A 144,179-nucleotide genomic window follows, 5' to 3' on the forward strand; every position below is an offset into this window, starting at 1 on the left:
ATCCATCTGAAGAATATCTGTTCAGATTAAACCACAGGCAGATCCCCTCTGGACACATGAGAGAGACTCAAACAGGTTTACTATCAGATTGAGATTATTGTAAACTGAATAATAGTATAATATGATACATAGTCAGTTGCTCTTCCTCTTGATCTGACCTGAATTTTCTCTAGGCTCAAATATTTCTCGCTTGTTCCACAGAAATTTCTTTCTGGGTTTTTAAAATATTGAGAGTGAATTTTCTTTCTTACTCTTTATTTTTATTTCGTTTTTATCATTGTTTTCTTCTTTCTATTTCATTTTGTTTTTATTGTTTCTGTTAGGTTTCCCAGTATATATGAAGCACAGAAGGTGTGGATACTAGAGATAATAACTGATTCAATGGTTTATTGGGCAGGGTGGTGTAGTGGGACCATTCATCGAATGTGGGAGCAGAGAGGGAACATTAGAACTGATTGTGATGATGTATATACAACTCTTTTAAAATGTAATTTAACTATGGAAGTATATGATATGCGAATATTATATCGAGGAAAATTACTAAAAATAAAAAAGAAATGAAATTTGACCTATGGTTACCATTGGTGAAAAAAGAAGAGTTTTTGCTTAGGGGGCATTAAGTTTATTTTTAATGGTGGTCGAGAAATTTGGCGAGTGATACCAATAATGTTTGTACAACACTGAGTACAATCAATAGCATTGAATTATGCATATGGAAGTTATTGAATTTGAGAGTTTTGTGTATATTTTTGCCACAATTGAAAAAATAATTACACAAATAACAATGACAAGGAAGAAGAAAATGTTTTAAAATTGATTTTGGTAATGATTATACAACTCTTCTTGATGTGATTGGACTATTAAATTGCATGATTTGTGGATGAAGTACTAATAAACTGTTTTAAAAAGAATAATGATAAATTTGTGAAACATTTCATAAAATGAGTGAACCTGGGGGGCATTATACTGAATAAAACAAGTCAATCACAAAATGATAAATATTGTAAAAAGTCAAGAAATGGTTTTCACACTAAAAGAAGCATTCCTCGATGGTTCCAGGCATAGGAGAAGAAGAGATGGTAAATCAGTAGAGCGTAGGTATATTAACTTGGGTGGAAAGTAGGCAATACATCTAAGGGAGAGATTAGCCAAAAATGATCATGGTAAAGAAACACCCTGTGAAAAGTGCAAGAGTTAAAAGGAATTGAACTAGATACGATTATATATGCAATCCTGTAGTAACAAAAATCTATGAGTGGATAAATAGAACAGGGTTAAGAAGAATGGAAATATATACATGTATTTGACAGGATATTTCTACATATGTATTTATATGTGCTGCAAATGAATATAATAGACCATAAAGAGGGTAAAGTTATGAATACTTTGAGTTATAACCAAACATTTTGAGAGAATGAATTGCTGAACTATTTTATGCCAATTGATCTTGGTGTCTCAGGGGACACCAAGATCAATTGGCATAATATAGTCCACAAAAACAATAACATCCATCCTACTGTGGTAAATAGTGACTAGAGTCTTAATAGCTTGCAAACACGCATCTAAGGTACAACTATTGGTCTCTTTCTATCTGGCAAAAGGAAGAATAAAGAAAATAAAAGATGCATAGAAAAAAATCAGGCCAAAGGACTAATGGACCGCATTCACTTCCAAGACCCTGGGACAAGGAACTAGGTAGGACCCAGCTACCAATACTACCACGCTAAATGGGATTGTAATAGAATGTCATAGATAGAGTGGTAGAAAAATGTGAAACAAAACTCAAAATCATAAAAAGCAGGTTTACTGGTGTGATTATTGGTGGAACCCCTCAGACTATGACCATTAGTCATGCTTCTGGTGGAACTGAACTCACTTCTGTGATTCCATTTTCATCCCAACATTCCTATAAGATGAACTGTAACACTGAGGAATGGAAACATATAGGAAGTTGGATAAGTGATGTTACCTTGAGAATATTGCAATCCATTACATGAAACAAAATGGGTAATCATTTCTGTATGGAAAATTGATTTGCTCTGTAAACCTTCACCCAATTCATAATAAAAAGTTTTGAAAAGCATGCTTACATGTAAAAAGTTGTTTGAGAAATATATTTCCATATTTCCAATGACAAAAAAGAAAAAAAAGATTAGCTACTGGGGCTATTTATGGACAATTAACACTTAATGGAATTTGGTCTTTGAAAGCTCAGGATTATGATGTTATGAGACATCCCAGTAAATTGGCCTAATTACATGTTTAGTGCGTCTTTTGTACCTCCTAGTTCAAAGTGTAGTGGCTGCTGTCTTAAATCTTACTAGTGGCCATCAAAGGAACAATAATTGTTTTCCTGATCCTGAACCAGCAGAGAAAGAAGGAGAGTCAGGAACAGAGGGAAATAGAATGTATAGCTAATTTTCTTCTGATTAAAAGGAGGAAAAATCCAGAACTGAATCTAAAAGTCTCATGAACTCTAGATTTTCCGGAGCCAGGAAGGTTGGCTGAACCACTGAAACTATTGCCCTGAGATTATCTTTAAACCTTAAGCCAAAGAAATCCCTGATGCCTTCTTAAAACCAAAAAGTAATTTAGCTTAACTAGTATAACAATAGATGAATGGAACATTTTGCGGTACTAGTCTATTTAAATGGGAACAAATTGATACCAGTAACTTGAAAAGTGAGGTAGGGAACTTTGAGGACAGTGAGAGTAAGTTAACGGAGGAGGAACAACCAGAAAAAGAGAATGAGAATGACTGCACAATTCAAAGAATGTTTTCAATGGCACTGAATTGTCAGTGTAGACATTGTTGCAGCAGTGTATGTTCTGCTGTATATATTCTCTTCAACAAGAATAAAAATACAACAAACGTTTAAAAGATTAAAAAAACTTTATCTGCTATGAATGTGTACCAAAGTAATTATTGTTAAATTGTCCTTAAAATCCTCCAGCCGGATGAAAACAGTGAATGGAAAGTAGATGGAATAAGATTGACAAAATCATCATTGTTGAAGCTATGAGATGGGACATTTGTTTATGTTCATACATTTTATTTGTGTTTGTATATTTTCACAGTTAAAAGTTACCAAAATAGGTCTCGACTAAAGATATTAAGTCTGGATTCCATTGTATGATTTGAGAATGAGTTGTGTAATTAACGATGTGGTGCTGGTCAAAGCACTTAATTACTGTACATGTTCGGCTGCAACCACAAAATCCAAAGTTCAAAGTCAACAGCTGCTCCGAAGGCGAAAGATGAGGCCTTCTACTTCTGCGGAGTCTCGGAAACTCACAAGGATGGTTTTGCAATGTCAAATGTCTACTATATGCCCACAAATATACATCGTAGTCTTCTGCACTGCCATCAAGATGATTCCAACTCAGCGACCCTATAGGACAGGGTAGAATGGCCCCTGTGGGTTGCCAAGACAGTATGTCTCGAAGGGAATAGAAAGCCTTGTCATTCTCTCATGGAGAGGCTAGTGCTTTTAAACTGCTGACCTTTTGGTTAACAGCCCAATGTGTACCCATTATGCCACCAGGGCTCCTTATACACAGTAGTACTAGTTGTTGTTAATTTCCATCTGATTCATGGCAATCCCATAAGAACAGAGGATTTTCAAAGCTGTGGCAATTCAGAGGCAGATCGCCAGGCCTATCTTCCAAGCTGCCACTAGGTGAATTTGAACCACCAACCTTCTGGCAAGAAGTAGAGCACATACCGTTTGCAACAAAGACTCATATGCCAAGTAGTACAAAGGAACAAAAGAACTATGCATATCCTACTATTCTCATGGTATTAAGGTGGGGAGGGGTGCACAAGGAAAAGACAGGACACTGTTTTAAAGATATATATATATATATGGATTCATAGGAAAATATCTGAAAAGTGTATAAATATACACCAAAATTTTAGTTTGTTATCGCCGAGTGGTGGGATTAAACGTGATAGTTATCTTTATATCATTCTATATTGTCCAAAGTAAAATTTATACTACATATGCTCTTTAGTAGCCTCCTTTGTGTGTGTGTGTGTGTGTGTGATGTTATATCCTTCAGGTAATCATACTAAAGTAAATGAAAGTATTACATATGTAAACATAACCCATTTTAGTGTAATTTTCTTCCCACAGCTGTTTCATGAACTACAATCAGCCTTTAATGAATATGTACTATGGAAGTGCCAAAGGATTTCAATCTCTAGGACTTGCAGCTGGTGTCCTGGCTTCCAGTTTTACCCTCCTCAAATCTATCCTTCAAGCAGTTAGAGTGCTTAGCTTTTGCAACTATTTACAACCTTATAAACTCTATGGCTCAGTTCTACTCTGTCCTATAGGGTCACAATGAGTTTCAATCACTCAGTGGCAGTGGTTTTGATTTTGGGAATCCATCCTTTACACATACAACCAAGTGACCTTCCTGAAATAGCCCTAATCATATCTAGGCTCAAAATTCTTCAATACAGAATGTTATATACTTTATGATCCCATTTATATGACGTTCACAAAAAGACACTGCAGTAAAGATAGAGAACAGATCAGTGGTTGCCAAGGTTTAGGGGTAGGCAATACAGAATCACTGCATCAAAATGAATTGCTTGACATCCAATCATTTCAAGAGGTAGCATATGATCAGAACTGGTATTGAAAAAGTCCAAGCTGCTCTGAAGGCATTGGTGAAAAATCAGGCTCTAGTAACGGACAGAATATAATTGAGATGTTTCAGAAAATTGATGCAATGCTGGAGGTACTCACTTATCTATGCTCAAAAGGTGGAAGACAGCTGTCTTGTCAACCGATCTAAAGAGATCAATGACTCGCACTCTAGAAGGTAACAGAAGATATGGGTACTATAGCAAAATGCGGTGAAGAAATAAATTAGATGGTGTGCGTCTATCAGATAAAATAGTGTCTGGGATCTTTAAGGCTTGTCTCCAAACAAGAACCATTTAAGTGAGATATCAACTAAGTCCACAAGGAAGAAGCATACCAACATCAGTTGCCACCGATTGTGAAACAATCCGAGGGCCGAGGAGGTAATAGGATCAGAGCCTAGATTGTGAGAATCTGATTTACAGAAGGCTTTGAATGACAGTGGGAACCCAAGATACATTTGGGGGCTACATAGGCAATACGCCTCTGGTGATCTCCCTCTATCCAAAATAGAGGGATGGGAGGAAAGTGGTTCCTAAACAGAGTGCATTGGAGAGATGACTGTAGAAGATCAAGAGGATAAACCTGACGTGAATGGTTAAAACCTTGCAGTTGCTACCCCCACTGATTCACATTGAACCTGATTTGTTTTTCAACATTTTCCCTAAGTTTTTGTTTGTTCATGTTGGGGTTTATCTCAGATGTGCTATGTCATTGTGGGTCACCTTGTGAATTTGTGCTCTATGTTTTCCAGTATATGAAACCCAGGGTTGATGAACTTATAGGGACAACAAGTAGAATAAGGATTTCAGGTAGGAGGTGTTATTGTGGTGGGGGTGGTGGTGGTGGTGAGGGGAGCAAAAGGGAGCCGATGTCAAGGAGTCTAGGAAGGAAAAAAAATGTTTGGCAACTGATTGTGGTAGCAGTTGTACAGTACTGCTCGATGTGATTAAACTTTGGAATGATATATGTATTAACTCCCAAATAAAAAGAAAAATAAAGGAATCCATATTTATATCAATTTCAAAGAAAGGTGACCTAAGAGAAAGCATAGATTATGAACAATAGCATTAATATCACATGCATGTAAAATTTTGCTAATGATAATTCAAAATTAGTTGTACCAGTACATAAAAAGAAAACTGTCCGGAATTCAAGCTGGATTCATATGAGAATAGGAATGAGGGACATCATTACTGATATTAGATGCATCTTGACTAAAAACAGACTATCAGAAAGATGCTTAACCTATATTTTATTGAAAAGGCAACGGTATTCAACGATATAGACCACAATGAACTATGACTACCATTGGGAAGAATAAGAATTTTATGGCATTTAATTGTGTTCATAAGAAACCTGTACATCGATCAAGAGACATTTGTTTAAGAAAAACAGGGGTTACTGCAGACTTAAGATCAGGAAAGATATGCATCAAGGTTGTATTCTTTCACCACCTTTACTCAATTTTTATGCTGAGCAAAAATATGTAGGAGAATGGGGCATCCAGGTAGGAGGATGGCTAATCAACAACCTGTGATATGTAGATGGAACAACTTTGCTTGCTGAAAACATAAAGGACTTTGAAGAAGAACAAGGCCTTCATGATGCATTACATCTTAATATAAAGAAAACCAGCTCCTTAAATCTGGACCATTAAGTAACTACACAATAAAAAGAGAAAAGATTGAAGTTGTCAAGAATTTAATTTTATCTGTATCCACCATCACAGCTCATGTGATGTAACAGAAAAGAAATAAAAGGAAGCACTCTAGTAGGCAAATCTGCTATGAAAGGCTGCTTTAAATTATTCAAAAGCTGTCACTTTGAGATGTTCTTCTCAGAATTACTCGAGGCCTTCTGCTTCAATAGTGCTTGAATGGAATCCAATTCTCCCCAACCTCCCCACAACTATCCCTCCCACCCAGGCTTCCACAATATCCTCCCAGCTACACCCTTGCAAGCTCCAAAGAGCATAGAGGCAAAAATGATGAGACTTCTTCTCATGGTCTTTGGGCATATTCTAAGGGACCAGTCCCTGGAAAAGATAATTTCCTGTGGGTTTTCCTGACCAATCACTAGAGTCTGCTTCTGTTTGCACGTTCCCTGTAATACCTGGTGGCGTCAAACAATGAGACATAAGAAGCAAAAGTGCTGTAAATGGACATCATGCTTGGTAGACAGATGAAAAAGGAAGCGCATCAATGAGATAGATTTATTAGGTTTCTTGGGTGGGAAATACCTTGGTTCTTGGCTTCGCAACAGAAAAGAATTTATGTCAAAGCCTGGTTTGTGATCCAAGTGGGTTTTTATAAAGGACGGAAGAAGTTTCAGGTTTCACAGTCACTGAATATGGGTAACCTTGTGGGACTACACACGTGGAAGCCCGAGGCCAGGGAGACTTTGCTGCAAAGACAAGCTGTGCACAGGACAGGAGCCAAAGGGCAAAGAAGAAGCTTGGCAGTGGTCTCACGGGCAAGGTATTTGAGGCCTCTGACTGGGAGGCATGCTCAAAGGTATTGGTTGACCCCATTGGCTAAATTAAGCCCACTTGGGTCTAGTTTGGGCCACCCAGCTGTACCACCTATCTGGCTCAGGCTTGAATTGGCGCATGCCTAGTAGTCTTTATGGCTGGTTAAGGGTTTGCCTGATTCTCTTCCAACCTCCTGTAGGGGGAGGGGCTCGAGGCATGGAGAAGGACAACCACCCTGTCCCTGCCTCTTCCTACTTAACAGTGGCTTCAGAAATGGGCTCAAACAGTGTGGTGAAGTAAAATTTCTTAATATGCATTTTTTTTTTTTAATTAAGGATCGTTTGTTGGCCTTCAGGAGTGTTTTCCAGTCCAGTCTGTTGGGGCACCATGCTCTGGCCCCAAAGTCCACTTTCAGCATTCCCTGGGGACCTTGCCACTCCATTCCCTTACTGTTCCGCTGCACTCCCCCAGTGCTTTGCCTCAGTGTGGTGGGAACAGGTCAGGTGCAATTCCCACACTGTGTCTCCGGTGCTGTCCCCTGCAGGGCCATGGGTCAGTAAGGGATGTCATGTCTCATAGTGGGGCTGGCCATATGGTCCTCTCTGTGGACTCGCTGCTCTAATTGGGGTCATCGTCCTCAAGGCCTGGTGGGCCAGGATGTGCTCCACTCTCTCCTACTCCTCCTTCATCTGCTCCCGTGTGCTCTGATCAGATATGTACCTCTCCCGGAGCTGCAGATTCAATGTCGTCCTTTGAAACAAACTCTTCTGGGGGGAGGGGCAGGCATCCACTTAATATTTGTTACTGGGGCCAGCCTCCCAGACTTCTCTACTGGTTCCCTACTCCACGCCGGGATATTGCATTCACACCTTGAGGCACTGGGTTGAAATCTGGTCCCTCCTTCCCTGTGGAGATATAAACAATACGCTCCCCTTGGGTGGGTTAGTGCCCCATGCCCCCGCTCCCCTTTTCTTCCTTATATTCATCCTTTTTTCCCCTTTCCTCACCTCTTCCCCAGTTGTCTACCATGTGCATCCCTGGATTTGATCTGGTTCTGTCATACTACACGGTCCTCACCCCAAGAATGTTTGTATACAGTAGCTTTTTCCGTATGCCCCTTTTGCATTAAAAATTAATACTTTTATGCATGATCTCTTTTATGATGTGTTGTTAATTCTGTCTTCTTTGCCTATGGTTTTATGGTGCTGGCAAAGAATATTGAAAGTGCCATGGACTGTCAAAGGAACAAACCAATCTGTCTTGGAAGAAATACAGGCAAATGCTTTTTGGAGGTATGGTTGGTGAGACTTGTCTAAGATATTTCTGACGTGTTTTCAAGAGAGCCCCTTCCCGGGAGAAGGGCATAATGCTTGGTAAAGTACAGGGCAGTAAATAAAAGGAAGACCTTCAACAATGGAACCCAGCCTAACATGCGGTTTTCCAATGTGGCCGTGCCATTTTCATTTTCATCAACAATGAATGATTGGTTTTAGACTATCCATTTTTAGTTTTAAAACAAAATTATTTTATTAGTGCCATTCAAACAAGGGTGAGGTGACATCTCATTGTGATTTTTGGGGGCATTTCTCTAATGGATTGACACAGTGGCTGCATCAATGGGCTCAACCCGCAGGAACAATTGTTAGGATGGCACAGGACTGGGAAGGGTTTCATTCTGTTTTACATAGTGTTGCTATGAGTTGGAAGCAACTCAAGGGCACTTAACAACATGCCTATGGTTATAATCCCATTTTAGAGGGGGTTATTTGTTATGCTAATAGATAGGATTAAGGTGGGATGATTCTGAGTCTCCACCTTAATCAACTCATTGCTATCGAGTGGATTCTAACTCAAGGCAGTGAATCAAGTCATCACTTTTTGTTTGCTCTGGTAAAAGACAAAAACTACACTTCCATGAAAGCCAATTTCTTTGTGTATAAGAGACTCATCTCTGATGCAGAGGGAATTTCTGGGACTATAAATGAAGAAGAATCACAAGCAGAGCACATTTGAGATCTCTGCCTAAAGTAGCAGAGGCACCAAAGACTGTCGGAGACAATGGGGCAGAGCAAATGAGCCATGTTGAAACAACACAGAAGGACCTTCCTGAGGCCTGAGGTCTTGAGATAGTGAGTTGGAGTGGCAGGCAAGCTTGCTGGCCTATGGAGGCAGGAACCAAGGGACCACAGGGTTTTCTTTGCTGGGTAGATTCGAACCGCCAACCTTTATGTTAGTAGTCTAGTGAAAACTATGTATACAAAGTCTACGCATATTTTAATGGAATGCTGGTGGTGTTGTGGGTTAGGTGTTGGGCTGCTAACCAAAAGATTGGAAGTTGAAACTCACCAGCCACTTCGAGGGAGAAAGATGAAGCTGTCTGCTCTTGTAAAGATTTACAGCCGTCAGAATTTCTATAAAGGGCTGCTATTTTGACTTGATGTCAGTAGACTAATACATCTATAAAAATATATGGAAGAAGCAGCCAGTCCACAGAGAGTACCACATGGTCAACCTCACTATGAGACAACACGTCCCTCACTGACCCATAGCCCTACAGGGGACAACACTGGAGACTCAGTGTGGGAATTGCGCCTGTTCTGACCCTGCCACACCGAGGCAAAACACTAAGGGGTAGCAACAGAACAGCAAGGGAATGGAAAGAGGAGGTCCCCAGGGAATGCCATAGGTGGACTGTGGGGCCAAGGTTTGGTGCCCCAACAGACTGGACTGGAAGACACTCCTAAAAGCCAACAAGTAGTCCTTGAAATAACTACCAAAAAATATCTATGGAAGGGTACTCAAAAGCAAACTCACTGCCACTGAGTCCATTCTGACTCCTAGTGACCCTATAGAACAGGGTATAACTGCTCCTATCAATTTCCAAGACTGTAACTGTTTATAGATGTAGAAAGCCTTGTTTTTCTCCCTTGAGGTGGCTGGTGGTTTCCAACTGCTGACCTTGAGGTTAGCAGCCCAACACATAATGACTATGCCCCAGGGCTCCATGGAAGTGTACATTATCCAAAAATGTCAATTTTACTGAGTGAGACTTTTCAAAGGTTTGTATTTCTTCCATTTCTTACATATTTAAATTCAAGATACATTTCAGTTACTTCAGAGGAAACTTAGTGGTATTATCAGTAGTTAAAAACTGCTCCATGGGAGAAAGATGAGGTTGTCTGCTCCCATAAAGATTTATAGCCCCTAAAGGAAACAGAGGAAAGATCTAGAAAGCAAAGCTATGGCTAGGTGTATAACCATAGATGTGCACTTATGTAAATATATGAATTCATAAAAATTGAGGTATTGGCTTATGTACGTATATTTATATGGTAATACATTGAGAAAGTGGATGGACTTTGGGCCTCTGCTCAAGCCCTCCCTCAACACAAGAACACTTTGTTCTAACAACCTGTCATTCTGTAATGCTTACCTTCCCAGCACAATCGCTGAAGATATATGGGTACATAAGCAAATGTGGTGAAGAAAGTTGAGGGTGCTCGGCTATCAAAAGATATAGTGTCTTGGGTCTTAAAAGCTTGAAGTTAAACAAGCAGCCATCTAGCAGAGAAGCAACAAGCCCACATGGAAGAAGCACAATAGCCTGTGTGATCATGAGGTGTTGACAGGATCAGGTAACAGGCATCAAAAGACCCAAAAAAAAAGCAAACAAACAACATATTGTTGAGAACAAGGTACATCAGAGCAGAGACCCAAACCCTTCCATGGACAATAGGACACCCTCTCACAGAAGGGTCACAAGGAAGGAATAAGTCAACCAGGGCGCAGTATGACCCCAATGAAACACACAATATTCCTCTGGTTCTTTAAGGCTTCCTTACCCTCTACTATTATGACCTGAGTCCTGCCTTTCAATTCTGGCTAGACTAGCACATGTACACTGGTACAGATAAGAGGTGAAGACACACTTAATCCAGGTCAGATAAATGCTGCCACAGGAACAGAAATGGAAGTAGCAGTATAAGGAGTGTAGGGAGAAGGTAGGAGGGGGCAGGGAGAGAACTGATAGCAGGGATTGATACATAATCCCCCTCCCCTAAGGGATTAACAATAGAAACAGTGGGGGAAGGGAGACAGCGGTAGGTATAAGATATGAAAATAATAATCATTTATAATTTATTTATCAAGGGGTCACGAGGGTGGGAGGGGGGAGAGAGGGGAAAAAGAGGAGCTGATACCAAGGACTCAAATAGAAAGTAAATATTTAGAAAATGATGGCAGCATATGTACAAATATTCTTACTACAACTGATGTATGGAAGGTTATAAGAGCTGTACTAGCCCCCAATAAAAAGATATATTTTTATGTATATATGAAATATAAATATATATATAATATTTATAACCCTTGACACCCTATGGGTAAGAGTTGACCCGGTGGCAGTGAGTTTGGTTTGAGGTTAGTATTCCCCAACCTCCCAGTCTACCTTTCCAGTCTCATCTCTCATTGCTCCCCAACCCTACTACATATGATTCCAGCCGCTCTGTGTTTACCAGGCAGAAAAAATATGAATGGTGACATCTCTGTGTCTTTCTTTTAATGTCTCCACTGTTAAAATGCACTCCCACCCACTACCACTGGAAACCCTACTTTTAACTTTCAAGGTTTAGTTCACATTTCACACTTTCTTTGCAAGTCTCCTTATCATCTAGGCCAGAAGTGAATCTCCCATTCCTTGCTTCTTTTTTTTTTCATGTCTAACGATAATTACACTGACTTTATTTATTTATATTTTTAAACATTTTATTAGGGACTCATACAACTCTTATCACAATCCATACATATACATACACCAATTGTATAAAGCACATCTGTACATTCTTTGCCCTGAGCATTTTTTTCTTGGTTTACATTTTATTAGGGGCTCATACAACTCTTATCATCTCATTGGCTGACACCGTCAGGTATTATAAGAAAAGTCCAAGCAGAAGCAGACTCTAATGATTGGGCAATAAAACCAGTGGGAAACTACGTTGCTCAAAAGTACTCACAAGAGTCAAGCATTTGCATTCCTTCCATTCTTGTGACACTACCCAATGGCCCACTGGTTTCCTGGTCAGGCCACACCCCTATGAGTGAGATGTGCACTAGCATTTACCACCTCATCCTCCAAACTCCAGCTTCCATCTTCATTTTTAATTAAAGAAATTCCCGCTTTTCTGCACTGGTATGGAATTCCTGGCTTGGCTCCCTAAGCCCAATTCTTCTATTCCACTTCCAGGGAAGTTTTCATTTCCTGACCTGGTTAGACCGGTTCAGTTCCATTCTACTGGCTGGAAAACAGGAGAGCTTGCCTAGCAGGTGTGAGATCAGAGGGATGGAAGCTGGGAGGAGGAATGCTCCATTGGCAAATGGGTCAATACAAAGGAGCAAATTGGAGTCAAGGGAAAGAAGTAGAGCTTGTAAATAGGGAAGCAAAGCCTAATGGATCTGGAAAGCAAGGAGAGACTGGGGAGCCAAAGCCAAGGATCTGAGTGAATGGAGGGCAGAGACTCATATAGGGCAGGCTAAGTTTAGTCAGATGAGGAAATTAGAACTTTTCTAGGAGTGGAGTGGAAGAATCCTATATTAGGGGGCAAGTCAGGAATCCAAAGAGCAGAAAAACAGGTTTAGCCAGAGGCTACCTTTGACCTGTTATTTTCTGTGTGGTGGATGCATGGACCTACACCATTTAAAGAACAGAAGATGAGTGTTAAATGCCTGTTGAATTCACCTCTGCCCAGTCCATACCGTGAAACACGATATCTATGTGAAACAGCATGGTAAAATGAAAAGAATATATGGGCTTGAGGATAAAAAACAAAGAAAAAGACCCAGGTTTAAATTCTGGCTCTTTCCCTTACTAAATTGTATGACCTTGAGCAAGTCCTTTTCATCTTCAGTGTCTTCATCTGAAAAATGCTTCTGACTCACAGGTCAATGTAATGATAAAATTAAATCATGTAAATGACTAATACAGTACTTGGTATTTATTAAGCAATCAACAGAGTTAGCTCAACAACTTCAAAGGCACCTATAATAACTTGATTTTTATTTCTATTTAGTTGTAAGCAGTATATGTCTTTCTCTATCCAACATGATCTTAAATTTATGGAAGGAATACACTGTGTGAATCCTTGTTTCTTATATATTAACTTTTAAAGGAAAATATTTTTTCTGATTACAAATATGAAAAGTTATGCAAAATTCAAATACTGAAATATATTTAATACAGGAAAAACCCCAGTAGCATCCCCTAGACATCCCAGCAAGATAAAGAACTATGTTCACGCATATGGACCAAATTCTTCCATCTCCCCACAATAGATTGATTCATTAAAAACAAAAAAAACTAATTCCCAGTGAAAAAACAAAACAGATTACTCCAACTTCCACCACTCCAATTTGTTGTTGTTTTGTTTTTACAAAAATGAGATCATTATGAAAGTATGACTCTCAAAATGTTAAGTAACACAAGTCTCATACAAATACCACATGAGCTTGTGTCAAAGATTTATTTAAATCATCAAAGAGGAAGGCAGTAAAATAGCCAAGTTAATTCAAGAGGATATGAGAATTGGGGTTTTATATAGAGTCAATGAATAGAAAACAAAGGAATGCTAAAATAAGATCGTTACATCAGAATTCATACTCGTTAATGTTCTACAAGACAATAAAACTCAAAATGTTGGTATCTTCTTTATAGATAGTGCCCGGCTATCAGAAAAAGTAGTGTTGGGGGTCTTAAAGGCTTGTTAGTCACCGTAGAACTGTGAAGCATATAATCCAAGGTCCAAGGAGGTAATAGCATCAGAGCCTAGAGTGTGAGAATCTGGTTTACAGAAGGCTTTGAATGACGGTGGGAACCCAAGATACATTTGGGGACTACATAGGCAATAAGCCTCTGGTGATCTCCCTCTCTCCAAAATAGAGGGATGGGAGGAAAGTGGTTCCTAAACAGAGTGCATTGGAGAGATGACCAGAAGATCAAGAGGATAAACCTGACGTGGACGGTTAAAACCTTGTCAGTTGCTACCCCCTCTGATGCATGTTAGGCCTGATATGGTTTTCAACATTTTCTGCACTTTTTGCTTGTTTGCTCATATTGGGGTTTAACTCGGATGTGTTATGTCATTGGGGGATCACCCTCTTGAATTTGTGTTATATGTTTTTCTGCTTTCCAGTGTATGAAACCCAGAACTGGTGAACCTATGCGGACAACATGTAGAATAAGGGTTTCTGAGGGAGAAGGTATAGTCGGGGGAGGAGGTAAAAGGGAGCTGATCTCAAGGAGTCTTGGAAGGAAAAGAATGCTTGGAAACTGATTGTGGCAGCAATTGTACAGTACTGCTTGATGTGATTGAACTATAGAATGATATATGTATTAACTCCCAATAAAAAGATACAGGTATATCTTTTATGTTATATTCTAAAGGTGGGTGAAATTGTAATATTTTCTCCCAGCTTTAGCAAATATTAATTCAAAATTAATTTAATAGGGTCAGTGAATACTAACTGAAATAACCAATTTAATTAACCTAAGAATTCCTTTTGGTTATCAGTTATTTGCTTAACAATTGTGTATTTTAAGGAAGAGAGGCACAAATTGCTTCACTTTATGGGTAGGGGTGGGCTGATATGAGTCTATGATTTGTATTTGATAAAAAGGTAGAAGTAGAGATGCTATATTAAAAAATCCTAGTATCTTCTATAAGTGGACAATAAAGGACATCATTGTATCATTGTATTCTTATAGTTTTGGGGTGTTTTTAAAATCATTTTATTGGGGGCTCATACAACTCTTATCACAATCCATAATCCACCCATTGTGTCAAGCACATTTGAACATTTGTTGCCCTCATCATTCTCGAAACATTTGCATTCTACTTGAGCCCTTGGTATCAGCTTCTAATTTTCTCCTCCCTCCCTTTCCCCCTCCTTCATGAACCCTTGATAATTTATAAATTATTATTTTGTCATGTCTTACACTGTCCAATGTCTCCCTTCACATACTTTTCTGATGTTCGTCCCCCAGCGAGGAGACTATATGTAGATCTTTGTAATCAGTTCCCCCTTTCTACCCCACCTTTCCTGCACCCTCCCGGTATCACCACTCTTACCACTGGTCCTGAGGAGTTCATCTGTCCTGGATTCCCTGTGTTTCCAGTTCCCATCTGTACCAGTGTACATCCTCTGGAGTAGCCAGACTTCCAAGGTAGAATTGGGATCATGATAGTGGTGGGGAGGAAGCATTTAAGAACTAGAGGCAAGTTGTATGTTTCATCATTGCTACAGTGCCCCCTGACTGGCTCATCTCCTCCCTGTGACCCTTCTGTAAGGGGATGTCCAGTTGCCTACAGATGGGCTTTGGGTCCCCACTCCACACTCCCCACTCATTCACAATGATATGATTTTTATGCCTGATACCTGATCCCATCGACACCTCGTAATCACACAGGTTGGTGTGCTTCTTCCATGTGATCTTTGTCATTTCTGAACTAGATGGCAGCATGTTTATCTTCAAGCCTTTAAGACCCCAGGTGCTAGCTGGGCACCATCAGCTTTCTTCACCACATTTGCTTATTCACCCGCTTTTTCTTCAGAGATCATGTCAGGAAGGTGAGCTGCATTATTAGAACAAAGAGTTCTTGCGTTGAGGGAGTACTTGAGTGGAGGTCACAAGTTCATCTGCTACCTTAATACTAAACCTATAAATATGTGCACATAGAGGAAAGAACTGGGAGGCAAAGGGAATTTATAGAGGTCTAAATACAAGCATGCACATATCTAAATATGTTTATAGATGATGATGGGGAAATAGATCTCTGTGCATTCTTTTAGTTTTAAAATGACTGAGCCCTAAACAGTCATGCTAAATTAAAATTCTCTAGAATGCTGGTAGTACCCCCAAGACTATGACCATCAATCAGCCTTTAGGTCTGGAACTGAATTCACTCTTGTATGAGAATAATCAATCAAGGCAGACCTGTGATCTTCCTGAATTCGGCATCATTGCAAGTGATGCATGAGTGTGAAGATGAATTTATAGACTAGTATGGGACTTAGGGACTAATATCGAATTTATGGACTTGCTGTGGATTGTGCTGCAATGTTTTCTTAATATACAATGGCTCTTTGATATAAAGCTCTTTCTTTTCTTTTTTTATAAAACACTTTCTTATTAAAAAAAAAAGATCAAAAGGCAGTGTTTACCCAAGGTGCGGCAGTTACATAATCTGGTGTCAATTTGGAACTTGAGAGAATTAAGGGGTGGAGCCTAGTCTGTCACTCGGGTCATAGCCAATGAGGCCTCTGTGTGGGCATGGTCTTTCCCTGAGGATTCTGAGAAAACACTGGGATTTCCTTCTTGGAGGCAGAAGACACTGTCTCTCTCTGTTCACTCCCTTGGAGACTATTGAAAAGGCTGACTCACTGTGAGATATTCCTGAGGAGAAGCCACATGGACCTACCCTGATGCATGGACCTACCCTGATGCAGCCCTCAGTGCTGGAGAAACCACATGGTGACCCCTGCCAGCGCTGAGATGCTTACAACGCCACTGGATCCAAAGACTTTGTACCCACTAGCCTGTGATCGTCCTGCATTTGGCGCCATTGCATGTGTTTTGTGAGTCAGAAAAGGTCTTTATAAATTGGTATTGGACATGTGGTCTAATATCAGCCTTATGGGCTTGGACTGGACTGGGTTGGCATGCTTACTTAATGTACAATTACCCTTTATATAAAACTCTCTTATATACATGAGTTTCCATGGATTTATTTCTCTAGGTTACCCGGATCAACACACAAGAACAATGTACAGAGGGTTAGGGAATAACAAAGGATGGAAATAGGAAACATAGGGTATAGAATAAGTGGTGGTGCATGGAGAGACTGCAGTGGATGAGTTGAAACAAAGTTTGTTAAATAAATTATCTAGACCTAGAGACCCTGGATGGTGAAAACAACTAAGTGGGAAAGTTGGTGGCTTGAACCTACCCAGAAGCACCTGTGAAGGCAGGCCTAGAGACCTGCTTCTGAAATGTTACAGCTTTGAAAACCCTATGGAGCTTTTCTAGTGTGTTCTCATGGGGTCTCCAAGAGTCAGAATTGACTGAATGGCAATTAACCACTCCAATACACCTAGAGATTCAGATGGCCCATTAGAAAAGGCTCTGAACACACCAAAACATCACTTCGTTTTCAATTGCTGTTATAACTAGTCATGCCAATTTACTAGCTTACAACACTCACGTATGTTCTCTTAGGGTTCAGGAGGTTGAGAGTCTGAAATTAGTTTCACTGGGCCAAAATGAAGGTATTAGCAGGGTCTTAGCTCCCTCTGGACCTTCTAGGGGAGAATGTTTTAACTTTTTTTTTTCAAGTGTCTACAGTTGTATTTCTTGATTCATGGCCTCTTCCTCCATTTTCAGAGCCAGCAATATACCATCTTTAGGCCTCTGTATAGCTATCTTCATATAAGGAACCTTTTATAAGGTTTTTATAAGGTCTCTTGTGATTATATTGGGCCCACCCATATAATCCATTATAATCTCATCTCAACATCAACTGATTACCAACTTGAATTCCCCAGTGTTTGTAGCATACTGGAGCATGAGTATCATAGTGGTTAAGAGTTTCGCTGCTAACAGAAGGCTGGAAGTTCAAATCCACCAGCTACTCCACAGGAGAAAGATGTGGTAGTCTACTTATGAAAAGATTTACAGCCTTGGAAATCCAATGGACCAGTTCTACTCTGCCTTATAGGGTTTATACAAGTCAGAATCAGCTCTGACACAGGGTTTGGTGTGCAGCATACATATCATTGATTTCAAGGAATCTTGGGGGTAGAGCACAACATTATGCTTCATACTGCACCCTTCTTTCCAGAGTTTGGATATTTCTTCATAACTGCCTCTTATTTATTCTCCAGCTTGCTTTTGTCTTATATCTTTTCACATAGTTTGTGTTATATAAATCTACCTAATTCTTCTTAATGGCTGGACAGTAGTACAATTACAGAGTTTTCAGAATCTAATAATTTCCCCATGGAGAGAAATGTTAGCAATTTATTACCCCTACAGATAATGCTACCACGCACATCCCTGTATATATCCCTTTTCACACTTGTGGCTATGTTTCTATATTTCCTTGAAGACTTGCGTTTCATTAAGATAAATTCCTAGAGGTTAAAATTCTGAGACAATAAATTATTCCTACTTACTTGAGAGAAATACTTATAAATCATCCTCTAAGATCATATGCCTGTTTTTACACCAGACCAAAGATGTATGAAAATGCCTTTTTATCTCCAGCTTCTCTCTAGAGCAGTGGTTCTTAACCTTCCTAATGCTGTGACCCTTTCATATCATTCCTCATGTTGTGATGACCCCCAACCATAAAATTATTTTCGTTGCTATTTCATAACTATAATTTTGCTACTCTTATGAATTGTAATGTAAACATCTTACATGCTGCATGTAGTTTCATTGTTAAAAGTGAACATAATGAAAGCATAGTGATTAATCACAAAAACAATATGTAGTTATATATTCTGAAATATTTATTGCTAATTAAAAATCAATTAAATTTTGTCTTAAAGCATAATGTAGCATGGGTAACAGTTTTCACACTGGGTACTCATATGGGGGTGTATCTGCATGTGGGCGGACCTGCCTGGAGACTGATAGAGGAGTGGTGTCTCGGTTCCTAAGACCATCGGTAATATGTGTTTTCTGATGGTCTTAGGCGACCCCTGTGAAAAGGTTGTTTGACACCCCCCCAAAGGGTCGTGACCCACAGGTTGAGAACCGCTGTTCTAGAGTGAACTGAGTGGCGTTCCCTGATAACCAGTGTTTGTAGGAAACAGTGTTATGAATCCAGTCAAAGACCAGAAGATGTTCTTGAAACATATTAAACCATTTCACAAAGGACTTAAGATCATTTAGAAATTTGTATAAGGATTAAGACTGTACTCTCTGGCACCTGTATCTTGGCTCTCTCACTAATTGTGGTCTTGACCATATCACTCAACCTTCTACACTTTAGAATACTCATCTGTAAAATGGGGGGTAATAGCAGCACCTACCTCATAAGAATTGTTAACAATGATTGAATGCAACAATTCAAACGAAGTATCTAGCACCATCCCAAGCATATAGTGAGGGTTTATCAAAGTAGTTATTATTTTTTCTCTTATAGCACCCCACAGTTCTTAGCCCATAGTCTTTTATAAAAACATTTTAACATTATAGATGATTGTTTACAGTTCATATCAACTTTGTATTAAACAGTTTGAACTATTAATCAATCCCCCACCCCCACAATGGTTCAACCTTCACCCACTCCTTGATTTCTGTTTCACTCTTATGGAATACTCACATGTAATTTTTAGCACTCATCAATAGTCTAGTCCATTGCCTTATCTTCCCCCTTTTGGCAATCTCCAACGTTTCTTTTCCTTGGTATACAAGTTTTTATCTTATTGCTATTGTTTTTCCCGTTATATCAATGGCCTCATATAATATTTGCCCTTTTGTGATTTGCTCATACCTTTGAATGTACATGGGGAATGGAGGAAATTGACAAAGATTAGTTTATTTAACACATTTCCTTAATGTGCTAATTTGCCCACACTTTGGACATGTTGTTAAGAGAGCCCAGTCCCTGAAAAAGGACACCATGTTTGGTAGAGGGGCAGAGAAAGAGGGCGGCCCCCAACCAGATGGACTGACACAATTACAGCAACAATGGGCTCAACCATAGAAACAATTGTTAGGAAAGCACAGGATTTGGGCAATATTGTGTTCTGTTTTACATAGGGTTTCCATGAATCAGAGTCCACTCAATGACACTGAACAACAACAAAATAACGAGAACCCGCTAAATTCCCACTGATTTGAGAACACTCTCTTAGCTGTTGTTACAATGGCTTTGTTCTTTTCCCCAAATGTATTAGTTCATTTTTTAATAACCTTTTCTGGCTCCATATATACCTCTCTCCCAACTGTGAGGCTTCAGGATTTCAAAGGATAACAGGAAAATAGATTAAAGAAGTGTTTTCAGATGGAATAAAGCTTCCTCTGTCCAACCACCATATTCTAAACTCTCTTCTTAACCTGTGCGTCTGGAAGATTCTGTGGAACAGAAGTTCCGAGGGCTCATTTGCATGCTCATTGCTAGTCTCTTGTCTCTGGGTAAGGACAGCAGGTTTTTCAGGTCAGAAGCTGTTCCACACCCTTCTCTCTAAAGTCCTTGCATTGTCAGGAAATTCAGTCACTGAGACTGGTCAGGATACGTGGGAGAAAACATGCCTGGTCCAGTACTGCCTTGTGCATTTCCACTCTACTGCTAATTAGCCTGCTTGCCTTGGATTCTCTCTCTCTCTGTTTCCATAGCACCACCGCTTAAATAGCTGATTCACATGGCTTTTATGCACCAAATTATACTCCTGCTCTTAATTGAGGGCATGCTGACCATTGGGAAGAAATTATTGCTTGAATAACAAAGAGGCAGTCTGTTCTGGAGGTCTAATAGATTATTTCTTTCAAATCTACCTTGAATAACACAGTAAAGAAAAAAACAAAACAAAAAAACCCAGCACTGGGAGCATTTGATGGAAAAACCCAAGTCTCTTTTTTATCATGAAAAATGGAATGAGGAAGTTGGTGTTGAAGAAAAGAAATCTCCCCTCCTCCAAAGCAAGTCACATCACTCTCCCCCAAATTAGATAGCCGAACCTTTTATCCTCAAACACCATTTGTGATGGCAAAACCACAGTAGACAAGCAAGGAAATGGAACAAATCTAGTACTAAAAGGGTGCTCCTTCTTCCCAATATTGTTATAACACTGGATATGACAAGGGAAGTAGATATTTTTTTCATGTAATCCTGAGAGAAAAACTAGATGGTAGCTGATTTTAAATTCTCATAGAATTTGAACTTTCTCTAGCCATGGAGAGTAGGTGAATCCCCAAAACTATTGCCCTGAAATAATTTTTAAACCTTAAACCAAAAATGTCATCTCTAGTCATCTTAAAAGCAAACCATCACTTATTTTACCTAGTAAAGAACGTCTGTCTTGATTATTGTGCTCTTTCAAGTATTATCTGCATGGGATCAAATTAATAACAGCAACTCTAAAGAACAGGCAAGGACCTTAGGGGCAGCGAGTTTACGTTAACAGGGGAGGGACCATTTTGAAAAGGAAGGTGAGAAAAGTTGCATTCTTGAAGAATATAATCAATGTCATTCAATTGTACATTCAGAAATTGTTGAATTAGTATATATTCTCAACAACAAAAAACCAATTATGTAAAATTTAGATGGGGGCAGGAAGCCTTATGTCAGATTGGTCGCAACCCCTTGCAACATTGTTGTGGCCAAAACTGAGGCACACTACTACTTGCTTACTCCGTGAAGGGCAAGCACTGGTTAGGTAAAGGCTGAGCCACTCAATCTCGATAGGAAGTGACCACAGTTAAATTCAATCCCTTGGTTAACATCAGGCATCCAGCTGATATCACCAACAAAATACGTAGCCAATAGTAAAATCTAAACCTCAAGATATATGAGGAAGGAAGACTGAAGGTGCATCAATGAGCAAAAGTTGGCAAACATAGGCTTTTTATTAGAAAGTAAAATCCCGCAGGCAGAAACCAGAATCAATGAGATTTCATGTGGACTGATTTCCTCCTTCTTCATTTACTCTGAGAGTGTTAGCCACCTCGTCTAACCCCAAACAACATAAAGGTGATGGGTGATGTCCCAACCATTATTCCTTTCTCTCCCCACCCCCTAAAATAAAAATCAATAAAATACTCAGGAGACAGATACAAGGCAGTCTTCATTTCTTCCACACATTCAAAACATTTGCAATTACAGATCAGTTTGAGGTCCGCATCAAGTAGTAAGATGACAAGAGCATTACAAAAGCTGGGGTGGGGGAATCCCCATTTATGAGGCAGTAGGTGAGAGATTTAATCCCACCAGCCCAAGCTGGGGGCCCATGCAAGTCCCTGAGAAAAGAGTCATTCTAGTGTGTGTCCTAATCGGCACTCCCCTGTCCTAGTGTGCCTACATAAGCCTAAAGGGCTGCCAGAGAATAGATCCTTATTGAATGATTACTAGGTAAATCTTGATGGAGAGCTAAGTTATTTAGGGAGCAGCTCTTTCAACAACAAGGGCCTTCCTCTTGGCAGAGATCCTCTTTGGAATTTATTTTCAGACACTCCCACAGTTGCAGTTTCCACATGTGTCAGACTGGTCCCTGTGAGGTTCCCACAACTGGTAAGAATCCTGGACCTTCCTTCAGCTCATCCCAGAAAAGTTCCGTGAAGTCTGAAGCAAATGAGCAGAGCTAGAAGGTTCTATTCCACCGGGCAGTCGGACAGCTATTGGGGATTGGGGTCGATGTTGAACAGTATCTCTGAAGCTTCCACGTATGTAGCGGGTCCTCATTATGACCAGCAGTATTAAGGAACCAACATTTATTTGGAGCCTGTTCTTTCTTCAGATGGGCTTACCAGAAATCTCAAGAAAATATTCTTGTGGGTACTCACCCATGAGCCTTATCCCCTCCTTAGGTATCACTGTTGCTCTTGGAAGATCCCAACCCATCTCCAAATGAAAAACAGAATCAGACAATGCTTTGCCTTGCTTCAGCCTCAAAAGATGGCTGTAAGTTCTCAGACGTGCCCTGAGGGTGTCGGTGGCAGCAGACACAGTGGAGGTAGTCCACTACATTGTGGGTAAAGAGTGAGCGCAATGGATGCAAGTACTGGAAGAAAAGGAGCATGAAGCCAATGGAAATCAGATAAGCTATAATAAGCTGCAAGGCAATCAGGGAGTGACAGTAATTCAGTAATATTTTCACACCAAAGAAGTTAAAAACCAAAACCATGATCACATTTTCCACTAACCTCACACTATAGTGGAGGCCCATATGTCCCCAGTTCTGACCCTTGTCAACAAGTTCCCTGTCTGCCAACCTCAATTGCATGGCTGACCAGCAAGAGAAGTTGATGCCTGCATAGAGGACAGTGACTGAAATCAGCACCACCAGGGTGCCTACCCGGCTGAAATTTTTCTCAATGTTACTGGGCATCTGGGCACCACTCCTCCAGAACCTCACCCAAGGTTCAAAGAGGATGATCAGGAAGTTGAGCAATAAGAAGGGCACAGCCTTTAATTTCAAGGTGGCTGAGAATAGCACTAGAATCATTAGGCGGGAAGTGATCTCCAACGACCTCCAGATGGTGATGCAGAGGACTTCTAGAGGCCCAAGGCGTATCTTGTATTCATCGTACTTGATCTGCATAGCCAACATATTGCAGAGGGTAGCTCCATAGGTGACAGAGATCAGGGAAAAGACCATTAGCACAGCTGTAAGAAAAAACAAACGAACAAGGAACAGGGGAAAAAACAAAACAACAGAGTCAATGGCGATGGTGAAGGCTGTACTTAAATGAGAGGTCTTGGGAGATGGTAGCTGAAACGTAAGAGCAACAGTATGATAATTGTTTGCTATGTAAACAAATAGCATGTATAGAAAAACTGAAAACAACCCAAAATGTTTTGGGTTTTTTATTTTTGGTGTGTGTGTGCTTTCCCTTTTCTCTATTTTCTAAATTTCCCACGATAAGCAAACAATGTAATAATTTAATAATCATATGAAAAAGAAATTTACCTTTTCAAAAAGAGTGAAGCCTTAGCACTAACACTGAAACCTCGCTAACATGAGAAGAGCAGCCAAAAAAGGACAGGGCAGCATTTATATCACAAAACTGCCTTCTGAGCAAAATGTAAAGGAGGCAAAAAGAAAAATTTTTTAAATGCAGTCTTAGAGACTCACTAACACAAGCTTGTGGAAAACATGGAGTTAAAAGGTAATGGTATTTTTCCATGAGATTTGTGGCACCTTCTTGAAATCCCTCATGTGACGTGTATCTTCTTCAACAGATGAATCTTGTTTGTGCACGCTTGAATTCCAGTGATATGTATCAGAACATGCACTGGAAATTCCACAAGGACAGAAGGAGCCATGTCTATTTTGTTCACCGCTGTGTTCCCAGATATACTGCTTGCTATCTCATTAGTGCTTAAAAAATGTTTGAGGAATGAAGAGTTCCAAATTCAGAAAGGCAGCATAAAATAGCTAGGATTTAAGGCGCTTGGTTCACCTGTGTGGGATCTGGTGCTAATTCACTGAGATACTCTGGAATTGCTGGTATTTGTTATCAGCGATGTTAATTCATCACTACCCATGCCTTGGTATACTTGCGGGAACCCTGGATTTCTGACAGTGGTTTAAAACAAGCAACCAAACAAACCCATTTCCTAGACCATCCATACATGTTAGAGAAGAGAACCTGAAGGATCCGGATGCGTTCTACCTTTCTGTACCCTGTCTCAACTGTAGAAAACCAAGATGGGGGCTACTCATCCAAGAGAGAAGTCAGTGTTTGCAGGTCTCATCAAAAGAACGGAATTCAGAAAATCTGAATTTAAAAATGAAAGACAAACACCCCCTAAGGAAATCTGAAGGAGCCACAGCTTTGTAGCTGCGATTTCCCACCCCTCATCCTCACTGTACATAGTGTTCAAATCTTCACCGACTGTCCTGGGAGATGCCTTTCCAAAGGCCATGCTGGGTCCCATCCTCAAGAGCCGGTGCTGCATGCACAGTGAGGAATGTCAGCGCATCAACGCTTTCTCTTGAATTAGAACACACTTATGAATAGGAGTGTGACAAAAGGAAGGAAGCCTGATGAGTCACATAAATGTACAAACACTTTCCATCTGCCTCCCTACGAATATACTCACCCCGTACGAGAACATAATGGGGCTAGTGACTCTGCTTATCCACTCTGGCTCAGATGGCCTCCAAGAAAAAGGGGCCCAGAAAAGGGGTACTAAGGTACAAATCAATGCATGGGTTAAAATTAAAAAAAAAATAAACCGAAAAGTTGCTATCCAAATCCTAAAAGCTATAGTACTGTCAGAAAAACAATAGGAGATATCACCGAGGAATTGAAAATTGGGAAAACTTCCTTTATATCCTTTGTATAGTGATCTAGTTGGAACCTTCTTTGAAGGTAGACATTCTGGGGTCTTTTTTTTTGACATTCTGGGTTCTAATCCAACATGACCACCTATCACTTATGGGACCATAGAGTATTTACTTAAGCTCTCAGTGCCTCTGTTTCCTCCTTTGTAGGCTAAGGGTAATAGCAGCATTTACTTCATATGGTTGTTGTAAAGATAAAATGACTATAATTACAGGTAAAGGGCTTAGAGCACAGGTTCCCAAACCTATTTGGCCTACCACCCCCTTTTCAGAAAGAAAAAAAAGAAAACGCCTTCAGTGATCCCTGGGCAATGGGAAACTTTTGTACTCTAGTTCATACTCCAAGATAAAGTATAGGTATCTGCTTTTGCAGGTCCCTAGATCTTTCTAGCAGCCCCAGAAGAGCACTATCATCCACTTTTAGAGTATATAATAAACAAGCCATGAACATATTAAATTCGATCTGCTACCATCATCATTATCCCCTACCTCCCTATTTTCAAAGATGTAGTACATCCATTTTCATCACCTGGGTACCACCCTGGCACTTAGAAAACCAGATGGCTTAGAAACATAACACCTACAAAGGAGTTTTGCAAAAATGTATAAAATGATACTGAATTTTATGGAAGTACATGAACTTAATGAAATGGAAGGCTTTATCATCTTCTAATATGAAAAGTGATCAATATTAAATGCTGTAAACTCTTTCTAAAATAATCTACAGAAAAAATGTAATGCAATCTCAATCAGTTCAATGAAGTTTTTTTTTCTTTTGGTGGTACTGTTTTGCTTGTTTTTTTAAGTGCAGAACTTGGTAAATTGATCTTAGAACTAAATCAGTTTGTAATATGGGGTGAAATGCTCTACCAGCTATGAGCTGTGGAAGTCCTTGGTAAAAAAGTCACCAGATCTAAAAGCAATAAAGGATTTGACAAACTGAGGCATTAATATTGCAGAATTTCAGGAGTTACTGTATGTGCATTGTGCTGCACATTTCATGTGTACATGCATAACAAGTATTATTCGTGTGACCATATGTATGTGTGTATAAGCGTACCAGCCATAAGACAAAGGCATACATATACACTCATCCACAGCAGGGAAAAGACTACTATCCAGAAGAACTAAATAGCTCTTACACACTAATAAGATGACAAAAAAATCCACAGGAAAATATGAGTGCAATGCAAGGGGGATTCCAACACATGGAAAATTCCATTCTTTTTCATTCCTTTCCCCCAAAAACTTTTGGAAACAAACAATTCACAGAACCCACTCAATGCCCAAACATGAAAAAGATGCTTAGCTTTACTTAAAATTAAGATAGTAGATTAAAATAACCAGCTATTTTACAATTATACTACTAAATAATACTTAGCTTTAAGACATGGGGAAACATACACATTCATACACTGTTGTTGGTAGTCTAAATTCATAAAACATTTTGGGAGAGGTACTTGGAAGAATTTATCAAAATTCAAAATATGCATACCTTATCACCCAGCAATTTTACTGCTAATACTGACATCTCATTCAAGTACAGAGGTATTTTCAGAGATATTCACTATATCATAGTTTGTAACTAGAAAAAAAACTTTTTGCATGTGAAAAATTAAAACACATTTTAATCCTACCAAGAGAGTACTATGAAATAAAGAATGATCTAATTCATATAAGAAAAAATTGAAATTAAGTAACAAATAATTGCTACTAGGTTTCCAGTTCATACATGCGCAGGTATATTCCAAACAAAACATGTTTAAACATGTCTCTGCAATCAATGCATGGCGAAAGACACATTCTCTCACTCATGTGTGTGTCTGTTCAGGTCCGATCAAAATTGTGCCTTCTTTGGGAATCTGCTGGGCCAGTTCAATTCAAGGCGGAGAAATCTGCTCAGAAGGGTTACAGCAACTAATTGGGGAGATTCCAAAGAGGTCATCTCAATAGATTATCTTGAGGATCTGGGGAGCTTATTATGAGAAGAAGTTAAAGAAAATGGAAATCTGCATTAGTGAGAGAAAGACCAGAAAATTTGTGCTGAGGAATTTTTTTCCATCACAATAATGTTCATTCTTCAAGGTAGCAAGATATGCCTTAGAAGAATTTCATTGTGAAACTTTATCCCGTCCACCTTACATGCCTGATCTTGCTCCCTCAGGTTTCTTTGTGTCCCCAAGGCCCAACAACACTTCCAAGGAGCACAATATGAGTCCCTTGGGGATGCCAAAGCTGCATTTTGACGTAGTGTAAATCAAAGAGCCCAGAAGAGTTAGAGGGATAGAGACATTGCCTTTACTAATGCATAGACCAGATGGAGGGTATGTCGAGAAATAATGACTTCACATTTTAATAGTTTTGTTTAATAAAGGGGGGGTCTATCACTTGTAGCAATATTTTTTGACTACCTCACACAGTTATTACTATATATTCTATATGGATATATAAATAACTATGGAAAATAAGATATACTGCCATGCTTTTAAAAAAGACATATTGTTGAACACAATGTTTGACACCATCCACTTTGGGCACCAAAATTATAAACACACATAGGAGGAAGCTTCAAAAAGTTCTTGGAAAAATGGAACTAGAAGGTAATGGAATTTTTCTATGAGCTTTCTGAGGCCCTCTCATATATATTGTATATATGCTTATATTTGCATTGTCTGATAGGATATCCAGTGATTGCACATACAATAATAATTTCAAACTATACAGAAGGGTATATAATAAAAAGCAAAGGTCTACTGATTTCTTAGTCCCACTCCCTGGAGGTAGTGTCTTGTCTACCTTTCCAAATATTTTCTGTGCACAATATGAGTGCCTTGGAGATGTCAAATCTGCATTTTGATATAGTACCTCAAGTACCTGTGCGTCGATTACTGTATGCATGTATTACTTTCCTAATGTACAATATTTTCTTTACGTGATTTCATGACCTTCAAGGTTCTCAGGAGGAAAAACGTCATCATGTCTAGAAAATCTCTCCTCAAATTATGGTCAATTCTAATTAGGTGAAAAGTTTTAAGACCAATAGAACTTCATGAACAAGAAAAGAGGACAAAATCCCTCTGTACATTTATTTGAGGCAAGGGGCTTTGCTGAGCAGGGTCAAGACCTACTAAAGAACGGGTCTACAGCAGTACCCATGTCTGTACCAGCTGTACTAATCTCATTACCAGCACTTTGTGTCCTCTTTGAAATCACTGACCCACATTTCATCCTGGGCTAGAAGTCTTACTCATCTCAGGATTCTTCTTTTACAAGTGGGGAATTAAGGCAGGGAATGAGTCGGTTACTTCCTCCAAAGATCGTAGAGGTTAGAACTGGGGCCAGGGCTGACTCGCAAAAATACTCATTCTACACCCCCCCCTTACTGGAGCTGGGGACAAACAACCTTGTTGACTCCATGTAGGTCACAGTAGAACTGTGCCCGGTAGGGTTTGACTGGCTGCTCCTTAGAAAGTAGATGGTCCGGTCTTTCTTCTGGGAGGAAGGAGTGATAAAATCAATGGTTTCCAATGTGACTGATTAGAATCAACTGGAGTATTTAAAAAATATCAGATTACTAGCCTCCCTACCCTCTAGGATTGATTGAAGCCCATGAAAGGAATTTAACTTTTCCAAGACTTTATCAATCTCTTACTTTAAGGCTTCCATCCCTAAACCAAGATCAAACAAATAAAAAATCAAATGCAGCATAATTAAAACACTCTGGACAAGGGAAATGAGTCTAATGACTTCTGATAATACTAGCTTCTTCTGAGCTCACAGACAATTTTTAGTCTCCTTTATCCCAGTTTAAGAAGCCTCCCTAAAGTTTTCTAACAATCTCTCAGCACTTTCCAACAGAACTTTCTCTGATGGATCCCCTCATACAGGGGTTTAGGAGAGGAGATAGGTCAATCAGGGTGCGATGTAGTACCGATGAAGAACACAGCTTTCCCCCAGATCCTGGATGCTTCCTCCCCCCAACTACCATGATCCGAATTCTACCTTGCAGGGCTGGATAGGGCAGAGGTTGTACACTGGTACATATGAGGGCTGGAGGCACAGGGAATCCAGGGTGGATGATACCTTCAGGACCAAGGGTGTGAGGGGCGATGCTGGGAGAGTGGAGGGTGAGTGGGTTGGAAAGGGGGAACTGATTACAAGGATCCACATGTGACCTCCTCCCTGGGAGAGGGACGGCAGAGAAGGGGGGGAAGGGAGACTCCAGATAGGGCAAGATATGACAAAATAACAATGTATAAATTACCAAGGGCACATGAGGGAGGGCGGAGTGGGGAGGGAGGGGAAAAAAAGAGGACCTGATGCAAAGGGCTTAAGTGGAGAGCAAATGCCTTGAGAATGATTGGGGCAGGGAATGTATGGATGTGCTTTATACAATTGATGTATGTATACGTATACATTGTGATGAGTTGTATGAGTCCCTAATAAAATGTAAAAAAGAAAAGAGGAGAAAAAAAGAAAATGATTAGGGCAAAGAATGTACAGATGTGCTTTATACAATTGATGTATGTATATGTATGGACTGTGATAAGAGTTGCATGAGCCCCTAATAAAATGTTTTTTAAAAAAGTAAAAAAAAAAAAAGAACTTTCTCTGATGATGAAAATGGTCTATATCGCACTAATAAGTAACCACTAGTCACATTCATCACCTGACGTGTGGCTAATGTGACTGAGGGAGTTCTAAATTTTATCTGATTTAATAGCCATATGAAACCAGAAACCCCTGATATGAGTGAACCCCTCCCCTCACCTGACCCCACTCACCTCTACCCAGGGAAACCTCTGCAGAGATCAGGGTCACATAAAGCTGATAGGTCAGCTGGGGCACTGAGCCCAAGAAGGCTTGGATCTGTGACATACGTTTGTAGGCATTTCGGTGCATAGCCAGGGTCCGGATGGAGTGGCCCACCTCCCATTCTATCAGCACCTCCTCGCCATTTATTAGCATCTTCTTTCGGGTGAGGCTGACATAGGGCTCCTCCTGCCCCTCTTTCTTCCACAGTGTGAGATACTTAATCATGGCCTCCAAACATCTGCAGAAGTAAAGCATCACGGGAACTTAACTAAAGCTGTCTTGGGAAAGGAGACGGCAGTGAGGGGGAGACATAAGTTGGGCAGTTGTACTACTTTTTGCCATTCTGACTGCTGCGCTACACATTTCTCAAGAGTCAACGGGTTGGTAATGCTTTCTACAATGTACTTGAGTCTAAATCCTTTTTACCTACTAAAAAAATAATTTCCAAAGGACTTCTTGGAGATCCGTGACAGAAAAGCATCTCAGAAAAAAAGGCGCTAATACTGTGTTCTGCATCCAGAAAGGATGAGGAAGGCACCAAAAGGCCTTTGTTTTCTTTGGTTTGGTAACGCCTCAGGCCCTGAGGTAAAGTATTTCTTCTTCAACGCACTCAGTTCCAAACTGGGGGTCTTTCAAGTTCTGCTTTTTCAAGACAGAGACAACTACAACCGTCTCAGTTAAAAAGTCTCTAGTGCAGTGGTTCTCAACCTTCCTATGTCGCAACCCTTTTATACAGTTCATGTTGTGGTGACCCCCCCCCCAACCATAACATGATTTTCATTGCTACTTCATCACTGTCATTTTGCTACCGTGATGAATCAGGCAACCCCTGTGAAAGGGTCCTTCAACACCCCCCCCCCACCACCTCCAAAGGGGCCACGACCCACAGGTTGAGAACCGCTGCTCTAATGGAAGTTGGAGGGGAGGGGTTAAGAAACAAAACTTCACATATCCACTTAGAAACCAATTAACAAGGGCACATACAAGACAACCCAGAACCAAATGTACTACATATCTACAGAATCTCAAAAGCTTTCTCAAGGGTGGCTTCTTTTAATGCCACTTGACCTATTTGAGGACAATCAGTTTTGAAGCTTGGTTCTTTCTGTATAAGGAGGATAACATACTTAAGGAAGTCTACCACCCTTACAACAGTGAAAAGACCACAGTTCCTGCTGTACGCTTCTCATCTCCAACCCTCCCCCCACCTTCCCCACCCACCACCCAAATCAGAAGTCCTTAGCTGTCCTGATGTGGTGAACAGGAGAAAAGCAACTAGAACATCTTGTTTTGGAACACCTGAGTTACCCCTACTTATACGGAGGACTGGAACTGTCGATCATTTCTTGTGACAAGGAAAAACATTTGTGATGAGAACTAAGAGATCATCCCTGATAGACTGAGGGCAGAGGCCGTGATAGACTGAGGGCAGAGGCCGTGATAGACTGAGGGCAGAGACCGTGATAGACTGAGGGCAGAGGCCGTGATAGACTGAGGGCAGAGGCCGTGATAGACTGAGGGCAGAGGCCGTGATAGACTGAGGGCAGAGGCCGTGTTTATCTTACGCACAGTCTTTATCTCATAGTGAATGTGTAAAAAATATTTGTTGAGTGAGAAGGGATAAAGAAGACATGGTGAGGATGGCAGTGATGACAAAGATTGAACAGAAAGAAAAAACATATAAAAATTAGGCTCCGTGATTTCTGTTGCTCTCTAGGCTCTGTCTCCCTGTGGAAAGGTTTCAAACAAGTGATGGGTACATTACTCATAGGACCCGCTGAGATTGGTACGTGTGTACCTTTCTGAGGCTTGTCATTAAAGCTTCCTGTTTCTGGGAACAAACTGTAAAACCTGAGAGAGCAAAAGATGAAAAGAGAGAACAGATAGGAAAAACTGGGCATGCTTCCTCTTCAAAGGAAGGCCATAAGGGCCTTTTCAACAAATCATTTTATATTTTGACCGTAGCCCAGCAATGCTGTTGCTGAATAAAATACTGGGCGAGGCAATAGTGTAAACGCTTTGGTTGATGCTTCCAATCTTAAGGCTATTTACTGGCTGCAGCAGCCCTGATGGCACACTGGTTAAGTGCTTCCCTATGCCTATTCGAACCCACCCAGCACTGCTGCGCGCGACACACCTGCCAATCCGCTTCGGTAAAGACTGCATTCCAGTAAATCCTCTGGGGGCAGAGCTATTCTGTCACATGGAGCCACTATTTGGAATCGATTTGGCACCCAACAACAACACCGATTGGTTTATATCACATATCTAGCTTGTTTAGAAATTTCAGTAAATTTTCATTTTCAGAAGTATGTTTTCATACAGGCTCTCCCAACAGCGATCATGTGGCTGATAGAATTAGTCACGTTCCTACCTACTTTTTAAAAAATGGTCTTGAAAATAGGCCTATCAAAGGTTTATTGTATGAATTTTTCATTAGTTTCCCTAATGTAGGCTTAGCTGGCTGAAGTGGTAAATGCCTCCTGTCATTTGTAGTGGAAGCTGAATCACAAAAATGAAACACAGCACTCCATTCAGAGAGACCACATCAAAGAATGGCTTGGGAGGCCAGAAAGTAAACATGAGAAGTAAAAATTGGGGGCTAGGTAGTGCTTGCTGAATTTTGTACCTGGAGAGAACTTGATGACATAATCAGTATATTGTATTTGGGGAGAGAAGAAAGATTTTATTATCTGCCTTGCTCCTCTAGTGACATCTCTAAGTTCCTTGGTCCCAAGATAAAACTGAGGTCTTCTTTTTATAGCTTGGCATCAATGATTTGGAATTGAAATCCAATTTCAATTCCAACAAAGTTATATGTAGGCTTACTGAGTCACAGTTGACCCATAGATGTGGTTTGACCTACTTGATGTGTGTGTGTGTGTGTTTGTTTTAAACAAATAGGTGCCACATTTTTAATTCATGACATTTCATGTAAAAGCTTGGCTTGGGGACTTCTCTGTAAAATTGAGGGGTCTGGCCAGACTGGATACAAATTACAAAATGGAAGCAATGGGCTGGAGCTACAGGGCAGCTGCCACTTTTAGACAGGTCATTCGGCCTCCACATTCTACCTACAGTATTCTCTACTCTCAATTATTTTTCTGGCCACAAGACTTAGTTTTCATTTATTACCACATATTAAGCTGCGAGTTTTCTTATATTTGGCCTGCTTCACTCAGTTTTGATGCTTGACTGACCCACACACAGTTGAATTTAAGAGTAATCATCTAGCCCAAGCCATTTGTTTTGCAGATGTGGAAACGGAGGCCTAGGCATCTTAAGGAAGGTCACAAAAGTCACATACCCAGTCAATGAGCGAGTCATGACTAGACTCTATGTCTCCTAAATTCCGGGCCACTGTTTCTATTGATAGCTCTATTATATCTGATGAAACCTAATCAATTCCTTCCTTTTTAAATATATTTGTATTGATAACCTTTTAAAGGGTCGGGGCTCCATCCTTCATTAGTTTCACAAATTGTCTGTCATGTTCTAAGGAAGAAATCTCTTCCCATTGCAATTACAACACCAAAACGCTGACCCATATTCCTCATCTGACTGCTGGTTTCTGCCTCTCTTGCAATCAAGCTATACTTGGTCCATTCCTACCTTCTGACCTCATACGTTTTGCAATGTCTTCCTACTTTGAAAACTCTAAAGTATACAAATGAGATTGCTGACACAGATGCCTATCTCCCTAGGATAAAGCCCATTCTAGTCCCTCCAAGTCAATCAGAATGGAAAGACTTGATACTATGACCAGGTGCTACAGCATTCAGATGGTAGATGAAGAGATGGATCATCCTTGTTTGCCCATTAACCATGTACCTTTATTGAGGGACAAGATACACAGATACACTGGAGACTGCTGAACTGACAGACAACAACGAACTATAACAGGCTGGGGCGCCAGATTACTGTAGTTGATTGAAAATATTTTCGAGATGTCAAAGAATGCTAGAAAACTTGAAAATGGCAGCAGCACTGGTGCAGACAGGGCAGTCAGGGTCAAGAAACTAAGTATGAGATGCGGTAGAGAGAGGGAGGGAGGGAGGTTCATTCAATCTACAGAGTGTCTCAATGCACACACTCTGCAGCTATGGGCCGTGTGTGTAGGGTGAGCAAGGTCATCAGCCTCATACTATTTTTCACAATCCGTCTAATGAAGTATTATCAAAGGTGACACCAGTTTGGAATACAGGGACACATCACATGTTTATCATGGTTACAGTTGGCATTTGGGAGGATGGTAGGCAGGGAAGTCGAGTGAGAGGAAATGGAAAAATCAATTAGATCAGAAGCGCAGTATTCACCTCATAAATACTCGTTGACTTTATCTTTCTTTGCATACATTTGGGGATACAGGAAGAGATTAAAAAGTTGCTCACCTGATAACAGGTCCCAAGAGGATGAGATGCATAAACAACGATAGAGGCTTATCTTTAGCCAGATCTCTGTGGACAAAAACGAGGGTCAACTGGACCATAATGGATGAAAACATAAAGAAGGAGAAGGTGTACGCCATCCAGTAGCTCTCATTATTTTTTCGATAAATTCTAACCATATACAAGGCAGATGCAGCCTCCCCGCAGTACAGAAAGGTGGAGAAGAGGATGCCAAACGGGAAGGTAAAGCGGGGGTTGGCCCCACGGATGACATCTTCCTCCAGGGGTGAAACCTGATCCACACTTGGATCCTCCGGAATCTCATAAACTCTGTCCATCCTAGAGGTTTCTGAGTGTTGAGGTCTGGTCTTCAGAGCGCACACATCCGTTTCCACCCAAGAGCACCCTGGAGTCGCCACAGTCCAAGTATCAGTGAGGAGGGGCCCGGGCAAAGATCCACTAGTCAGAGCAGGGACCCTCTTTCCTAGTTTCAAATTAGTCTTGATGGAGTCTCCAGCGGAGAGTCTTGGAGTGCCACTTTGAACTTGATTCTTGATTGGCTCAGAATTCCGATTGTCAACATGCGTGCTGTGAAACTTGGATAAGGTGAAAGCAAGCATCCCAGCGCTCAGTCGGGAGTCCAATTCCAGGCAGGCAGTAAAGGGCCATGGAAGCAACTGGCAGGTGGGTAGTGGCAGGTGGGTATCCCCTTCTGTGGGGGCCCCCCCAGACGCTCAGCAACTCCTTTCTAGACGTTAGTTACCAGCACTGTCACTCTCAGATCAGCGGAGAACCGAGGCTGGGCTGGAGAGAGCGCGCGGGCTGAACGTCCCTTTGGGGGAACTCGGTTAAACGTCCAGAAACTTATTGCTAGGCTGTGGCTAGTCGCTCGTCCGCTCGCCGACGACGCTGGCTCGGGACCCACGCGGAGCCCAGGGCTCTCCGGAAGGCTGCTCAGGTTCCCCAAACGGCCAAGCCCCGCCCCTGAGCAGCCAGAAGACGCGTGACCCCGGGGCAGAAGCAGTGTCACCACCGCGTGCCCCAGCGCGGTATTCCAAGTATTACAAGAACAAGCGAGGCAAGATCTACCCCCGCTCCAGGATCTGTGCCAGGGTAGAGGGGCTTCTTGTCCGCGGAAAAAATAACTTTGTTTGTGAGTTATCAAGGACCGACCGGCCAGGCTGAGGTCGCCAGGTTCCTGAGCGCCATCTGCTGCCGGGGTCCTGCCTGAGCAGCCTCAGAGGCAGCAGCAGAAATCAAAATATCTGGCAGGCGGGGGCGGGCGAGGCGGCAGGGGCAGCTGGGACCAAACAAAACCAGCTAAAGCGTTCCAGCGTGGCCCACCGAAGCATGCTCTAAGTGGAGAGGCCCAACCGACGGGGCTTGGCTTGGGCCACTCCACAGAGGCACTTGTCACCAAGACCCCCTGACCCTGGAGGGAGCCTCAGCATTCTTCTTCCCTAAGAGCAGCAGGCTCCCACTCCTGCCCCACCCTCCCTAATTTGCTAACTGGTTGGCTTCCCCACTTGCTCAACCCACGCGGTCAGGCAGGTGTGTCTGCCTCTTCTGCATGATTGAACCTCCCTAGGTCCTATTGCCCTCCAGATAATATGTCGGGAGGGGCGAGGGTTGTCTGGGAGGCAATTGGGCCATAGCATCACTTTTCCAGGCAAGATTGTACACAGAAGAGAGATGATAGGATGGAAGGGGGTGTGTGTGTGTGTGTGTGTGTGTGTGTGTGTGTGTGTGTGTGTGTGTGTGTTAAGATTCAAGGTCAGCCCACGGGCACTGAAGCACATATTATATGCCTTGAATTCGCCACTTGCAAAGGGAGGCCAAGATATGGGGATTAGAATAAACTTCCAGGTCTCTGGTTGAAAGATTCTGAAAAGGCGCCAAATTCTAAATAGGTTGGCCAGGGGCCAAGAACGCTGCTAGTAAAAACTGAGAGGGGTGTCCTAAAGCGCGCTGAAAATTGCCTGGATTCTGAAGCACAACCCTCCCCCAGCTCACTGAGCTTTTGTTTGCATGCCTTCATTTGCATAATTCTAAACCCCAGAGAAAGAAAGAAAACATCTGCCTCCTGGTAATAATATAACAGCGGCCGAGCCTCTGCCAGTTGCCTTTTGCGTCAGGAAGTCAGTAAAAAAAGAATCTATGTGAGGAGAGGCTGAGTAGCAGCCGCCACCTGGGGGCTGGAGGCGGGAGGGGTGGCCTGAAGAAAGCCTTGTGGTTGTGGTGTGAAGGTTCTGGCACCTGCTATCTCCTTTGGGGTGGGGGTGGGGCTGTTGATTCCGGCACAGATTCAAAGCTGAAGTCTGTTGCCTTCTAAAGTTGGTTCCCCATCTTGGTCTGAACCTGGGCTAGCAGCTAAACTGGAAGGCTGCTGGTTTTGTTCAATTTCATGAATGAGGTCCAAACTAGCTATCAATCTGAGAACTCTTCAAAAAATGTGGATTCAGGTCTTCTAGCTGGCACCAGATTCTCTAATGCCAGTATATGCAGAACATCCTGGGCATGATTTAGAAATTTAGAAATCAGTTCTTAAGATGGATCTCATGTAGTCTGACCAACTCAGTGGCCACCAGCCCCAAACCCCCCACCCTGCCATGTCCTGGGAAAACCTAGATGTGTGAACCTAGGAAGAATGTGGAATCCCAGCATTTGCCTTTCTCTTTTAAAAGCTTTTCCATCTGTTTCCTTGTACTCTTATTCCCCAAGTACACACATGTGCAATGCCATCCCATTATATCCCCAAACAAGTCCGGTTTGCTATCCAAGGCCCTCTCTAATCTGACAGCACAATGCTACTTTCTCCAAGTGTCGCACCCTTCCCTCCAGTCCAGCAGGTTTTCTCACTTATCATCCTTTCCTTGCTTATTCTTTCATCTCTGTCTTGTTGGTGCCATTTATGGCTCCCTTCACCCTTGCCCCCATTAATCCAAACTTTTTGCACCTTTGGTGTAAAGGGTTCAAGTTTGAGTCATCCCAGAGGCACTTTGGAAGAAAGCTCTGATGAATTGCTTCTCCAAAATAAGCCAATGGAAACCTTATAGAATATACTTCTATTCTATACACATGTGGGGTGAACTCGAAGGCGACTTTTTTTTAACCTTCCTCCAAGGGGCAGCTCAATAACTACCTCTTCCAAGGTTTCTTTCACCTCCCCAACCACACTTTTGGCTTTGTCCTTACTAAGAGCACTCCTGTCTTGTACAGATCTTTTGACTCTTTCTGTGTTTGCTTTCTCCGTAAGGGAGGGATGCTCAGTTTATGTACGTTGTTAATGGTGGTGAAAGTGAAGCTTCCTCTCCTTTACTTCTGCTGTGAAATCCAGCCACATTCATCTCTAAAAGCTGTAAATGTTAGAACTGGGACATAAAGTCCTTTGGGATATGCATTGTCCATTCAGCTAACAGAGCATGCCAGTCCACATGATTTGTCCATTTCTCAGTGTTCCTATAGCATTTTTGCTGTTGAACAATTATTTAGTACCAAATTACAAATTATTTCAAGGATATTATCTTTTATTTCCCAACTAAATTACTAATAGCTCCTTGAAGGCAAAGTCCCTGCTGTTATATGCTTTTGGTTCCCCCATGTCTGGTACGGAGCTGTAAGTTTTCTGCCACCTGATCCCCCTTACCCATCAGCTTCTCCATTTTCAGCCCTGGGACTCTCTGGCGCTTTCAGTCACTAAATCCTCTGGTCTCTTATTTCCCTGTTCCTTTGCCCTGCTAGGAGAGGCTTACTGACAATTTGTCCTGGTTCTGCCCATCACTCTTTCTTCTTTCAGGCAATCGCTAGGATACAGCTCCTTCCTCTTCTTAGGACTAGAGATGCTGGAAATGTTGGCAGTCATGAGACAGCTGAGGCCCAGTGAAACCCTTGCCCAGTAAGAGCATGGATCCTGCAAGGACTGATCATCTGAGGTGATGCCCTTAAACTTCCCCTGTAATGATAACTAATGTTATTCAAAGGTCAATTTACCTTTCTGAGGGAGCACATTTCAGACCCAAGATCTGACTCCTCACCCCTCCTGCTTCCAACCCCTAGCACAGCAGGCACAACCTAAAACTCACTGTCATTGAGTCAGTTCTGACGCACAGTGACCCTGTAGTATAGGCCAGAGTAGAATTTCCCCATGTAGGTTTCCAAGCGCTATCAATCTTTGCAGGAAAAGAGAGGCTCCTCTATCTCCCTTGGAGAGGTTGGGGGGGGGGGTTCTTCAAACTGTTGACTTTGCGGTTAACAGACCAATGTGTAACCCACTCTGCCACCAGGGCTCCTTGCAGGGACAAAGAACAGGTCTAAAAGTCATTCAGTCTAACAGATCTGTACATCTTTATCAGTCTTCAGAAACCCTCAGAGCAGCTTTCAAAATCACTGCCACCAAAAGCAGACTGCTCATTAACCTCCTGGGAGCTGATTTGTAAGAGATGGCTGGCATCCCCGAGGGAAGAAGAAAGGAAGGGGCAAGATGAGGTGCACAAACTTGTTGATAGTCTAGTCACTTGATGCAGGGCCATAAGGTGTCTTCCTTCTTCTATAGAAGTCTCTGTTTTAGATGTGGTTAGTTGCCAACACATGGAAGAACCAGAACTGCTATAATCATTATGGAACAAGATCACCAGGCCTTTCTTCCATCACTGGGTGGGTTCTAACCAGCAACCATTAAACTAGTAGATGAGCACATATTATTTGCACCACCCAGGGAGCTTAGGCATTTAGGAACCCTGGTAGCACTGAGGGTTATGTGCTGGGCAGCTAACCCCAGGGTTGGAAGTTCAAACCCACCAGCTACAGAGGAAAATGAGGCTGCCTGATTCCATAAATATTTACAGTCTCAGAAATTCTTTATAGTGTCAGTGAGTCAAAATTAGCAGTGAGTTTGGTTTGGGGACCTTAGTGATTTTAGTGTCGTCAAGCAACTTGAATAGGCCAAATGTGACCTAATACATATAAACACTATATATATATATATATATATATATATATATATATATATATATATATATATATATATATATATATGTGTGTGTGTGTGTGTGTGTATCTAAACACACATATATGAGAGGGCTTTAAAACGTTCACAGGAGAATTTCATTATTTTTAATTTTATTTTTTCCATGAACTTGGCATAAGAGAATATGTCCAAAAGCATTGCTACTAGGGCTCCAGTTCATGTATGAACAGGTTTACTTTTTCAAAAGCAAAAAACCTGACTCTGTGATCAGTGGATGGCTACAGACAAGTTCTCTCAATAATATACTTGTCTTAGTCTCATTAGGATGCCTTAAAGAAAAAAGGTCCAATCCAAACAAGGGTCTACTGCCCCAGCTAAATTCAAGGCAGAGAAGTCAGCTCAGAAGGTAATTGTGACTGTTTTGGTCCATCCCAAAGGGATAGTCTTTATAATTGTGATATGTTCTTGAAGGACACAGGACAATCACAGGGTCATATTGGAAGAAGTTTTTAATAAAAAATTGAAAACTGCATTGGGACAAAAACTCACTGCCATTGAGTCAATTTCAACTCATAGAGACACTATCGATCAGAGTAGATCTGCCTCTAGGAGTTTCGGAAACTAACTCTTTACATGAGTGGAAAGCCTCCCCTTTCTCCTGAAGAGTGGCTGGTGGTTTCAAACTGCTGACCTTATGGTTCGCAGCCCAACAAGTAATGCACTATGTCATCAGGGCAACTCCATTGGTGAGCTATGGAAGTTGAGCCCAGGATATTTTTTTCCATCTCAGTATTCTTTGAGGGTATCAGGTCTGCCCTAGGAGAATTTCATTGGGACACCTTACCCTCTGCACCCTACAGCCATGATCTTGCCCCTTCAGACTTCCTTTTGTTTCCAAAGCCCAAAGAATATTGAAAGGGAACATTTTTTGATTTCCTCAAGGATGATCAACTGCTGTTTTGACATGGTGTAATCAATGAACACAGATTTCATTGAGGACGGGTTGGAGAGAAGGAAACACTGTCTTCAGAAGTGTGTAGATGTATAGATGGATGTGTGTAGATGGAGTTTACGTCAAGAAACAAGGGTTACATTTTGATATTTTTGCTTAATAAAAGTTTCTATGGTTGCATAGCAATTTCTTTTCTCATATACAAGTAGACTTCAAAAAGTTCATGGGAAAATGGAGGCAAAAAATAACAGAATTTTTCTATGAACTTTTTGAAGCTCTGGTATGTGTAGTGTGTGTATACAAGGGGATAGCCACCCACCCCCCCAAAAAAACCCTGATTTTTTTCAGAGCTACATATTTAAATTTTCTTACAAAACAACGTTGTCACCTTCAAAGTACTCTCCATTACACTTAATACAACTCTGAGATTCCATTTTTTGAAACATTTTTTCAAACTCATCTGTTTGGACGATCGACAGCACCTCCCTCACTTTGTTCTTCACCTCTTCCGAATCATGACATCGCTGTCCTTTCATGTCTCTCTTCATTTGTGAAAACAAAGCGAAGTTGCACAGACTGAGGCCAGGTGAGTAAGGTGTGTGGGGCAATAGAGGCATGATGGGTTTTTTGCCCAAAACTTGCGCACTGAGATGGTTACGTGAGCAGGTGCATTGTATTGGTGGCAAAATCAGTCCCCCGTCTGCCACAAATCAGGCCTTTTTTGTAGCACATTGTTATGTAGTCTTTTCAGAACCTATAAATAGACAGTTTTATTAACAGTCTGACCTGCTGGAATGAACTCCAAATGCACTATCCCCCTCACATCAAAAAAAACAAATGAACATTCTTTTTGTGGGGAGTACCCCCCCGTACATATAAATACCCTCCAAACCACTGCTATCAAGTCAATTCTGACTCCATATCAACCTTATAGGTCAGAGTAGAAGTGCTTCTTCAACTTTTTGAGATTGTAAATCTTCACAGGAGGAGAAAAACTCTTCTTTCTCTCACAGAGTGGCTGGTGGATTTGAACCATAGATCTTGTAGTTAGCAGTCCAACACTGTGCCACCAGGGCACCTTTTGATCACTAACTACTTGGGGAAATAAACCACAGTGCAGTCATTAGGAAGCATTAAGCAGCTGGGGACATTCAAGGACTCCCAGCTGGTGCAAATGGTTTAATACTCGGCTGCTAACCAAAAGGTTGAAAAGTTATGTCAGCCCAGAGGTGCCTATGAAGAAAGGACTGCTGATGTCCTTCTGAAAAGTCACTATTTTGAAAACCTTATGGAACATAATTCTACTCTGACATCTGTGGGGTCACCATTCCAAAGCAAGTGGTTTGGCATACATAAAACATTAAGCAGGTATTTTATAATTCCATAGCCGCCTGATCTCTAGAACCTGCATCGCTTGTCAAGTCATATTGCCATTTGAAATAGGCAAGCCCTAGCCAGAAGAGTTTCACATTTTCCTGACCTTAAGCAATGTGTGTATATTTCTCTGGCTTTCAACTTCATAACAATGCAGTCCACGAGGCTTGCTTGGCAGGGGGTGGTGGCGTTTCCTTTAATTAGTCACCATCTCTTGAATCCATAAAGTTAAGCTCTCTCATAGCTGCACCATCACACATCATAGTTGTTATTTTAGTACTTCTGGAGTGGCTTCATGTACAAATTGGTGAATTTCTGGATGTGTCATAATATTGATTCATTGATTCCTTGAACTCACTACATTAGCACATGCTCATGCCTAAAGGAAACTAATTTAACACAGATATTTTCTCTGTAAAGCACATCACAGACCTTTTTAAAATTTAAGACACAGCATGTCAACACAATGCTTGGGGGTCATTTTAACTAACGAAATCATCAGCAACAAACATAACCCCAAACACAAATGTGTAAGAAATGTGGGACAAAATAGCTTGAAAAAAATAAAGACTTGCTTATCGTATTGTTAGCAATTAGGTGAACTTAGAGATGTGAAATCTGAATGCAAGCATTGACTATATACATTCATATATGTTTAAAGTATCTCTAGAAGGATATATAAATATACAAGAAACTGATAGCACTCATTGCCTCCTGGAAAGAAAAATGGACAATTAGGAGAAGTAGGAGAGAGTTGTGCATTAATCTCTTCAAATATTTTTTTACAATCTTTTTATTGGGAGGCTCATACATCAATCGTATCAAGCACATTTGTACATTTGTTGTCCTCATCATTTTCAAAATATTTGCTCTCCACTTAATCCCTTGGTATCCTCTCCATTCCCCACTCCCCCCTCATAATTTATAAATTATTATTATTTTGCCATGTCTTAAAATGCCCGATGTCTTCCTTCACCCACTTTTCTGTTGTCTGTCCCCCAGGGAGGAAGTTATATGTAGATTCTTATAATCGGTTCCCCCTTTCTACTCCACCCTCCTTCCACCCTCCTGGTATTGCCATTCACACCACCGGTTCTGAAGGGATCATCGGTCCTAGTTTCCCTGTCTTTCCAGTTCCTATCTGTACCAGTGTGCATCCTCTGATCTAGCTGGCTTTGGAAGATAGAATTGGGATCACGTGTAGCAAAGATGTTCCTAAATGCTTCCTCCTCCCCCACTATCATAATCCCAGGGCCTTAGGTGAAGAGCAAATGTTTTGAGAATGATGAGGGCAATGAATGTACAAATGTGCTTTACACAATTGATGTATGTATGGATTGTGATAAGAGTTGTATGAGTCCCTAATGTTTTTTTTTTAAAGAATTGGGATCATTATAGTAGAGGGTGCGGGGAGGAAACATTTAAGAATTAGAGGAAAGTTGATATTTCATTGTTGCTACTCTGCACACTGACTGGCTCATCTCCTCCCTGCGACCCTCCTGTAAGAGGGTGTCACGTTACCTCCAGACGGGCTTTGGGTCTTCACTCTGCATTCCCCCTCATTCACAATGATATGATATTTTGTTCTTTGATGCCTGATGCCTGATCCCTTCGACACCTCGTGGTCACACAGGCTGGTGTGCTTCTTCCAGGTGGGCTTTGTTGCTTTGGAGCTAGATGGCTACTTGTTTATCTTCAAGCCTTTAAGACCCCAGAAGCTTTATCTTTTGATAGCTGGGCACTATCAGCTTTCTTCACCACATTTGCGTATGCAAAACATTTGTCTTCAGCGATCGTGTCGGGAAGGTGTGCATCATGGAGTGCCAATTTAATAGAATAAAGTGTTCTTGCATTGAGTAAGTACTTGAGTGGAGGTCCAGTGTCCATCTGCTGCCTTAATACTAAACCTATAAATATATGCATATAGATCTATTTCCCTCTCATCCTATATAAATATATTTACATATGTATATGCCTGTATTTAGACCTCTATAAATGCCCTTTGTTTCCTACTTTTCTTCTCTATTTCCTTTTATTTTCCTCTTGCCCCACTATCATGCTCAGCCTTCATTTGGGTTTCAGGAATTTCTCTTGGTTTCATTGCCCTTGCTGAATCCCTACCAGGCCTCTCACACCATCCTTGCCACTGATTTAAGATCAATTGTTGTTCCCTTGTCCCTGGGTTGGTCAACACCACTTCCTTTCCCCCATCTCCTCCTCTGTCATGTACCCCCAGAACCATCAGTCCTGTTGTTTTCTCCACCAGACTGTTCATCCAGCCTACCATATCTAAATAAACATGCAGAAATAATAATATGCACAAAAAACTAGGCATAATAAGACAAAGCAACAAACGAGAACAAAATGATAACAACAACAAAGAAAACCAATGACCAACAAATAATTAAAATTGAAAAAAGAAAAAGAAAAAAATTAAAACCTGTTTTAAATTAAATTTAATTTTAATTAAGGTCTGTTTTTGACCTCTAGGAGTGTCCTCCAGACGAGTCTGATGGGGTGCCATGCATTGGCCCCTAAGTCTGTCCTTTGCACCTTCCTCAGGAGCTCCCTGCTCTGCTCCCCTGACTGCCATGACACACGCCCTTAGCATTTTGCCTCAGTGTAGTGGGGTCAGACCAGGCCAACCTGACACTGAGTCTCCAGTGCTGTCCCCCATCGGGCCATGGGTCAATGAGGGATGTCCTGTCTCATAATGGGATCAGCCATATGGTCCACTCTGTGCATTGGCTGTTTTGAGTGGTGATATCGTCCTCTAGGCCTGATGGGCCAGGTTGTGCTCCACTCTCTCTTCCTCCCCATTCATTTTCTCTCATGTGATCAGACATTTTCCTCTCCCTGAGCTGTAGCTTCAATGCTGTCCTCTAATGTAAATTCTTCTGTGGTGAGGGGCAGTTATCCACGTAGCTGGAATTGAGGCCGGGCACCCAGACTCACCCACTGGCTCCCCTCTCTATGCCTGCCTGCTGCATTTGCTACCCGGAACACCGAATTTAAGTCTGGTTCCTCTTTCCCTGTGTAGATATAAACAATACCCTTCCCTTGGGTGGGTTAGTGCCCTCTTCCCCCGCTACACATTTTTTATCCTTTTCTTCCCCTTTCCTTCCCCTACCCCCATTTTAGTTGACTACCATATGTATTCCTGGATTTGGTCTGGCCCCTGCCATACTACCTGGACCTCACCCCTGGAATGTTTGCATGAAGTAGCTTTTTCCCTGTGCCCCTTTTGCATTTTTCTGTTATTTTTTTTATAAACTTACCTCAGCAGACTCATGTTGTCCTTGTCCTTTTGCACTTGGCTTACTTCACTTAGCATAATTTCCTCCAGTTTTTCCCATGTGGCGATATGCTTCATGCGTTCATCACTGCTTTTCAGCAATGCATAGTGCTCCATTGTATGTATGTACCACAATTTTTTAATCCATTCGTATGATGATGGGAATTTGGGTTTTTTCCAACTACTTGCGATTGTGAACTGTGCTGCGATGAACATTGGAGCACAGATGTCTGGCCATAGTTTGTTTCTTGTCTTTAATGGGTATATGCCCAGTAGGGGGATTGCTGGGTCCTATGGTAGCTTGATTTCCATCTGTTTTAGAAATCACCAAATTGATTTCCATAGTGGCTGTGCATGCCTACAGGTCCACCAGCAGTGGACAAGAGTTCCTATCTCCCCACAGCCCCTCCAACACTTATTGCTTTCTGATTTTTTGAATTGGGCTATCTTTGAGGGTGTTAGTTGCTATCTCGTAGTTGTTTTAATTTGCATTTCTCTTATGGCTAATGATCAGGAACATTTTCTAATATGTTTATTGGCCATTCGGGTTTCAGACTCTGTGAAACTTCTGTTCAGGTTCTTTACCCACCTCCACAGTGGGCAGTTCGTTTTTCTCTTATTGCAAACTTGCAAAGTATTATAGATTTTAGTAATAAAGCCTTTGTCTGATGTGTCATTGCTAAAGATGTTTTCCCAGTCTGTGGACTCTCTTGGTGAATTCTTTCAATGTACACAGGTGACTTATCTTCAGTATATCCCACTTGTCAATTTGTGACTCCTCTGTGTTTGTATCCTTCCCTATTTCTGATAGCCTATGTATTCCCTGTGCCTCAGGGTTTGTCCAATTTCCTCATTAATGGCCCTAATTGCTTGGGGTTTTATCTCAAGGTCTGTGTTCCACATTGAGTTTATTATTGTCCATGGTGAGGTAAAGGTCTTGCTTTATTTTTCTGCAGGTAGATATCCATTTTTTCCAGCACCATTTATTGAAGAGGGTATCTGCTTTCAAGTTTGTTTGTTTGTTTTAAAAAATAATCTTAACCAACCATGTTATAGAACCATCTTTTTCAACCATCTAATACAGTGTTTCTCAACCTATGGGTCGTGACCCCTTTTGGGGTCTAATGACCCTTTCACAGGGGTCGCCAAAATCATAATAGTAGCACAATTACAGTTCAAAAGTAGCAACAAAAATAATTTTCTGGTTGGGGGCACCACATGAGGAAGTGTATTAAAGAGTCACAGGATTAGGAAGGTTAAGAATCACTGACCTAATAGAAACTAAACAAAGTTAAGAGTGACTTGGGTTTTGTAAAGAAAAAAGAAGAGGCAACAGCAGTTTTCTGGCTCAGCCTGGCTGGAAAGTGTATGCAGGGTATCATGGGTCTTTGGCTCTTTCATTCCCTCTCTGCCTCCAAGACCTCAAGGTGAGTCTTGAGGGTTGCTTCCCGCTGTACAAAGGAAACTGAGGAGGCGAGGAGAGGCCTGAATGAAGAGTGAAGCACCCGTCAGGCACTTGTAGAAACTTGCACATTCCTGGGGGGAAAATGTCGCTGTAGCTCCAGGGTACACTGCAGACTCCCACACGTCCAGACAAGAGTCGAATTTTATTCTCTCTCCTAGTCCCCTAGAAGAGTAAAATGAGTTCATCCTTTTGTTTTGCTTCCTGAAAAAAACACCATAAATAACATTCACTGAAATCAAGTAGCAATATAAAAAGGCCAAAGTTTTAAAAGATATAATCCACTGGTCAGAATTCACCATAAGTTAATAATGGGAAAAATACTAATAATCAGTTTACAATTATTTAATGAAAGAGAAGCATGCATTAACTTAAGCAAAATTATGCTTCCAAATATAACTTTGTGAGCACAAAATCTAGGGTTCGATATTAACATGCACAATAAACAAATTTGATACATGTGTGAAATTTAACTGATTAGGTTGAACTGTTATAATCATTGGAATATCACCGTAATAAAGTTTAAGTGTTTTAGTTTAAGTAATAGTAGTGGCCTTAAGGTATGATCATCTAGAGTTTATAGATAAGGAAATTGAAACAAAATTTAGGTCATTGAATTGAGATTTGAACCCAGGGTCTCAGACTCTGAAATAAGTAAAGTCTGCAGGTAAATTTTAAAAATAGATTTGAAAATTCCAAGGATGCCAACCATTAAAAATCTAGATTTGTGAAGTTTTTGTCTAAACTACTGTACCAAACTTGCTTCCTAACTTTACAAGGCACAAATGTCTATACTTTGCCACTTAATAAGTGACATCATGTCATTCCTTTAACAAACCTCTTCCAATGTCTTCCTTCTGCCTATTTAGAGCTCAGACTTGAATGTGCATCTTGAAGCACATTGCTTAACATACCGATTGTCTAGGCTGCAGACCAGAATTTTGATTTAGTGAGTCAAGGTAAAACCAGGAATCAAGGTTTCAAAGCAAGTTCCTAAGGGAGGGGCTCATTTAGCCTATTTGGACACAGTCCAAACTTTCCATTGTAACATTCAAAGCTGTCCATGTCTTAACCCAAACCCATCTAGCTCCTACTATGAATGCTCTATACTTTAATGATCACTGCCCCCAAACTTTTCATATAAGAGGCATTTCCAACTCCAAATATTTGTCTGTTCCCTTCCCCAACCCATCTAGGATGGTTTTCTACATTCTTTCTTCTTATCTAAACAGTATACATCCATCTCACTTGCTCCACAAAACTCTCGCCCAAATATCTAGTCAAGAATAGTGTAATCTTCTTCGTGACCGACTCCTTCGAGTGTTTCATTGGGAACCTGAAGGCATCTCCAGGGAAGCTAACACTGCTGCGCCCACTAGCCACGTGTGGCTTTTTACATTTAAATCAATTAAACTTAAATACGATTTTGACAATGCACTTCATCTGTCGCACTGGTTACATTTCAAGGGTTCAATAACCACGTGTGGCTAATAGCTACTGTACTGGATAATGCAGAAATGGAGCATTTCTATCTTCACAGAAAATTCTACTGGATGATTCTGAATAGTCTGCCATGTGGCCCCAGCTGCAGCTACCTTCTTATATGCAGCTACCCTTAAAACTACTTGTCTGAAGTTAAAGTAAATATCTATCCTGACCACTAAAGATGATGGGCTTTCTTTTTAACTTTGATTCCCATTTCCAGTAAAAACAAGGAGCTCAGAACATGTCTCAAGTGTAAATATCACGGAGAATTTCTAATCAAATCTCAACCCACCTTGCCTTTTCTTAGTTCTCAACCTCCTGGATTTCTCCACTGCGTTTAGTATTATATATGTAGACCAGACTTATCTCTGCAACGCAAAATTCTCTGCCGGACTTCCATGGCACTATAACAAAAACAATCATTGTTAGTTTACTGAGCTCTTACCAACTGCCAGGCTCTGGTACACATCTTAGCAGTCCAAATGGGAGATACTATTATTATCTCTGTTTTATAGGTGATGTGTCTGAAGTTCAAAGAGGTTAACTTATTGCCTAAATGGTGCTGGACCTAGAACTGAAACTCCTTTTAAGACTCTTCTCAAAGTAGTTATTAGATCAAATGAATAGAACAGATAAGTCAGACCATCAATTTCAACATCAAAGTGTGGAAACCATTATTCGAGGACTCTTCTCTTTTCTTTTCCTCTTTTCCCCCTGCTCCTCTAAACTCCTCCTGCTTTAGTCCACATATCCCTTTAGTAGATTCCTAAGATCGTAGCAGCCTGGATAAATTCGAATTTAAAGGCAATTACTAGATACTTGAGGAAAAAAGTAACCACAATAGGTCAGAGAGAACAGCGATCATGTATTTATTGCCTTTCATTTTCCAAAATTATTTTCTTCTAAACACCCGGTAGGGCTTTTACATTAAATCTTGTGTTGCTCAGAATTTAGAAGTACAATTTAAGCATGTTGCCAATAGTCCGTTTTAATTACACCCGAAACCATGTCCAGCTTTTTGGTTCTCTGGGCTTCGGCTTTATCCCTGCTTCAGCCCCTGCTGCAGGAACTAGTCAGACATGACACACAAGCGTGGGTAGAAGTTCCGTTTGAGGTTGGAACAGTCACCTGCTTACTGGTGTTTCAAGTTACCCTGTTTCCTGATACTCTTAAGCAGGTCAAACGCAGCATTCTTGGCCACTAGATAAAGGGTGAAGATATAGTGTGTGTGTGTTTGGGGGCGGGGGGGGGGGAGAGTTAATAGCTGCTTTGCCTTCTGTTTTAATGTAAGAATGATAATTAAGCCTGTTCATCCCTAATTCACCAGGCTTCCATAATGTGTTTTGATATATATATTAGCTACTGGGAACAGAGATCTAAGTTGATTCTGCAAGCCCTCCAGATTTGGAACCCTCCATTGCTCAGTCAGGTTAAAGAAGAATAAGAATACCTGGCTCGGTAACTAACTAGCTGTATATACCTCTCCCGGTTGTGTGTCTGTGAACATATATTTGGTGAGAACTCTTTTCCTCCTTTTATTACCTATACATGTAGCCATACATATTATAGGATTCCAAAACAAAATAACAACAAACCCACTGCCATTGAGTCGATTCTGACTCATAGTGACCCTATAGGGCAGAGTTGAACTAGAACTGTTCTTCAAGGATCTCAAAGACACTGTTCTTTAAGGATTTCAAAGACTGTGAACTTTGACAGAGCACACAGCCTCATCTTTCTCCCACAGAGAGGCTGGTGGGGTTGAACCACCAGTTAGCTCAACTTGTAACCCATTATGCCATTAGACTTCCATATATTGAGATAGATTTTTGCTTTTATATTTATTTATATATTTGTAAATATATAAATTTTCCCTCAAGTGTATGGTTTTGACACCTGTACCTGTGGCTATAATTTGTTCATTTAAGCTGTTATATGGATTTTCATGGTATGAATATATCCCAATTTATGTAGCTGTCCTTTGATGGTCATTTAGATTGCTTTCCATTTTTTCATGAACCTCTATTTACACATGTGTATCCTTGTGTACATATAAGAGAGTGTCTTAACTAAATTTCATGTTATTATTGCTAGGCTTCTTTGAGTTTATTCTGACTCATAACGATCCTATGCACAACAAAATGAAACACTTTTCTGGTCCTGCGCCATCCTCACAAATATTTGTGTTATGCTTGAATTCATTGTAGCAGCCCCCGTGTCAATTCATCTCATAGAGCTTTCTTTTTCACTGACCCTCTACCAAGCATGATGTCCTGCCCCAGGGGTTGATCCCTCCTGATGACACATCTAAAGTACTTTCACAGTTGAGTTGTCCAAAGTGATTCCACCAATTTACTTGATCATCAAGGGTCTATTAAAGTTCCAGTTGATCCACATCTTCATCAGTACATGATATAGTGCTTTTTTCTCTTCAGTTCAGTCACTCTGCTGGGTCTATAGTAGTATCTTTTGTGACTTTAGTTCCAATTTCCCTGGTTACTAGTGAGGCAGCATGTATTTCACAGGTTTCTTATTAGATGCCCTTTCTTAAAGCAGGTTTTGACAGTGTTAAGAAAAGATGAAAGGATGACTGTGGCAGGAGGATGTGTAGTGATTATGGGATGAGTTCGGGAAATAAATCCAATAAGAGCCCTACCTCAAGCTTTCTGAACATACCACTGTTTTTAAAACTGGCCAAGTATGTATAGATGTGGGTGTCTGAAAAATGCACAGGCTAAAATTGCATCCTTTAAATCCAACCATGAAAAGCTCGTGGAACCAACCTAAGGACAAGGTCTCATTTTCACAACTCAGGCTGCTTCCTATAGAATCTCTCACTAGGTTAGGTATCTCTCAATACGTGTGTCTGCAAAATAGCAGTACTGGCTTTTCTGATTCTAGCTAGAAGACCTTATTATTTCAGCGTTAAAGGGCACAGAATGGGAAATGCTCTTGTTACTCAGCAACAATAACCATATCTTTTTTCAAACATCTGTAACCATCAGGCAGAATAGCAATGTGGTTTAGTATTGCTCCCACTGTTTAATGTGCATAAAATTTTTGCTTTGTTAAAATGCAGATTCTGAGCCAATCGATGTGAGATAAGGCCTAAAATTCTATATTTCAAACAAGTACCTGGATATTTCTGATCTGAGGTTCACAATTTTGAGTTTAGATCATAAAAGCAAGCAGACTTGGATTTAAATCCCAGCTCTCCCGTTATTAGCTATGAAAAGGAGATAAAGAATTGCCTACTTCATAGGGCTGTTATGAACCTTAAATGAAATAATTCATGTAAAACATGTTTAAGCACACTGTTCAGAGCAGAGTAAGAATTTAATCAATGCTAGCTATTGTTATTATTCCATGAACTGGCACTCCTACCTATCTATGATACTCTGAAGACTGTGGCTCAGAATGATTATCTGGAAGCACTGCAAGGGTTTAATCAGAGAGCGACAGCTTGAATCATATTTAGTCTTATTTTGTGTTAGGCTTGTTTTATTGTATTCTATTTCTTTCAAAATTGAGACTTCATCTGTATCAGTGAGAGTCTCAGTGGGAAACAGCTAGCACATTCAAATTAGCATAATCAGTGGAGAGTTTAACAAAGGACTAGCTACAAAGGTGTGGGCAGGGTGTATGAAAACCAAGAGAGCTATTACAATAATATGAAGCTACTATCATCTCTAAGCCCAAAGGAATGAGGGGAAGGAACCGTACCCAGAACAAGGTGAATGTAGTGAAAACATGATGCTCTGGAGAGTAGCTGTGACCGTTAGTTAATGGACAATAGTCAGTCTGAGGCAATAGTGTTTTGGGCAACCAATGAATAAATACCTTGGCATCAATTTGTTCCTTCCCTTTGAAGTCTTACTAAGGATCCCTGATGTTCAAAACCTACCAATAGTCAAGGCATGAAGGGAACTCACTAATATACTTCATATAGATCAGACTTCCAGAGCTGCCAGAGTATAAGAGGGGGCAAACAGAAGCTATCTGCTATACTACCTATTACATATATACTTAACTAAATTATTACCTGAACCTGAACACTGTCTTTCTCTGGTCAAGTCAAGAGAGAACAGACTGTTTTAGACAAAGCTAAAATCAACAAGTTTATCACAAACAACCTTCAGCATTTTCCCCTTTTGAAAGACTACCAAAGGTCAATTTTTTAATTTCCATTAATGATAGCCTTCAGACATGCCAGTTTCTCAACCTGAACCATACTTCCATTTCTAATATATTTAAGACCTATCTGCCCTGAGCATTATGCTCATTTAAGAACTAGCTATATAAGATCAATGTGACAGCAGTAACTAAAAAGATTAGCTAGGGACCTTCTTGCAGTGAGGCTATGTAAGGAACAACTCAGACAAGGTGAGAGTGGTGCATGACTCAAAGAATGTAATTGAAGTCATTAATATGTACATGTAGAAAGAGCTAAATCAGTATGTATTGGTGTATATTCACAACAACAACATCCTAAATTTAAAACAAATAAGTAAAGATCTACTCATCCTTTAAGGTCCAGCTTTAGTATTAGTCCTCCTCCAAGATTTCTTCCTACTGACCACATTAGCCCACATTGATTTTTCTTGTCTTTGTACACTCCCTCATTGCCAGTCTTTCGATCACTACAGTCAAGTATTGCTGGTTAATTGCTTTTTTGTACATATATCATCACCCCAACTAGATATTACAAACTATGGGTTGAATTGTGTCCCCTTAAAATCCACTAAAATTTGACATCTCTGTATTCTGTAATTGTGTTTGGAACTAGGGACCCCTGGTGGTGTAGTGGTTACCCATTGGGCTCGAAACCACAAGGTCAGTAGTTCCAAATCATAACCTGCTCCAAGGGAGAAAGATGGGGCTTTCTACTCCCATAAAGAGTTACAGTCTTGGAAACTAACAGAGACAATGCTACCTTTTCTCATAGGGTCACTATGAGTTGACATTGACTTGATGGCAGTTAAGTCAAGAAGATAGGTAAGGTGGCACTGAATCTGCAGCTCCGGAAGAGGGACATATCTGATCAGAGCACACAAGATCAGATGAAGGGGTAGGAGGAGAGAGTGGAGCACATCATGGCCCACCAGACCAGGAGTTAGATGTTCCCAATTAGAGCAGCCAGTTGACAGAGAGGACCACATGGCTGGCCCCACTATGATACACGACACCCCTCACTGACCCATAGCCATACAAGGGACAACACCAGAGACAGTGTGGGAATTGCACCTAATCAGATCCCGCCACACCGAGGTAAAACATTAAGGGGGTACAACAGAACAGCAAGGGAATGGAGCAGCAAGGTCCCCAGGGAATGCTGAAAGTGTACTTTGGGGCCAGGGCGTGGTGCCCCAACAGACTGAACTGGAAAACATTCCTAAAGGCCAACAAACAATCCTTGAACTAACTACAAGCTTTTCTTTCTTGTTTTGTTTGTGTCATTGGTTTGTTGTATATTGTTGCTTGGTTGTGCTCTGTCTTGTTTTTGTGCATGTTATTATCTCCGCAGTTCTGTCTAAATAAGATAGGCTGGATAAACAATGGGCAGAGAAAACAACCGGACCCACAGTTCCGGGGGGGCATGGGAGAGAGAGAGGTGGGGGGAAAGGTAGTGGTATTAATAAACCCAGGAACAAGGGAACAACAAGTGTTCCAAATTGGTGGTGAGGAGGGTGTGGGAGGCCTTGTTGGGCATGATCAAGGGTAATGTAGCAAAGAGAAATTGCTGAAACCCTGGTGGGGACTGAGCATGATAGTGGGACAGGAGGGAAGTCAAAGGAAATAGAGCAAAGAGCTGGGAGGCAGAGGGCATTTATAGAGGTCTAGATAAAGACATGTACATATGCAAATATATTTATACATGAGGATGGGGAAATAGATCTATTTGCATAAATTTAAAAGGTTAGTATTAAGGTAGCAGAAGGACATTGGGCCTCCACTCAAGTACTCCCTCAATGCAAGAATACTTTCTTCTATTAAATTGGCATTCTATGATGCTCACCTTCCCAAGACAACCATTGGAGACAAAGAGGGTGAACAAGCAAATATGGTGAAGAAAACTGATGGTGCCCGGCTATCAAAAGATATAGCATCTGGGGTCTTAAAGGCTTGAAAGTAAACAAGTAGCCATCTGGCTCAGAAGCAATAAGACCCACAAGGAAGAAGTACACCAGCCTGTGTGACCATGAGGTGCTGAAGGGATCAGTTATCAAAGAACAACAAAAAAATAATATCATTGTTTGCTCACCTCCCTGATATGACCGCTGAAAATAAATGGGTGCATAAGCAAATGTGAAGAAAACTGATGGTGCCCGGCTATCAAAAGATATAGCATCTGGGGTCTTAAAGGCTTGAAGGTAAACAAGCGGCCATCTAGCTCAGAAGCAACAAATCCCACATGGAAGAAGCACATCAGCCTGTGCGACGATGAGGTGTCGAAAAGATCAGGTATAAGGCATCATCAGAACAAAAAATCTTACCATAGAGAATGAACAGGGGAATGTGGAGTGGAGACCCAAAGCCCATTTGTAGGTCACTGGACATCCCCTTACAGAAGGGTCTTGGGGAAGCAATGAGACAATCAGGGTGCGCTGTAGCAACGATGAAAAACACAACTTTCCTCTTGTTTCTAAATGCTTCCTCTCCAACGCTCCCCCGCCCCCCTACTGTCATGACCTGAACCCTACCTTGCAAACCTGACTATACCAGAGGATGTACACTGGTACAAATGGGAACTGGAAAAACAGGGAATCCAGGGCGGATGATCCCCTCAGGACCAGTGGTGTGAGTGGCGATACTGGGAGGGCATTGGGAGGGTTGGTTGGAAAGGGGGAACTGATTTCAAGAATTTACATGTGACTTCCTACTTGGAGGACAGACAACAGAAAAGTGGGTGAAGGGAGACATGGGACAGAGCAAGATATGACAAAATAATTTATAAATTATCAAGGGTTCATGAGGGAGGGGGTAGTGGGGAGGGAGGGGAAAAATGAGGACCTGATGCCAGGGGCTTGAGTGGAGAGCACATTTTTTTAGAATGATGAGGCCAACGAATATACAAATGTGCTTTACACAATTGATGTATGTCTGGATTGTAATAGGAGATGTATGAGCCCCTAATAAAAATGATTTAAAGAAAAAGAAGAAAGTAAAGAAAAACAAGATATACTCAAAAAAGACTCTCAACAAATGAAAACATATCTGAGCAAAGTAACACAACATGGAAATGAACAAAATGAAAATTTTATAACTGAAAATTGCAATGAAAACATTTAAACCATGCTGTATAGACTTAATAGCAGAAAGAATATTACAGAGGGAAAAGCAAGTGAAATTGAATGGAGAACAATAGAAAATAATCTGAACCTGAAGGAAGAGAATCTAGATTACCCGTGGAAAAACAGCACCAGCAGCAAACATTGAAGAATGGTATTATTTGAGTCCTAGAAGAACAGGACAAATGCTGTGGGGCAGAAAAACATTTGAAGAAATAATGCTGACCACATCACAAATGATAAAACATTGACCTGAGTAAACTGTAATAAGTTATATAACTAGCATAGTCACTAAAATTCTATACAATGTATGGATTGTGATAAGAGTTGTATGAGTCCCAAATAAAATGTTTATTAAAAAAAATCTATACAAAAAGATACACTCAAAATGTCTATAAATAAACCAAAATGAAATTCTCCAAAAGATTCAATGAGCACATAATAAAGCAAGCAATATTAATATGAGAAATGAAAAACAGGGACAAACAAAAATAAAATGTAGATGCCTGTTTTAACATGTTTTTATCAAGTGTAAATAATCTAAATATACCAATAAGAGGCAGAGATTCACAGAATAGAATTATATATATATATATATATATATATATATATATATATATATATATATATATATGACCAAACACATCTACAAGAAACACATTTCAAATATAAGGATGTATATAGGTTGAAAGTAAAAGAATAGAAAAAGATACACCATGCAAACAGAATCATAAGAAAGAAAGAGTGGATATATAAATATCAGATAAAGAATCCCCATCCCCTCGCCAAAATTATTAGAAATGCATTACAAAACAATAAAGGCATCATTCTCCTGAAAGATACAGCTGCTATGAACATTAGTGCTATAAAATATTTGATGCAAAGCCAAATAGAATGTAAAAGAGAAATAGGCAAATCAACAATTATTATTAGGTGCATAGTAGGTTACTCCTCAGCTGTTAACCACGTGAGTAGTTTGAAGACACCAGCTGCTCTAAGGGAAGAAGATGGGGCCTTCTAGTCCTTTAAAGAGTTACAGTCTCCGAAGAGCACAAGGACAGTTCTACCATGTCCTATAGAATCACTGTGAGTCAGAATTGACTTGACGTAAATGAGTTTGAGGTTGACAGGTTTAACTGGAAACTTTGACATCCCTATCTCAACAATTGATAGAAGCACTAGACGGAAAATCACCAGGAATGCAGACCTATGGCATATAATAGTTATGTAATAACCATGTCAGGAATGAAAATAAGAGGAAGACAAATAGAGAATTCTGTTTATTTCTTTATTTTGAATCTTCATTGTGATTAGATGGAGGTTTACATATCAGATCATCATTTTTCCATTCAATACCTAAAATAACGTATCAAACCCCTCCATGCCTCGCCCTATTGCCCTCCCCCAGCAATCTCCCTCTTGTAGGATATCTTCCCTTTCACTCAAGTTTACACCTAGCTAAATTCTAGCCTAGAAATTGAAGAATTCTACCATTGTCTTCAGTCAGAAATTTGTCAAACATGCAATCGAGACGCGTTGATTATTATTAGAAATCGGAATGCAAAGGTTGGAAACAAAAGGGAAGAGTAGCTGAAAATATGGCCTTGAAGATGAAGATCACATAATAGAATTTTGTAAGATAAACAATTTGTTCATAGCAGATGCTTTATTTATTTATTTATTGGGTGCAAAACTAGAACATTCTGAATTTTAGTTGCCATTACTAACTTTGTGCTTTAAAATGGTTGAAACTTACAATACAGAGAATACTTTGTATACCACAATAATCTTTGCCAACATAATAGAAAAAATATTTATGTTCTCAATGTTTAATTTTGTGAAGTGTATTTTCTAATTTACTAATTTTGGTCCCTAGGAATATTTATTTGTAATGTATTACATCCTTGAATTTTTAATTTTTGCCATTATGCTTGCATTAATTTTAAAATAGAGCACTCTCACATTTCAAGATCTCATGGAATTTCACTGAAGATCAGAAAGAGTAACTTTAAGAGGCCACAGACCTCTTCTTCACTTTTAACTATCAAAAAGTTAGTCTATTACCTGCCTCTCACCATTTTTACTTAATAACTAGAGTTCTCAGCTTACTGATCCCCTGCTCTGAGGGAACAGAATTTAGATCAGAAATCTGATATACTCCTAATAATGTATAGCCTTTAAATTTGGTAAAATTTTCATTTGAATTAGAAATTACAGTTGTGCTGTTTGTAATGAATTGACACTACTTTGTTTAATCTCTCTATCTCTTATCTCTATGGGCCATTTAAACTCCTGTTGTCAGGGGCTCTCTCACATTTAGCTGTCTTGGTAGTATGTTAGTGTTGGCAGGTATAGACCCAACCCTGGACCATGAGGGAGAGGCTTTTATATAGTTAAGACAAGACATTTTTCGCAAGTGGTATGTGATATAGTCTACTCAGGATTAATGGAAACAGATAAATAAAAATCATTGCTGAGAAACAATTATCCGTTGATCTGAAGCCAACAATGTCTCTTTTCCTTATGTTAAAATACATAATTCTTTTGAGAATAACTTGAAGTAAACAAGAAAATGCCTTCATAATAGTCATTATTTTCATATACTTCAAATTTGTACTTAATGTCTTTTTCTCCTTTGGCATCAGGAAGAACACCTGGGCATTCTGGGAGACTTACATTTCTCTAAATCAATTTCAGGAAAAATGTGTCACTTTCAAATTCCTGCATGATCTTTGTCATCAACAGTCTAACATGACCTGGTTGATCATGGCTTCCTTGTAAACAGAACTGACTCCTATTAAGCAAGTCATGTCGACTTCATTTCCGAATTCTGGTTGCTCCATGAGTGTTAAGGCACCATCCAGACTTTGGGCAAGAAAATGAGCTCCTTGTGGTGTTTCCTTGAGTTCTCTACTGAGAACCAAATTAATTCTATCTTTCAAAGACATATTCTTCTCAGGAATTGTGAATCAGCTGTTCCTACCCAGAAGCACCAAATTCTTTGTACCTTATACTAATGAGTAAGTTGTCATGGTCATTCTCTGGAAATACTGGAATTCATTCCTGAGCATGGGCCAGGGTAGGTTTTGGGTCTTGCCGATGCCCAGATTTTGGGCCACAGCGATGATGTAGTTTAGTGAAGGATCATGAGAACAACTATGAACACCTCTGGGGACATTGGGATTCTGGGTGAAGCTTGGTGTGAAATTTGCAAATACTTTATCTTTTAACAATACTGAAGGTGACTTTTCCAATACATAGAAATGTAATTGACTACATTTGTGAGAAGAGATGATGGAGAAGTACAATATCAGCAGCTAAAACCAGAACAGGGGCTGACTGTGGATCAGATAATCAATTATTCATAGTAAGTTGAGGTTAAAGCTAAAGAAAATTCAAACAAGTCCATGAGAACCAAAATAAAACCTTGAGTCTAACCCACCTGAATTTTGAGAACCTCTCAATAACAGATTTGACACTTTGAACATTAATGACAGAAGACCTGAGGAGCTGTGGAAGACATCAAGGCTATCATTCATGAATAAAGTAAAAGGTTATTAAATGACAGGAAAGAGACTTCCAGAAAGATGATGCTGAGGTAAGTACGACCGCATTGGGAGCTCCACAAGTAAGTGCTGGGTTGGGGGATTGGGAGGTTGTGTGTGGGATCAAGGAAACACATTTGGGTCTTGTGACACACCAAGGGTCTGTCCTGGCACCTGGGCTGACCATTCCTGTGGCTCTGTTCTGCCTTGCCCCTCCATCCACACCACCTTGTGGGCCGATACCCCACCTACACTAACAGGGGCTGCTTCTGCAGTCTGTCCCATGATTAGTGATTGTGGCATGAGCTTCAACCCTGCTGGCAGATTTGGAGTGGTCTGGAGACCCAGCCAGCTGGTTCTGCATAGCCCAAACTGCTCGTGGAGTTTGCATCCCACCCCATGGAGTGCCCCACCCCCTTCAGCGCCTCGGGAGAGAACATGAGAGCCTTAGAGGTCATGAGATGTATCCTTTGAGAGCTCTACCCACTGACTGCCCTTTTGCGGGACTGTGTGGCCCGGGGACTGTGTGGCTGTGGATCTGGCAAACCCAGTCCTAGCAGCCAGAGCTCCTGGCCTTGCCCAGGACTCAAGACTGCAATGGGTCCTGCCCCTCTGCCAGCACTACCACTAATGTCTGCAGCTCACTCCAACTCACCCCCTTGGGGCACCAGTGCCACATGCTGCATGTGGCCTTGTTCACCCCAGCCCAAACCAAAGAGCCAAGCCAACCCTGTCCCCAGTGCTCTATAGCAATGATGGATGTATAACACACACACACACACACACACACACACCAGAGGGATGAATAACAAAAAGATGGTTGAAGGGATACAGTGCAAAGTGTAAGATATGAAAAAAATATACATATCTAACTTATCAAGGGTTCATGAGGGTGGGAAGGTGGGGGAGGGAAGGAAAAAAGAGGATCTGATAATAAGGGCTCAAGTAGAAAGATGATCCCACAATAAAATGATTTTTAAAAATAATAAGAAAAAATAAAATAAGAAAAAAAAGACAGTAAACTCCCAAACACATTCTATGAAGCTAGTATAACACTGATACCAAAGCTGGGCAAGGATCCCTCAAGAATAGAGAACTATAGGCCACTATCCCTAATGAACATTGATGCAAAAATTATTAACAAAATATTTGCCAATAAAATACAAAAGTATATAAAAGAATAATCCATCATGACCAAGTGGAATTAATACCAAGCATTCCAGAATGGTACAACATCTGAAAACCTATCAACATTATCCAGCACATTGGCAAGAAGAAGGACAAGAACAGAAAAATCATTTGACAACATTCAACACCCATTCCTAATTAAAACACTAAAGAAGATAGGATTAGAAGAAATTTACCTCAATATAATAAAAGTTATATATGAAAAACCAACAGCCAGCATTATAATCAATAGAGAAAAGAAAAAAAAACATTCCCATTGAAAATGGGAACCAGACAAGGGTGTGCCTTGTCCCCACTTTTATTCAATATCTTCCTGGAGGTCCGAGCTAATATTATAAAGGAAATGGAAGGATATCAAATTATATGTCTGAGGAAAGAAGAAGTGAAATTTTCATTATTTGAAGATCATATGATTTTGTATATTTAGAATGCCAAAGGCTCCACAATAGGAGTGCTGGAAATGATAGAGGAATATGGCAAAGTGGTAGGATACAAGATCAACAAGCAGAAGTCAATTGCATTGCTAGCTACAATTAATTAGATTTCATAAAAAGAGATTAAGAAGGTAGTACCCTTCACAATACCCAAGCATACATTAAAATATATAGAGATATTCCTAACCAAAAACCAAAAGAGCTGTGTGAGGAAGATCATAGAAAATTATTACAAGAAACTAAAAGGAACCTTCACAAATGGAAGAATATCCCATGCTTGCGGATCAGAAAACTCAACATTGGGAAAATATCATTTCTATCTAAGTCATTATATAAGTTCAATGAAATCCTGATACAAATACCAGCATCTCTTTTCAAAGAAATGGAAAAACTGACTACCAACTTCATATGGAAAGAGAAGAATCCCAGAATTGGCAAAGAACTCCTCAAGAAGAATAAAGCAGGTGGGCTGGCATTACCTGACTTTAAAACTTATTATGCAGCCACAGTCGTCAAAAATAGCATAATACTGGTGTAATGCTAGATACTCAGACCAATAGATAAGAATAGAAAATCCAGACCAGAGGATGTACATAGGTACAGAGAGCAACTGGAAACACAGGAAATCCAGGACAGATGACTCCTTCAGGACCAGTGGTGAGAGTGGCGATGCCTGGAGGGTGGTGAGAATGTGGAGTAGAAAGGAGGAACTGATTACAAGAATCTATGTATAGCCTCCTCCCTGGGGGAGGGACAGCAGAGAAGAAGGTGGGGGGAGACATCGGACAGTGTAATATATGACAAAATAATAATACTTTATTAATTATGAAGGGTTCATGAGGTAGGGGGCAGTGGGGAGGGAGGGGGAAAAAGAGCAGCAGATATTAAGGGTTCAAGTAGAAGGCAAAAGTTTTGAGAATGATGATGGCAACAACTGTACATATGTTCTTGACACAATGGATGTATGTATGGATTGTGATAAGAATTGTATGAGCCCCCAATAAAATGATTAAATTAAAAAATTAGAAAATCCAGAAATAAAAGCAGCAGCATACAGACAACTGATCTTTGATAAGGGCCCCCCAAATATCAAATGAGCAGTGGATGCCATTTTTAGCAAATGGTGCTGAAAAAACTGGATATCAACCTGCAGAAGAATGAAACAAGATCCTTACCTCACTCTATACACAAGAACAAGGTCAAGGTGGGTCACAAACCCCAAACTATCAAGATCATCAATGACAAAATTGGGAGAAAGCGAGGGACCTTAGCGCAGGGAATACATGGACTATCAGAAATGAAGAATACATGCCCAGAGGAAGATAAAGTAGATGAATGGGACATACTAAAGACAAAACACTTGTATACATTGAAAGACTTTGTGGTAGTCTGGATTGAAAAGAGAAACAAATCCAGAGACATTCATATGTGTAAGAGAAAGTTTTATATCAAAGAGCAATTATATATTGAGAAAACACCCAACCAAGTCCAGATCCAGTCCATAAAGCTGATATTAGCCCATGTGTCCAATACTAGTCCATACAATCCTCTTCAGACTCACACAGCAATTGCCATGATGCCGACTGCAGGAAGATCAAAGACTGGTGGGTGTAAAGTCTTGTGGATCCAATGCTGGTGGAAGCAACTCAGCACTGACTCCTCCAGCTCTCAAAGTGTGCCTCCTCATGGCTTGTCAATAGGAAGATGAAGCAGAGACAGAGAGAGAGGAAGTACCCAGAATTCTCATGAGAAGGCCATGCCCACAAGGAGACATCATCATGCAGTGACTTGATTGACAGGCTAGATTCCACCCCATTCACTCTTAATACCCTCACGTTGACATGAGATTATGTAACTACCACAGAGTTCATCAAGAGAGTAATAAGAGATTCAGTAATGGTGTATCAGACAAAGGGCTTATTACTAAAATCTGCAGAATCATGCAACTTACGACAAGAAAAAAAAAACGAATAGCCCACTGAGGAGGTGGGCAAAAGACTTGAACAGAAGATTCACAAAGGCGGAAAGCCAAATAGCCAATAAAAATATGAGAAAACGTTCCCGATCATTAGCCATCTGGGAAATGCAAATCAAAACAGCTATGATATACCACCTAACACCCACAAAGAAAGCTCAATTAAACAAACAAACAAAAAACAAATGTTGGAGGAGGTATGGTACAATAGGAACTCTCATTCACTGTTGATGATCTTGTAGTTATTCATAGCCACTGTGGAAAGTGATTTGGTGATACCTAAACCATGGAAATTAAATTACTTTACGACTGAACAATTCCACTACAATTCTACTCCCAGAAGAACTAAGAAACAGACCACGACCAGACATCTGCTCTCCAATGTTCATATATATGTGTGCGTGTTTGTTCCCCGCTCTCTCTATATATATATATTAAATTATATGTCTCTATATATGTATATGTATATATATATATATATGTAAATGCAACAAGGAAGCAAATGGACTTTGGGCCTCTACTTAAATCTTACCTCGGTACAAGAACGGTTTGTTCTAATAATATGTCATTCTATGATGCTCACCTTCCTGACATGATCGCTGAAGACAAAATGGGTGCACAAGCAAATGGGGTGAAGAAAGCTGATAGTACCCAGCTATTAAAAGATGCAGCATCTGGGGTTTTAAAGACTTGTTGTTAAATAAGCATTCATCTAGCAAGGAAGCAACAAAGGCCACAGAGCTAGGAAAATAACAAAGCAACAAAGCTGGGAAGAAGCACCTCTACTTCTTTGACAGGAATAGTTATCAGAAGTTCAAAAAGAAGGAACCAAATTGATGTGTAGGGGCGTAGATGTAGTGGAGATCCAAACCCCACCTGTAATATACTTGGACAGTCACTCTCAGAAGGGCCACGTGGAAAGAAAGCTACATCCAGGGTGCAGTATAGCACTGAGGAACCACATAACTGTCCTCTAGTTCTTTAATATTTCCTCACCTTACAATTATGGTTTTTATTTCTTTTACCTCATTAGTCATGTTAGATTTGTGTATTTTCATTTGTACATTTAAGATCACTGGGTACATGAAAACCAAGAAAGATAACTCTTCAGAAACAGTTGCAGGAGCAATAGTTCCCTGAGGGTACCGGAAGAGAGGAGAAAGGGGAGCTGATATCACTGATGGTGGTATAACCCCACTCTAGGGGAGTGAACAACAGGATTGTATTTGAATGGATATATTGGATGATTTGAGATATGGCAAAAATAACAATAAGTGTTCCTGGGGATAGAGTGGGGGAGGGAGGTGGTAAAGGGGAGTTCAAAAGAAAGAAAATATTTTGAAACTGATTGTGGTAGCAATTGTCCAATAAGGCTTGATGTGATTGAACTATGGAATGTTATGATATCTGTAAGAACTCACAATAAAATGATTTAAAATAATAACAATAATAAATAAAATATAAATATAATAAAATAAAACAACAGAAAGAAAGGATAAAAATGGATGTCAGAAGGGACTGAAATGTGTTCTTTATCGTAGACTAGCTAAAGCAAATGGAAGAAATGATGAAGTCAAAGAGCTGAATACAAAATTTCAAAGGGCAGCTTGAGATGACAAAGTTAAATATTAGAATGGAATGTGCAAAAATCAAGAGTTAATTAGAAACCCAAAAGGGAAGAACACATTCAGTATCTCCTTAATTGAAAGAACTCAAGAAAAATTCAAGCATCAAATTGCAATCTTGAAAAATTCTATGAGCTGTGGATGTAGGCCAATAAAACTGTTGTTTTTTTTTAAGCTCCAATAAAGAATTACCTTCCAAGGAGACCTACAGGACCAGTTAAATTCAAGGCAGAAGGTTGAGGTGACTATTTTTGGAATTCCAAAGGGCTAATATTTAATGGGTCTTCTCAAAAGGACAATGAAGTTTTAAGGGAAAAAAACCTGTATTGTGGAAAAAATAATTTTTAAAATATTCTACGGGCAAAATATTGAATGATGGAGGAAGCATCAAATGAAGATGGAAAAAATACACAGAGTCACTGTACCAACATTCCACCATATCAGGAGGTAGCATTCTACCATTTTAGGAGGCCTCATATGAACAAGGGAAGGAATTTCAAGCTGCACTGAATGTATTAGTCAAAAGCAAGGCTCCAGGAATTGTTAAAATGCCAACTAGAATGTTTCAACAAGCTGACAAAACGCAGGAAGCACTTACTCATCTATGCCAGAAAGACAGTTACATAGCCAACTGATTTGCCAAGATCCATATTTGTACCCATTCCAAAGTGACTCAACAGAATGCTCAAATTATAGAATTAAAGGGTCCAACAGTAACGCTGAGTTTCAGCCATAGACAGCGCCTCTAAACCCTTCTCCATCCCTACCAAGCGCAATGTGACACCTCGCCTTCTCAAGATGTCTCACAGAAACCTGACCCCCTCTTTCTGCAGGTGCTGCAGTGAATCAGGGGAGAAGCGCAGGCTCCTTTTAGACATAATAATTTATTTCTGTCCCAACTGGTTATTAAGGCAAGATTCCTTTGTTCTCTCTCTCTCTCTCTCTCTCTCTCTCTCTCTCTCTCTCTCTCTCTCTCTCTCTCTCTCTCTCTCTCCTCTCTGACTTCACATTCTGATGTGGCCACACATCCCTGTCTTTTTTCTCGAGCTCTCTGTGTGTGTCTAGGTAGACTAGAGAAACAAATCCATGGACATTCACAGGTATATAAAAAGAGGTTTATATACAAGAGCAATTGAGTATTGAGAAAACATCCCAGCCGAGTCCAGATCAAGTCCATAAGTCCAATATTAGCCCATATGTCCAGTACCAATCTATAAAATCCTCTTCAGACTCACAAAACACATGCAGTGACATTGAATGCAGGATGCTCTCAAGCCAGTGGGTAGAAAGTCTTTGGGTCCCATGGCGTTGTAAGCATCTCGGCACTGGCAGGGGTTTCCATGTGACTTCCCCAGTTCCCAGGGCACAGGGTCTATCAGTGCCATGTGTCTTGTCAGTAGAGCATCTACAAGGGAGTGAGCACAGAGAAAGACGTGTCTCCTGCCTCCAAGGAGGAAATTACAGGAATTCTCAGGGGAAGGCCATGTCCACACAGAGGTCTAATTGGCTATGACCCAATTGACAGACTAGACTCTTAATCTTCACTCTTAATCCTCTATAGTCCCCAATTGACACCAGATGATGTAACTACCTCTCTCCCTTTCTTACTTGCGGCTATTCTCTCTTCCAGTCTCCACTCACCAAGCCCCCTTCACTCTCATTTCATTCTAGACACCTGGGCAGGTCATTACTCTAATAAAACCTATTCATTAAAACCCATGCTCCGGGTCCACTTTCCTTTATTCCTCTTCTAACAAGAATAATATTTTTATCACATGCCAATAAAATTTTGCTGAAGACTATTCAACAACAGGTGCAGAGTACATTGACGGAGCTGCCAGAGGTTCAGACTGGATTCAGAAGATGATGCGGAACAAGGGATATCATTGCTGATGTCAAATGGATCTTGGTTGAGAGCAGAGACTACCAGGAAGGTATTTACTTGTATTTTATTGACTATACCAAGGTTTTCAGGTGTGTGGATTATAAGAAATTATAGATAACCTTGAGAATAATGAGAATATCAGAACAATTTATTGTGCTCCTGTGGAACTTTTACATGGATCTAGAGGCAGTTGTGCAAACAGAACAAGGGAATACTGCCTGGTTTAAAATCAGGAAAGGTGTGTGTCAAGGGTGTGTCTAATCTGTATGCCGAGCAAATCGTCAGAAGAAACTGGTTTATTTGAAGAAGACTGGCATCAAAATTGGAGGAAGGCTTATTAACAATCTGCAATATGCAGATGACACAACCTTGCTTGCTGAAAATGAGGAGAACTTGAAGCCCTTACTGATTATGATCGAGGATTGCAGCCTTCATTATGGATTACAACTCAATGTAAAGAACACCAAAATCCTCACAACTGGACCAATAGGTAACTATGATTAATGGAGAAAAGGTTGACGATGTTGAGGATTTTGCCTTGTTTGGAACCAAAATCAATGTTCATGGAGGCAGCAGTTAAGAGATAAAAAGATGAGTTGCCTTAGGTAAATCTGCTTCACAAGATTTTTTAAAAGCATTGAAAAGCAAGGATTTTACTTTGAGGACTAAAATGAGCCTGACCCAACCCATGGTATGTTTCATTGCCTTGCATGCATGTGAAAGTTGAATATTGAATAAGGAAGACTGAAAAAGAACTGATGCATTTGAACTGGGATGCTGAAGAAGAATATTGAAAGTACCATGAATTGCTCAAAGGACAAATGAATCTATCTTGGAAGAAGTATGTCCAGAGTGCTTCTTAGAAGAAAGGAAGGTGAGACTTTGTTTTACATATTTTGGACATGTTCTTAGGAAAGATCAGTCCCTGGAGAAGGATATCATGTTTAGTAAAGTAGAGAGACCGCAAAAGAGAGGAGAACCCTCAACGAGATGGACGGACACAGTGGCTTCTACAAAGGGCTCAAGCACAGGAACAATTGTGAAGATGGCACAGGACCGAACAGTTTCCTTCTGTTGTGCATACATTTGCTATGGGTCACCACGAACTTTATGGCACCCAACAACAACCTTCTAACCTATTATTTCCCCTTCTGTCATTTCTCCCCCACCCCCCCCCCACACATCTCTGGTAACCATAAAATCTGTTTCTTTTGGTATGGAAATCTTTCATCGATTTTTCTTCCCATATGAGTGGTCCCATATCTGTCCTTTTGTGACTGACAAACTTCACTCAGCACAATTCATTCAGGTCACGAGGTATTTAATAAATTCATGAACATTTTTTAATAATGCATAGGATTCCATTGTATGTATATATCAAAGTTTATGTATCCACTCTCCTGCCAATTGACATTTAAGTTGTTTCCATCTGCTTGCTATTGTGAATAGTGCCATGATAAACATGGGTGTGGATATATCTGTTAATGCTATGTACTTTATTTATATAGGGTATATGCCAAGTAGTGTGATTGCTAGGTCATATTGCATTTCTATTCCTAATTGACTGAGAAAGTACCATACCGTTTTCCACAGTGGCTATCCTACTGTGAATATAGTCTCAGCAGAAATTTATAAGTGTTCACATCTCTCCACACATACCCTCTAACACTTGTTGTTTTCTATTTTTTTAACTTTGCTATCAATTCTGGGGTAAGGTGGGATCTCATTATTCTTCTGATATATCTCTCTCAAACGGCCAGTGATTTCAAGAATTTCTTCATATTTTTGTTGGTCTGATGTTCTATTTTAAGTAGAATTGCTATTGAGTCACTTGCTATGAGTCAGAACTGACTCAATAGCATTTAACACCACCACTAGATAAAGGGCAAGATGGAAAATATTATATTACAATACATTTACAGCAAGCAACAGCAGCAACCAAACAAGAAAATGATGAATTTGTGGAAACTATTTAGGTACAACTAAACACCTCATAGGATTAATTCTCGTGCTTTATAGGTTTAGGGTCATGGCACTCCAGCTAATTAATCAAACAAGGTTTTTAGAATTTCTCTTTTGCCACCTCCCTACACTCCAGTCTTTGATGTGTAGTGCCCAGGCTTTTAAAAGCCTTAAGAGGTCATCTAAGATACAATTGATCTCTATTTGCCTGGAGCAACAGAAGAAGACGGACAGACAGGAATTGGAGAAGAAACTAGACTGAAAGTCTAGTTGTCTCCAGGACCTGCTTCCTTTGTCATAAGAGCTAAACTAGACGGTCCCTGGCTACAAATACTGAACATTTTGATCAAGAACTCAATAAAAATCTGTGGGTGACAGTAGGAGGGCAAGATACATTTGTGAGATCTACATAGGCAATAAGCCTCTGGTGCTTTCCCTCCATCCATAATAGAGGGATGGGAGGAAAGTGGCTACTAAACAGAGTGCACTGAAGAGATGACTGTAGAAGATCAGGGGGATAAACCTGATCGGAACAGTTGAAAGCTTGTTAGTTGATTCCCGCTCTGATGCACGTTAGGTCTGATCTGGTTTTCAAAATGTTCTGTATTATTTTGTTTTTGATTGATCATATTGGAGTTTATTTCAGATGTGTTAGGTCATTGGGGGTCACCCTCTTGAAGTTGTGTTATGCATTGTCTGTTTTTCAGTATATGAAACCCAGGGTCGGTGAACCTATGGGGACAGCAAGGAGAATAACGGTTTCGGGGGTGGGGTGAGGGGTGGACATGGTAAGAGTGGTGGTGGGGTACGGTAAAAAGGAGCTGATGAAAAGGAGCTCAGAAAGAAAAACGATGTTTGAAACTGATTGTGGAAGCAAAGGCAAAAGACCGCTTGATGTGACTGAACTATGGAATAATGTGATATCTGCATTAACTCCCACTAAAGTGATAGGAAAAAATAAGAACTGAATAGATTAATTAATCCTTATCCAAATGTGGCAAAATGTAGAAATTATTTCCTAATATCTTATATCATTCAGATTTACTGGGCCCATTGAGGCTGGAAAACTCCCTAATATGTTGTCCTAGGAAAATGTTTGATAAAGCAAGTCAGGGCTTGCTTTGTAGCACTCACCTTCTGACCCTTCCTGGCTTCACCCCAACCAGGTGCAGTGATTTGGCAGTTGAGTCATATTGATTTAAGGCTTTTTTTTAAAAAAAAAAACAGTGTCCATTTTTTGAAATGGAAAACCAAACAGAAACACAAGCTATTTCTGTATCCAAAAAAACCCATACTCACTACCCGACTCCAACTCATATTGACCCTGTAGTACAGGGTAGAACTTCCCCTGTGAGCTTCCAAGACTGTACCTCTAAAACAAACCAACAAAATCTCTTCAGCAAGTTGACATTTCTTATTTCCCTCTATTCACCACATCTTGCAACTTAAAAGCACCACCTTATGCGAGTAGAAAGCTCTTTCTCCCATGGAACAGCAGGATTTTTTGCCCTGCTGACCTCGTGGTTCACAGCCCATTGCGTAACCACTGTGTCACTAGTTCTCCACCGTCCTCTTCCACTGCCTCTTCTGTCTCCAGTGGTTTCCCTTAACCCCTCCAGTTTGATTTGAAATTCTCACTGTGTAACTATAAGAACTGATACTTACGAATCCGTCTGTGTAAGTCTGAGTAGACAGAGGCATTCAAGTATGTGTATAGGAAAGAGCTTTATATACGAGAGCAATGGAATATTGAGCAAACATCCCAGCCCAGGCCAGATCAAGTCCAGAAGTCCACTATTAGCCCATATGTCCAGTACCAATCTATAAAGTCCTCTTCAGACTCATGAAACATATGCAAGGACAGAGTGCAGGACGATCACAGCACAGACCAGTGGGTGGGAAGTCTTGTGGATCCAGTAGCGTTGTAAGCATCTCAGTGCTGACAAGTGTCTCCACATGGTTCCTCCAGCTCCCAGGGCTCTGGCTGCATCAGGGTAGCTTCCTGTGGCTTCTCGTCAGAAATGCCTCACAGGAGTGAGTGAGTGTCACCTCTCCAGCGAGCTATTTATCTCCTTAGGGTCTCCAAATGAGGTCATCAAGCTGTGACCTGATTGACAGGTAAACTCTACCCCTTGTGAGTCTCAAACTGACAAAAGATTATGTAACTACCATAGAGTCCCATCATCCCTTCTTGGCTCTTTTAACCCTTAAGGTGGCTTACAAAAAGAAACGAAGTTTATTTAAGGCACTGAGCAATAATGGACATTTTTTCTATTCAGCTACATGCTGAAGCAGTGGTATGAGCAAGGCAGGAGGGAGGCTGTTGTCTCAGTTGGATTCCCACTCTTAGTCCAATGACCCCATAGGGGCTTATGGGTAGCCCAGTGAAGCTGATGAGATTCTTAGTGTAAAAATGACATAGAATGTTTGTACTGGTGGATAAGCAGATTCCAGGGCACCACAGATATATCACAGATGCATCCCTGGGGTTTCCACATTTTGCCAGTAGCTGAGAACAGAGAGTACCCACAGACGCTATCAGCAGGCTCTGTTCTTGGTACACCCAGTCTCTGGGGGGGCTATTGTATTTTTATGCTCACTTCCTTTCTTTAATACCTTCCATAAATATGCCAATTTACTTCCTTCTTCTGGAGCTTGCCTCTTTCATCTCTATGTCCTCCCATCCATCTCCACTGCTTGAACAGCTTGTTACTAAAAACACTAAAAGCCAGAGATTCGCCTAAAGAATACTTGAAGTTTATTTGTCTGTTTGTTTGTTTGTCGACTGACACGGCAACAATGGGATGTGGTCTGAAAGGCTATTGGGAACTTTTCTCCTTTCTTTGCTCCTAGCAGCAGAACCAAGTTTGGGGGATTCAGGAGCCTGGACCAAGCAACAGTTGTCCATCGGGGAGGGGGAGGTCTGGACTGACAGCTGCGATGGGTCGGAAGTGAGTAATCACAAAGCTGCCAGTACTGCACGTGAATCTGGGAAACTTCCAAGACAAGACAGTGTCTTACGTTTATAGTTGCTTATAGCAAAGTTTTTATAGGAGTCATTTATGCCTTGTTTTAAAACAATAAGAAACAGAAGGAACTTATCCCAAATTCTGTTGGCCCAAGGAAGAGGGAGGAGAAATTTTAAGTTCCTCAGATGCTCTTTAGAGTAAATGACCACCGGTCCACCCACAGCTGCTGCTGAATGCTATCCACTGGTGGTTCCAAAAGGGGAGCCATAGATTGTGGGGCACCAGCTTAGTGCCACTGGTTTCTAAACTCTCCATCTGGATTGTGCATCCCTTTCCTCTACTCCCTGTCCCCACAGGGTACAGGCCAGGTGCTTCTTAGGAACTGGGAAAGTAACTTTGCTGCTCTTTCCTATTTAAAAGAGGTCAGGGAATGGGCCTGCAGTCTCTCATCCTAGGTACCACCTGGGGAGTAAGCAGTTTTATTGAAAGATGCTTTACTCCTTAAATCTCTAGCTTTCACTTCTGTTCTTGCCTCCACCCTCAGGCCTTCCTTTTATAATCTTTGCTTATCTTCCTTGCCTCCTGTAAGTTTACTCTCAAGTTCCCAACTGAAAGGCTGCTCACTTGGCATTACCAGCACTTACCTGCTCAGTGCCTCTCAGCTGCTCTTCCTTCTCTCCCCTATACCTCCGGGAATCCCTACTGCCCACAGCTCTGCCACCCAATACCCTTCCAGCACTGCCAAGCTGCCCCTGGTTGCATATAAGTCTGCAGAAGCCACACAGAGTCATCTTTGCCTGTACGCTTTCTGTTATGTCCAGAATCACTCACAACTGATACAGGTGCGGATTATTTGTCTAAGGATTAAAGTAATAGACCCATTTTCTTATTATTGGGAATTCAACAGAAAAGTCTTGGACGCTCTAACAAATTAAGATGTACACACTAGGTGCACTTGCCATCAGAATAATAGTATTTCCTGTTTGAGAAATGAAAATAAAAACAAAAAGGTCACCTTAAAAAAAGTTAGAATCTTGCACTGAAACTATCCCCTGAAGTCAATTTTGAAGTAATCAAAAGTTTAGCTGAATTAATAAAAAGTATTTTCTTTGAGAATTATGCTCTTAAAATTATCTACGTGAGATCAATTGATAACAGTAAATTAAAAATATAGATGAATATTTTGAAGGGCAGTGTGTCTAAGGTAATTGGAGTGAAGCAATATGGAGAGAGATAGTGAGAATGGTGACACAACATGGAGAATGTAATCAGTGTCACAGAAGTTGTTGAATGGATGCATGTTCTATTTTGTATATTTTCACCATAGAGTAAAAAGTAGGAATGGTATAGCTTCTGCTTTATCATGTCATACCAAAACCAAACAAAAACCACTGCCATGGAATTGATTCCATAAGCTAACTGGAATAAAGTATTTAAGTGAATGCTAGAACCTAGTATGTTCTATGTAAATATTTTGTGAACTAAATAAAAACTGCAGTGATTAAAAGTTCATTTTGACTTCCAGCATGATGGTGGAATAGGCAGTCAGGCTACTCTCTATAACAAACGCATGAGACTAAAATGAAGCAGACATGCATGATTATCCTGAAACCCTGAGCTTTAGGGTAAAGAATAAGCAGGTTGATAAAATACCAACTATACTAAAAAGATGAACAAAAACAAGCAAGGAGACTAATGGAATGTGAGTGTCGGCTCACCTGACATATTAAAGCTAGTTGGAACTTTTGCAAATAGCATTACAATCTGGATGAAAAAAATCCAAACTGATTGCCTTCAATTATAACTCATTAAGACCCAACAGGACAAAGTAGAAATGTCCCTGTGACTTTCCAAGACTGTATATCTTTATGGGAGTAGAAAACTCTGTCTTTCTCCTGTGGAGTGGCTGGTGGGTTCAAACAGCTGACATTGTGGTTAGTAGCCCAATGTGTAACCTGACTATAAGTCAAGCCTCCTCTCAAATGTAGACAATGACCTGTTAATAGACTATACTCAGGCAGGATCACACTTGTGCCCATACTAGTGGCTGATAACCAAAAAGCAATTGTGTCCACAATGCGCAGCCACACCTGCACCTCTTGCAACCCCATCCAATGACTGAGGGAAACCATCCACTCCTATACTGTCTACTCAATAATAGATGGTGGTCAAAAGCAACCCAACCCAACCTTCCCTCAACTTCTCTATGCAAACAGTGAGTAAAGGGTTTCACACAGACCTCCATCCTCTATCACACCCACCAGGAGACAAACATCGAGTTCATAAGTTCTGCCATGCAAGTTAACAGAGTCGCACACCAGCTATGCTTTTCCGGATATATCAAAACACAATAAAGCAAAACTAAATAAATGAATGAACAACCTGGAAAAAACACACCAATATGCAACAGCTATTAAATACAGCATTATTATAATGTCTCAAAGACAGTAGAAATCCTCAGTTCACATGAAGCAAGACAGAGTGACTAAACAAGGTAACAAAATACAAAGCTAGAAAACATTCCCAAGGAAGAAAAGGCATTGAACTGCCTGATAAGGAATTCAGAAGAATAATATTTAGGTACCTTCACCAGACTAAGATTTAAAAAGATGCAAGTGAAATCAAATAAGCATGGGATGGGGAGACTTTTGAATCATTAAGGGAAGAACTACAAGAATAAACTGAAGAATAAATAAGAAATAGAAACCATATAAAAACAGTAAATAGAAATCCAGATTAATACTAAGATTTCAGAAACATACATTAAAAAGACAAAGGAGTCAAGTCGAAACAATAGAAGACAACATTAGTGAGATGGAAAATATCTCTCAATACTAATCTGTCAGAGAAACAGTACCAAAATAAAGTATAGAAAACAAACAAAGTCTAAAATTTATGTGTGGGGCCATTAAGAGAGATGGCTCATTTGTAATCAGATTTTCAGAACAGGATGGAACAAATAAACATTGCAACACTTACATATATATATATATATATATATATATATATATATATATATATATATATATATATATACACAAAGAAAATTATCAAAGAATTGTTAGAAGAAAAATTTAATATAAAAGATGACTAGGTATGTATCCAAGAAGCCCAATGAACCCCAAAAAGGATAGATCTCAAAAGAAAATCACCAAACCTTCCAATACTAAAGATGAGGACAGAATCTTGAAAATTATCTCAGGAAAAAGTGAAAAGTTACCTACAAAGGAGCTTAACCTCTGGTTTCCTAGCAGAGACCAGATAGGCAAGAAAGTAATGGCATGACCTATATAAAAAAATCTAAAAGAAAAAAAAATAGGCTACCAAGAACAATATATCCAGGAAATGTACCTTTTAATGAAAATTGTCCTTGCCAATGATGAGGCCAGGGAGGCTTATTAACAATCTTCAGTGTGCAAATAACACAGTCCTGTTTGCTGAAAGGAAGGAAGACTTGAGGTACTTGCTGAAGATCAAGGATTGCAATCTTCAGTATGGACTATCAAACATTAAAAAGGACCAAAATCCTCACAACTGGACCAATAGATAACATCATAATAAATGGAAAAAGATTGAAGGTGTCAAAAATTTTGTCTTGCTTGGATCCACAATCAATGTCCATGGAAGTAGCAGTCAAGAGATCAAAGACTAGTTGCATTGGGTAAATCTGCTACACAAGACTTCTTTAAAGTATTTAAAAGCAAAGATGTTACACTGAGGATTCAGACACAATGTTCCTGACACAAGCCATAGTATTTTCAATTGCTTCATATATGTTAATTTTGGACATTGAATAAGGTAGACTGAAGCAGAATCAATGCATTTGAATTGTGCTGGAGAAGAATATTGAAAGTACAGTGGACTGCCAAAAGGACAAACTAATCTGGCGTGATAGAAATATGGCCAGAGTGCTCCTTAGAATCAAGGATGGTGAGACTTCATCTTACCTACTTTGGACATGTTATCAAGAGAGACTTAGTCCTTGGAGAAGGACATCCTATATAGTAGAGAGGAAGCAAAAACGAGTAAGACCCTTAATGAGATGTGGCTGCAACAACAGACTCAAGCATAGGAACAATCCTCCTGTGAGGAGGGCACAGGGCTGGGCCGTGTTTGTTCTGTGGTGCATAAGGGTGCTATGGGTCAAAACCAATTCAATGACACCTAACAAGAATAACAATAACAACAAATACGAGAGCAAAATGAGAGCATTTCCAGATAAACAGAAATTAAGATAATCTATAAAATCCAGATGAACCTTACAAACAATACCAAAGGGAGTTTTACATACAGAGTACCAACAAGCAGAAAATATTTTAAGATTAATACACATTACAGTATTACCTAGAAGCTGACCCAGATATAGAAGCATTTAAAGTTAAATAAATCCACTAGACTGAAGACAGTTGCCTACAGATATCAATTTGTAAACGAGGACAATGACGAAGTACAAAAAGGGAATAAATAGTGTAGTTACAGAACTTGCAAATGGAGAGAAAGGTAAAATGATTTCAACATAAAGCAGATCCTTTTCAACTTGGAAAGACATTAATAAATTATGGGGTAGTCTAAAAATATTAACAAGCCTTTTCATCAAAAGATAAAGGAATTAAATTATATGAATAAATATACAAATGAATAAAACACACAAACAAAATGAACTCAGACTTGGCAATGAATAAAATACACAAACCAAAGGAACTCATTATAAGAAGTTATGTGAAACAAAGAAACAAGGAGTCCCATAAAAAAACACATCAAAATGACAGCAATAAATTCATACCTATTGATAACTACACCGAATGTAAATGGATTAAATGCACCAACCAAGAGGTAGAGAATAACAGAATGTATAACAAGACAGGACTCAACAATATACTGTGTACGAGAGCTACACCTAGACACACAGACAAAAATAGACTAGAAATCAAAGAATGGGGAAAAGACTGATCAAGCTAATGACAATCAAAAAAGAAGAGTACTCACAATATTCCGTTCTGGTTAATAGATTTTTAGACAAAAACTATCATAAGAGTCAAAGAACATTTTATGTAATTAACGGGTCAATTAAACAAGAGAACGTAAATATAATAAATATCTATGCACCCAATTAAAAAGCCTCAAACTACATAAACCAAATTCTAACAGAATTTCACAGAGAAATAGACAACTCTAATAAAACAGGAGATTAGAACACACTATAACTGTAGAGGAGGGACTAAAAAAGAAGCTGAATAAAGACACAGAACAATTAAACAACACAGTCAATGACTACAGATTGTTCCACCCAACAGCATAATAAAAAATTTTGTTCAGCATTTTCCAAAACAGATCACATGGCAAGCCACACAACAAGCCTCGAAATGTTAAAGGATTGAAATACTAGATGGCATCTTGCCAGATCACAATGTTATAAAATTAGAAATCAACATTATGAAGATCAAGGGGAAAAAATCAAATGCACGGAAATGAAATAACACCCACCTAAAAAACGATTGGGTGACAGAAGAAATGCAAAATACAATTAAAATATTCTTTGGTTCAAATGAGGATTAAAACACAATGTACCAAAACCTTTGTGGCACAGTAAAAGAAGTACTCAGTGGACAATTTATAGCAGCAATTGACTACATCAGAAAAGCAAAGAGAACCTAAATCAAACAAACACCTTCGTCTAACATTTCCAACAAGTTTGGGAAAAAAGAGCAGCAAAAAAGCCTACAGTCACCAGAAGATATAAATACTGAAGATTAGAGCAGAAATAAATGAAACAGAAAAACTACAGAATCAACAAGACCAGAACAGCAAGGGGAACAGAGCAACGAATTCCCCAGGGAATACCAAAAATAGACTTTGGGGGCCAGGGCTTGGTAACCCATCAGACTCCACCGGAAAACACTCCTAAAGGCCAACAAACAGTCCTTGAACTAGCTACACGCTTTTCTTTTTTGTTGTTTTGTCATTGGCTTTTTTATTTGTTTTATTTTGTTGCTTGGTTTTGCTCTGTATTGTTTTTGTACATGTTATTATCTCCGTAGGTCTGTCTAAATAAGAATGGCTTGATGAACAATGTGGAGGAGAAAACAACGGGGCTGACAGTTCCAGGGGGCATGGGAGAGGGGGAAGTGGGGGGAAAGGAAGTGGTGTTAACAAACCCAGGGTCAAGGGAACAACAAGTGATTCAAATCAGTGGTGAGGAGGGTGTAGGAGGCCTGGTAGGGCTTGATCAAGGATAATGTAATCGAGAGGAACTACTGAAACCCAAATGAAGGTTGAACATGATAGTGGGATAAGAGGAAAGTAAAAGAAAATAAAGGAAAGAGCTAGGTGGCAAGGGGGGAAGGGAAACTCCGGATAGGGCAAGATATGACAAAATAATGATGTATAAATTACCAAGGGCACATGAGGGAGGGGGAAAAGGGGAGGGAGGGGAAAAAAAGAGGACCTGATGCAAGGGGCTTAAGTGGAGAGCAAATGCCTTGAGAATGATTGGGGCAGGGAATGTATGGATGTGCTTTATACAATTGATGTATGTATATGTATGGATTGTGATAAGAGTTGTATGAGTCCCTAATAAAATGTAAAAAAAGGAAAGAGGAGAAAAAAATGATTAGGGCAAAGACTGTACAGATGTGCTTTATACAATTGATGTATGTGTATGTATGAACTGTGATAAGAATTGTATGAGCCCCAATAAATTGTTAAAAAAAAGAAAGAAAAAAAAGAGCTAGGTGGCAAAGGGCATTTATGGAGGTCTAAATATAGGCATGCACATATGTAAATATATTTATATATGAAGATGGGGAAATAGATCTATGTGCATATATTTATAGATTTAGAATTAAGGTAGCAGATGGACATTGGACCTCCACTCAAGTACTTCCTCAATGCAAGAATAGCTTGTTGTATTAAACTGACATTCCATGATGCTCACCTTACCGACAGGATCGCTGAAGACAAAAGGGGTGCATAAGCAAATGTGAAGAAAGCTGATAGTACCCAACTATCAAACGATATAGCAACTGGAGTCTTAAAGACTTGAAGGTAAATAAGCAGCCATCTAGCTCAGAAGCAACAAAGCCCACATGGAAGAAGCACACCAGCCTGTCAAAGCACAATGTGGTATCGAAGGGATCAAGTATCAGGCATCTTAGAACAAAAAATCATATCATTGTGAATGAGGGGGGTCGCGGAGTGGGGACCCAAAGCCCATCTGTAGGCAACTGGACATCCCCTTAAGGAATGGTTGTAGGGGGACGAAGCGCCAATCAGGGTGTAATGTGGCATCAATGAAACATGCAACTTTCCTCTAGCTTCTAAATGGCCCCTCCCCGATCATGATCCCAAATCTACCTCACAAATCTGGCCAGAGGATGTACACTGGTACAGATAGGAAATGGAAACAAAGGGAATCCAGGACAGATAAACCCCTCAGGACCAGTGGTGAGAGTGGCAATACCAGGAGGGTGGAGGGAAGGTAGAATAGAAAGGGGGAACTGGTTACAAGGAGCTACATATAACTCACTACCTGGGGGAAGGACAACAGAAAAATGGGTGAAGGGAGATGTTGGACAGTGTAAGATAAGACAAAATAATAATTTACAATTTATCAAGGGTTCTTGAGAGAGGGGGGAACTAGGAGGAAGGGGGAAAATGAGAAGCTGATGCCAAGGGCGTAAGTGGAGAGCAAATGTTTTGAGAATGATGATGGCAATGAATCTACAAATGTGCTTTACACAATTGCTGTATGTATGGATTGTGACAAGAGTTGTATGAACCCTTTTAAAATGATTTAAAAAAACATTAGAAAAGTAATCAGTGTAATGTACCGTATATATAAAACAAAGAAAATCAACAATGTGATCCCAGCAGTTGATAATGAAAAGTCATCAGACAGAAGTCCAACAACCATTCCTGATAAAAATGCTCAATAAATAATAATTGTTATTAGAAAATTATTATTGAAGAAAATTTTTCAGCCTAATTAATGGCACATATACTAAACAAACAAAGCATTAGTCTCTCCAGAGAGAGACGGAAAGCATTTCCCTTGTGAGGGAACCAGACAAGATTGCCCTTTATCACTACTCTTATATTTATACTGGAAGTCTACGTCATGGCAATATGAGGGGCTTCAAAAAGTTTGCAGAAACATTGAAATTTTCCATGAAATTTTGAAGCCCCCTCGTGAGTCAAGAAATGGAAATTAAAAGCATCCAAATTAGCAAAGTAGTAGTAGAACCACCTTTTGTTAGATTACATAAATCCTATCGATAAGAAACCCCAAAGATTCAGCAAGAAAATTATTGGAACTAATAGAATATTTAGCAATGTGGCAGGGTAAAAGATCAATATACAGAACTCAGTCAGATTCCTTTATACGAACAATGAGAAATCTAAAAAGAAAAGCAGGAAAAACAATACCATTTATAATAGCCACTCAAAAGTTTAAATATTTATAAATAAATCTAATCATAGAAAGAAAATAACTATCCAAAGAAAACTACAAAACACTACTGCAAGAAACCAAAAGAGATCTACATGAATGGATAAATATATCATGCTTATAGATATGAAGGCTTAACATTGTGAAAAGGTTAATACTGCCCAAGGATATCCACAGATATAATGCAATCTCAATCCAGATTCCATCACCATTCTGTTTTAATTAATTAATTTCAAAATAATTTTATTGGGACAGATATATCATTCTATAGTTCAATCACATCAAGCAATATTGTACAATTGCTACCACAATCAATTTCTTCTTTTTTTTCCTTACCACAATCAATTTCTTCTTTTTTTTCCTTACCACAATCAATTTCAAAGCATTCTCTTCCTTCCTGAACTCCTTAATATCAGCTCCTCTTTACCCCCTCCCCCACTGTATCCCACCCAGGAACCCTTATTCTACTTGCTGTCTCTATAGGTTCATCAATCCTGGATGGCATATCCTGAAAATCATCATTCTTTTAAACAGAAAAAAATGAACAACAACAACAAAACCCAATCAACTTTATAAGGAAGATGCACAATGCCCAAGATAAGCAAAGCTCTAGTAAAGAATAATGAAACAGTTCCTATCTATGCTTCATATTTTATGATCTCAAAATGTACTAAATAGCCATTGTAATCAAAATAGAATGGAATTTATACAATCAAAGACACAGAGAGCAATGGAATTGAACTGAGAAGTCAGAAGTAAAGTCACTTACCTACGGAGAGCTAATCTTTGACAAAGAGACAGAAACTCCTTAAGTGGGGAAGAGAGAATCTCTTTTAACAAATAGTATGGGCAAACTGGATACCCATTTACAGAAAACTTAAATAAAACCCATGTCTTCACACCATAACCAGAAAATGAACTCAAGATGGACCAAAGACCTCAATGAAAAACTTAGATCTCTAAAGACCACCACAGAAAAAAAATAAAGATACATTTATGGGCTAAATAATATGGCATAAGTATACTATCAAACATAACTGAAAACACAAACAGCAGGAGACAAAAATAGATGACTGAGACATCCTAAAAATTAAACATCAATTATGCATCAAAGTTAATTGCATTAGGTTAAAATGTAACACCTGTCATTTAATCTCCCTTTTTGCTCTTCTTTTAAATTACTACTATTATTATTTTTAATCATTTTATTAGGGGCTTATACAACTCCTTTCACAATCTGTACATATATCATTTGTGTCCAGCACATTCGTACATATGTTGCCATCATTATTCTCAAAACACCTGCTTTCTACTTGAGCCCTTGGTATCAGCTCCTCATTTTTCCCCTCCCTCCCTGGTCCCCCCTCACCCTGAATCCTTGATAATTTATAAATTATTATTATTTTATCATATCTTACACCATCCGACATTTCCCTCACCCAGTTCTCTGCTGTCTGTCCTCCAAGGAGCAGGTTATATGTAGACCTTGTCAACTCTTCCCCCTTTCTCCATCCCTCTCCCTCCACCCTCCCGATATTGCCACTCTCACCACTGATCCTGAGGGGTTCATCTGTCCTGGATTCCCTGTATTTCCAGTTCCTATCTATGCCAGTGTACATCTTCTGGTCCAGCCAGTTATGTAAAGTAGAATTGGATCATGATAGTGGGGGGAAGGAAGCATTTGAGAACTAGAGGAAAAGTACAGAGGAAAGAACTAGGAGGCAAAGGGTAGTCATAGATATTTAAAAACAGGCATATAAAGATGCAAATATATTTACATACAACAAGGGGAAAATAGATCTATGTACATATATGTATAGGTTTAGTATTAAGGAAACAGATGGACAGTGAGCCCCTGCTCCAGTACTCCCTCAACACAAGAAGATTTTGTTCTAACGATTCGGCAGTCTGAGATGCTCACCTGCCTGGCATGATCATTGATGACAATGGGTGCACATGTAAATGTGGTGAAGAAAGCTGATGGTGCCAGGCTACCAAAAGATATAGCACCTGGGCGGAAGGACCTTGGGCCTCTACTCAAACACTCCCTCAGTGCATGAATACCTTCTTTTATTAAATTGGAACTCTATGATGCTCACTCTCCCGACACAACGGCTGGAGTCAAAGTGGGTGAACAAGTAAATGTGGTGAAGAAAGCTGATGGTGCCCGGCTATCAAAAGAGATAGTGACTGGGGTCTTAAAGGCTTGAAGATAAACAAGCGGCCATCTAGCTCAGAAGCAACAAAGTCCACATGGAAGAACACACCAGCCTGTGTGATCGAGTGGTCCCAAAGGGATCAGTTACCAGGCATCAAAGAACAAAAAATCATATCATTGACTGCACACCTCCATGATAGGATCGCTGAAGACAAATGGGTGCATAAGCAAATGTGGTGAAGAAAGATGATGGTGCCCGGCTATCAAAAGAGATAGCGTCTGGGGTCTTAAAGGCTTGAAGGTGAACAAGCGGCCATCTAGCTCAGAAGCAAATAAGCCCACATGGAAGAAGCACACCGGCCAGTGCGATCACGAGGTGCCCAAGGGACCAGGTATAAGGCATCATGCAAAAAAAAAAGATATAAGTGTGTGTATGTATGTGTATATATGTGTATATGTATATATGTATGTGTATATATGTATATATATATATCATATTAAATGAAGGGGGAAGTGCAGAGTGGAGACCCAAGGCCCAAGTGTCGACCAATGGAGATCCCCTCATAGAGGGGTTTAGGAGAGGAGATGGGTTAATTAGGGTGTGAGGTAGTATCGATGAAGAACACAGCTTTCCCCCAGATCCTGGATGCTTCCTCCCCCCAACTACCATGATCCGAATTCTACCTTGCAGGGCTGGATAGGACAGAGGCTGTACACTGGTGCATATGAGGGTTGGAGGTACAGGGAATCCAGGGTGGATGATCCTTCAGGACCAAGGGTGTGAGGGACGATGCTGGGAGAGTGGAGGGTGAGTGGGTTGGAAAGGGGGAACTGATTACAAGGATCCACATGTGACCTCTTCCTTGGGAGAGGGACAGCAGAGAAGGGGGGAAGGGAGACTCCGGATAGGGCAAGATATGACAAAATAACGATGTATAAATTACCAAGGGCATATGAGGGAGGGGGGAATGGGGAGGGAGGGGGGGGGAAAGAGGACCTGATGCAAGGGGCTTAATTGGAGAGCAAATGCCTTGAGAATGATTGGGGCAGGAAATGTATGGATGTGCTTTATACAATTGATGTATGTATATGTATGGATTGTGGTAAGAGTTGTATGAGTCCCTAATAAAATGTAAAAGAAGAAAAGAGAAAAAAATGATTAGGGCAAAGACTGTACAGATGTGCTTTATACAATTGATGTATGTATATGTATGAACTGTGAAAAGAATTGTATGAGCCCCAATAAATTGTTAAAATAAAATTTTTTTTAAATCCAAAAAAAAGATATAGCACCTGAAGTCTTAAATACCTGAAGAAAGCTTATATGCCCACTTATAAAAATATATAGACTCTGGGGTCACATAGGCTGGAAGATAAACAAGGGGTCATCTAACTGAGAAACAACAATACCCACATGGAAAATGCACACCAGCCTGTGAGATGACAAGGCGTTGAAGGGATCAGGTATCAGGTATCAAAGACCAAAAAAAAAAAAATCATAGCATTGTGAATGAGGGGAGTGCTGAATGGGGACCCAGGGCCCATCTGGGGGAAATTGGACACCCCCTTGCAGAAGGGCTGTGGGGGGGGGGTGACGAGTCAGTCAGAGTTCAGTGTAGCAATGATGAAACATACAATGTTCCATTTTGCTCTTTTAAATCCTGTTCTAGTTTTTAATATTTCTGCTTTCTTTTCATTTGAGGGTTTTTTCTGTTTTATTTTGTTACAGTTGCTAGTTTTGTTATTGTTGTTACACAAATTTTTGTATATGAAAGCCAGGTTGGGTAAATATAGAGAGACAGTAACTGGATTAATGGTTTCTTAGGGGTATGGCGGGGGAGAATGGGGAGCTAATAACAATGAGTACAATAAAAAGAAAACATTATAAAATTGATTGTGGTGATAATTATATAACTCTTCTTTTTATAAATCTATTTTTCAATTGGGATTTAACACATATGAGGGGGGACCCCCCAAAAAACCTGATGCTCATTTTTTTTACGTGAAGGAGATAGTGAATTTGGAGTTCATTCCACCAGGTAAAACTGTTAATCAAACTCTCTATTTAGAGGTTCTAAAAAGTTTGCATAACAGTTGGGGAAAAATTCTGGTTTGAGGGGTACCCCTCATATTTCATATCATTCCATAATTCAATCACATCAAGTAGAGTTGTACAATTGCTACCACAATCAGTTTCCAAACATTCTTTTTCTAAATCATCTTCCCTTCACCCCACCACCATCACTTTACCCCCCTACCACTGAAACCCTTATTCTACTTGCTGTTTCTATAATTTCATTAATCCTTGGTTTCAAATACCGTAATACGGAAAAAAAACATAATACAACTTTAAGAGGGTGACCTCCAATGACATGTCACCTCTGAGATACACCTTAATATGAACAAACAAAAACCAAATAAAACAATACAAACCTAAAATACACAAAAATTTATAAACCAGATCAGGCCCAGCATGTATCTAAGGGGGGAATCTACTGACAAAGCTTTAACTGTTCAAAACAAATTATGCCTTTGATCTTCTATACTCATCTCTCCAAAGCTCTCTGTTTAGTCACCATTTTCCGTCCATCTACAGGGACTCATTACCTATGCAGTTCTACAAATGACTCTTAGGCTCCCACTGTCAATCGTAGCCATCTGCAAACCGGATTCCACAATTTAGGCTCTTCATTCTACTAGTCCCTCCTTCAACTTCGAATTATATGGTTTCCTATCCTTCAGTGACTGATGAGGGTGTGCTTCTTCCATGTGGACTTAGTTGACATTTCACTTAGATGGCTGTTTGTTTGGAAAGAAGTGTTTAAGACCCCAGATGCTGTTTTATCTGATAGCTGGGCACCATCTAAATTCTTCACCACATTTTACTATAGCACTGCGTCTTCTGTGTTCTTTTCCTGAGGATCAGTATTGAGCAGGACCATAACATAACTCTTTTCGATAGGGCTGAACTATTGAATTATATGATATGTGAATTATATGCCAATAAAACTTTTAAAAATTTTTCACCCAAAGGATCAAAAGAATGCCCTCACATTGGGGGAGCAATTAACAGTGACATATTGGACAAAGATTAATCTCTAAAACTTATTGAAACAACAAAAAGACAAAAACCTAATTTTAAAATGAGCAGAGAAAATGAAAAGACACTTCATCAAAGAAGATATTCCGGCAGTCAACAAATACATGCAGAAATGCTAGTAATGCTCTCTCATGTGCACCCTTGCTTCCAAGATGACAAAGAAAAGGCGTAGCAGCCGTCGTGCTAGAACGGCCGTGACCGCGTGCACCTGGATTCGCTATACAAACTGCACCCGCTGGGTGCCCAAAGACAAGACCCTTAAGAAGTTCGTAATAAAACACATAGTGATGGTCACAGCGGTCAGAGACATATCCGAAGCAAGTGTCTTGGATATAAATGTGCTTCCCAAGCTGTACTAAAAGCTACATTATTGTCAGGAACAAGTCACACGCAGCAAAGAAGAATGAAATCCCCCTCACCTCATTTTAGACCTGCAGGTGCTGCCCCACGGCCTCCTCCAAAGCCCATGTAAAATTAGAAGCAGGAAAAAAAAGAAAGGAAATAAAACATTAATTTTTAAAATTAAAGCAATGCTAGCGATCATTAGTTGGTCAGTTGAACTCCCTCTTGACCCACCCTGAATTTGCTCTATGTTCAAAGATTTATCAATTGTTCCAAGACAGAAATGTATTCTCTGGCTTTTAAAATATTGTTTATATTTTTCTTTCTTATTCTTTATTTTTATTATTTTCTTTCTGTTTCATTTAGTGTTTTATTGTTTCCAATAGGTCTCCCAGAACCCAAACTTGACCTATGGTTACCATAGGTGAAAGAGTTTTTGTTTAGGGGACGGAGGCATTGAGCTCATTTTCGTGGCAGTGGAACAATTTGGAGATGGATAACCAATGATGTTTGTACAGCAAGAAGAGTATAATCAATGGCACTGAATTATACATATAGAAGTTGTTGATTTGGCGAATGTGTTGTTGTGTATATTTTTGCTAACATTGAAAAAAAATTACATGAATAACATTGCGAACTAGGACAAAGAAAATGTTCTAAAATCGATTGTGGAACCTCAGTCCTTGATGCGTCAGTGCTTTGCAGAGTTGAAATCTTGTTGCGTGTGGGCTTGTGCGCATGTGCGCGGACGTGGCCTCAACCGACTATGCCCAACAAGCAATCCAAAGATAGGGGGGCCTCATACCAGCCAATCGGGGCAAGGCTACTCTCAGCAGGAGCAATCAGCCCTATGGACAGCAGAGCTTTGGCCAGTCAGCGGACACGTCAGCCTATGGTTTTCCTCCACAATGATTCAGAGCATTATGGCGGCCAGTCAGTTCCCCAGGGCTATGGCTCAACTGGTGGCTATGGCTGGAACCCGAGTCCCCAATCATCGTTTGGGCAGCAGTCTTCCTATCATGGTCATGGCCAGCAGCCATCTCCCAGCCGCAGCTCAGGAAGGTGGCAGAGCAGCCACTACAGGCTGCCGCAGAGCCGAGGCTAAGGTCAACAGTAGGGCTACGTGGGCAACAAAGCTCCTACGCCCCTTAGAGTTCTATGGGCAGCAGAACCTGTGCAATAGTAACAGCTGAGGTGGCGGCGGAGGCGCTGGAGGTAACTATGGCGGAGATCAGTCCTCCATGAGTGGCAGCAGGAGTGGGTATGGCAATCAGGAACAAGGTGGCGCTGGCTATGGAGGTTGGGACCACCACGGCAGTGGCGGCAGAGCTTACAGTCACAGCAGGGGTGGCTTTAAACCCAGAGGTCATGGTGGTGGCCATGACACACGGCCCCGGAAGGGAACTTGGTGGCTGTCACATGAAGCATAACCGCAGAGACGACCGTTGAGGTGGTTATGATCGCGCAGCTACCAAACCGCGGAGGGTCCGAGGGGGCTTCCGTGGGGGCCGGGGTAGTGGGGGCAGAGGTGTTTTGGGCCCTGGCAAGGTGGACTCCAGGGGAGATCACAGGCAGAATTGCAGGGAGAGGACGCATTAGCCCGGCTCCCAGCATCTGGAATAGCTGTCCTCACGCACCCTCCACGACCCCCTTGTTCCTTTGTAACCTCCCACCTCTACGGGTTGTGTGTGTGTGTGTGTGTGTGTGTGTCTGTGTGTGTGTGTCTGTGTGTGTTGGACTCTGTACTTGTAACATACCTCTGGTTCCCATTTAAAACCATCGTTTTAGTTACAAAAAGCCATTCTGTATTGTGGTAAAAATTGTACAACTCTTCGTGATATGGTCGAGCTAGTGTTTTGCATGATATGTGGATGAAGTGCCAACAAAACTGTTTAAAAAAGAAAAAAGGAATGAGAAACAGATGAAGTGAGATAAGTGATATTACATTGTTGGGATTGCTATCAATGAGATAAAACAAAATGTGTGTGAATTGTTGCGTGGAAACGGATCTGCTCTGTAAACCTTCGTCCAGTTCACAATAAAAGTTTAAAAAATAAGAATTCAATAAAAAAATCAATTAATGGAAAACTTGCTTAATAATAACTGTTACCATAAAAGGACGCGAGATGTGACTTTGGTTGCTATGGACCACATACCGGTTACCATAGATACGTCAGAACCTTGCAAGCCTTTATTAGGTCATTGCTCTTGCCGGTATAAAGGGACATCTAAGCTGTGTTAGTCTGGCGAGGAGGCTAGATATCTCAGTACACCTTCCCAATTACTCTTTCATCTAAAAAAGAACCAACCTCTTATCCGATAAACAGCCAGCCACCTCAAAGAACGCAAAACAGATCATCAATTCCACGTTACAGGTAAGGAACCTGAAAACAGTAGGTTTAATTTGGGTGATTTCATCCTAAATGGCCCAGGAAAAGCACTGGGCAGAAAAGTTATGCCGGGTAATCCATAGTTCAATCGTTTCCTCACTTTGTTAACCTATTGGAGTTCTGGTGATGTTGTGGTTAAGCGTTGGGCTGCGATCCACATGATCGGCAGTTCAAAAACGGGAGTAAAAAGCCCAGTCTTTCTCCCGCGGAACTGCTGATGGTTTCGTACTGCTCACCATGAGGATCGCAGCCCAACGCGTAACCACTACAACAACAGGGTTCCTTGGAAAACCCCAGGCGGTCGCTATGAGTCAGCACTAACTTCACGGCTTTCAGTTTTGATTTTTCTTGAGTGATCCTTGTAAAGGGAGAATTTGTATGTTGTCAGCTGTGAACACTTGTGGTGGAACTGGTAGAGATGAGTCTGAGATTCAGCTATAAAGCCGCACTAACCACCAGGAAACAGACATGAAGCTGTTATTGGGTTTGTGTCCTAGAGAGATGGCTATCAGAGAATCCAGACAATTCAACTCTGATGTTTCAGGCTCTAGTTCTTATCAGTTTCATGAGCAAAGCTAGAGTCAGGCTTTATTATTATTATTTTAATCATAAGCCATATTTAAGGTTTCCCTGGTGCATGGGTGCTGGAGTGGTTACAAGTTGTACTACTATGAGCAGCAGTTCTGAACCACCAACCGCTGCTAGGTTTCTATAAAGAGTTATAGTCTTGGAAGCACACTGAGGCAGTTCTACCCAGTCCTATTGGGTTGCTATGAGTTGGGATCAACTTGATGGCAGTGAGTTTAGGTTTGTCTGTTGGGAAGTCAGAACCATTCTCCAGGAGGTCCTCATGGAAAGCTGATTGATTTCCTGTGGAGAGGGCCATGCTCCAAGAAATGCTATGAAATGATGGTCATCAAAACTGTTGATGACTCTGCAGAATCCTGCTAAGCAGTAACGACCTGACATATAAACTGCTCATCGCCTAGCTAAGCAAAGTCCAGCTGAGTATCAACTACAGTAGTTTGCTAACCTAACAAAAGCTTCCCCCAACTCTGCATTTCAACATTAGAAACATGTAAATCAGAACCACAAGGAAATGCCACTTCACACCCACTCCAAAAACTTGCTGCCATGAGTCCATGCTGACTCATAGTAACCCCCTCTGTGTGTTTCTGAGACTGTACTGTTTCTGGGAGTAGAAAGCCCCATCCCGTGGAGCTGCTGGTGGTTTCATGAGGATTGTCGCCCAACGGCGTAACCAGTACATTACCAGAACTCCTCTCATGGCTGTATTTTAAAAGACAGACAGCTTCAGGTGCTGGTGAGGATGTGGAAAAAACAAACCAAACTCACTGCCATCAAGTTGATGGCAATTCCCAGCAATTCTATAAGACAGGATAGAATGGCCCATGTGAGTTTCTGCAACTGTAACTCTTTTATCAAAGGAGAAAGATCTGTCTTTCTCCCATGGAGAAGCTGGGGTATTTGACCTGCTAAACTTGCCATTTAATTGCACGTCACAAGGGCTCCTAAGAATGTAGAGGTGGTACAGAAATACAATGCTGGTGGTCATGTGAAACATAGCAGCCACTTTAGAAAACTGTGTGGCAATTCCTCAAAAGGTTAACCATAGATTGAGTATAAAGACCCATCACAGTTGAGTAGATTAGGACTCATAGTGACTCTACAGTACCAAGTGGAACTTTTGCTTCAAGTTTCTGAGACTTTAATGTTTTATATATATATATATATATATATATATATATATATATATATATATATATATATATATATATATATATAGTTTTATTGGGGGCTCTTACAGCTCTTATAACAATCCATACATTGGGAGGGAGGGGGGAAAAGAGGACTTGATGCAAAGGGCTTAAGTGGAAAGCAAATGCTGTGAAAGTGATTGGGGCAAAGAATGTACAAATGTGCTTTATACAATTGATGTATGTATGGATTGTGATGAGTTGTATGAGTCCCTAATAAAATGTTTTTAAAAAGAACAATCCATACATCAATTGTATCAATCACATTTGTACATATGTTGCAATCATCATTCTCAAAACATTTTCTTTCAACTTGAGCCCTTGGTATCAGCTCGTTTTCCCTCACTCCACTCCTCCCACCCTCATGAACCCTTGATAAATTATTATTGATTTCATATTTTACACTGTCCACTGTCTCCTTTCACCCACGTTTCTGTTGTTCACCCCCCTCGGGGTGGGTGGGGAGACTAAATTTTTATAGAAGCATACAGCCTCCTTCTTTCTTTCAAGAAGCGATTGGTAGGTTTGAACCATTGACCTTCCAATTAGCAGCCCAATGCTTAACCAGCTGCACCACCTGTGCTTCCTAGAATGAATCTTTGACCCAGCAAGATATGTATCCAAGAGAAACTGTGTCCATAAAAATGTATACACAAATGTCCATAGCCACACTATAACAACCAAAAAGTGCAACCTACCTTATTATGTTCCTCCACTGATGAATAAACAAAATGTGGTGTAGACATACAATGGAATATTATTCAGTCATTAAAAAAAACCACTAAAATACTGATCCACAATACAGATGAATCTTGAAGTGATTACATAAATTATTGCTTTGGATTGAAGCAATCTCTTCTAAATCTGACTGATTCACTGAATCCCATGGGTAGTTTATACAACTCCCTGGGCCCATCTATGAGTTTACTGACCTAAAATTTGGAAATGGGGTACCCGATATGATGAGGTCTCTTAGAGTTCCAGAAATTGTATGGGATTTATGCTAGTAGGTCACCAAACCTGCATCTTAGAAGCAGAGTTGGCAAAAGGGCAAAAGAACCAAGTCCAATGGATAGATAGCTGTTATCTAGAACAGATTTCCTCAATGGATCCTTCTTGAAATGAAAGTTTTCTTTCAAACCAAGAGTCACCACTCTAGTTCCCCAAGGTTGAATGCAATATCCTTAGTAAGGATGAAATAGGGTGAGCGATAGGCCATGTCTGATGCCACTGTGTCTAGGGTTGCACTTATCACTAGACTTGATGATTACTAGCCCCCTGGGACACTGATGGACAAGGTTGGTGCGATAGTTTATTGTGCCATCATGGCCGATAAACACAAATAGGATTAACTGAAGGGCAGAGGGATAAATGGCTCGGTGAGCCTCACCTTGCTTGTTCTGTGCCTCAGTTGAAAGGGGTACACTACCTGTGGGATGCCTAGCCTGTGTACTGTGTCGCTGTAAGTTGAGGTCCCTGTAAGCCCACACGATTGGAATGTTCATCTCTGGAGCTGGGGACCGACAGTTGATGACAGTTGGGAACCTGCCCTGCTGTTTGCTGCCTGGATATATATATCTCAGCTCTCTCTACAGAAGGGGACTGGCACCTGGCGGCTCTCAAGCCTTAAAGGACTGCTAGTGTCTCACTGCTTTATAATTTAACTGTTAATTTCTTGTATTATCTATCTGTATATAATTTAACGGTTCATTTCTTATATTATATATATCTATTTTTATAAATATATTTATATATAATTACTAGCAATCTGGTTTGTCTCTATAGAGAACCCTGTCCAACACAGTTGGATAGAATGAAGTAACCGAATTCTTCTAACAGACCCAGTGTTTCTGTTGATCAACACTTGTGCAGTCATAAACTGAGTGATGTTCAGCACTGTGTTAATAATGGGGATAGTTCACTTACTTCCATTGTATTACAGTATCAATTTGAATCATGCTTCGATTGCTTACTTCTTGTTGGTCTCAGGAGAAGAACACTGAAGAATCCAGGAGGTAATTTTTCTACCATTTCTTTAGGCCTATTCCATCATTTTCTTCAACGGTCTATCTGCCCTCGGCCCCCCAAGCCACAAATCGTCAAGATAGATATTGTGAGGGGAAGTGATTAAGCAGCACCTAAAAGAATGGGAGCAGTTTGGGGAGTGGATGGCCAGTTTCGCAAAGCAAGTGAATCTGGCGGAAAAAAGTCACCTTGGAGGCTTTGGGGAAGGGTTCCCATACCACCTTCTACAACCTTGGTGGTGCCTTTCATTGGGGCATGCAGCTGAGCTCCTATAGCCAGAGCCTCCAACCACTAAGGAGGAGGGCAAATCGCTTTGTTTGGCCTAAGTCCAATAGTGTTTTCAGGCTTGAACTAATTTCTCTTTTCCATTTCCAGGAGCGTAACACTTATAATCATTGGTTTGGAGAATTCTGGGAAAACTGTTCTTACGGATGCTCTCCAAAGATGTAAGGAAACAAGAACATTATAGACCAATGGTCTCTCATGGGGCCAAGGGACCACTGAAAGACACATTTGCTTCTAGTTTTATTTCAGAACCCTGTTTCCCTCTTTTAAAATATTGTGGTTTCTCTCTTTTTAACAATTTCATTGACATTCATGTACCATGCATTTCAAGAGTTCGATCGCACTCATAAGAGTTGTGCAACCATCACCACAATCAATTCTAGGACATTTCTTCTAGTTTGTGCTCATTTCCCAACAGTCTCCCCAGTCGTGTCTCTTTAAATCTATTCATTCAGTTGTTGTATCTGTAGGTTTACCTACTCTGGGTTTCATACACAAAAAAAAAATCACACAAAATCAGCCGAATACAAACAAATGGCCCAACAACAATGACACAGTGAGACAAATAAAATCCTCAGTCAGAAACAAAGCAGAAACTGTTAAAAGCTGGAGCATTAGGTCAAGAGGGAGATCGATGACAAGGTGTCACATTTTGACCTCACTACCATGACAGTCACCCACCCTGCAGTGCTCTGTCTGGCAACAAGACCTTTCCCATCTCTGATCCACAGTCAGAGATGAGTCTCCAGAGGTTAATCCATCTGGGGAACCCGACAAATGTATTTGGAGTTTTCACTGTCCTTAGCAGCCTTCTGCACATCGAATATTCAGAATTTTAGTTCTAATACAATTCCATCCACCAGGCTTGGATTTTATTCTTGGATCTTACACATGTTGGTGTGCTTCTTCCGTGTGAATTTAGCCAAAGCCTTGTTTAGATGGCTGCTTGTTTTAAGACAAACCTTTAAGATCCCAGTTGCTATTCTTTCTGATAACCATGCATTATCTGCTTTCTTCACCACACTTTGCTACATCACCCCTATTACTTCATGTGGGTAGGTATTGAGCAGGGCCATGCCACAAGAACTAATTGTTGTTAGATTGGGGCTATGATTTAAGTGTGAGCTCAATTTCCATTCTTATATCTTCATAAGATCTATGGGTTATATATGTCCCTGGTTCACATTAAAAACATAATTTTTATTTTATTGAAGGACATTATAAATTATTCCCCATGGCCCATATGGTAGTTCTATTGATATCACTATTAATTTAGCTATTGCTATAGAATTTAAAACACTGTCAAGAAATAGAAAGCATACATATATAGGATAGTTTTTTTAGACAAAATTACATGGGTTGTTGAGTTCTACAGATCAAAAAATTAGGTGACTGAACAATATTTATGTTTACATTGAGGGTTGGAGATAAGGCAGAACTTTCATTAATGTTCTTTCACAAAGGCAAAGAGAGTCATTTCAGTCTTAGGTACATAGGGGGTTTTCAGTTGCTTTAATCTGTTACCGTTGTGTTTATGATAAAGTCCAGTTCACTTAATGGAGTTCCAAATTTGATTCTTCTGCTGTGGTCTACAAAGGAAATTGTGCACTTCGTTGCCCTGGTTGTCTATAGTACACAGCCTGGTCAAGGGTTGAATATAAACTAGATCAAGTATACTTGAGATTGAGTGTTTTCCCCAATGGCATGCTTCCCCACCCAATTTACCCATCGTCTCTTGACTTGAGTTTCCAGTAAGGTTAAATAATCACTCTTCAGGAGTGTCTGTTAATTTTGGATGACTGGAGTAATGTTATATGTCAGAAACTAATTGGTCTTTTCCCTCTCTGCATCATGGGGAATTGAACCAGTTGATGTGAGACCTCCCCAGCCAGTGGTTTTTAAGATGAATAAATAAGGGGTGTTATATGATTCATGAGCTCTAGGTAGGCATATTACCTCATTGCTTAGGAAGCTGCAGTAGAAGATTAGATGACTTGCGAGCAGGAGCTTGTCTTTTGTTTTGGCAAGTAGTGGTGTCATGCAATATTTGTGATTGGCTAATTTCACTCCACATAATGGCTTCCAGGTCCATCCATGTCATGTGATGTTTCATGGTTCCATCACTTTTTCAGGGATGCATAGTATTCCATTGTGTGTATGTACCAGAGTTTCTTTACCCATTCTTCTACTGATGAGCATTTGAGCTTTTTTTTAGTGTCTTGCTATTGTGAACTGTGCTGCAATAGCCATGGGAGAGCATACATGTGTTCAGATTTTCTTACTTCTTTTGGATGTATGCCCAGCAGAAGTATTGTTGGATTATATGGGATTTCTCTTCACTTGTTTTGCTAGCACCATATTGCTTTCCATAGTGGTTGTACATGTTTGTAGGCCTACCAGCAGTAGAAAAGAGTTCCAATTTCTTTACAGCTTCTGCTTTCTGGATTTTTCGTTAATGGGCTATCATTGTGGGTATAGGGTTATGGGCATTTCATTGTCATTTTACTTTGTGTCTCCCAGCTGGCTAGTGATCATGAACATTTTTTTCATGTGTGTGTTAGCCATTTGAGTGTCATTGTTGGTTAACTGTCTATGTATTTTGCCCACTTTTTAATGGAATCCTTTGTTATTCTCTTATTGAAGTGTTGGAGAGTTCTGTAGATTTTGGTAATTAGACCCTTGTTGGTTGTATCATTGCTAAAAATATCCTACTCTGTAGGCTCTCATTTCACTCTTTTAATGAAGTCCTGTGATATACACCCATGTTTTATTTTATTTTTTTAATTTTTAATCATTTTATTGGGGGCTCATACAATTCTTATCACAATCCATACATATATTCATGTGTCAAGCACATTTATACATTTGTTGCCATCATCATTCTCAAAACATTTTCCTTCTACTTGAACCCTTGATATCAGCTCCTCATTTTCCCCCTCCCTCCCCGCTCCCCTTCCCCTCTCCCTCATGAACCCTTGATAATTTATAAATTATTATTTTGTCATATCTTACACTCTCTGACATCTCCCTTCACCCACTTTTTTTGTTGCCCACCCCCCAGATCCTTGTAATCGGTTCCCCCTTTCCACTCCACTCTCCCTCCACCCTCCAGGAGTTGCCACTCTCACCACTGGTGCCAAGTTGTACTTTTATTAGGTCCCAGTCATACATTTTGTCTTCCACTGTGTGTAGTTTCTTTCTTACACTTGGTAGTCTATGTACGGCCAGCTATATGGCCCTGAAGCCTGTCCCATTTTTCTCATTGATGATTTTTATAGTTCTGAGGTTCACATTTAGATATTTAATCCATCTTGACTTTATTTTGGGGTCCTGTTTCATTCTTCTGCATATGGACATCCCAGTTTTTCTAACATTACTTGTAGATGAGGCTGAGGGTCGAAACTCTGTCCTGTGAAAGATCAAGAACGTGCAGAGCAGACTTCACTTGCATAATTGGAAGCAGTGCCTAGGGATGAGTGGCTCTGCCCTTTTGTGTGTTTGAACTGGCAGGGCAAGGTTGGATTAGAGGTGAAGGGGGTTGGGCTAGAGGACCGCAGAATTTAGAGGACCAAAGGTCCTGTGGATTGGGAGGTAGTTAAAGCCAACTCATAGCACCTCTACAGGGTAGGGTAGAACTGCCCCTATGAGTTTCAGAGACTGTAACTCTTTACAAGAGGAGATTCCTCCTGAGTGCAGGGTAGGGGTGGGGTGTTTGGGTCACTTCTCCATTGAGCTGTTCCCTGGGCTACTTGCATCCCACTCCCTTTTTTTTCCCCCCTGCTCTCTTCCTCCTGCTTCTTGGAGAGGGAGTCACTTTCCATGTGATCAGTTGGCAAACTGGACCTGGAACCTCTAACCCACTCTTTTCTCTTTTCCCTTCACTTCTCTCTCTCTCTCTCAACAGACAGACCTTTTCACAAGGCATACATACACTGGCTCACATAACACAACTATACACTCTGCTCCTTTCTTCTCTTCCCTTTCCCTCCCTTTTCGCTTCCCCTCTCTCAGAATGTATACTTACAGAAACACAGAGGCATGTGTTCTCCTCTTTTCCCTCCATCCCATTCTCCATCTTTCACCAGAAGGCAAACATCTACTCTGTCTTTCACAATACAGGCACAGCATTATGGCACAAATCACACTCCTCCCTCTTGGTTCTTGCTCCCTCCACTTCTCTTCCTGCCTTCCCAGTCTCTCTGCTCCCTCTGTGCTCTTTCCCCTTTTCTGTCCTTCCTCCCCCTCACACACAATTTCTCTATCACTCTCTTTTCCTTCTCCATTTCCTCTATCACAACACATACACACACCCCCACACACCCCCCACACACACACTCACACACACACACTCACACACACACATCCACACACACACACTCACACTCACTCACACACACTCACACACACACACACACACACACACACACACACACACACACACACACACACGATTAACTCTGGAGCCCTCACTTCTATTCCCTATCAGCGTTCTCTCTCTTTCTCTCTCTGTCACTCTCTCTCTTTCCCCCCTCTCTCCCTCCCTCTCCTCTTCTGCCTCTTTCTTCCCCTTTCTCTTCTTTTTCTAGTTCTGTCTCCTCTTTCATCTCTCCCCCTTTAACTTTCCTTCGCTCTTTGCTTTCTTAAAACACTCTCTCCCTTCTCTTTCCCTGCTCTCCTCCTCTCTTCCCCTCTCTTTTGCTCACTCATCTCTTTTCTCTCACAACATTACAGGCACATTTTCTCTCCCTTCTCTTTCCCTGCTCTCCTCCTCTCTTCCCCTCTCTTTTGCTCACTCATCTCTTTTCTCTCACAACATTACAGGCACATTTTCTCTCCCTTCTCTTCCCTTCCTCCTGCTCTCTTTCTCTTACAACACATGAAAACATGCAGCATCTGTCTTTTTAAAAACACACACTCGCACAACACATACCTACCTTCTCTTTCTCTCACAACATACAAGGACAAATCAGTCTCCCCGATTCCTCTTCTCTTTCTGTCTCTTCCCATGCCCAATTTCCCCTCCTATTTTCTTTTCTCTTGCTCCCAACACACACGTGCATTCTCTCCCACCGCACACACATTCTCTCACAACAGGTACACACACACTCTTTCCTCACTCACCATCTCTCCCCTTCCCTCTTCCCCCTCACTTCTTTATCAAAAACACACAGTCTCTATTTGTCTCACAACACACAGACACTGATGCTCTCCTACAACACACCCCCATTCTGTCACAAAATACACCCCCTCTTCCTTCCCCCTCCATTGATTTCACAACACAAACATATCCATGCGTAATGCTCTTACAAGGCAATCACACAAATACATGCTCCCCTTAACTCACTCTCTTTCCCCTTCCTTCCAACCCCCGCCTCTCTGTCTCTCTTCCCTTCTTTCTTGTTGTTCTGTCAACACAAACACACACACACAGCACACACATTCTTTCCCCTCTCACCTTTCTTCCCTTCCTTTCCCCTCTCTCTTTATCCTCCACCCTTCTCTTTCAACACACACACACACACACACACACACACACAGTACACTTCCACAACAGAAACACTTTCCCTGCCCCCTTCCTCTCTGTCCTTTTTTCTTCTTTCTGTCAACACATACACACTTTCTTTCTCCCATTTCCCCTCTTATCTCTCTCCTTTTCTCTCCCGTCCATCCCCTTTTCTCTCCCTTTTTCCAGGACAAACATAAAGCAACAGACACACACACATTTATATCCAGCTCTCTTCCTCCTCCTCTCACACACAACACACACACTCTCTCTCACACACAAACATGCATTTTAACCCCCCTCTTCCTTCCAGTCAACCCCTCACCACCATACAAAGACATCTGCACAGTACATATACTCTCTCACACCCTCACCCCAGATCTCGCTCCCTCTCCCTTTCCCTTCCCTTCCACACTCTCCAACTATCTTGTTCCCTTGATTCCCTATATCCCAACTCTCTTTTGCCTCTTCTCACATACAGGACACACACACACACACACACACACACACACACACCCCTCCTCTCTTCTCTATTTCTCCCCTCTTACAAAACACAAGCACACTGCCATTACATAGAAGCACTCTCTCATAAGGCGTACCACACAAACATACACACAATCTCCCATTTTCTTTCTTTCTCTTTGTTTCTCCTCTCTCTCAACATACACATATAAACATAGACGCACTCTCTTCCCTCCATTTCCCACCCCTTCGTGGATTTTCTTCCTCTCCCTTACTCTTTCTCCTCTCAATCCTTCTTTGATCTGTCCCCTTACTTTCCTTCCTCCCCACTTCAGTTCCTTCCATTCCTCCTTTAGCTGTCGCTCTCACAACAAACATGAACCCAACCGAAAGGCCACTCCCTTCCCTCCCTACAACATACACACACACACACACAGTGTCTCCTTTATACCTGCGCTTCTCTATCTCTCTGCTAGATGACCTCCGGTAACGCCCTCTGATCTCTTCCCGCTCCACTTCGCTTCCTCCCTCACCACACAAACTGCCACTTGTTCCTTCCCTTGCACCCTTTCATCCACTACATACATTCTCACAACACATACTCTCTCTTTCCCAGCCCTCTAACATCACATACACACTTTCTTCCCTCTCCTCTTCTCCACTGGTCTCACCTGCTTCCTTTTCTTTCTCAACTCTCTCTCTCTCTCTCTCTCTCTCTCTCTCTCTCTCTCTCTCTCTCTCTCTCTCTCTCTCTCTCACACACACACACACACACACACACACACACACACACATCTTTCCCTTTCTCCTCCTTGCTACACTTCTCTCTTTCACAACATACATATTCTCTGATAACTCAAACACTCAAACACACATATTTATTCTTTCCCTTTCTTTGCTCCCCTTCCTTTCTACTTCCTTTTCATAATGCACATGTGTGTGTGTGCACGCGCGCGCACACACACACACACACACACACTATCTTCCATCCTCTTCTTTCTCAACATAGAAACTCACTCTTTCCCTCTCCTCCTGTCTTCCCACTTCCTTTCCCTTGTTTTCCCGTCTGTCTCCTGTCCTCACTCTAACAACAAACACATTCTCTGCAACTCTAGTCCGTTCCTTCCTTTTCTCTCACAACCCGCTCTCATACAACACACTCACACACAACTGCACATATGCTTTCTTGCCTCTCTCTTCTAATATACACACGGATACATGCTTAGTCTCTCCCACTATCTCTCTCAACACACACACACACACACACACACACACACACACACTCACACTCCCTAGTTGGATGTTATCAGTTTGCAGATGCTGAGTTTCATCTGTCACCTGCTTCCTTTATATGATGTCCTCATTAAAGGTCCTCTCATAGTGACATTGTGCATAAGCTGAAACTAGGTGAAGCATTACAGTAGTCAGTGTTGAAACAATGCACGTGTGAAATGGTGTCTGCTTTCTGAACTCAATTAAAGTGGTATGTGATGTAGATAAGAGAGACAAGTGTGGGATGATAAAGAAGTTTAATAATATGAAACTCTCTGTGACAGCTAATATAGAGGGTTGGAGCTTGAGAAATACTGTCAGTTCGTAGAAATGCATTTTATCTCCTGCTTAATGCTTTGACATTTCAAGAAAAAGTGACACAGCAGCTCAGGAAGATATTATAGTAAATGTGAAGCTGCAGCTAACCACTAGCCAAAGAGCCCGGCAAAGGAAGTGCCTGACATAGCAAGCGCTTGTATTATTCTTTGGTGCCATGGAGTTAGTACTGACTCATAGTGACCCAGTATGACAAATAACTGCCCCCACCAAGTTTTCTAGGCCAGTGGTTCTCAACTTTCCTAATGCAGTGGCCCTTTAATACAGTTCTTCATGTTGTGGTGATGCCCCCAACCATAAAAGTATTTTCGTTGCCACTTCATCACTGTCATTTCGCTACTGTTATGAATGGGGCAACCCCTGTGAAAGGGTCATTCAATCCCCAAAGGGGTCATGACCCATAGGTTGAGACCTGCTGTTCTAGACTGTAATCTCTGGAGCCACTGGTGGGTTCAAACTGCCAGCCTTTCAGGTAGCACCCAACTGCTTAACTGTGGCATCACCAGGCCTCCTTTGGTAGTCCACAGATGTTTATTAAATACATGAAGGCATATTATGATGTGGCTGAATTTTCTATATACAGGAATGCACCAGAAAAGGCCAACTTACCTCCTCTGTCATTGGCCTCCTAGAAGCCCTTCAGCTATATTTAGCAACAGCCTTCTGGCTAATCTCACTGACACCAGTTGTCCCACCAATATGCAGCCTACAGCGTTGCCAGAAGGACTTAATGCAATAATCTGGTTATTACACTTTCCTGCTGCAAACCATTTCAAGGCCTTCTGATTAATTTCAAAATAAAACTCTTAGCGTGGTGTGTCAAGCCTGGCCTGACTTCTTCTCGAGCTTCATTGCCCATGCTCTCTGCACACGGCCTGTGACAGAGCTAGCACAGCTCATTTGCTATTCCTCTGCCATCGCACTGTCCTCGTTCACCTGCCCATGCTTTCTCACATGCTACTCCCGCTGCCCAACAAAGCCACTGCCTCCAAAACCACCTGCTTCACCAAACACTACCTCAGAGCCCAACTCTGGCTTGACATTCGGAAAATATTGTCCTCTCTCCCGAAGCTTCTTTTCTCAGCTGCTTCTATGCTCCCTGCGTATCTCCCTAACATGGTAATGATCACATCATCATTGTTCAGTTGCAAACTCTTCTCCTAGACTCTGGAGTCACCCCTTGAGGGTGGTTTTAGCCTTTGCACTTTCTGTGTCCTAAGGAAGGTACTCTAATTCCCACATTTCCCCATGTTGTCTTCTCATCCCCCCCCACCCCCACCCCTACGCTAATAGTAGCTCCAAACATCACGCTTTTAGCCAGTGTCCTACAGTACAGGCAGGAAACGTGACTCCTCCATCTCTGATAGAATTTAGTAGAAAATGTCAGGAAGGAAATGGAAGTACTCAGTAGCAGAAAAATCAAGGCTTCTAGATAAATCACAGGGTTGCTGCTAAATCGGGACAGAATTTCCCAGAGCCCCAACTCGGCCCCATTCAGTCTGGGTGGAGCATGGACATCTATATTTAATAAGTGCCCGAGTTGTTTCTGATAACCTGTCAGGCTTGGGAAGCACACACCTAGCATGAGCTGTATGCTGTTCTGTCTGTGACAACATCATCTGCTTTCCAGGCTAATTCCTAAAGAACAGGGTCTGGAATCTATTTTATTCATTTTGTCAACTTATGGCTTGCTTTGTGGTCAGTGATTAACTCAGGGGTGGTTCATAAATGTCTCCATTTATGGTTGTAACTTCACTCCCAGGAAAGCTTTGCATGGCCAAGAAGTGAATTACCAATGGTATGCTACATTCTGAAGAAAGTTTCAGGTCATCACTGTTCACACAGGACCACCAGAGTCAATCTAGCAGGTGGCTATGGGCCCCGAATACACCAGGTCACCCCCCCCACCTGTTCTTGAGAAAAATTATGAGATGATTACCAATAATAGCTAATTAATTACCTGGAAGGGAAATCTCAGCCTTCGAGGAGTTGTTTATGTGACAATTTGATGATGCTAGAGTGTCTACTCCCACAAATAGTTGTTACAGTTCTGGAAACCCACAGAGGGTTCGTTATGAGTCTGCATCTACTTGATGGCAGTGAGGTTGATACTTGTTTGGGAGTGCTATTAATGACTCATTCATTATAGCTGTTTTGTTAAGCATGGCCAATGGGACAAGCAACCCAAGTGTGAGCACAAACAGGTCCCCTCCATGGCCTTTAGTCTAGTGTCAGTCATGCCTGACTAGACATTTTTGTCACCTGGGAAGCTTTTACTAAAACACGATGCTTAAGCTCCCCCACATCACACTCTGGAGTCGAACCCTCAGAGAACGAGGACTAGCGTGTATATTTTTTCAGTGCCATAGATGCTTCTAGCACCTGGTGATTGAGCACCAATGATCAGAATCCCCTGGGAAGCTTTCCAAACTGCTGGCCCAGGATGTGTAGGATCAAATATATTGGTCTAGGGGAGGCCCCAGAGAACCTGTAGCTCCCCAAGCTCACCAGATGATGTTGCTGAGGCACAAATAGGTATGAGTCTCATTGCTTTCTAGGCAGTGGTTCTCCATCTTAAAGTGCAGAAGAATCACCTGGGGAACTTGGGTTAACATATACATGCTTGGGTTACAAGCGTGGAGATTGTGACTCATTTGGTCTAGGGTAGGACCTAATAATCACCCCCACGTAGTTCTGAAACAGATGTTCCCCAGACCATGCTTTAAGAAACACATCACTAGGGATACAGAGACAGGGATTCAATATTTTTCCTCCATCTAGTACCATTCAGTTGATGCCAACTCGTGGTGGCCCCATGTTTCTGTGTCTCTGTAGGGTTTTCAATGGTTGTATTAAAGAAGAAGATCTCCAGGCCTTTCTTCTGTAGCACAGTTGGGTGGATTCAAACAGCCAACCTTTCTGTTAGTAGCTGAAAAAAAATGGGCATTTTTGCCACCCAGGGGCCTTACCCATTCTTAAGAAGTTCATAAATTAATAGTGGAAAAAGAGAAATGCAATTGTCAGGGGACAGCTTCTCGTGGCATCAGTGAGAGAAATGCTAAGGTTTACAGTTAAAAAAACAAAAATCAAAACAACAACTTAGAAAAATTGTTTTTCCCCAACAAGGAAAACATAATATAAAGATTGTCACAGTGCAGGAAAAAAGATTTTAAATTTTCATTTAGAGTTTTAACCTATTTACTTATTTTTAAGTAGTCTAATACAGATGTAGTAAATATGAAATCATATATTATCTGAAAGGTATAATTAAATATAGCATGACTAACATGTAAACAGAAGAGTCATAAAATCACACTAAAGCACAATAATATACACATATATAGATGTATGTGTACACACATAAGTGTATGTATAATTAATCCTATATTTCCAAAGATCTTACAACACGTTAGTGACTTCCCAGCTAACTGACTAATTCTAGCAATTCTATGAAAATGATCACTGACTTATTTGAGACTATAAATAAGACATTACTGATTCTGGACTTGAAACTCTCAGGTATGGATGTAGAAAATCTGTACAATCATTTTGCTACAGATGAGGGCAGAGAAGCAGGCCAGAACTGTCCATTAACCTGACTAAATGTCTATAAAGGCTGACATTTTGAACTGCATGTCTATGGCAGCTGAATGAGGTATGGAATTCCCTAGGAGATTTTATGATCTGGCCACAGTTTTTTTTTTAACTCTGTGCTGTTTATTATCATGCTTTGATGGTTTTTCAAAAATTCCCGAGTTATTTCAATGAGATCGTAAGCAGTAGAGCTGGGAATGGAGCACAACCTCTGGATCCTTAGGTTCTTGCTCAGCAAAACTTCCTGATCCAAAAGACAGCTGTGACATCTGAGGAGTGGCAACAGAACCAGGAGCCCGAGGTGAAATGTGTGTGAATCATGTATGAGTTCTTGAAAATGCCCCGGGAGAGAAGATGTCATATCCGTATCCACTGTACCAGTAGCCATAAGCATTTGGTAAACATATGCCTTTCCCTCCCTCAAGCGGCTCATATTTTCTACGGGGAGATAGAGTAAGCACAGAAGGAGGCGAAGGACAAGTTCCAGGCATGTGTTCAGTGAGAGAGAGAAACGTTCGAGCCTAGCATGTCAGATAAGGCTTCCTGAAGATCGGATAGGAGACAAGGGCCTCTTGCTTATTTGTTCATTTATTCAATCAGATTTATTCAACAAATATTTATTGAGCACCTATGTGACAGCTGGCCTGCTGGATATCATGAATTTAATGATTAATAAAATCAAAAGGATCCTATCCATTTATAATCCAGAAAAATAAATCATATACTTTATAATAATGTAAATTTAATGATAATGATAAAGTTATAAGAAAGACACTCTATCCAGACTGGAAGATGGTACAGGTTAAGGAAAGGCTTTTGAGGGGGAACAAAATTTAAATTGATACCTCCACCCACCCACCCTCTCCCCCAAATGGAACTAAGCAGGAAAATAGTAGTGAAAGTGTGTTCTCAACAGAGGGAATATCATCTTGTGTGGGTCCTGCGACCAAAGGATACACAGTCTTCATGTGGAGTTCGGGAGGAGAGGAGGATGAACAAAGAAGCAGAAGGAGGAAGAGACAATGAAGATATTAATCTGGTATAGGGCTAGTGGATAGGCCTGGCAGGTCAGAAGACAAGGGAGCCTGCTCCTATCCTGAGAGCAGTGGGCAGTCACTGAAACGTACTGGACCAGGAAGATTTCAAGATAGGGCCTCCAGTTAAGATTTAGCAAACCACTTAACAAACTCTTTGATCTCATTCTACTTCTGTACTTAGTGGTTGCTTCTCTTTCTACTTCACAGTGCTTCCCACAAGAATGGAAAAATATATACAATCTGACCTGATAACTCTGCTATTAAACGACTGCAATGTTTACATCTATGACCTCAATGGAGACCCGAAGAGCCGAGAATTATGGCCAAACTACTACGCGCAGGCACATGGGATTGTTTTTGTGCTAGACTCCAGTGACTTAGAGCGCATGCATGAAGTGAAAATTGTCTTACCAAGTGTTCTGTCCGATCCCAGAGTTGCAGGAAAACCCATCTTACTGTAAGATTCTACTTTGGTGCCCAATTTCCCTTCCTGTTTGGTGTCTTACGAAAACACCTATATAGGATGCAGGGCGTAATATTTCCCTTGTCAAGGCCAGTTATATCTCCTCTTTCCTTATTGGTGATGTGGATTGTCCTGTGGGGGGCTGTTTTCAAAAGCCACTTTCTACCACACACTGCCATGAGAGACATGTTAGCTAACTGGGGCGTCGTTGGCCATTAGCTACATCAAGTTGATTTCAACCCGCAGCAACACCATGCGCCATAGAGTAGGTCTGTACGACAGGGTTTTCAAGAGTTGATATAGGAGTAGTAGATCACCAAGCCTTTCTTCTGTGGCACCGCTGAGTTGGTTCAAACTGCCAATATTTAGGTGCAATCACCTACCACCATTGAGTCAATTCTAACTCTCAGCAACCCCAAAGGACAGAATGAAGCTAGTCCCTAAGGGTCTCAAAGACCATAAATCCTTACTAGAGTATATTGCCTCAGCTTTCTCCTGAGGAATGACTGCTGGGTTTGAACTGTTGACCTTCAGTTAGCAGCCCAATGTGTAACCCGGTTTGCCACCAGGGCTCCCTTTTAGGTCAGCAGTTGACCACACATCATTGACACCACCCATGGATCGACCTAATTGTCTAAAGGTAATTTAGAAGGCAGACATCGAAGGAAAGTGGATAGTACTAGCTGGATTTACCACCCTCCATGCCTGACTCTGCTGGAAGAATGCCATGTGAAAGTCGCTTCACATCTTGCTTGGTCTCCATGTCTAATGCAGAGATCTTACGGTGGCAGAGAATAAGCCCGCCCTTGCCTAATCTAGGGCAGTGGCTCCCTGCTTTAGCAGGTTGCCTAACATTTAATTCAGGGTGCTAATTCAAGGCACTAGTCAGTCCTCACCCCTCTCTCACCCCTCTTTTGCTTGGTCCTCTATTAGCATGCCCCACTAGAGCAGGAATGGAGTTAGGTTGAAGCTATGAAATCTCTAAATGGGTTCATATGCCACTTTAAAACTTTTATTAACATTTAATGGAATAATGTAGAAGTGATACATGAGGCCTGGGGATTATCTTCGATTCATATGATGTGTGTTATCTCTTCCTTCCATTGAGAGTTGGCTAGAAAAATCCCTGGCATGTCTCAATGGATATATACCAGCTGTGCCAGGATGGTTCTATTTCTCTTTATCTTCTCTCTTTGCTCTGTGTCTCTATTTCTGTTTCACTCTTCTCTCTTTGCCCCTCTCTCCCATACCCTGTTCTAGCCTGGCAAATAAACAAGACAAGACAGGTGCCCTTCTGACTGAGGATATTGCCGAGCACCTGCTCTTGGAAAGGCTAGTAAGAGAGACTAAATCCATGTGCCGAGTGGTAAGTGTCAGCTCCTACCTCTCTTCCCCATCTAGAGTCTAGCTGACATGTCCCTTGGCCCATTCCATAATCAGTCCCATATAATGAATTTGGGGCAAAGTCTCTCACTGCCATAGAACATCTATAGCAGCGGTTCTCAACTAGTGGGTCACAACCCCTTTGGGGGTCGGACAATGCTTTCACGGGGGTCGCCCAATTCATAACAGTAGCAAAATTACAGTTATGGAGTAGCAAAAAAATAATTTTATGGTTGGGGGTCATCACAACATGAACTTGTATCAAAGGGTCGCGGCATTAGGAAGGTTGAGAACCACTGATCTATAATAATGATTTCTGATTTGGGGAATCATAAAAATCAACCCATTTTCCCAACACTTTCACATGTTTTCTCATTACGCCTTCAAAATAGCCCTGTAAAGCTGGACGTTTTAATATCTCCATTTTACAGATAAGAGAGATAAGTCTCAGAGTTTTAAATCTAAGCCCTGAGTCATGAAGTCAGTACATTTTACTATTTAATAAAGGACTTTAGATTCTGAATCTTTCATTAAGCTGGAAAGAAGTGGATGTTGAGGGTCCCCTATGTGGTCCTAGTGCTGAATGGTGTAGCTTTTGAAAACATCTGTTCTCTGTATGAGTGCATGGGACTCTATGGGTCCCATGCTCCAAAGTTGAGATCTTCTTTTTGATTCTTCTTTTTTCACAGGAATCTTGTTCAGCAATCATAAACTTCCAAACTGCATATCATCAATCCATCATTGAAGGGGTGCGCTGGTTGTTATCTACCATCGGGGATAAATATGAAGAACTGTGTACTCGCCAACAGCAATATGAAGTGGGAATATCATCTACCTTAAGCAACCGAATTTGCAAAGGCTTCAGAAGGCTTACAAAAAGATGCTATTTTGGCAGGTAGTGAGCTACTGAACTGCCTTTATTGGGTTTACAGATAAGAACACATAACAAAAGTTAATCTTCAACTTAAGGCAGGAAATTCTAGAAAGTGCTTGGATTCCATGCAGCATCAAACTAGTCTCTCAAAATCAGGTGGGACAAATGAAGCCACAGAAGTGATGAATATTGTTAAGTACACCACAACACACACACACACACACACACACACACACACACACACACACACACCCCTTCAGCAGTCATGTTAGTGTGATGAGTAGTGTCAAAGTGAAACCAACCTATCAGCAGTAGAGCTCCAAATCATAGCTTTTATTTGCCATGTGGTAGAGAACAGGCACACGGACCCATTAAAGAGCTTACTGCCATTATTCTATGAACAAATCACACATTTTTAACTCCCAAGTCTTTGATATTCCTAAGGAGGAGGAATGATGGGAAAAGAGAGGGATGCTAAAACGAGCAAATAGATCTATACAGTGCTCCCGGCTTCGAGGAGTGAAAGGATGAATGCCTCTTGCTCTGTTGTTAAGCAAAGATGTGTGCCAGGAAGTTGCCTGACTCATAGCAACCTTATCAGCTGGAGAGAACTTCTCCGAAAGGTTAAGGTTTCTGAGATTATACATTTTTATGGAGACAAAAAGGCTCATCTTTCTCCCTCACAGTGACTGGTGGGTTTAAATTGCTCATCTTGCAAGTAGCAGCCACCAGGGCTCCTTAGGTAGGGATGAGCTAATGACTGCCTTTGATTGTGCATCTGTTTTTATTACTGCTTTCTCCTTTTATTCCTTCCCCAGATTCTATACCAGGCTGAAAGTATCCAAAAATAAAAGACTGGATTTTTCACAACACTCAGAAGAAGTTAAGCCCCTAAAGCCAATCCTACAGGTAAACGATTGTTAGAGTGTTATTGCTCCAAGACCCCAGTCTGGAACTCTTAGGTATCACTTGACTTCCTTTCCCTTATCTTCTTGTTATACAGAAAGAAGGTTTAAGAATAAAGCCTAAAAAGAATATATCAGTAACATTTGCTTTAGATGAACCGATGGAGGAAGAGGCATGTTTTATGGGAAGTGAAGATCAGAATGCTACTGAGCTCTACTGTAGTCAAAGGGGCTTTACTCCAACTGCATACATTGACGACTATCTTTTTGAAGGTAATGCTGCTGAACTAGTGCTTGGCCACAATTTCGAAATCAGTCCTATTTTGAGTCGGAACCGATTATACTAGGGATGGTGGTTTGGAAAAGACACGGAATAAGCACAACGAGAGTGCTCGGGGACAGCCGCCTGGTAGTCCAGTTGTGCTCCCTGTATTGAGTGGAAATCAAGATCAGTGGGTGGCACTGGGGTTATTTTAAAGGTTATGATTTCCAGTAGTGGAAGTACAAGTTGATACAACTTTACAGAAGGGAGTTTGGCTCATTCTCACTTGCACGTTGGCTCAATCTCTTCCTCCTTCTTCCTGTCCCCTTATATATGAAGGTGCTTGCAAAAGTTCGTGGACAAGTGGAATGGGTAATAGAAATTTTCTGTCAATCCATTTGTCCTAGAACTTTTGGAAGCCCCTTATATGTGTGTGTGTGCGTGAAGGGGCTTCCGAAAGTTCAAGGATAAATGGAAATTTAAATTGAAATTTTCTTCTTTTTTATGTCTTTATGGTTTAATCGTCAATCTAAGTATTTAGTCCTGCATATAGTTTTAGAAACATTAGGCATCTTTTAAAAGTCTCTCTTTTTAAAACACTATTATGAATTGGGTGAAGGTTCACAGAGCAGATCATCAGTTTTACATTTAACAATTAATACACATTTTGTTTCATCTCATTCTTGGCAATTACCTCAGGTGAAATCTTCATTCCATGTCATACCTGTGTTTTCATTCCTCCACCTTTCTTAACCTTTCTGAACTACGTTCTTTTGATCTCAAATGACTCAAATTCTAAGATGACCGTATCCCACTAGTGCTATTGTTTGCCTTACAACGTACTTCCATTGAGTCAAGGCCAACTCCTAGTGACCCTATAGGACAGGGTAGAATTGCCCCTGTGAGTTTCCAAGACGGTAAACTTTTTTTAACAATTTATTGGGGCTCATACAACTCTTATCACAGTTCATACATATACATACATCAATTGTATAAAGCACATCTGTACAGTCTTTGCCCTAATCATTTTTTTCTCCTCTTTTCTTTTTTTTACATTTTATTAGGGACTCATACAACTCTTATCACAATCCATACATATTCATACATCAATTGTATAAAGCACATCCATACATTCCCTGCCCCAATCACTCTCAAAGCATTTGCTCTCCACTTAAGCCCCTTGCATCAGGTCCTCTTTTTTTTCCCCTCCCTCCCCTTTCCCCCCTCCCTCATGTGCCCTTGGTAATTTATACATTGTTATTTTGTCATATCTTGCCCTATCCGGAGTCTCCCTTCCCCCCCTTCTCTGCTGTCCCTCTCCCAGGGAAGAGGTCACATGTGGATCCTTGTAATCAGTTCCCCCTTTCCAACCCACTCACCCTCCACTCTCCCAGCATCGCCCCTCACACCCTTGGTCCTGAAGGTATCATCCACCCTGGATTCCCTGTACCTCCAGCCCGACTGTAAACTTTTTAAAAAATCATTTTTGGGGGTTCATACAACTCTTATCACAATCCATACATCCTTCCATTGTGTCAAGCACATTTGTACATTTGTTGCCATCATAATTCTCAAAACATTTGCTTTCTACTTGAGCCTTTGGTATCAGCTCCTCATTTTTCCCCTCCCCTCCTCTCCCCCATGAACCCTCGATAATTATTCTATTGTGTCATGTCTTACACTGTCCGACGTCTCCCTTCACCCACTTTTCTATTGTCTGTCCCACAGGGAGGGGGTTATATGTAGATCCTTGTGATTTGGTTCTCCCTTTCTACCCCACCTTTCCTCCACTTTCTCGGTATTGACAGTCTCACCACTGGTCCTGAGGGGTTCCTCTGTCCTGGATTCCCTGTGTTTCCAGTTCCTATCTGTACCAGTGTACATGCTCTGGTCCAGTCGGATTTGTAAGGTAGAACAGAGATCATGATAGTGGGGGGAGGAAAGCATTTAGGAACTAGAGTAAAGTTGTATGTTTCATTGTGGCTACACTGCACCCTGACTCACTCATCTCCTTCCCGCAACCCTTCTGTAAGGGGATGTCCAGTTAATAATGGCATTTTTCTGTGAACTTTTTCAAAGACACACACACACATACAAATACATGAGGACATGTCAATGTTTGTGGAAAAATTCTATTATCTTTCCACTCTATTTTTCTATGAACTTTTGGAAGCCCTTCCATGTGAGGGTGTGTGTGTGATTGTACAAAGAGGCTTCCAAAAGTTCATGGAAAATGCAATGAAAAGATACTGGAATTTTTCCACAAACTTTTTGAAGCAATTCATTTGTGAATATTTGTGTTACAGATATAATCTCAAGAATTTTTAAATGTAGATATCCTTTGAGCCAGCAATTTCATTCCTTGAACAGTATTCTAAGAGAATCCCATAAATAGAAAGAATGTATTCTCACTCACAGGGGTGCAATCACAGCATTGTGTGCAATGGCTAAAAACTAGAACCAACCCACATGCCCCGCAATGGCGAATGGTTACATAAAGGAGGGTGTATCCACACAGTAGACTACTATGCAAACATTCAAAAGGTATAAAACTTATATTTACTGACATGGAAAGTCACTGACAACCCGATATGTTGGTAAGCAAGATAGCAAATATCTGGAGGAATGGCACCCAAATTTTAGCAGTCGTTTTCTCTGGAGTGAGATATTAGGTGATCTGGAGAAATGAAAGACCTAGATCAGTGGTCCTCAACCTTCCTAATGCCACCACCCTTTAATATAGTTCCTCATGTTGTAGTGACTCCCCCACCATAAAATTATTTTTGTTGCTACTTCATAACTGTGATTTTGCTACTGTTATAAGTCAGACGGCCACTGTAAGAGGATTGTTCGAACCCTAAAGGGGTCGCGACCCACAGATTGAGAACTGCTGACCTAGACGCTTTTCTTTGGATTTTTTCTGGACTACTGGACAAACTTATCTTTTATAATGCGCACATATCATTTATTTTAAACAGTTTATTAGTACTTCATACTCATGTCATGCAATGCATTCATCAAGAAGAGTTGCACAATTATCACCATATGCAATTCTAGAACATTTGGTTCTTGTGCTCATTGTTATTTGTGTAATTTTTTCTAATTGTGGCAAAACATACACAACAAAATATTCTCCAATTCCACAACTTCTACATGTATAATTCAGTGTCATTGATTATTCCCTTCATGTTGTACAACCATTATTGATATCCTTTTCCAAATTATTCCACCCTGGTAATCAACAACTCTCTTTCACACATGGTAGCCATTGTTTAAGTTTGGTTTCTTTGTGTTGTTGTCAGTAGTTTCCTTGACATAATATTCACATATTATACACTTCCATGGTTCAACTGCTTTTTAAAGAGTTGTCTATACATCATCACAATGAGCTCTTGTACTCCCTCCTCCTGCAATCATTGCTTGCTCCCCAAATACCCTTCCCTCCCCACCCTCCTACCACCCTTCCACATCCCTCATAAACCATTGCATCAGTTATTGTCTCTATGCATCCACTCCTTCCGCGCTCCATAAACTAGGAAACCCAACAGAGACAATGAAAAACAAAACAAAATGTCAAGAAGAAAATTATAATCACATAAAGATAATACAAATAAAGAGTAAGAAAGAAAAGACCACCACAATATTTTAAAAGCCAGAGAAGAAATTTCTGTCATGGAACATGTGAGAAATGTTTAAGCTTAGAGCAAATTCAGGTTGTGTCAAGAGTGAGGTCAACTAACCAAGGATCATGTTATACCACGGTTCGATCACTATAATAAAGTTCACAATCATCTGTCTGATAGTACAGCTGTTTCATTCCCTTGCCTTTGGCTACAGGAGATCTGCCAGAGGCTTAATCTGACTAGATATTCTGCAGATGGGTTTGGGTTCACACTGTCCTCCATAGTCTTCAACAAGTGGCTGTTAACAATTTAACCTTTGCTACTCTTCCCTTCATCATATTTGGATTTTGTTGTCATCTTTGGATCACGCAGGCTGATGTGCTCCTTCCAGGAGGACTTAGTTGATGGCTCACTTAGATAGCTGCTTGTTTGACTACAAGCCTTTAAGACCACAGACACTATTTCTTTTTTTCCAACAATTTTATTGGCACACAATTTACATATCATACAATTGAAGTTCAATTGGCCCTCATGTCAAGGGGAGCTGTAAAATCACCACCACCTCTATCTTAGAGTCTTGACATTGCTGGACTTTATATGCATCTAGCTCCATCCTCTTTCTTCCTCTTCTTTTTTTTTGGTGTTTCTTCTTCTTCTTTTTTAAATTAGGGGCTCATACAACTCTTATTACAATCCATACATACATCAGTTGTGTAAAGCACATCTGTACATTCATTGCCCTCAACCTTCTCAAAACATTTGCTCTCCACTTAAGCCCCTGGTATCAGGTTCTCATTTTTACCCCTCCATCCCTGCTCCCCCTCCCTCATGAGCCCTTGATAATTTATAAATTATCATTTTGCCATATCTTTCCCTGTCTAACGTCTTCCTTCATCCACTTTTCTGTTGTTCGTCGCCCAGGGAGGAGGTCACATGCAGATCCTTGTAATCGGTTCCCTCTTTCCAACCCACTCTCCCTCTACCCTCCCAGTATCACCACTTAGACCACTGGTCCTGAAGGGATCATCTGCCCTGGATTCCCTGTGTTTCCAGTTCCTATGTGTACCAGTGTACATGCTCTGGTCTAGCCAGACTTGCAAGGTAGAATTCGGATCATGACAGTGGGAGGTGGGGAGAGGAAACATTTAGGAACTAGAGGAAAATTGTATTTTTCATCATTGCTACATCGCACCTTGACTGGCTAGTCTCCTCCCCTAGACCCCTCTGCAAGGGGATCTCTAGTGGCCCAGACACTATTTCAATGGGTACCTGGGCGCCATCTGCTTTCTTCACCACACCAGCAAATATCATTTCTCACAGCACTATAGGACATCAAAGCTTTTTAAAATCTGTGATGTTTTAAAGGTTCATGGTTGTGAGTAGCTTCTCTTTATCAGTGTCCTTGGGGACCCCAGTCCCCAAGAAGATTAATTGTCAACACTACAATGTTTTCTCAGCTCTTCTGGCTAACCCAGAGCCTTAACTTGAAATCATTGCCTGGAGCATCCTAGACTTGTTCAGGGCCACTAAAAAGGGCGATCAGTAACTACCCTAAATCTTTCTCTAAAACTAAAATTTAATTTCAACTCTATTATCTTCAGATCCCATAAAAGGAAAAATAATGGATCCCTGGGAGATAGAAGGACTGTTACTGGACAACTCCTGTGATGACTCCTGAGGTATCTGTGGTTAGAAGCCCTTAAATGAAAGGAAAATAAAATAAAAGGCCTGGGGCAAGGAGTGGGTACCTCAATTGGGGTATAATACTCCCTTTGGGAACTGGCCAGCAAGCACCTTTCTAATCTGAGGTGGTCTGGGAAAGAACAGGAAACCTGGTACATTTGTTTTGCTTGTGGTAACTGGCTTCTTTCTCATTTTAGATTTTTAAGAGACTACCTACGAGATAAATAGAAGAAAGTCAAAAGGAACATCTAATATCTATCTTGTGGCAAATGGGATCTCTAGAGTCATCCTTATTATTCCATTTTACAAAATCTATTTGATAATACCTCTCCACTCCCCCTACAACTCCATCTACCCTAACATCATAGTACTGAGAACTTTCATTCTTGAACATCTATAATCTAGCCATCCAAACAACCTGCCACACCTACCCAGAGACTTACAGCAGCAGGAACATCAAGGGATAAGAAAGGGTAGGTGACATCCATCTGAGAATTAAGAGACTCTTGGTGAAGAACAGACAAGCTTTCCAAACGCTGTACCCAGATGTTCCTCATAAAACCTCTTGAGTGATCAATAAAATTGAACCTTATTGTCTAGTTTGGAATTATACTCCCCCCCCCCCCTTCGAGCTTCTTGAGTGGGAGGGGAAGGGCAAAAATAATAATTTTTCTGAGAATTAGACTCTGCTGAATCACTTTTTAGCCAAGCCTCCAAAAGCAATTCCACTTTAAATTTCCAACTACTGTCTGTGAACCCAGCAACAATTCCTTTGCTGTTCCTTCAGAAACAGAAGCTGCTAGCTCGCCTCCTAACACTTGGGCTAGGTAGCCAAAGAACATACAACGGGAATGCATTCCGCCCTTGATCCCAAGAGTGGAGGTGATGGTGGTATTCTTCCGGATATTTCTATCTCCAGCAAACCAAAATTAACAAGAGCAGTCTATTGCTGCCAAGTCGATTCTAACTGTGTTTTCTTGGCTATAATCTTTACAAAAGGAGATTGTCAAACTTTTCTTCTGCAGTGCTGCTTGTTGAGGGTGAGCCACTACCCTTTAGCAGTTGCATTCAAACTGTTTGCCCAATCCAGGGACCTTATCAGCACCACAACCACCACTTATCCAAGCAAGGAAGTATAGTGCCAAGTTCCTCAATATTCCTTACCTTGCTATCAGCTGCCCTTGGAGTAGCCACTACACCTGACTGCACTGTGTAGTTGAGGAAAGTAAGGGACAGAGAAGTTAAATAACTAGCCTAAGATATCACAACCTGTAAGAAGTGGGCCAAGACATTGAAACCAGGTCTGTCTGACTCAAAAGCTAAGTTAGGCTAGAAAGATCCACTTTACCTTTTCTCAGCCTCCACACAGAAAGAACGCTATTGGTGAAAGACTCCTGCAGCTTATCTGTGTGCATATCAATAACCACATAACCACCCAGTAATAGGAGCAGACAAGGCTGATAGGACACTTTCACTGTGCCAGTTTCTGGGCTAAATGCCTTATACTATTTTTGCCTGTTATATTCGCAAGCTACTGAAGTTCTATTATCACCATCCTACAGAAGTCGAAATTGAGGTTCGACGAGATTAAATAACTTGTTCCAGGGTACATACTAGAAAATGGCAGAACTGGGTGTCAAACTAAGTTCCAACTCGATCGCCCATGCTCTTAATGCAACCCTAGAGCACTTTACCGGACAGCAGAAACCAAGTGAGTTTCTGATTGTAAAAACCTTGCAGAGAAAGAAGTCTGCCAAGCACATCTGGAGGGTCTGACACCAAGGTCACATCTCGTGTGCATCGCATATGGCCTCATCAGAAAAGGAGTCACTCCAAGTAGCCCTTGGCTTGTTTTTCCCAGAAAGTCCTGACAGGATTATGTCTGAGCCACAGCAGATTAGTACTGGAAGTGTAAAGACACAAGGTTTTCAAGTTCACCCTGAGTTGTTATCCAGATAAAGAACTTGAGTGTAGGAAAGTTAAGTGACTGACTGATCCAAGACTGTACAAGAGATTACTGAGACAAAGAAACGAACACTTAACCCACTGGCATCACATCAATTCTGACTCATAGAGGTCATATAAAGAGTTTCCAAGACTGTGAATCTTTAGAGGAGGAAATGTTTTTATCTTTTTCTCCTTCAGAGTGGCTTATGATTTGACCTTCCAGCCTTGCAGTTAGCAGCCCAATAGCTAACCCACAGTACTTCCTGGGTTCCTGTTTACCCAAACCCATGTTCCACCCTGCTCCAAAAGACCACATCTTTACTGGGTCTCCTCTGGCCAATCCAAGCCCATCTTCTTCCTAATTCACCTGATAAGAAGTTTGAGGCCACACTGGGAGATGAGTATCCATGGAAAAGAACAGGCTCCTCCTCCCACCTATAGCTGCAGCCTACTCGGCTCTGTATACATACTACATCTAGATGTCACTGGTGAGAAGCGGGGAGCAGAGCAGTAGCTGTCGCCTATTGTAAGGAAATTGGACCGACCACCCTGAACCTTGCACTCTACTTGTCAGTTCACTGTAGCTGTGCCACTAAAACAGACGATGAAAACACGGAAAAGGTTTTTCCTGCCAAGCTTCTTTGCCTTGTCCTGCCATTGCTCCTTGGTTTCCCCTGAAACATTTCCTGCCTGGTTGGTCAGCCACTTAACTCTGCAGGGTGCGACTGGGTAGGCTGACTGTGGGTGAGGCAGCCCTTATTCCAAAGAAAGGCAGCCCTGGCGCCCTCCTAGGGTGGCACAGAAGTGGGGGTGATGTTGTGACTGTATTAGCAAGTTGTTTGCATTTGCTGGTTTGTATTTTTAATACTAATAATGGGCAAGGGACATTGAGATTTACTGAAATAGCCCATTGGCCTGGTGCTTAGCCAATTGCACAGGAGGGCTAACAGAAAGTAGAGTGTGGCTCTTGGCTTGCAGGGGGCCTTCACGCTTTGAATACCTAGCCCGTGTTCAAGGTGGCCCTTGGGGATGACCAGGATTGACATTTCTAATTTCTCAGGAAGAGTTCTGTGCGGCAAAGGACTTAGGGCAAAGTAAAATGACAATTTCATCTACTGCTATCAAATATCTGTTATTGACTTCTCACTGAGTGTAATACTGCTCCTTTAGTCATCTACCAGGAGGCCACTGCGGTTCGTGTCATTTTTGTGTTTGGGGATGTCATCCCCCCTTTGTAGAGCTTAGATACCTTGCGCAAAAAAAAGTGGTTTATACCAATCGAGGTAAATCTTTAGATTCCAGCTCCCAGGCAGCCTTGAAACTCGTGTGGGACATCCCTTTCCTTGTCAGATGGCGCAGGAGTTGGTTACAAGTCTGGTCACTGAGCTTGTTTCTTCGCTTGGCCTGTTGTTCCAGCTTTCTCACATCTGGAAAAGATTTAATGTTTAATATTTAAAGAGAATATTTAATGTCTACCCAGTAAAATGAGCCAGACTGCAAATCAGTATCGAAACCTGTTGGAAAGCCACCTAAGAGTTACTTACTCTCAGTCGTGGAGAGGAACGTAAACCGTATCCTATTGAAATATGCCTGAGTGTGAGACATGCTGTTTGGGAAACTCCTGCCTTGTAGACAGTGTTTAATGGGACCAACTGAAAGCGGGTAGCCTTGAAGTCTCTATGCTACAAAATTTATTATAGCACAAAGGAGAAGCCAGAGGGGATGTCCCCAGTGTGGCAGTGGGCCGCGTTGCCCCTGTGCAAGGGAGGAAGATGAGAGGGCAGCTTTCCAGAAGGACTTCTCTTGAAGTTGTTAGGCAGACTGCCTCTAGACCCTTTGGGAGGGGAAGCGAACAAGGACCCTGTTTTAGTCTGGGTACTGTAGAGAAACAAATCCATAGAAACTCATGTATAAGAGAGATTTTTATATAAAGTGCAAGTGCACATCAAGAAAACATCCCAACCCAGTGCTGCCCAAGCCCACACGTCCAACATTAACCCAGTAACCCATATGTCCAACACCAGTCCACAAAGTCCTCCTCCATCTCACAGAACTGACGCAATGATGGCGACTGCAGGAGGAAAGCCAAGTCAGTGAATGTGTAAGCATCTCAGCGCTGACAGGGGTCTCCACACGGGTGCTCCAGCATCCAGGGCTGCATCGGGGTAGGTCCATGTGGCTTCTTCTCTGGGATGTCTTGCAGGAAGTGAACCTGGCCAGCTAAAGGAGGAAACTGGCTTTGGCAGCTGCACCCTGGTCCTACCATCAGAAAGCAAGAGACCTGAGAACCAGAAAGGTGAAGCTCACTGAGCCATTAATCCCTCCACCCTTCAATTAACCCCACATGTGTTTATCAGCCAGGTTGGCATAATCACTTAACTAACTCAGACCCAAAACAAGACTCTTACTCTATTGGTAGATCTAAAAAGAGGATCTCAAACAGTTGGTGGAAAAATAGGATGAAAAGAAAATGGAATTTTTCCAGGAAATTTTTGAAGCCCCACTGTGCCTCACCCCCCAGGAGGAGGAGAATTCGGATACAGTTCATTAAAATCCAGCCAGACCTTGTTTCAGAGTGGGTTGTCTGACATCATAATTCTGGCAGGAAAATGGATGTTGCCAAATTGTGAGAATCCAGTTTTCAGAAGACTATGATGACAGTGGGACCCCAAGATTCATTTATGGGAACTATATAAGAAATGAGCCTCCGGTAAACTCCCTCCATCCACAATTGAGGATGGGAGGAGAGCAGATACTAAACAGATTGCATTAGAGAGATGGTTCTAGAAGATCAAAGGCATAAATCTGACTGGAACACCTAAAACTTATGATTCATGCTTGACTTGATCTGGTTTTCAACATTTTCTGTATTTTTGGTTTGTGCTGGGGTTTCTTGCTTTGGTTTATTGATATTGGGGTGTAACTCAGAGGTGTTATGTCATTGGAGGTCACTCATGAAGGCATGTTATATGTTTTTCTGTGTTTCAGTATATGAAACCCAGGATTGATGAACCTATAGGGACAGCAAGTGGAATAAGAGTTTTGGGGGTGGTGGGGGGGTGTAGAGTAGTGGTGGGGGTTAAAAGGGAGAGGATGTCAAGGAGTCCAGGAAGAAGAAGAATGTTTGGAAACTGATCATGGTGGCAATTGTACAATTCTGCTTGATGTGAATGAACTATGGAATGACGTGGTACATGCATTAACTCCCAATTAACAATACATTTTTTAAAGATTAAAACAAACAAACAGAAAAGGGAATGATGGGAGTGCTCCCAATGGATTTGCATAGGGTGAAGAAGTTAGGTTGCAACTAGCTCTAACAAAATTGTGTTTCCGTATATTGTCGTTCTGCCCTTTGGTCAATGTATAAAAGGGGGAGGGGGCTTCAAAAGGTTGGTGGAAAATGGGATGAAAAGACGAGCATTTTCCATAAACTTGTTGAAGCCCCTTTGTATGTGCTCCTCGATGGCAATAAAACTTTCATAAGTAGAATCTATTAGTCACAGAAAGTTAAAGAATACCAATCAAATATAGCCATTAAAACTAATAACAATGCCATTACTATTGAGCCAAAACCAGCTTCTGGTGACCCCATGTGTTACAGAGTTTCTTTGGCTGCCATCTTTACAAAAGGAGAATCTCTACACCTTTCTTCTGTGGTACCAATGGGAGGATTTGAACCTTTAGGCTCACAGTCAAGTTCACACTATGTGTACCACCCAGAAATCTGAAATATAAACAGAAAGCCTCATTGTCATCTAGTCTATTCCAATACATAGTTATCCTAGAGGACAGAGCCAAAACTGCCCTATCAGGTTTCCAAGGCTGTCATCTTTATAAAAGCAGATTGCCACGTCTTTCTCTCATGGAGTGGGAGCACTTGGTTACCAGCTGAACCCTAACTTCTGTACCACCAAGATTCTTGAAATATACCTAACCAAAAATATTAATAAATGAACCCCTCACTACCATCGAGTCCATGCTGACTTATAGCAACCCTATAGGACAGGGTAAACTGGCCCCTCTGGGTTTCTGAGACTATAATTATTTATAAGAGTAGAAAGACTCATCTTTCTACCATGGAGCATTTGGTGGTTTCAAACTGCTGACCTTGTGGTTAGCAGCCCAACATATAACCGCCACATCACCAAGGCTCCAGCTGAAATATAACCAAGTAATATTTATAAAAGGGAAAATTTCCTGAGTGAATCCTACTTTTGCTGATGCCGATGTTTAATGCACTTTCTAAACCCCTTTATCAAGTCCATGGCAAACTCCCCAGGTGAAGACAGTTACGACATCATCCCCCTCAAAGGTTTGTTGTGCAGATTGCAAGGGCTGGTCCATATAGAAATGCTTAACACTGTACCTGGCACATCAAAGTAGCTGATTAAGTGTTAGCTGCTATTATTATCATTAGAGGAGACACTTAGACCATTAGACAGCTAGATTTCCCATCTAGGAACCCTCGTGATAAAATGGATCAGTGCTCATTCGAAAGTTGACTAATTCAAATTCACTAGTCATTCTGCAGGAGAAAACACCCAACAATCTATTCCCGTAAACTTTAAACCCCAAACCAAAGCCACTATCATCTAATTGACTCTGACTCATAGTGAGCCTATGGGGCAGTGTCGAACGTCCCCTCCCTACTCCCAACCCTGGGTGGGTTTCTGAGACTGTAAATCGAGATTGTAAATCTTTATGGAAGTAGAAAGCCTCGTGTTTCTCCCACTATCAGCTCATGGTTTCAAACTGCTGACCCCTGGCTAGCAACACAATGTGTAACCCACTATGCCACCAGCACATGTTGTTAGGTGCCACCGAGTTGGTTCTGACTCACAGTGATCATCTATACAACAAAATGAAACGCCTCCTGGGCCTGGGCCTGGGCCTGGGCCATCCTCACAATTGCTCTTATGTTTGAGCCCATTGTTGCAGCCACTGTGTCAATGTATCTTGTTGAGATCTTTCCTCTTTTGAACTGCCTCTCTACTTCAACAAATATGATGCCCTTCTCTGGGGATTGCTCTCTCCTGACAACAGGTCCATTGTATGTAAAATAAAGTCTAGGAACCATAACTAGTCTCACAGTCTAGGAAACTCTTAGGAATAGTTCTACTCTCTCACAAGAGATTGCCAGGAGTCAGAGTCAACTCGATGCCACTGAACAACAGCAACAACTACACTCAACCTCTCTTTCTGCAAAGAATAACCAGAGAGGGTCTCTGATTCCAAAGTAGAGTGACCATAGATAATCTAGGGTATCAACTATAACTATTACCTCCTCTGTAATCTCTATGAATCTGGAATCTGCGAAAGAGGTCTTACAAATGTATGTCTCAATGCGGCAGCCCTGGTCCAAGATTAAGAATAGTTTCCTGATTGTTGAGAGCAAAGTTTCTTTCAGGCACATGGCTGTCTTAGGGTTTCTCTTATTATCAATCATTGTCTTAGTCACCTTCTTCCAAAAGCTCAGAGCCCAGCTCCTGTGAAATGCACTTGGAGCTTATGACCTTGGGCAAGTTGAGTATTTGTCTGTTTTGTCTGGCAAGACAGGTCTGGGCTTTCATACTAGGGAACTCAATATGGGATTCCCCAACCTATTATCTCCAATAGGTCTGGAATGGTGTCCAACTCCTGAACGCCAAAACATTCTTCATTTGTATCTTGTTTCTATCCACTATGATGTTCGTGGCCAGTTTATGATCTATAGAACATAGTTCATATAATATATATACTAAACTAAGGTCAAACCCACTGCCACCGAGTCAATTCCAATTCATAGCTATCCTATACAGGGTTTCCAAGGCTGTAAATCTTTATGGGAGCAGACAGAATCCTCTTTCTCAAACAGTGGATTTGAATCACTAATTTTGCAGCTAGCATTCCGACACTTAATCGTCAGTGCCACCAAAGCACCTTAATTAATATGGAGTAAAGATTAAAGGGAGCCCTTGTATCATCATGGTTATGTATTGGGCTGCAGTCTTCAAAATCAGCAGTCCAAAACCACCAGCCACCACACAGGAGAAAAATGGGCCTTCTGTTCCCATATAGAGTTGGTCTCCGAAACTTACAGGTTCTGCTCTGTTCAATAGGATTGCTATGAGTCAGCATCAACTCGATGACAGTGAGTTCAGTTTGGTTTGGAAGGGGGTCCCTACATGGGAGAAAGGGAGTTGGGGGTAAAGGAAGTGGTGTTAACAAACCCAGGGACAAGGGAACAACAAGTGATCCAAAGCAGTGGTGAGGAGGGTATAGGAGACCTGGTACGGCGTGATCAAGGGTAATGTAACTGAGAGGAATTACTGAAACCCAAATAAAGGCTAAGCATGACAGTGGGACACGAGGAAAGTCAAAGGAAATAGTGGAAAGAGCTAGGAGACAAAGTGCACTTATAGAGGTCTAAATAAAGGCAGGTACATAGGTAAATATATTTATATATGAAGATGTGGAAATAGATCTATGTGCATATATTTATAGGTTTAGTATTAAGGTAGTGGATGGACATTGGTCCTACACTCAATTACTCCCACAATGCAAGAATACTTTGTTCTATTAAATCGGCATGTCATGATGCTCACCTTTCCGCCACGATCGCTGAAGACAAAGCGACTGCATAAGCAAATGTGGTGAAGAAAGCTGACGGTACCCAGCTATCAAATGATACAGGGTCTAGTGTCTTCAAGCCTTGAAGGTAAACAAGCGGCCATCTAGTTCAGAAGCAACAAAGCCCATATGGAAGAAGTATACCAGTGTGTGTGATCACGAGGTGCTGAAGGGATCAGTTACAGGCATCAAAGAACAAAAAATGATATCATTGTGTGCTCACCACCCAGATACGATCGCTGAAGACAAATGGGTACATAAGCAAATGTGGTGAAGAAGGCTGATGGTGCCCGGCTATCAAAAGATATAGCATCTGGGGTCTTAAAGGCTTGAAGGTAAACAAGCGGCCATCTAGCTCAGAAGCAACAAAGCCCACATGAAGAAGCACACCAGCCTGTGTGACCACGAGGTGTCTAAGGGATTAGGTATCAGGCATCATCAGAACAAAAAAATCAAATCATTGTGAATAAGGGAGAGGGTGGAGTGGAGACTCAAAGCCCACCTGTAGGCAATTGGACATTCCCTTACAAAAGGGTACGGGGAGGAGATGAGCCAGTCAGGGTGCAGTGTAGCAACAATGAAACATAAAACTTTCCTCTAGTTCCTAAATGCTTCGTCCCCACCATCCTGATCCCAATTCTACCTTACAAATCTGGCTAGACCAGAGGATGTACACTGGTACATATAGGAACTGGAAACACAGGGAATCTAGGGAGGATTATCCCTTCAGGACCAGTGGTGAGAGTGGCGATACCTGGAGGGTGGAGGGAGGGTGGGGTGGAAAGGGGAAACAGATTACAAGGATCTACATATAACCTCCTCCCTGGAGGACGGAAAACAGAAAAGTGGGTGAAGGGAGACATCAGTGTAAGATATGACAAAATAATAATTTGTACATTATCAAGGGTTCATGAAGGAGGGGGAACAGGGATGGAGGGAGGAAAATGAGGAGCTGCTGCCAGGGGCTTAAGTGGAGAGCAAATGTTTTGAGAATGATGAGAGCAATGAATATACAAATGTGCTTTACACAGTTGGTGTATGTATGGATTGTGATGAGTTGTATGAACCCCTAATAAAATGATTTTTTAAAGGGGGAGGTCCCTAGATGATGCAAAAGGTTAAGCACTGAGCTACTAACCAAAAGTTTGGTGATTCGAGTCCACTCAGAAGTGTCTGGCCAGGTGGGGAGGGTAAGTGGGGGAAGTCTGATGAGCTACTTAAAAAGAAAATCAACCACCGAAAACATTATAGAATATAGAATATAGAATAGTGATGATTTAGGGTCTGTACATGGAAACCAATAGTAACTAATCTTGCTATAAATCTCCTAGAGCATTGATTGTTTAGTGCTTGGGTCATACCAGATATATTTTGAATATCAGTATTCCTACAAGTAATCTCTTATAATCACTAACTTTCAAGGCAGTTGCTACTGGCAACACTTAATGCTGAAGAGCATAGAACATAACATTATTCTCAGCAAAATCCTGCCAACTAGCATTCATAACCTATAAAATTCCGTAGCTAGAATAGGGGTCAGGATGCATTGCTTTGTCACTCGCCACTGTAAACTGCTCTTTAGATGACCAAAACTTAGATTGCTGACAGGAAAGGGTGGAGAGAATGAGAACTGTCACCCAATTTTCCAGGACTTGAGATCAGCCCCTGGTGTCACTTCATTTTTGCAAGCATGCCTAAAAGAATTGTGACTGTGGCCTTCCAAACCTGTGCCTGTAGCCCTGCAGCTATAATAAACCATTCCACTGTTCTTGTTTTTGTTTTCATTTCAATCTCTAGCAGGAGAAAAGGCTGATGGCATGCAGAAATGATCAGCCCAGGTCTGAGGGGTCAGGGGGATTGTCTTCTGCCTCTGTGTCCATGAAGCACCTGGCTCACATTCAGGGAGCCCAGGAGACTCTGCCATTGGGTGGGGGCCAGAGCATTCAAAGTGTACTGTGGGGTGATGACTCAGGAAGCCTACCCAAGCCCATGCTCGTGCTATCGCCACTTCCAGAAACTAAAATAGACCTTTTGTGCTAAGAGGCCTTTTAGATCTACTCAGAAAAAAATGAACCCAGACCTAAGAACTGTCATGCTGTTTGATACAATAGAATGCTGCACTGCCATATAAAGATGACAATTATGTGTGTGGTGCCCTAGTGGTACTGTGTGTGGGTTAGCCACGACTTTGGCTCACCACAATGGTGATGGTGTAAAACCACCAGCAGCTCCAAAGATGAGGCTGGCTGCTCCCATAAGGATCGGAAACCCCATAGAAGGTCACAATGAGTGGGAATTGACTTAATGGAAGTAGGTTGGGTGCAGGTGGAAACCAGAATTCAAATTACATGCTCCTCCCTTATTAATTATCGCATTATTCAACATTTTGAGCATTATCTAGGTGTGAGATGAGAGTAACCCTGGCTGTGATGGCTACGATTGTGTTGGCTGAGCTGGGCCATGCTTCTCAGTGATTGGGCAGTTAGGTAATGCTGTAATCTGGCAGCTAGGTATGGCAGCTAGGTAATGAAATCGTTATCTTCCATTTTGTGATCTTATGAGGCCATTCTCCATCTTCACAGAAGTCCGATTTTCATATAAAGACATTCCCTTGGGATCTAACCATGTTCTGTAAATGAAGAATGAGTGGTGGTGTGAGTACAGAAGAGGTAACACACAGGCTGATTACAATGATGGGAAAGTATACACGCAAGCGTTACATCGCTCAAGAACCTAAGAGGAAATACAATGGCATAGATCCTTGAGATTCCACTCTCCTCCCCACACAAGTTTTCAACAGCACCTTGTTTTCATTGCCATGCTGATCAAAGTAGGTTACTGCTCATGTCCAACAACTCTCTCTACTTCTTGTCTAGGTTCTAGAATTCATTGCAATGCCAGACAATGCTTGGGATTACAGGGTTTGTTGTGGAAGTTAAGCCAAACCAAACTTTTCTCTCTTTTCCCCACAAAATTTATTAATTGGGATGTAATACATGTATCATTCCATAGTTCATTCAGATCAAGTAGAATTGTATAATTATTACCACAATCCGTTTCCAAACATTCTTTCTCGACATGGACTCCTTGACATCATCTGCTTTTACCCCAGCACCATGACTGCATCCCCCTCCTCTTCCCCAAACTTTTCAATTTAGGTAGAAATACTCGAGATAAACGTGTTCAATTAGTACATTTTACAAAGCTTTCACAGGGTTGTTAATAAATACCCAAATAGCATGCTACTCCACTGTAAGTCTCAACCTAAAGCAGTGGTTCTCAACCTTCCTAATGCCACGACCCTTTAGTACACTTCCTCAAATTGTGGTGATCCCAACCATAAAATTATTTTCGTTGCTACTTCATAACTGTCATTTTGCTACTGTTATGAATTGGGAAACCCCTGTGAAAGGGTCATTCGACCCCACCCCCAATGGGGCCATGACCCACAGGTTGAGAACCGCTGAACTAAAGGCATTAATTTCATTCCCGGAATTACGGTAAGTGCCCAGAGGCACCATACTCCACAATCCAGCCCCAAAGCACTCAGCTTTCCTTGCTCTGTGGGATGGGAAGTCCACTGCTCTGTTTCATGCTCTGCTCCTGGTGCTGCTGCTTCTCCTCCTCTGTCACTCCTCTGGTGTCAAAGCTGTCTTCCTGAGTCAAGGAGGGTCATGACACAGGGATCTTGGGGTCCAGGGGACCCACTCCATTCCTAGCTTTTGTAGTTAGTGAGAGCCCTCTCCCCCAACTCAATTAAAAGTGGGAAATATATATCAAGAAAATGGTTCATATACTTGTAGAAGCGATTAAATTTCATTTTGTTTCAAATCAGTGGGTCAGATGTTCAGCTGGAGGCTTCCCCTGACTCAAGTAGCTTCAGGGACCAATTGATTCTAGATCAACAAGAACACCAGAAGCTGCAGAGGTACAAGAATACAACAGCAGGTTAAATAGTTGCTCATGGCTCTCCGAATTAGCAGGCTGTTTGGGTGAAATCCAAAGAACCAGAGGTCAACAAGCCAGATGTAGGATCCAGCTACCCCAAAGAGAAAGCAAGTTTTCCATAGCATCTAGCAAATAGGCCACACTCATGAGTAAGGGGACTGCATTCCACTTTAACCTTAAAACTGCTTAAATGCACACAACAGAACCCATTATAGAATTGATTACATTCTGTTAGTTCACATCATGGGGAATTATGAGTCTTTCACTGCTAAACAGCTGAAAATCCCGGACCAACCAAGTTGACACAAAACTCAGCTATTAAAATGATCTTGATACATTTTCTCAAAGGACAATGGATGATCATGAAGTTGATCATAAAGAGGTTTTTTTTAAAGAGAGAGAGAGAGAGAGAGAGAGAGAGAGAGAGAGAGAGAGAGAGAGAGAGAGAGAGAGAGAGAGAGAGAGAGAGAGAGAGAGAGAGAGAAGTGTATGGTTGAGGAAAAGGCCGTGAAAGGTGTGCCGAGGAAAGCTTTCCCTATCACAGCAATTCGCCTGTCCGTTCCTCAAGGGTAGCAAGAGCTGTCCTATGCGAAAGTTTCTTTGGGAAACCTTCACCCTACAGCCCCATTTTGCCTCTAGACTTGTTTTGTTCCCCAAACTGAAAAAATATATATATTTAAAAGGGACACATCTGAGCCCATTGAGCATGCCCAAACTTTTGTTTTGTTATGGTGTAGGTTGGAGAGCGTAAAATTCTTCAAGGAAGATTTAAGAGAGATGGCAACTTCATCCTCCGATGTGTACAGAACTAGATAGAAGAATGTCAGGTAACAATAGCTTCATATTTTGATATTTTTGTTAATAAAGGTTTCTCTGATTCTGTAGCTATATTTTGACTTATCCTCATATATCCGAGTATATGGGTAAGTACTCTTCTCTCTCTCGAGCCCTGGCTTCACTATCTGCCCAGAAACCGATTTTCCTAAATTAACAGTATGCTTAGCTTGTTTAGTTCTTTTTTCAGTATGTTTACTTTAGAAAGTTCTCATTTTTCTTATGTTTGCATTCTGAAACAATTTTAGATTTACAGAAGAGCTATAAATACAGTACAGGGAGTTCCTACATGCCCATTACCAACATCTTACATAATTATAGTACAATTATCAAAACTTAATGTTGGTACAATGTCATTTTCCAGCCCACAGACTAGATTCAGATTTCATCATTTTTTCAAGTTATATTCCTTTTGTGTTCCAGGATCCATCCCAGGATATACATACTGCATTAATATTGTTTTAAATAAGCACACACAAACATACCCTAAAAATAAGTATCCTGTTAGGAGACCCAGAGGGAAAGCTAACAGATGTTCTGGCCAATTTGCAATCCTGAGCTATTCCATCCAGAAAAAATATATCTATCACTTCTGTACCAAAGCCCTTAATTCATGACACCTCATCGCAGTTATTTTGAGAAAATATGTCTTACATTAGCACTTCTTGCAGTAATACAAAGGGATTTGAAACATGGGTTATTTTAGCAACCAATATTATGAGGGTGACAAAATGAGTGGAGTGGCCTTCCATGTCTGTTTTCTCTGCTTCATTTTCCTTCAAACTGTATTTAAACTTTCTACTACAAGCTGTAATATTTGACTTTAACACAATTGCTGGCGAACACCCACACCAACGGGGCAGAGACTCTTATAAATGTTTATTTGGCTTTGAGCTGAAATTAAGAGTTTTAATCCTACTTAAACAAAATGAGTTAGTTATTGTGGCTAGTTCATCTTCTTATCAAGAGTGGGAAGGGAAAGCAGACTATTTCATTTATTTTTTTATCCAATGAAGTATTTTATTATAAAGAATAACTCCCACTTAATGCAGCCATATTATGTGCCAAGGAGTCCTTGAATGGCAAAAGCAATTAAGCATTCGACTATAAACATAAAGGTTAGCAGGTTGAATCCACCCAGAGGTACCTTGGAAGAAAAACCTGGAAATCTGTTTCTGAAAGGTCATGGCCTTGAAAATCCTAAGAGTTCACCTGTGCAACATGTGGCAGAACCGAGAGTCCAAATCAACTCAATAGTACACCAACAGTCACTGGTTTGTATTCTGTGCCATGATAGTCAACAAAATACTTTTCACATGTTGTTTCAATCAACCACAACAATCACATGAGGCAAGAATTACTATTACCCTGATTTGATAGGGTTGCAGAGAGTGAAGGTGGGGAACAGAGGGTTTGGAGAGGTTAAGTAACTTCCCCAAAGTCACACAACAGGTTGAGCAGTGGATCCAGGACGTAAGTCCAGGCCTGTTTGACTTTCAAAGTTGGACCTCATGATAGGTAAGATTATTGTGCCAACCTGGCCAATAAACACATGTGGGGTTAATAAAGTTGCAGTTTAATTGGAGGGCAAAGAGATAAATGGTTTTCGAGCCTCACCTTTATGTCTCTTGCTCTCTAATGGTTGGACCAGTGTGTGGAGACCTTAGCTAGTTCTCTGCCTCAAATTGGTTGCTACACTACCTGTGAGACACCCAACCAGTGGACTGTGTTGCTATAGTTTGAGGTTACTTTGCGACCTGCTTTGCCACACTACTGGTGTATACATCATTTGAGCTGGGGACTGTAGTACCCTGTCATCTGGCTGACTGTTGGTGACCTGCCCTACTTTTTCCTGCCTGTGGCCAGACTGCCTTCTGCTCTACAGAAGACTCAGCTGTCTGCTTCCTTGACTTGCACCCAGCAGCCTCCTCTCATGGAAGTGAGTTGAACTGAGCTATTTGTACTGCTTTGTGGGCTAATTAGCTGTTTATTTCTTATGTTGTATATATCTATAAAATTGTAAGTGTCCTGGTTTTGTTTCTCAAGAGAACCCTGTTTAACACACTCCTCTTGGAAAACATGCTATAATGCCTTCCTGAGCACCTGTCACATGTCAAACACTGTGCAGAGTACTAATCAGAGATAAAGCACTAAACAAAATATGTAGCCCTTTAGCCTCTCAAAGGAGCCCTGGAGGAACTGATATGTAAATGTCGGACTGGTAACTGCAAGGTCAGCAATTCAAGTCCACCAGTTACTTCACAAGAGAAAAATAAGACTATCTGCTCCAGTGAAGATTTACAGTCTCAGAAACCCTGTATGGGGTCACTATGAGTTGGAATAGACTTGATGACAGTGGGTTTATCCTCTCAAGCCATACATTTTTTTTGGGGGGGGGGAACAAGAATACAGCCCTCTCTTCTCCTCAGACAGGGTCCCTAAGAGTAAGAATTAACTCAGTGGCAATGAGTTGGGGGTTGTCAATTCCCCTGGAGATGTGCGTTGGCTTGCTTACAAAACAAAGTTATCAGGACACGCACGAAGTAAGCTCCTTTCTAAATCTTTAGAACAAAGTCTTTTCCTCCATGCGCCTTGAGAATACCTAACCATTATGAATGGACATAAGCTATTTACATGTATTTTTCATTGTGTGGCTCTGAGTTGGATGTGGGTATTGCCAGCCCACTGTTTGCTTTGAGGAGAAACAATAGGAAAGGTCATTTTAAAATACATTTTGCAATAAGTAGAATCAGCTGGTAGAAACTTGTTAAATCCCAAACACTAGCATTTCAGTCCTCTCTGTACACCTGTGTTAACTGGTAAGCTCCGAGGGAGTTTTAAGGATTCCTGGTGTTAAGTAGTTAAAGTGTTCCCTGACTATCCAAGAGTAGTGATTCATACACACCAACTGCTCCATGGGAGAGAGACGAGACAATGCACTTCCATAAAGATCACAGCCTTGGAAACTGTACGGGGCAATTCTACTCAGCCTTCTAATGTCACTAACAGGACTTCAAGGGAGCCTCAATTGGCCCATTACTGCAATATTTTGGCATATATAACACAACATTTTCCCTTTTAACAACTTTATGAGTACAATGTAGAGGCATTGATCGCATTCATTAACTTGCCCCACCCAGGGACCTTAATGGAAGTCTGTTGTTGCATGCTGAGGAGTTCATGCTAACTGATAGCAAAACTATTGGACAGAAATCCTTATTACAGTCCATTTGATTTCTGTGTACTTTATCTGGAGAAGTCCCTGTGGATAGTCACCTTTTAAATTGTTTCAAAAAAGCATTTGAAGGATCTTGAATATGACGACCAGGTAAGAAACAGGGCATCTCCTCAGCAACTATCAGAGAGTCCCAAGCAGGAGGGAAATCCTGTGCTCCCTGGAAGCCAGAAAAACAACTAAAAACTAAGCACATCAAAGTTTCTTAAAGTCATAGATCAGCCTGCTGATTGTTAGTGAATCCCCTTTACCCTCCTCCAGCAGCCCTAGTTGCTTCTGAGCGTTCCCCATCCCCTGTAGAAGCTGGTCCTTCCCTGGTCTCGTTTCAATCCACCCAGACAAACCTCTTGTCGCACTGGCCTCTGGGGGCCTGGAGTGCATAACAGACCACGTGGGCAACTTGGTGCAGGTACATTCACTATCCAAGCAATGTTTTTCCCCATTTGAAACAATTTTTCCTTACTTCCTCCTTCTCCAGAGCCCTTCAGCCATGCACACCCTTCTCTTTCATGTCGCATAAACATACACATACCAACTCTGCCAAAAGACCAGGAATACCACCCAAAGTGTGGTTTTATATTCTCCCTTTGGGCATTTGTAGTTGTGTTTTATTGTATTTTTTTTCTGTTTTCCTCTTTGCCTCTCATATCTCCTTCCTGTGAAACCCCATACCCCTGCAGGCATGCAAACTCCCCAAGCAGATGTAGGCAAGTCACACCCAACCAAACCAGGTATTCCCTTTTAATATTTTTAAGCCAGGTTTTTTAACCCTTTCCCTCCCCTTTCCCCAGACTTGCTCGCATTCACACGGCCGTGCTAACAGCACTCCATACACACCACCAAGCTATGCCTGTCTTTTTCCTCCCCTTTCCCCAGACTTGCTCGCATTCACAGTGCGTGTTAACAGAACGCCATACACACCACCAAGCTATGCCTGTCTTTTCCCTCCGCTTTTCCTCGGCACAGAAAACTATTCCTTCCTTCCTCTCGTCATTTTGTTCTTCTTGTCTTCCTTCATTTCTTTTTCTTTCCCCTCGTTTTCGCTTTTATTCTTTAATTCTACTTTTTCTAAACACACGCGCACCCCCCCCCCCACACACACACATAAATATTCTTCTTCTGGTTTGATTATTTGCTTATAATTTTATCCTGCCCCACAAGCTATCTCTTTCTGCTCAATCTCCTTTTCCTAGTGAAATATACCATGATACCTATTAAGCCTTATCACCCTTCTTAAAATAATTTCCCCATTAGTTTTACAAATCTTTTGGTCTATACAAATGGCTCCTTAACATTATTATTATTATTACTTTTGTTCTACTTTATCTCTTCTTCCTCTTCCCCTTCCCAAATCACCCATGTGTCTCCCTTTTTCTCCATTTACACACTGCATGTTTTCTGACTCCAATTAGACCTTTCCCCTGTAACTCCACAGAGGCAACTACCCCTATGTAGCCCAGCAACACAAAACCACTAATAGCAGCTCCACAATACCATGGAAGCATAGTCAAGCACAGTACACACAAAAATCAAGTGAAGCAAACTCAACCTAAAATCATCTAAACCCACTGGAGTCCTCTGAGAAAAAAAAAGGCCCTGGAACTACCATAAACAGAATTAAAAAGAATGCTGTTTAAGTAGCTTCACGAGATGTGGTAAATGCTCATGAGAACAACAGAAAGAATAAAAAATGAGAAACCCTAAATCCAAAGGAATACTGGAAGGTAAACACTAAGATGATAGAACCAGACCTGAGTAATAGAACATTTTAAAAAGGGAAAGGCAAATCAGTGAGCTTGAAGAAATTACTCTGACTGCGCCCAATGGGAGAAACAATCAACAAAGAAGCAAAGGAATCTGAAGAAAGCCTGAGAATGAGGGGGGGCACTACCGAGGAAAACACAGCCTACATCGCATCGGGATCCCACAGCAAGAAGAAACAGACCTTGACAGAAAAAATGAGTATGAGAAAGAAGAAAACGTTGATTGTGGTGCTGATTGCACAGGTCTTTTTAATATGACTGAAGTATCGAATTGTTTGATATGTGCATTACAAGTCAAAATGCTTTACAAAATACATTCGCCACGCAGCCATCGCTACTGAGTTACACAAGGTGTTCGTTACCCTAATGAGATCCTCAATATCCCTTCAGAAAGAGCTCCCCACTGACCTTGTGGATGGCAGCAGTTCAGTGCCTGGCCATCCGGATCACTAGGGCGCCTTATGAAAAGTCACAATGGAGACTATTGGCCAACAACAATAGAAAACAAAACCCATAACCACTGAGTCAGTTCTGACTCGTGCGACCCTATAGTACAGAGTAGAATGTCAGAGGTGGGGGTGTTTCTGAGGCTGTAAATCTTTAGAGGAGCAGAAAGCCTCATCTTTCTTCCATGGATTTTATCCATTGGCCCTGCAGTTTGCAGTCCAACTTCTAACCTACTACACCATCAGCATCCTTAGGAGACTGTATATAAGTTGCAAATTGGCACGGCGAGTTTGAAGGTAAAGTGCTGGAAGACCTAAACCTAGGGAAATGACAGCCATCACCTTCTCTTTCTCTTCCGTGGCCAAGACAACTGAAGTATCAAGGGCCCTAACCCAGTGTTTCTCAATGCTGGCTGCTCAGAAAACCACGGGGGATATTTCAGAATTCTTATGGTTTGTGCCTCAGTCCTTGAGAGTGGCCTGGATTTTGGACACTTTCAAAGCTCTCCAGGTTATTTTAACATGTACACAAGTGTAGGGACTACCGCTTAATCAGAGGAGCACAACCCTGGTTGCACATGGGAATCATTAACGTGAGTCCTTTTAAACATTCAAGTGCTAGAGCCACATCCCAGGCCCAATAGATCAGAAGACCCCAGGGTCTAGTTCAGAAACCAAAATTTTGTACATGCTCCCAGGTGATTCCAATATGTGGTCAAGATCAGGAGCCACTGCCTTGAATAAAGGAGTGATGGTGCCAATTGCGAGTAAGCACAAGGTCAGCAATTCAAATCCATCAGTCACTCTGCAGGGGAAAGTTGAGCTGTCAGATTCCATAACGATTTACAGCCTTGGAAACCTAAGCATCACTGTGAGTAGTAATCAGCTACGTGACAGTAGGTGTACCTTGAGCAAAGGTGACCTGGAGGTGCAATGGTTAAAGTGCTCAGCTGCTAACTGAAATATCAGTGGTTTCAATCTCCCAGCTGTTTCATGGGAGAAGAATGTGGCAGCCTGCTTCTGTAAAGTTTTATGGCCTTGGAAACCCTATGGAGTAATTCTAGTTTGTCTTATAAGGTTACTCTAAGTCAGATACCACTCAACAATGGAGCTTTGGGCCTTGGCCTTGGGTAAAACTCAAAGGCTGAGATCTAGGCAATGGTAAGATTTAACTACTCTTCAAATGAGCTTAATAAGAAGTTAGTTCTAGAAGACAAAGAAGAAGACAGGCTGAGAACAAGCCCTTAAAGCAACTGTCCTACTTTAATATTAAAATAGGTTCACATTTCTTTTCTGGATACCAACCTCTGTAGAGTTTATTTACACTCATAACATCCCTGTATAAGTTTCCGAGGCTGTATATCTTTGTAGGATCTGACATCCTCAACTACTGAGGAAGACAGCTTCACCTCTCTCCTTCAGAGTGTTTGGTGGGTTCAAATTACCCAACTTTAGGTTAACATCCTAACACCCATTGTGCCCCTAGAGTGTCCCTCTTGGGGATATGGGTGATAATTATAAGGCTTGGACAAAATTATCTAAGCAATCCCACTCTGAGGTATACTGTGGTGGGGCTCCAAAAAGTTCATGGGAAAAGCCCATTATCTTTGAATTTAAATTTTTAACAAATTTTATGAAGCTCCCTGATATATCCTAGACATATAAGAGTAATGGCTTGAGCAGACATAGGTGCACCCTATTATTCATAATAGCCAAAAGAGGGAACCAACCTAAGTGCCGTGGAATGGATAAGCAAATTGTGGTTCTTCCATACAATGGAACACCATGCAACAACAGAGAATACTGACGAACAAGAGGAGTTTATAAGACGGATGTATCTGAAGGACATTATGTTGAGTGAAATAAGCCAAACACAAAAGGAAAAATATTGCATCATATCACTTTTATAGAGTCACGAATTAGTGTATACACAGAAAGCAATGATCTCTTAGGGCCACAAAGGAAGGATTAAAGTGAGGGGAAATCACTAGTTTGTTGTTAGGTGCCACTGAGTTGGTACCAACATACAGTGAACACACACACAACAAAAACACTGCCAATTCTGCACCATCCTCACATTTTGTTGTTATACCTGAACACATTGTTGCAGCTACTGTGTCAGTCTGTCAGTCTATTCCATTGAGGATCTTCCTCTCTCTCACTAACGCTTAACTTTAGTAAGAGTGAACAATTGAGACTTTGTGCCTCCTGATCCAAAGGGACATGAAGTACACAGTACTACTTATAAAGTAGTCTTGTCAAAAATAATTTAACCTGTAGCCCCAACTCCCAGTTTAAAGGCATTAAAGGAGTTAACCACGACTACAGGGAAACAAAAGGAGTCCTGATGGCACTCTGAGGTAGGTGTTGGGCTGCTAACCACAGAATCAGCAGTTCAAACCCCACAGCCACTTCACAGGAGACAGATGAGGCTGTCTGCTGTAAGGATTTGCAGTCTCAGAAATCCTATACAGAGTCATTAGAGGCTGAATCAGCTTGATGGCAATGGCAGTAGGATAGGGAAACAAACTTTCTAGGTTTGCCTACAGTTAAATTTTCCTAGCATTAAGAAATTTCCCATGATGCAGAGCTTTCAGTGGTAATACAAGGAGAGTTCTGGGAACACTGGGGTGCCCTAAAATTAGGCAAATTAATAATGTGGGGGGCAGGGCATGGTCTCTACAAAGTCAGTGTCAAAAAAAAAAAACCAACAGTGGGGAAACTATTCAAGAGACACAAGGGAGCCCGGTGTTTGAACAGTTAGTCACTCAACTGCAAACTGAAAGGTCAGTGGTTGGAATCAACTTAGCAGCTCTTCAATATTGGCAGTCTGTTCCTGTAAAGATTCTAGCCTGTGGGGGAAGTTCTACCCTGTCATATGGACTCACTGTGAGTCAGAATCCATCTGATGGCACCCAACAACAAAAAAGAGACAAAACAATCTAAAGCAATGTGTGGACCAGTCATAAAAGAGATTTTGGGGTCAGATAGAAAAATGTGAATGATATAGGGCAATGCCACTCAGAGGGTAAATCAACTATGGTACTCAGCACACCATTTAGTTCAGCTGATTTTTATTAAAAATAAGACTATGAAGTGAAAGATATGGCAGATAAATATATACTGTGGCACAAGATCCTAACACACTGTGAACTATCAAGATGTCTTTAGACCATACTTCAGGTAGCAAAAAACAAGATAGTAGATGATCTTAATGAACACTGGTAAGACACTGTTCATTTTCTCACCTGGGCTTGCAGTTACGTAGAAAAAGAATCTTAGAAGATGCATGCAAAGTTATTTAAAGTGAAGTGCCATGATGTCTGTAGCTTACTTTCAAATGGGTTATCAAAAAACCTAACTACACACATGCATATACACATAGGTCCAGCAAGTGTGACAAAATTTCAGTACTTGTTGAATCTTAGTGGTGGACATACTGGCATTTACTGGTGTCCTTATATGTGTGAAAATTTTCATAACAAAAATAATGAATGTTTGCTTCACAAAGCATAAGGCTAACAAAAAAACTACCAGGAAACTGATTATCAATACTCACTGGGATTGAGTGAGTTCCAACTCATAATAGGACAGGGTATGACTGTCCCTGTGTGTTTCCGAGGATGCAACTCTATGGGTATAGAAAGCCTCACCTTTCTCCTGCAGAGCTGCTGGTGGTTTCAAACTGCTGCTATAGTAGTGAAAAGCACAACTTGTAACGATTCCTATATGAAGTCATCACATAGTCCTTAGCTGCATAAGACAAAAAAGATAAGTACTGTTAGTTAGCCAGAAGAGAGAAGACAAAAAATGCATTCCAAGCTGAGAGAACAGAATGTGAAAAGGATCTGAATAGAAGGAATGCAATGCAGCTAGAGAACAGAAGAGTGCCTGGGCAATGCTTATAGCTACAGACTTGACGATTAACCACACAGATGGATTTCCACAAGCACCCGCATGAAGTAAGCCTGGCAGTTCAATTCCCCCAAATCAGCCAGGAAAAAACCCTATGGAGTGCAGTTCTACTCTGACACACATGGAGTCACCAAGGCTCGGAATCAACACAAGAGCAAGTGGTAAGTAAGGCTATAGAGAAATGTAGCTGCCTGACTTATTAATAGGCTTTTATGGTACATCGTGAACTTGAGACTTTCTGGTGTGCAATGAGTTACTATGTGTCAGTGCTGACTCAAGGACACCTAGCAACAACAAACATAACCAATTTTAAGCAAGGGAGAGTCACGATCAGATTGACATTTTACCCAAATCATTCAGCGGCACAGAATGTAATGGAAAGGGGCAAGGGTGTAATGAGCAGTAACAGGCAGGATGATGGCTCTTGAAATAATAATCTGGATCAAGACGACGGTAACGCAGAGATGGAGGCTGGCTGACTAATTGGATGGGAGTGGGAAGGAACAGGAAAGGAGTGACTCAAAAATCATTTCTCAGCTTCTGGCGAGGGTGACTAAATATATGGACATATTCATCAAATTAGGAATATGAGAAGATCGGGTTTAAGGGGGAAATGTGACACATTCAATGTTAGGTTGATTTTAGAATATTATAAGGTATTCAGGTAGAATCTATCTCATAGATTTTTATTCTAAGAGAATAAAAAAATGAAACAAACAAAATCTCTGGTTTCCTGTTCAGGCAAGTGGTAAATGATATTGCCATTCCCTGATATGGGGAACAAAGGGGGAGAAAATATAGTGACTTAAAAAAAGAACTTATAAAAATAGTCTAACCCCATTATATAATATTTTTTAAAATGCTGCCATTGGTAGTGACTGTCAACTCATGACAACCTAGATGCACAGGGAAACAAAATGCTGTCCAGTCCTACACTATCCACATGAGCAGTTGATCCATAAGATTTCCATTGGCTTATTATTGGAAATCGATAAAGTCTTTCTCCCTTGGCAGTCTCAAGTCTGCAAACTCTGCTATAATCTGTTCATCATCATAGCACTCACAAGCCTCCAATGATGGTAGGTGGTGGTTGTGCATTAGGTACAGGATTCCAACTGAGTCCCTCCAGCATGGAAGGCCAGACTTCTACCTCAGAACTACCAAGGTCTCATAAAATGAAAAATAGGGAAATCAAGGACAAAACGAATCTGACCACTTATTGTATTAGATGATTTCCCTCTAGTGTTTCCAAAACAGGCATTTATATAGTGAGTAGTTTTAACAACCTTATATTTTTAAGGAGGAGACCACTGTAGTAGTATTTAGGGTTGAGAAGAATTAAAAATACTAGTTGACCTGATATCATCTTATAAATCAAACAATGCTTACTGAGTTACATGTTCTTATACTATTAAGAAAGTCAAAACATATTCTAAATTGTTTAACAAGTATCCAAGAGAGAATGTTGAATGTATAGTTTCAATATTCAGTTTATTATAATATGTACAATCAATGCTCATGGAAGAAGCAGTCAAGAATGAGAGTTCCAACAGAGAGGATGACGGGGCTGGGCTCAAGGCAAGCTATGTTGACCCCTTCTCTAGAAGAAGGTAATAGAGAGGTCAGCATGGAAGATATAGCCAGGGAGAGAGGCAGGTCTGTCCAGACCACATGGGAGTGAATTAAGAGGGAGAGAGAGAGAGAAAGGACCTCATCATGGCCCACCAAGCCCCGGGTACAACATCCCTGCTCAGAGCAGCCAATGCACAGAGATTATCATGGGGCCGACCCCACCATAAGATACAGCTTTCCCTCACTGACCCATAGCACAACAGGGGACAACACCGGAGACACCGTGCAAAAAGTGTGCCTGGTCTGCCCGTGCACAGCAGGGTGAAACACAAAGGCTGTGAAATACGGCAGCAAGGGGAGCAAAGTAACCAAGTCCCAGAAGAATCCTGAAAATAGACTTCTGACTTGGGGAAAAGGACTTGATACCTCATCAGACTTGATCGGAAAACATACATAACAATCAGCAGACGCACCTGGAACTATCAGTTTTGTTGTTGTTTTTTTTTCCTTTTGTTTGCTTGTTTTGGTTTGGGTTTTGTTTGATTTTCTTTCACCCTGTGCCTATCTACATAAGATAGGCAGGAAGAACAACGGACTAGCGGTTCTGGGGGAGACATGGGAGAGGAGGGGGCAGGGAGGGGGAGTGGAGAGTCAAAACCAGAGCTAAGGGATTAACAAGAGATCTAAAATTGATGGCAAGGAGAACATATGATGCCTGGCAGGGTTTGAGCAACTGCAATGTATCTGAGAGGCATTACTGAGAGATGAATAGGGGATGAGCATGACAGTGGGAGAGGAGGAAGGTGAAAGGAAATAGAGGAAAGAAATAGGAGGCAGAGCTATTTATAGAGGTATAGCTATAAGCACGTATATATGTAAAGATATTAATTTATAATAAAAAGGATAGAGGCCAATGTACATATATTTATATGCTAAGTATTAAGATAGCAGACAGGGTTTGGGCCTCTACTCAAGGCATCCCTTAACACAAGAACACTTTGATCTAATAACCTGGCACTCTTTGATACTCACCTTCCCAACACAATTGCTTAAGATAAAATGGGTATATAGAAAATGTGGTGCAGAGAGTGGATGGTGCCCAGCTATCAGAGGATATACCATTTGGTGTCTTAAAGGCTTGAAGTTAAACAAGCAGGCAGCCAGCAGGGAAGCAAATAAACCCACATGGAAGAAGCACACACGCCTGTGTAATCATGAGGTGTCAACAGGATCATGTATCAGGTATCAAATGATCCAAAACAAACAAGTATATCAATGCAAATGAGGGGATTAGAGAGGAGACCCAAAGTCCCTTTGTAGACAATTGGATATCCCCCAACAGAAGGGTTATAAGGAAGGTGTGGTATAGCACTGATGAATCACACATCATTCCTCTAGTTTCTGAGAACTACCCTGTCCCCCACCCCAATACCATGACCCAGTACTGCCTTACAAATCTGGCTAGACCAGAGAACATTGGTCCAGATAAGAACTCTCAACACATGGAATTCAGGACAGAGAAAACCTTCAGGAACAGCAGTGCAAGTAGCAATGCGGGTAGGGTGATGGTGAGGGAGAAAGGGGGAACCCATTAAAAGGTTGGATATATAGCCCCTACCCCCCGAAGATGATGAATAGAAATATGGGTGAAGGGAGCCAACAAACAGTGTAAGATATGAAAGAATAGTAATATGTAATTGATCAAAGATGCATGAGGGTGGGAGGGTAAGGGAGGGAGGGGAAAAAGAGCTTATACCAATGGCTCAAGTAGAAAATGTTTTGGAAATGATGGCAATATAAGTTCAAAAATGCTTAATACAATTGATGTATGGAATGTTATAAGAGCTGTAAGAGCCCCCAATAAAATGATTTTTTTTAAAAATGAGAATCCCAAAGCATGCTCATGTAGAACCTGTACATGGATCAAGAGGCAGTTATGCAAACATAACAAGAGTATATGTCATAGTTTAAAATCAGAAAAATTGTGTGTCAGGGTTGTATCCTGTCACCATACTTATTCAATCTGTATGCGGAGCAAATAATCAGATAAGCTGGCTTATATGATGAGGAATGTGGTATCAGCACTGGAGGAAGGCTTATGACCAAGCTGTAATATGTACATGACACAACCTTGTTTGCTGAAAGTGAGGACTTGAAGCACTAGCTGATGGAGATCAATAATAACAGCCTCCAGGAAGGATTAGAACTCAATGTAAAGAAGACTAAAATCTTCAAAACTGCACCAATAGGTAACATCACGATGAATGGAGAAAAGGCAGAAGTTGTCAAGGACCTTGGTTTGGTTGGATCCATAATCAATGTTTGTGGAAGCAGCACTCAAGAGATCAAAAGACGAGTTGCATTAGGTAAATCTGCACAAGACCTCATTAGAGTTTTGAAAAGCAAGGATGTTACTTTGAGGACCAAGGCTTGAGCCAAACCATGGTATTTTCCATTGCTTATTATGCATGTGCAAGTTGGACACTGAATAAGGAAGACTGAAGAAGATTCTATCCATTTGAGTTGTGGTGCGGGAGAAGAGTCCTGAAAGGATCATGGACTGTTGAAAGGCCAAACCGAGCTGTGCTGGAAGAAGTAAGGCCAGAGTGCTCTTTAGAGGCAAGGATGGCAAGGCTTTGTCTTACATACTGCGGACAAATTGTCATGCAAGACCAGTCGCTGGACAAGGACATCGTACTTGGTAAAGTGGAGGGGCAATGAAAAAGAGGAAGACCTTCAAAGGGATGGATGGACTTCGTGACTACAACAATGGGCTCAGGCACAGAAGTAATTGTGAGGAGGGCAGCACAGGACCATGCAGTCTTTCGTTCTGTTGTGCATAGGGTCACAATGGGTCGGAGCTGACTTGATGGCACCGAACAACAACAGAATTAATGAAACATATTTTGAATATATACTCGTATATAATTATAAGTGGTCTTGGGGTATACAATGTAGCAGTGTTTCAAACCTACACATTTCTAAAAGTTCAGCCTTAACAGATAACCTGTGGTCTTCGACGAGGCTGCTCATGAAATGAGGACACCAGCTCCCAATGTGCTATGTGAGGGCAAAAATCCCAAAGATACAGTTTGTTTCAGGCCAAAGGAGCATCTTAGCAAAGTTTGGAGGACAGCCTAAGCAAGGGAAAAGGTTCTGATATCAGGTCCTAGACACAAAAGAAGCTATGGGAACACAAATTTCTTAAATTTTAAGCCCCTCCTCTGATCTACAACTTCAGAAATCTAGGGTTGCCATGCATTGGAAATGACTGACTGGCGTGGGGTTTGCATGTTGAGGTTTGAACTTCAGCAGCCCTCTGTTTCTCGTGATGGTGGCTGAGTGCCATTTAAGTGATTCTTACTCATGGAGACCTTATAGGGCAGAGTGGGACTGCCCCATCGAGTTTCTAAGGCTGTAATCTTTATGGAAGCACTCTGCCACATCTTTCTTCCTCTGTGTAGCTAGTGAGTTTGAACCACCGACCTTTCGGTTAGCAGTATCGCTATTGGATGACATGGGACTGTGTTTCTTTCTGCTGTCAGAACCGACTCAATGGCATCTAAAAAAAGAACAATAATGGAATTACCTCATAGTGACTTTATAGGACAGAGTAAAATTGTCTCTGTTTCTGAGACTAACTTTTTACACAAGGAGAACGCCTCATCTTTCTCCCTAGGAGGTTCTGGTTGCTATGAGTCAGAATCAACTTGATGGCAATGAGTTTGGTTTTGGAATATAATTACTTGGCTTTAGGTGGGGTGGGGTGGGGTGGGGAGTCGTCTAGGTGGTGCAAACAGTTAAGTGCTTGACTTCTAGGTAAAAAAAAAAGGTTGCCACTTCAAACCCACCCAAAGGCACCTCAAAAGGCAGTCCTTTCAAAAGACCACAACCTTGAAAATGATATGGAGTGGTTTCTGTTCTCCACAGTAACTAAGAAAAATAATAACCAGTTTGGGGTTATTTTTAGCTGTCCTCTTCACAGAAATATAATCTACGTGAAGCTAGAAAGGAGGTAAAACCACATTAATAATTACCTAGGGGCATGGCAGGGGAGGTGGAGGAGACATGGGAAAGCTAATAGCAATGAGTAGGAGAAAGAAGAAAATGTTCTAAAATTGATTGTGGTGGTGATTGCACTGCTCTTCTTAATATGATTGAATAATAGGATTGTAAGATAGGTCAATTACATGCCAATAAGATTATTGAAAACCACGCATATGATTCATCTTTCAGTTTTCCAAGTGTGACAGACTACAGGCTCACTATATATGAGGGTAATTCTCAAAGTTTTGCCATAAAACTCATAGAAGCCTTATTAAACAAAGTATCAAAAGGAGAAGTTATTGTCTCTTGATATATTCACCGTCCAGCTCTATACACTTCTGAAAGTGATGTTTCCATCTTTCTGACCCTTCCTTGAAGAATTCTGCACGCTATAATTGACACTACATCAAAATGAAATTTTGGGTATCCTTGAGGTGCTAAGATCATGTTCCTTTGAAGGGTTCTTTGAGTTTGGGGATTAAAAAAAGAGGTCTAAAGGGGTAAAATTGGTGCTAGGGGGTAAATGTATTAAAGTTTGAAAAATACTAATAGGACAACCCTCTTGCTGCCTTTGATGAATGAACAGGTGCACTGCTGTGATGGGGAAATTTTTTTCTCAATACAACTTTCTTGGCTTTTTCCCTCACCATTGTAGTTTTCAGTTTTGTGGAAAGTTCTTCATAGTAAGCCCCTAGGATTGTCCTGTGTCCTTTGAGAAAATCCCTCAAGATTTCCCCTTGGGAATCCCAAGAAACAGTCTCCATAACTTTCTGAGCTGACCTCTCTCTCTGCCATGAACTTAGTAGGTCCAGCAGATCCCCTAGGAGACAGTTTTGATTGGGCCTTTCTTTGAAGGCATCTTAATGAGAGTAAGACAAGTCTATAACTGAGAAGAACTTGTCTACAGGCATTCACATAGATAGGTATAAACACAGTTTGTTTAGAATAAATCCATGCACGTGTGAACTGGAACCCTGCAGCAAGACTTCTTGACTTACCCTCATGTTTGGTGAGTAGAGCAAGGGACTCAGGTCATATACCTCCTTGTGAGCACTACAATGATCTGCACAAATGGTTAATTAATAAAAGTTTATTGATATAATTTATTTGAATGTTTTTCAAAGCCAATTACATCTTCCTCTTATTTCAAAGGCCCATTACAAAACAAAAATGAGACCTAATTCACACATAAAATCATCTATGAAGGCTCACTACTGCTAACTTTTAAAGCTATATATTTCCAAATGTACACATTTCAATTATTATTTTTAAATGGAGTAATAGTGGATATATTGTACACACTACTTGACAACTAAGTTTTTTCAGTTAACAAGACATATGAACACCTCTTCATAAAGTTGCGTATGTAAAGCTACCTCATTTATATTGACTATCTGCTATTTCATTGAATGAATATAGCATTATTTATCCAATTCATTATAACTGGAAATTTAAGTTGTTTTGAATGTTTTGCCATTTCAAACAGCCCCTCCATGAATATTCTTATATGTCTACACACTTCCTTACTTATATAGAACAATTATTGAGTAAAGGTATTTAGACATTTTCATTCCCTAAGACGTGCACCATTAGACTGTTCTAAAACAAGCTGTACCACTTTATGCTCAAATCAGTGAAGTGCAAGAGTTTACTTAGTATTTTTCAGGCTAACACGAAATAGTATAAATAGCACTATTCCATTAACACTAGGAACAAGACAGTAGTCTTCGTTATTACTGCTACAATGATCTAGTTTATTATCCAATATAATAAGAAAAAGGTGTAAGTACTGGAGAGAGAGAGAAGCTTTTTACATGGCAATCAGATGATCTGTTGTCAATAAATGTAAGAGTCAACTGAAAATTAATAAAACTAATAAAAGAGTATAAGGTAGGTGGACAAAAGGTCAGCAATAAAACGACAAGGAAAAGGTCCTATTCATAATAGCAACAAAAAAGAAAAGTATTTAATATATTTAGATCTAGAACAAAGAGTGAAAAACTATCTAGCTTTGGAAAATTGCCCAAGACTATAGTACCAAAATTTTTTTTGCAAACAAAGCACTCACACATATAATACCGAGAAATGGTGAAATAAACTAAAAATAGTGAAATAGGGAAAACATAGGGAAGAAGCGTATGTTGCCCAATTGTTAAGTATCAGACTGTTCACTGCAAGGCTATTTTCTCAGTAAGAAACAGTTGTGGCTCTCTGCTCCCATGAAGGTTTAGCCTCAGAAAAGCCTAAGGAGCAGCTCTCCGCTGTCCTAAGGGGTCTTTGTAAGGCAAAACAAACACAATGGCAGTGGAGATCTGAACAAATACTGATGCAGAGTCTACATCAGTGGAGAAAACTAAAACCAAAGCAAACCCACTAACATCAAACCAAGCTGGAAACCTGGCAGCTCTACATAGGGTTTCCAAGGCTGCAAATCTTTCTGAGAGTAGATAGCTTGCTTCATCTTTCTCCCATGGAGCCACTGGTGGGTGTAAACCACTGACCTTTGGGGTTGGCAGCCCAACACTTACCTGACCCAACACCAGGGCTCCTGTGACATTATAGAACAATCTCCAAAATCTATCAGCACACCATAAAGCATGGTGAAGTGCAGAGTACATAGCATTCAGCTATTTACATCTTTTAAAGTAGAAAGTGGCAGGGAAGGTAATGTGCACACACACTTTCAGTCATAGAAAATCTCTTGGAAAGGCACACAAGAAACTGGGAAGAGTAGTGGCATCTGAAAGACTAGAGATCAGGAATAAAAACCTCATTTTGCACTGTAAACCTTTTTAAAAAATAGGTTAACCATTTTATATTATTTTTTTACCATATGCACATGCTACCATTACTAAATTTCTCTGGCCGTTGTGAGGCTATGCTTATTATTTTATTAAGTATGAGTACTAACAGAATCCAAGGTTTATTCTCACCCACAGTATTTTATTTTTTTAATGCACTATTTTTCACTGTAAGTAACTCCAAGGAGTCCTGGGGATAGATTGGTTAAGCACTTGGCTGCTATTCAAAAGGTCAATAGTTTGAACAAACCATACTCTCTACGTAAACAAGTTGTAGCAGTTTGCTTCTATAAAGATTATCTCCTTGGAAATCCATAAGGGCAGTTTTCCTCTGT

General features: G+C 41.0%; 2 protein-coding genes and 1 pseudogene across 2 annotated transcripts; 1 reads left to right on the forward strand and 2 right to left on the reverse strand.

Annotated features, from left to right (window-relative positions):
• Positions 1-21,827: 21,827 nt before the first annotated feature.
• XKRX (XK related X-linked) lies at positions 21,828-35,543 on the reverse strand. The gene is made up of 3 exons (XM_075538763.1): positions 34,401-35,543; positions 29,979-30,247; positions 21,828-23,510 (listed from the first exon to the last, which is right to left on the reverse strand). The coding sequence occupies exons 1-3, from the start codon at positions 35,015-35,017 to the stop codon at positions 22,765-22,767; spliced, it is 1,632 nt and encodes a 543-aa protein (XP_075394878.1). The 5' UTR covers positions 35,018-35,543; the 3' UTR covers positions 21,828-22,764.
• Positions 35,544-57,746: 22,203 nt separating this feature from the next.
• LOC142433620 (dihydrofolate reductase pseudogene) lies at positions 57,747-86,219 on the reverse strand (annotated as a pseudogene).
• A 16,136-nt stretch (positions 86,220-102,355) lies between these two features.
• ARL13A (ARF like GTPase 13A) lies at positions 102,356-107,503 on the forward strand. Its single transcript, XM_075538423.1, has 6 exons — positions 102,356-102,419; positions 103,739-103,988; positions 105,255-105,360; positions 106,067-106,272; positions 107,070-107,160; positions 107,255-107,503. The coding sequence occupies exons 1-6, from the start codon at positions 102,356-102,358 to the stop codon at positions 107,501-107,503; spliced, it is 966 nt and encodes a 321-aa protein (XP_075394538.1).
• The last annotated feature ends 36,676 nt before the right edge of the window (positions 107,504-144,179 follow it).

This window comes from Tenrec ecaudatus, chromosome X (assembly GCF_050624435.1).
Source record: "Tenrec ecaudatus isolate mTenEca1 chromosome X, mTenEca1.hap1, whole genome shotgun sequence".
NCBI lineage: Eukaryota > Metazoa > Chordata > Mammalia > Afrosoricida > Tenrecidae > Tenrec > Tenrec ecaudatus.

Coding starts and splice junctions, on each gene's coding strand:
- XKRX (XM_075538763.1), bottom strand. CDS start 35,017: ATGCTTGCTTTCACCTTATCCAAGTTTCACAGCACGCATGTTGACAAT. Junction 30,248..34,400: donor CTCTTGGGACCTGTTATCAG/GTGAGCAACTTT, acceptor TTACTTCTGCAG/ATGTTTGGAGGCCATGATTA. Junction 23,511..29,978: donor AGAGGTTTCCCTGGGTAGAG/GTGAGTGGGGTC, acceptor TTTTTCTTACAG/CTGTGCTAATGGTCTTTTCC.
- ARL13A (XM_075538423.1), top strand. CDS start 102,356: ATGATCACTGACTTATTTGAGACTATAAATAAGACATTACTGATTCTG. Junction 106,273..107,069: donor AAAAGATGCTATTTTGGCAG/GTAGTGAGCTAC, acceptor TTCCTTCCCCAG/ATTCTATACCAGGCTGAAAG. Junction 107,161..107,254: donor CCCTAAAGCCAATCCTACAG/GTAAACGATTGT, acceptor CTTGTTATACAG/AAAGAAGGTTTAAGAATAAA.